Raw genomic sequence first — 144179 nt, 5'->3', positions numbered from 1 at the left:
ACCACGTCTGTGAACTGGTCAGATTTAGTCTGTGAACTAGGTCAATAAGAAAGACAACATCTTTGAACTTGTCAGATATTTCTGCGAACTTATCAAGAGACAGACTGTGAACTGTCCCGAATTTAGCAAGGTTTACCGAGATTAAACAATCTTGTAATGGGTAACAAAAACACCAAGTAACCAGAGCCAAAAGGACCTGTGATCGGAGAAATGTTTTTTTTTTTTTATCATTTTTCCCTGCACTTTAATGTTTTAATTTGTTTTTTAATCGGGTGGACCTGGTGGACAGAGAGCTGAAGGAGACGTGTCTTTAATTCTGAAGAATGTTAGCAGCACCGACACTGGAACATACGAGTGTCGAGTTGCACCAGCTGGTTCAAGACATACAGAGTTATCCTTAACACTGAGCCAATCAGAACCATCCGTCTGCAGGTAACAGTATCATGTTGTAGCTGCAGTTTCAAACATCAGAGAGGATGAAGGCTGCTCAACTATCCACACATATACTGACTCATGTGTTTTTCATATTTAGGTTCTCATGTTGGAAACTGATGAGTCTGGGATCTGTATTATTTGGAGCTCTGAGATCCTGTAGGGTCTCCCATGATGAGTTGGTCCCAGAGGAGGGTCAGACAGAGTGATTCACTTCAAATTAACTTTACCTTTAGAGAACTAGAATATTTACTTGAGTAAAAGTTGCTTCAAAGAAAAACAAATGTATTAAAATTATTAAATAATGAAAATTATTAAAATCTTGAGTGTGCTGGTTAAAATAACTTATGTAATGTGATATGCAAATGACAAGTATCTTACCAAAAATAACTTTATCTGAGTAAAAGTCTTAAATGATCAGGTTCCTCCCATTACACTAGTCCACCATCTTGTGGCGGCCTCTAAAAAGGACACTTGTTTTATATTGGCAGTAGTCTATATACACATGATGTTCCCCTTCTGGGATTGTTCAGGTGCCCCGGAAATTCAAAAATGACGTTTGAATGTTCCTTCTTAAAAACACAGAGGTTCAATGATTGCAATCTATTATCTACAGGTGAAATTTCAGTGACAGGGAACTGAGAAAATCCGACTTCAACTGGCACGCACAACAACTCTGATCTCACAATCCAACATGGATGGCCTAGTGTGTCAGGGCCTTTAGACATCCTCCATTCTGCAGCTGAAATGAGATCAGCAGCAGTTGGACAGCCAGTAAAAGCCTCCTCCTTCCTCTTTATATGCAACTATGTCACAGTGTCAGCTACAAGGAAACAGGCTGTTTGATACGGGAGAAGTGAAGTCATGATCACCTTGGAACAAAGCACAGAGAGAAAAGATGCTCATCATTTTATTTTATTTGATCTGAAGAGATCGAAAACTTGGCATCTAAACAAACATGAACAACAACACGACTTACAGCAGAACCTGATCAACTATCTGCTACTTAAGTCCAGTTCAGACCAAAGATTTGCAATGAGACAAAACCTTTCAGTTCCGCCCTTTTTCTGATCTATGAGGACTCAAAACACTTGAGCTTCTTTTCAAATCAGTTCAGAAGTGGTGTACCGTGGTGACAGCAGTGATGACATCATCATCTTCCAATCCCTCATCAGCCTGGGTGGGCGGTGTCGTCACCATGGAGACAGACAGGTCATTTCCTAGAGTCAGATCAGGTTAGAAAGAAAATTTAGATAATTGATCATCAACACCAAAGTGGTGGTATGAGATTGATTGATTGATTGATTGATTGATTGATTGATTGATTGATTGTATTGGTCAGTGTTACCTGTGGTCCTGTCTCTATATAGAGACACCATGATGTAAGTGGAGATGCAGTACGGACAGAACACCACCAGGTGGACGACTAGTCTGAACAGAAGGTGGAGGCGGTCTGAGGATGTGTCAGGAGGCGGAGCTGTTGTTGTGTCGGGGGGCGGAGCTGTTGTGTCAGGGTGCGGCAGAGAGCTTGGAGGTGGGCTTGCAGTCTTTGGTTTCTCTGTAGAGAGAATCAGCTGTCAGGTGAATATGTGGATAAATGAACATCTGAAATCAAAGGTAACCTCCTCACCTGTGACAGAGACCCAGCTGGGTGGAGACTCTCCAACATTGCTGATGAAACACTTGTAGAGGCCTTCATCAGACCTGGAAACATGGTGGATGGTCATGTGACCTGCAGGCTCAGTCCTGATGAAGGAGCCATCTTTATAAAAACCAGGTGGGGAGTTGGAGGGCTTCTTTGTTTTACAGGTCAGAGTGAGGTCTTCTCCCTCCATCACAGGGAGGACAGGACTCTGCAGGATCACTGGTCCACCTCAACACAGAGACAAACTACAGCATGTCATCCATTCACACACAGCTTCATCAATACTGACTCCACAGTCTGATCTTACCAGTGACAATGACGTTGATGCTGTTACTGGTTGCTCCCTCTCTGGACTCACACCAGTAAACTCCACTGTCCGATGGGCCAATGTAGTTGATTTTACAGGAAGAACCAGCAGGTTTTCCCCAGTCAACTCCACACTGAGTCCTGGATTCTATTTCTGTGATCCTCCTCAGAGTCCATCCAGCAGAGCTGTCGTCCTCCTCACAGCTCAGAGAGACAGACTGTCCTTCAAACATCTGAGATCTGCTGGGACTCATAGTCAGAGAAGCTGGAGGGGGGAGGGTTTAGTGAAAACTAGTTGATTATTACTGCTACTGTGACAATCGCTGCCTTGGACAAAGCGTGACTGGGCCTCTGAGGCTTCACATTGATTCTCTAGGACACTTAAGGAATCAGCTCATCTCTTCCCACATCTAAGCTGGGAAACCTTCCTTCATGTTTGCTCCCAGGACGCTCCAATGTCTTAACCTCATTGTGTGTTATGCTTTTCATCTTTATCTTTCTCTTTTTCTACTTTCACCCACAACAAGTATCTCTACATTAAAACCACTCAGAGTTTCAAAGGGATATGGTTAACTATATCTGGTATTCTGGGGGAGTTTCTGTATGTGAATCATCTCACAACCATAAAACCCCATTAAGTGTGAACAAGCTAGCAGATGTAGATGTAGGTGTGATGTACCATTGTTCATGTGCAGGTTTGATAAATTCCAAACTTATTGTTCGTACAAACACTTTTCACACACACACTGACAAATAGTTTTACTCATGCTTTGATAAATGAGGCCTCTGGCTTCTCAGTCATAAACTTTTCAAAAATAAACAAATATTGTGTGTATTTTGAATACACACAATAACCCTCTAACCAGTTTAAAAGTACTCTGAACAGGACTTTGTATCTAGAGAAGAAGTGTACTGACCTTGGTCTGTTGGGCAGCTCAGCAGTGAGATCAGAACTGAAGAGATAAGACATTCAGGTTAGTTTGAGTTTGGTTCGGTTCAAAGTTTAAATTAAATTGAAAATTCTCATAATTTTAATGTTCCAGAATTATTGTTTAAAGTAAAACATTGCTATATAACCTAAACTTTAGATTACTCAGTTTTCTTGCATTTCTTTTAGTATTTCTTTTTTCAGCATTGTTATTATAAATGCACAAAGCGTTTACTTACAAAGCAGCCGCAGCAGAGATGGTTCCTCCATCCTGATATTTGGCCAAATGTCTGCACTTTGTTCATAGTCGCATCAAGTAAGCCCCCCTCCTTCCTCTGTGACCGGCAGTGTGGTTGACGAGAAGCCACCTCGGCCAAAGTTGAGTACTTCGGTTGCACATGCATTCATACTCTCATGCATTCATACAGACGTACACATCCTGCATAACGTGAGTATGAGGGTTTGTGTGCATAAGTACAGATTAGAACTGAAGAACATATGTATGTGCAAGTAAATTTAAATCTTGGCCTAGGCAGCTTCTTATAATCTTGAAACAAACGAGCCATCTCTTAGTAGGTGCAGCTTCCTCCCAACTACCCAAGGTGTGGGAGGAAGTGAACACAACACCTTGCCTCTGTTTAACCAAGGAAATGTGGTCAGAAATAGACTAAAATAGACTGTGTAGGGGGGTTACCCAAGTTTTGTATTCATGAAACAGCAAAATTGCAAAGTGGTTTGTTTGGTGCATAGTTTTCCATGTAGCTCTTTTAATCTCGGCCCTCCTTCGCGGTCAGGGCCCTAAAGTATAATCCGTTTTTGGTTTGAAACCAAAAACGGAAAAACAAAACTATGAGCTCCGTTTTCTCGTTTTTCCAATGTCCATACAAATTAAAAATTAACTGGAAAACTGCTCGTTTTTCAACTGTTGTTTTTTTGTTATTCATGTTTCCGTTTTAACCCAAGAGCGAGAATACGGGCTCATTTTTATAATGTGCATAATCATTGAAAATCTGATGGAACACAGGTCTCGTTTATAATGTTATTTTGGTCTTACGTCTTAAGATCAAAGTTGACTAAAACAAATCCGCTCTGGACAGGAAGTAACGTTAACGTGTCAAAATAAAAGTATGAGAGCTGTAATAACTGCCAGAAGAACAATGTACTTTAGCTTTTGCCTGTAGCTTGTCAGATTAAGCTACAGTTAATTATTTAGGGTTATATAAAGTATTTAATTTAGCAACATTCATTAATATAAGCCACAAAGGGAGTAAGAATGGATATTGTTTTAAAATAGAAATAGGATTCTAATAATTTTTAAATCACATTTTAAATAAAATCTGCATTCCCCTAGCATTATGTGTGGCGTTATTGAATAGTTTTACTCTAATCTTAAATCAGCCAGTAAAAAAAAAGGCAAAAAATATAAGGGCTTTTTTTAAATTGCTCTGCAGAATATTGTATGTGACATGGTTGACCACATTAGTTGCCAGTGAACATGTCAATGTGATGAAGAACATAAATTAACAAGTTAAAGTGTACTGGAGACTCTCTCATTCTGGTCTGGTCTCCTCAGGCCCTGCAGACTGGACCAGAGTTCATGGTGAGCATGGTAGACCTCCTCACTGCTGGGCCTGTGCCTGGATCACCCAGCTCGTTAGAGGTTCACTGCTCATACTAAGCCCTTGAAACAGTAGTTGGCCAATATTGGATAATAAAATATAATACATGATAGGTATTGTGTGGTTGAATTACAATAAGGAATGGTCAATGGTAAGCACTGTGGCCTCACAGCAAGAAGCTACTGGGTTGGAACCCTGGTGGCCCGGGGCCTTTCTGCTTGGAGTTTGCATGTTCTTCCCGTGTCTGCATGGGGTTTTCTCCAGGTGCTCCGATTTCCCTCTCCCTTTTACTTAATTGTAAGTCGCTTTGGATAAAAGCACCAGCTAAATGACATGTCATTTAATGTAATGTAATGGAATGAACAAGTGAACTAAAGCACATATAATAAGACTTAGAACATAACACCATAACAACATAAAACTCAAAGAACTAAATAACAAAAACGATGTGCTGCTGTGTGCGTGCTTTGTGTGTTGTAAATTAAATAATTGGTACCAGTCCTGACTTTGCAATGCATTATTTTTCTGATCAAGATAACTGACATCTCCTTGTAAGCAATATAAATATTTACTGCCATTGTATTGTTGGAGCAGAAGCAGATGGCACAGAATCATGCAAATGTTTAATGTTACAACCGAGATATCTCTCTCTCTCTCTCTCTCTCTCTCTCTCTCTCAGAACATACACTTTCACAAAGGCTGGTGCATGTTTATCATATATTGTATGGTGCTGTGGACTCAAGTGGCAAATCTGAATCAGCAAAGTGGCCTACTGTAATATTCTAGAAGTAAACCACAAGTGTGGTCCAGTCTGCAGGGCCTGAGGAGACCAGGATGAGAGAAGCAACATGGCAGCTTCCTCACTAATATGTTGAGAAGTTTGCAATGTGGCCCAGTTGTATCTGCAGGAGTTCTTCATCACACTCAAATTACAGTTTTTCACAATCACTAATTTCAGAACCATGATGTCATTTTTCAAAACTCTATAGACACAAAACTCAAAACGGTTATCACTTGTAACACAGACTGTCCAATGTTCAAAACATTGCATTGTGCATTCATATATTTAAAGAAATATTGCACTTGCACAATCATTTGTTCAAAAAACTAATTGATTGTGAAATACTGTTGAAATGTTACTTTAGATCACCCACACACAAGCTACCCATAGTTTCACTGGGTCATCGTTCGTACAATCATTACAGTTTTTTACAATCACTTTGGCACTAATTTCAGAACCTTGACGTAATTTTTCAAAACTCTAGACACAAAACTCACAACCAATGATCAAAATGCACATTTTTCAAAACTCTTAACACTTTTTTCAATTGCTTGGATACAACACACATAAAGCTGAGATCATTTGTTCATTTAACAAAGATCATCTGTTCATTATGACACAACTTAACATCAAAGTACTACTATTTCAAAAAGCAATTCACACATTACAGTTCAGATGATTACCTATTCATTTCATTACAATCATCTAACTATCAATTGATATAACTACTCAAAATGATAAGTAACTGTTGCATTACTCTTAATGACTAGTTGTATGGAAACAGACAAACAATATTCCATGTTTAGATCATGAAAGTTTCTAGATAACAAGATTCATTGTCACCACTTAGCGTGGAGCATGAACCAATTAGACTACATTATTTATGGATGTAAATTTTCATCATCCTTCTTTACTGTAATATACTACTGTTTATCAGACACTGTTGCTATGCTCCCATGTACCACCTTTAAGACTATTTACTGTATTGACAGTATTGCACTGTATGGATGCAGGCCCTTGGAATTGCTGGTCCAATTCTGCCAACTCGTTACTGATGATTGAGATAAATAATTTATATATACTTTATATATATAAAATTACTGTGTGTGTGTGTGTGTGTGTGTGTGTGTGTGTATATATATATATATATATATATATATATATATATATATATACTTGTACCACATTGGTCTGTAGTATTCTCTCTACTACTGCAGTACTTTTACAGGGATATATTTATATATATATAGTACCATAATGAAACAAATATCACCTATTTTGTACTATAATATTTAATGATTGTAAGAACGATGACCGAGTGAAACTATGGGTAGCTTGTGTGTGGGTGATCTAATGTAATGTTTCAATGGTATTTCACAATACATTTTGTTTTGAACCAGTGATTGTGCAAGTGCAATATTTCTTTAAAGATATGAATGCACAATGCAATGTTTTGAACGTTGGACAGCCTGTGTTACAAGTGATGATCGTTTTGTGTGTAGAGTTTTGAAAAATGACATCAAGGTTCTGAAATGATTGTAAAAGCTGTAATGGTAATGCAACAGTTACTTATCATTTTGAGTAGTTGTATCAATTGATAGTTAGATGATTGTAATGGAATGAATAGACAATCATCTGAATTGTAATGTGTGAATTGCTTTTTGAAATAGTAGTACTTTGATGTTAAGTTGTGTCATATTGAACAGATGATCTTTGTTAAATGAACAAATGATCTTTGGTTTATGTGTATTGTATCCAAGCAATTGAAACAAGTGTTAGAGTTTTGAAAAATGATCATTGGTTTTGAGTTTTGTGTCTAGAGTTTTGAAAAATGACGTCAAGGTTCTGAAATTAGTGCCAAAGTGATTGTAAAAAACTGTATTGGCAGTTAAGTTGGTCAACCATGTCACATGAATATTCTGCAGAGTTGCAAAAGAAGCCTTTTCATTTAAGTGGTCAGGTGGTTTAGCCCTTGTGTTGTCTTATAAATTGGGTCATTATAAATGTTATTGGCATAACTAAATTGACCATTTCATAAAGCATGAAGTAATTTATCACTCAATTCTGGGTTACCCTTTTTATCCAACTTCGTTCCACTCATTAGTTTTACACTTATTTTTTGCATTCATGGTCAACAGACCTCATTTACATGAATTATACCTAATTTCTAAGTAAAATGAGGATATACTATTAGTTGTTTTGGATTATAACAGACTGATATATTCAATTCACTTTTATTTATAGTATCAAATCATAACAAGAGTTATCTCAGGACACTTTACAAATAGAGTAGGTCTAGACCACACTCTAAAATTTACAAAGACCCAACAATTGTGTGTGTGTCTGTCTGTGTCTTTATGTCTGTCTGTCTGTGTATCTGTGTGTTTATGTGTGTGTGTGTGTGTGTGTGTTTATGTGTGTGTGTGTGTGTGTGCATGTGTCTGTGTGTGTGTGTGTGTGTGTGTGTGTGTGTGTGTCTGTGTGTATATATGTGTGTGTGTGTGTGTGTGTGTACTTGTAAATATATCTTCTGTAAAGCTCAATGGTGCCTTATTGCACTACCAGGTCAAAATTCACCCGGGAAGACCATAACTACTATAAATTTGAATAAAACACCCAAAATGTTATGAAAGTTGTGAATATTAATTTACTTGCAAAGAGCATTGGAAGGGAACAATGCATGTTGTTTTTGGTTAATTTGGTTGAAAGAAACCCAAATTTCTTATAAGAAACTTTGAAAACACGACAAAGTTAACCGAAGACAACACAAGTGTTAGATGCCTTTTACTGGCTGGTGTAAGATTAGAGTAACTAGTCAATAACTGCCACACATAGGCTAATAATAGATGAATGCAGATTTCATGTGATTTAAAATTATTATTTAATAATTAAATACTTTATATAACCCTAAATAGCTAACTTTAGCCTAATCTGACAAGCTACAGGCAAACAATGTATTCATAAAGTGCCTCATTCTTCTGGCAAAAATTATTAGAATCCTATTTCTATTTTAAAACAATATCCATTCTTACTCCCTTTGTGGCTTATATTAATGAATGTTGCTCAATTAAATACTTTATATAACCCTAAATAATTAACTGTAGCTTAATCTGACAAGCTACAGGCAAAAGCTAAAGTACATTGTTCTTCTGGCAGTTATTACAGCTCTCATACTTTTATTTTGACACGTTAATGTTACTTCCTGTCCAGAGCGGATTGTTTTAGTCAACTTTGATCTTAAGACGTAAGACCAAAATAACATTATAAACGAGACCTGTGTTCCATCAGATTTTCAATGATTATGCACATTATAAAAATGAGCCCGTATTCTCGCGCGGGTTAAAACGGAAACATGAATAACAAAAAAACAACAGTTGAAAAACGAGCAGTTTTCCAGTTAATTTTTAATTTGTATGGACATTGGAAAAACGAGAAAACGGAGCTCATAGTTTTGTTTTTCCGTTTTTGGTTTGAAACCAAAAACGAAAAATCGACCCGTTTTTTCGTTTTTTCATTTTTGGTTTAAAACGAAAAACGGATTATACTTTAGGGCCCTGACCCTTCGCTACCAGATGGGTCTTACCTATGAGTTTGCTGGGGGCAGGGCGAGCTGCCCCCCTGGTGGCTGAAACGGATCATTGCATTGTTTAAAAATGAGTGGAATAATTACGTCTGGTATGACCAGAGGCCTGTACTACGAAGCAAGATCAACATGCCCTGGATTTCTTTCAGTTACCCGGCTTCACCTAACCTTCAACAACCGCGGTCCCGCATAAGCTGTGTCTCGACGGTGGTTAACAACTAGTTCAATCAACCCAGGGTTTCCCAACCCAGCAATGCGCACGTTCACATAAAACAGGCGGTTTTTGTACAGCACGACCAATAACAAACATCTACCAGAGCCGCATATTTTACATAAGAAGAGCAAACTATAATTCTACATGAATATGAAGAACACAGACACGGTTTTACAGGCAAAACGCAATATAGTCGTTGCTTCCTAAAACAGAAAGCTGCCAAAAAAAAATAGGCGACAATGTAGATGGTTAAATCACAACGCTTATCAATATCACTTCCCCATCAGTCAGGACCAAGATCTGACCATAATTACACTTGTGCTTTCCATAAACTGTCGTTGCTTTAGCCTATGATATCAGTTGCAATGCTGGCAGTGGAAGCGATCGTGAGAGCAAATAAAAAATATAGAAACATAATTCAAACCGGTGTGCGCATTGGCAACACACGGCTCAAGAAGCCAACAAATAGCCGTTATGTAATTCCCTCCCATTAAATATATATATATATATTTCATAAAAATACCCATCAGGGAATGTTAAAGGGGTTGTCGGTCTCTAAATGTTTTTACTTTTATGAGCGCACCCCTCTCTCCCCCTCTCCATCTCTCTCTCTCTCTCTCTCCACCGAGCTCCGCCTGATCTTCTAAGAACGGTGACGCCGTTATCAATGGAGTATTGATTGGTCAGTAGGCGGTGCTTTTACACCAGTTGATCTCTAATCTCCTACTTAACCTGCTCCCGACCAGGTTTACCACGGCGATTGAACCCGGTAACAAGTGTTCCACCTTCGTGATACACGAAACCCTGCGTTGAACCTGAAGTTACCTTGTTAACGCCAAATCTTGCTTCGTAGTACAGGCCTCTGATATTTTATAAATATCTTAAATAACACAAAAAAACTAAATGGTGGTAGGTAATACATCTGATTTCATATACTAGGCTACTTAAAAAAATATTTCCTGGCTGACGATGAGAACAGCAGGAAGCAAAAAACGAAAATGACTGTTGCACTATGTCTCCACATCTTACCGTGCCAAGGTTGCAATAAAGGTTTCCTAAATGCCACATTTGATGTCACCTTACTAATAGATTGTGGGTTTTGTGTAGATTTAGACTTTTATACGTTTATTCCACTTTGTTTAAACGGCGAAGTGGAGCAAGCCTAGTGACGAGTCCATAGCAACCAGTTTGTGTGTTGAATGTTACCCAGAGTGCCTTGCTGAATGGTCTCAATATTTTATTGTTTTATTTCATGTGAATACTAGTTTACTAGAGGAGTAACTTAGTAATTGAAGTAATGCAGTAATGCAGGAAGTGTGCATTTAGTTTCCATGCTTATTGTGTTTCCACAACAATGTTAGTGAGTAAATCTACTGAAATGGCCACCACACCATAACAGAGGAGCGGGATGCGTCAGATGAGAAAGCAGAGGTTTAGGCACATATGTCATTGCAGTAAAAAAAAAGTGTCTATTTGCACCCACGGTACAAATAGCCTAAGCCACACAGCTGAGCTATTTACACCTTGTGACTTAACGACAAAAACACGTTGCTCGCGTGCACCGAAATCACGGCCGACGTTAATCTTCCATGACCGCAGAAACTGGCATATTAGGAAAGTTTAGTCTCTAAAGTTATAACGATTGAATTTCTAGCGGAAAATGGATACTACAGTTGCGCTTTCTGTCTTCAGTGAAAGCATTGAAAAGCGTTGGTTTGTTAGTTAGCCTAGAACCTATTTTTTGTAAACAGTACGGTTACCTAGCAACCGAGGCTTGAAGAAAGCAAGTGGTAAAACAGTTGTTCAACTTCATGTAAGAACTGCTAGGTGAGTGGTTAGAATGCTTACCTTTGGTATGAGAGTTCAATTCCCCTGGGAGGTGATCTTGATTTTGTAATTTTGGATTGGATAATTTGCATGCAATTGCAGTCAGGGCCCGCAAACTCGAAATTTTTTTTTTTTGCAGGGTGGTAGGGGAAGACTCATGAATATGCTTGCTCTGGGGTTGGGTTGGTTAGGTTTAGGAAAGAGGAGTGGGATTGGTTATGGTTAGGGTAAAAATGTCAGAGCGATAATATTCCAAAAAGGTATAATACATGAGTAGTATGGATAACTGTGTGTAAATATATGCCAAGGTACTGTAAATGCACAGGGGTGCAAATAGCATACATTGATATTTGTACCAGGGGTGCAAATAGCCTCACCCGTAAAAAAAACAATGGGTATATATTTGCCAAGCGCAAACCAGTACAGAAGGTATCGATAAATTGTTGGGGGAGGGTCATCCCTTTTTTCCAAATCGTTTTGGAGGGTCACAATAAATGTTTTATTGGCGAGAGGTGGGTTGTGTCTATTTTAATAAATAACGAACAGTCCCTAAGACAGTCTTTATAAAGTACTTGAAAGCAATACCTTAGTAAAATTACAAGTATCTTACCAAAAATAACTTTGGTAGAAGTTAAAGTCATGTTTTACAATATTACTTGAGTATAAGTCTTAAAGTATCTGATATTTAAGTATCAAAAGTAATTTTCTGACACTAAATGTACTTAAGTTGTAGATATTAAAGTAAAAGTATTCTTTTTTTTATTATGGCCAACGTGTGTAACATTATCTTCAGTTATTATGCTTCCTCCTGCTCTTCTTCAGTTTTGGCCTATGTTTTTTTTTTGCTTGGCAACAAACAGGCACACCCCTTCTCACTCTAAACTGGTAAAATACAAATGTTTGGACAGTAGCTGTCAGGATCTGAAGCAACGAAAAAAGCAGCCTTCAGCGTGTTTGTAGAACGTACTGAGGAGAGCAGCAGCTACACTGGGTTTAGCGAGTAGTATGTAAGTTCCGCCCCCGGCACGTTAACTTGAGTCACTTTCTTCTTTAACCGCCCCGTTATTCCCGCGTGTCATGGAAGGGTAAGCCCACCCACGACCTTTTCCTAAACCCAACCTTCCTGTTATTCCCACGTGTCACGGAAATGTAAGCCCACCCACAACCTTTTCCTTAACATAACTGCGTCAAAATGGTTATATGATGCTAAATTAGACTTTTAGCGTCAATAACAACGACAAAGGCACCTGACCAAGCGTCCGTATTTTACGAGATGGGAGTGAGAACCTGTTGACAGGCATCACGTCACCAACTGAAATGGAGCATGCATTAACTTGCAATCTAGGAGCAATTATTCGCCAAACCTGCTTGCGTTGTGCTGCCCTGAACAGTTTGTCTGCAAGGAAACAAGATGAAAGAAGAGGAGATTAGTTCTAACAGGTTATTGTATCTGAATACAAAACATGTAGTTTCACGTTTCTTCCAACCACAAGACAAATGTGTAAAACTAAAACACACATTCAGATACACCTACATCCTAGATAATAAAGTCACCAGTGTTAACAAAGAAATACAGATGATCTGAGAGCTGATTATAAATGTGTTCAGTACAAATGATAACTAGAGAGGAGACTGAAGTCATGAGGATCAGAACTGCATTCTTTTAATCTGAAGGAGATCAGAAATGAGAAATGATAAACTCTCTATGATATCTATGATAAAATAGACAGCAGAGTGAGTCACTGAGTATGAATTATTTTGGAAACACATGAACACATGACCCTGTCGTGACAGTCATGACACATGAACCCTTACTTTAACCATAACTTGTCATGACAAAACCGAATGATACTTACTAAAAGAATCGTCATGTCATGACACATTCATGACAGTGTCATGTCACTCTTATGTAGATAGCTTCAAGTAAATTGTAAGCATTGTTTATTTTTAATCAGTGCAGCCTGTTCTCATGAACCATACATTCAAAAAGGAACTGTATACTGTATGCACCACATTAGTCTATATCCACGACCTTCCACTTCAGGGATTGCTCCGGTGCTGCAGGAAATTCCGCCAGATGCATGTGTGGCAGTGAGTGGCAAAGATGACACTCAGGTAATTTAAGATTTCCGGCAACGCCACGTGTGGCAATAAGTGGCAAAGATGACACTCTGGTAATTTAAGATTACCGACAACGCCACTTGGGATAGGCCCAAGACCTTTAAAAGCACACAGGTTTGTTCTCAAAATCAAGGGTCAGAGACAATAAAGTAATTATAAAAATATACAATTTTATTTAATTACATATGTTTTAAAATAGCAAAATCTTTTCTGTTAAGAAGGTAAGTGATGATATTAGAAAAATAATTAACAAAATAACTCAAATCAATGAACCACCATGCATAATGAAAAGAAAGAGAAACCAAACTAAATCAACCAAAATCAAACCATGCGATTGGTACAACAGTTAATATACAGCATTTATATAAAACAATCCTTTTGTACACCTCTCCGTGAACCATCACCTTATCGTGGTGGAGAGGTTTGTGTGTCTCTGTGAACCTGAGGGCTGTGTTGTCTGGAGCTTTGTGCTCCTGGTAGGGTCTCCCAAGCCCCCGGCTGAGCGCTACATCGTTGGTGTTTACCCCGGTGGACGAAGAGGGTCGCCTCCCTACGCCTGCGGGTTGTGGGTGGGAAAAATCTGACTGTTGTTTGTGCATATGCACCAAACAGGAGTTCGGAGTATTCGGCCTTCCTGGAGACCTTGAGTGGAGTCCTGCATGGGGCCAGTGGGGACTCCATTGTTCTGCTGGGGGACTTCAACGCCACGCGGCAATGATGGAGACACCTGAGAGGCGCTATTGGGAGGAACGGCCTCCCTGATCTAAACCAGAGTGGTTGTTTGTTGTTGGACTTCTGTACTAGTCATGGATTGTCTATAACGAACACCATGTTCGAACATAGGGATGCTCATAAGTGTACCTGGTACCAGAGCACCCTAGGCCAAAGGTCAATGATCGTTTTATAATCGTTTCATCTGATCTGAGGCCGTATGTTTTGGACACTCGGGTAAGAGAGGGCAGAGCTGTCAACCGATCACCATCTGGTGGTGAGTTGGGTCAGGGTTGGGGAAGACTCTGGACAGACCTGGTAAGCCCAACCGTAGTGCGTGGTAAATTGGGAACGTCTGGAGGAGGCCCCTGTCCAACGGACTTTCAACTCGCACCTCCGGCGGAGCTTTCGGCATCCCTGTGGAGGCTGGGGGCATTGAACCCGAGTGGACAATGTTCAAAGTTTCCATTGCTGAAGCTGTGGCGAGGAGCTGTGGTCTTAGGGTCTTAGGTGCCTCAGGGCGGTAACCCACGAACACCATGGTGGACACCGGTGGTCAGGGAAGCCGTCCGACTGAAGAAGGAGTCTTTCGGGATGTTATCCCAGAGGACTCGGAGGCAGTTGCAGGGTCACCGGAGGGCCGGAAGGGCGCTGCAGCCTCTGCCGTAAAAGAGGCAAAACAGCGGGTGTGGGAGAAGTTTGGAGAAGACATGGAGAAGGACTTTCGGTCGGCACCAAAGTGCTTCTGGAAAACTGTTCGCCCCCTCAGGAGGGGGAAGGGGGAACCATCCAAGCTGTGTACAGTAAGGATGGGACACTGTTGACCTCAACTGAGGAGGTAATAGGGCGGTGGAAGGAGCATTTTGAGGAACTCCTGAATCCGACTAATACGCCTCTATGTTAGAGGCAGAGCTGGAGGATGACGGGGGATTGTCGTCGATTTCCGGCGGAAGTCACTGATGTAGTCAAACAACTCCACAGTGGCAAAGCCCCGGGGATTGATGAGATCCGTCCAGAAATGCTCAAGGCTCTGGGTGTGGAGGGGCTGTCCTGGTTGACACGTCTCTTCAACATTGCGTGGAAGTCTGGAACAGTGCCAAAGGAGTGGCAGACTGGGGTGGTGGTTCCCCTTTAAAAAGGGGACCAGAGGGTGTGTGCCAATTACAGGGGTATCACACTTCTCAGCCTCCCTGGTAAAGTCTACTCCAAGGTGCTGGAAAGGAGGGTTCGGCCGATAGTCGAACCTCAGGTTGAGGAGGAACAATGCGGATTCCGGCCCTGGTCGTGGAACAACGGACCAGCTCTTCACTCTCGCAAGGATCCGTGAGGGGGCCGGGGGCGGCCCCCCCGGTCTACATGTGTTTTGTGGATTTGGAGAAGGCGTATGACCGGGTCCCCCGGGAGATACTGTGGGAGGTGCTGCGGGAGTATGGGGTGAGGGGGTCTCTACTCAGGGCCATCCAATCTCTGTACGACCAAAGTGAGAGCTGTGTCCGGGTTCTCGGCAGTAAGTCGGACTCGTTTCAGGTGAGGGTTGGCCTCCGCCAGGGCTGCGCTTTGTCACCAATCCTGTTTGTAATATTTATGGACAGGATATCGAGGCGTAGTCGGGGTGGGGAGGGGTTGCAGTTCGGTGGGCTGGGGATCTCATCGCTGCTTTTTGCAGATGATGTGGTCCTGATGGCATCATCGGCCTGCGACCTTCAGCACTCACTGGATCGGTTCGCAGTGTGAAGCGGTTGGGATGAGGATCAGCACCTCTAAATCGGAGGCCATGGTTCTCAGCAGGAAACCGATGGAATGCCTTCTCCAGGTAGGGAATGAGTCCTTACCCCAAGTGAAGGAGTTCAAGTACCTTGGGGTTTTGTTCGCGAGTGAGGGGACAATGGAGCGGGAGATTGGTCGGAGAATCGGCGCAGCGGGTGCGGTATTACATTCCATCTATCGCACCGTTGTGACGAAAAGAGAGCTGAGCCAGAAGGCAAAGCTCTCGATCTACCGGTCAGTTTTCGTTCCTACCCTCACCTATGGTCATGAAGGCTGGGTCATGACCGAAAGAACGAGATCCAGGGTACAAGCGGCCAAAATGGGTTTCCTCAGGAGGGTGGCTGGCGTCTCCCTTAGAGATAGGGTGAGAAGCTCAGTCATCCGTGAGGAGCTCGGAGTAGAGCCGCTGCTCCTTTGCGTCGAAAGGAGCCAGTTGAGGTGGTTCGGGCATCTGGTAAGGATGCCCCTGGCGCCCCCCCTAGGGAGGTGTTCCAGGCACGTCCAGCTGGGAGGAGGCCTCGGGAAGACCCAGGACTAGGTGGAGGGATTATATCTCCAACCTGGCCTGGGAACGCCTCGGGATCCCCCAGTCGGAGCTGGTTAATGTTGCTCGGGAAAGGGAAGTTTGGGGTCCCCTGCTGGAGCTGCTCCCCCCGCGACCCGACACCGGATAAGCGGACGAAGATGGATGGATGGATGGAATCCTTTTGTACAATTATCTAAATTTTTAAACCTTTAGCCTATCCAGGAGAGCTATATCCGCTCCAACACCAATCAATCCAGAGCACTCCGCATCCAGCACTCTCTAGGCTATATCCAGAATATCTTTACTGGAATCCAGAATAGCATCAGTGGGAAAAGAACGCGCCGGGAAGTACAGGCCCTTTAATTAGTTGTGGCACCACGATAGCCCCGCAGCAGCATGTATGAGGCTGCAGCCCGGTCCAGCTGTGGTGTGAAACGCACCATTAAAACAGGACCGCAATAAATTTAAAGCAAGCAGGCAGACATTTACCGATTTACAGGACACGCTGCCCTCAGACCCCGGCGGAGGCACCCACTCCGCGCAAGCACACAGCGGCCCACGCTATAACAAATAAGACTCTGTCAGATCTTGATAACGCCAAATGGGTTGAAACAGGGAGGCATGCAGCTTACCAAGACACCCAACGCCAGCAGCCCAGGTATACATCTACCTCCACGGGGACATCCACAGCCAAGACAGGGTCGGCTCTATAAAAGAACGCACGTTAGTGCCAAACGCACGGCGACACAAATAAAACAATAAAAGGAACGAAAGATGAAAAAGATGAAAAAGTGTCTCCACACACACCCAGCAGGAGAAGACAGAGAAACAGAACGAGTCCACACACAGGCTTAAATAATGCCCCCACCTCTCCCAATCAAAGGGGATGAGCCCCAGGTGTGCTGGTGCACACTCCCGTGCACAGGTAAGAGGGAGGGGAAAACCTCATCCTGTCACACGTCTTTTCACCGATGTCCGTCAACTTCCTCTTTCTTTGTGTTAAGAGGACTATGGTTAACTGCTCCTCAGATCTCTGCAGGGTAAACCAGACAGCTAGCTAGACTATCTAATCTGAGTTTTCTGTTGCACAACTAAAACAACCTTTGAACATACACATCTCTGACGTGGATTAACGAAGAAGTGGATTCATTTCTGCAAGAAAGGTGTATTTTGAGGTTATGGTTTCATTCAGAGTGGTTAGTAGTACCTGTTGGCATCTGTTCAGCCTGATGGAGAAATTTATTACAGGGATGTAAATGGTGGCGTTAGGAAAAGTAGTATGATCAGTTTTTACCATTTGCTGTAGCTGCTTGAGTATGGTAGTCTGTTCGTGGCAGTTGTTTAGTCCAAAGGAAAGTATGATGTGTTGTGTGTCTGGTTGTGGCTGTAGTTTCTTTAAAATGGCCTGTTATGTGGTGGAAAGTTGCTCCGGGGTAACTGTCAACCTGTATGTCTGGATCTGTGAAAGATGGAATTCGTGAGAGGTTGGAGTCCCCAAGAAAGAGGGTCGGCTTCCGCACCTCCAACGACCATTCCTGTATTTTTTTGAAAGTGCGTGGGTGTGTGTGTGGTTCCGGGCGCCCTGGGGAGCCAGGTGCTGCCACAGAAACCCTGCTTGGGATAGAGGTGGATAACTCAGATGTTTGGGGTGTAATCAGCTTCTTGCTTTTCATTTGTCCCCATATCATCATCTTTTTGATATGCACCTCAGTGATTGGGTTTCTCCCACAGGACCCCACAGCTAACAGCTCTGGCTCCCTCTGCTGTTGGTGGTATGGTAAGACCAGCACGCCCATGGGTGCAAAGATGGGCGCAGGTTCATTTGCTATGTAAACGATGTGGCCGCTAGATGGGAAACTGACAACTGTGTCGGTCTTAAACTAGCAAAGAAAATGTGCGTAGGGCTTGCACTGCACCGGGTGCAAGATAGGGCCCAGTGAGATCAACCGATGTCATGAAGGGGACGAGTGGATGCTTTTACTATTATTATAATTATTTCTAACCAGATGTCTGAATCTGACTCTCAATGACACATAACATTTTACAGGAAGACAGAATCAGACAGAAAGCTGAACACAAAGACATCAACAAACATTTTAAGTATTACAAACCACAAAATAGGTGCATATATAAAAATGTATTTAAAAAAGACCAACAAACAATGTCAAAGTGTTTTTGTAACCTAACATTAATTCAACATCAAAGTTAAAAAAAAATCTTTTTATGTTTTAATGAACATAATCAGTTGGTGACGTGTCATGAAGGCAAGGCTCGGCAAGGCAGCTTTATTTGTATAGCACATTTCAGCAACAGTGCAATTCAAAGTGCTTTACATAAAACATTAAAGACTAAAAAAGGAAAACATTAAAGAGCAGTTAAGAACAATAAAAAGAAAAGAATTTAAAACAGATAAAAGATGATAATAAAATTTACAGTGCAGAATAAGAACAATTTAAACAAGTCCAACTCAGACCTCCCAGAGGACTTTTGTTAAATTAACAATCCACCCATCTTGGCGTGGAAAAATTACTTTAATTTTAAAATGAAGATATCTGTTAGATGAAATATTATCCCTATTCACCTGGAGTTAACATGGGCTTCATTGGCATCACCAATTTCAGTATTTTTCAATACTTTCTACAACTTTGATCTCTTAGGACTTCTAGTGTCTAAACTTTTGTCAGATTTTCTGTTTCAATTTGTGATTCACCCCTTTTTTTCTCACAAAATGCTTGTTCTACTTTGAGGTTATCTTTCTCTGCCTACTACAAGTGTTGCAGGAGTTTCACCTCTTAAACATTTCATCCGCTATTGTTTCTGTTCATTAATGTTTTTCTATATTGTTGTATAAATTAGCTTTTTGGGAATTTAAAAAGGCATGGAGACTTGTGAATCCTAAAAGTATATGTATGTTTTTAACCAGATGATTCGAAGACTTGAATGTCGATCATGTGATGTCTTAGCCTAGAAATCTAGATGCACCCTAGTGGCAGCAAATTTATTTTGCAGCCAGGGGGGTCTAGCAACTCTCCGTTGACTTTCGAGCTGCAAAAGCTGCAAATTTTGGTCAGGCCAATCACATTGTGTATAGAGTTGGTGGGCGGGGCTTATGGCTGCTGCTGCTGGGAACAGCGGTCTTCTTGAAGACTTGGAGTTAAGCTTTTCTTTGAGAAAAGAACAAAGAACAGCACAGAAATCATCCCAGCTCCGGCGATCCGCAGCCCTCCGGACCAGATACACAAAGCTTTGATATTTGCCGGACGCCGGAGAGCTCCGCAGCAATTCAGCACAATCCAGATTGTGCGGGAAAGGAAGTGGAGCACAGAAACAAAATAAAACATCCGGTTAATTTTCAAAATAAAATACACCGTGCTCACAGCGGATCATATTTCCCTGCACTACACCTTGAAAACACAACACAGAGTTGTTCCCCCTCTACTCCTCTGGATGAGTTTGTGGTTCTATTCTACGTGAATTGGCGAGATCTCGTGGGTCTTCGTGACTACAGCTATCAGTCATGGCCGCAGTCGTTCCACTACAAATCCAGACCTGGTGGGTTTTGAAGCACCGTGGAGCACGGAGCTGACACGCAGCGGAGCAGATTCGCAGCCATACCTCAGTTGGTAGAAATGTGGGGATATCATGTGTTTACCATTCTGGAGTATTCAGGTAGAGATATTTTCATATCTAAGTAAATTTTGAGAGGGAACCCAGAAGATGAGTCTGTCACTGAACAAGACTTTAAACTTCCTTTGAACAAGATTTTAAATTGAATCTCTAAAGTGTCATTTTTACACACAATGTAAAGAGAGCATGTATGGGGAGTTATTTCATGCAGGCGCAGAATGAAATATTGTGAAAATTATTAAAATCAGTGTGTGCTGGTTAAAATAACTTACAGTGGGGAGAACAAGTATTTGCAGGTTTTCCCACTTACAAAGCATGTAGAAGTCTGTCATTTTTTTATCATAGGTACTCTTCAACTGTGAGTGACGGAATCTAAAACAAAAATCCAGAAAATCACATTGTATGATTTGTATATAATTAATTTGCATTTTATTGCATGACATAAGTATTTGATACATCAGAAAAGCAGAACTTCATATTTGGTACAGAAACCTTTGTTTGCAATTACAGAGATCATACGTTTCCTGTAGTTCTTGACCAGGTTTGCACACACTGCAGCAGGGATTTTCGCCCACAGACCTTCTCCAGATCGTTCAGGTTTCGGGGCTGTCGCTGGGCAATACGGACTTTCAGCTCCCTCCAAAGATTTTCTATTGGGTTCAGGTCTGGAGACTGGTTAGGCCACTCCAGGACCTTGAGATGCTTCTTACGGAGCCACTCCTTAGTTGCCCTGGCTGTGTGTTTTGGGTCATTGTCATGCTGGAAGACCCAGCCCTGACCCATCTTCAATGCTCTTACTGAGGGAAGGAGGTTGTTGGCCAAGATCTTGCGATACATGGCCCCATCCATCCTCCCCTCAATATGGTGCGGTCGTCCTGTCCCCTTTGCAGAAATGCATCCCCAAAGAATGATGTTTCCACCTCCATACTTCACAGTTGGGATGGTATTCCTGGGGTTGTACTCATCCTTCTTCTTCCTCCAAACACGGCGAGTGGAGTTTAGACCAAAAAGCTCTATTTTTGTCTCATCAGACCACATGACCTTCTCCCATTCCTCCGCTGGATCATCCAGATGGTCATTGGCAAACTTCAGACGGGCCTGGACATGCGCTGGCTTGAGCAGGTGGACCTTGTGTGCGCTGCAAGATTTTAATCCATGACGGCATAATGTGTTACTAATGGTTTTCTTTGAGACTGTGGTCCCAGCTCTCTTCAGGTCATTGACCAGGTCCTGCTGTGTAGTTCTGGGCTGATCCATCACCTTCCTCATGATCATTGATGCCCCACGAGGTGAGATCTTGCATGGTGCCCCAGACCGAGGGAGATTGACCGTCATCTTGAACTTCTTCCATTTTCTAATAATCGTGCCAACAGTTGTTGCCTTCTCACCAAGCTGCTTGCCTATTGTCCTGTAGCCCATTCCAGCCTTGTGCAGGTCTACAAATGTATCCCTGATGTCCATACACAGCTCTCTGGTCGTGGCCATTGTGGAGAGGTTGGAGTCTGTTTGATTGAGTGTGTGAAGAGGTGTCTTTTATACAGGTGAGTTCAAACAGGTGCAGTTAATACAGGTAATGGGTGGAGAATAGGAGGGCATCTTAAAGAAAAACTAACAGGTATGTGAGAGCCAGAATTATAGGTGATCAAATACTTATGTCATGCAATAAAATGCAAATTATTTTAAAAAATCATACAATGTGATTTTTGGTTTTAGATTTCATCTCTCACAGTTGAAGTGTACCTATGATAAAAATAACAGACCTCTACATGCTGTGTAAGTAGGAAAACCTGCAAACTAACATTATTTATACATTATTATATTAACCCTAAGCGCTAATAGACAGTATATTCATACAGCTTTCACTACTGTTGATGCTGGGAGCAGCAATGTTGGATTGTGATGTCGGGGTAAGGGAGGTTCTCCTGACTTTCCAAGTCGGAAATCCAACATTATGGGATGTTCCAGGTGAAATTTTAGTTCAGAAAATTAACTCAGAAAATCCGACTTCAACTGGCACGCACAACTCTGATATCACAATCCAACATGGATGGCCTAGTGTGGCCTTTAGACCTCCTCCATGCTGCAGCTAAAATGAGATCAACAGCAGTTGGACAGCCAGTAAAAGCCTCCTCCTTCCTCTTTATATGTAACTATGTCACATGTCAGCTACAAGGAAACTGTTTGATATGAGAGAAGTGAAATTATGATCACCTTGGTACAAAGCACAGAGAGAAAAGATGCTCATCATTTTATTTATTTGATCTGAAGCAATTGAAAACTTGGCATCTAAACAAACATGAAAAACAACACGATTTGCATCACAATCTGAACAACTATGCTACTTAAGTCCAGTTCAGACCAAAGATTTGCAATGGGACAAAACCTTTCAGTTCAACCCTTTTTCTGATCTATGAGGACAAAAAACATTGGAGCTTCTTTTCAAATTTGTTCAGAAGCGATGTTCTGTGGTGACAGCAGTGATGACATCATAGTCATCTTCCAATCCCTCCTCAGCCTGGGTGGGCAGGGTCGTCACCAGGGTGACGGACAGGTCATGTCCTACATTCAGAGCAGGTTAGAAAGAAAATGTAGATAATTGATCATCAACACCAAAGTGGTGGTATGAGATGGATTGATTGATTGTAAGGAGTGTTACCTGTGGGCCTGTCTCGATATAAAGACACCATGATGAAAGTGGAGATGCAGTACGGACAGAACACCACCAGGTGGACGACCAGTCTGATCACAAGGTGGAGGTGGTCTGAGGCCGAGGGCAGAGCTGCAGCGGTTGGTGGGCCTGAAGTCTTTGTTTGCCCTGTAGAGAGGATCAGCTGTCAGGTGAATATCCGGATGAATGAACTCCTGAAATCAAAGGTAACCTCCTCACCTGTGACAGAGACCCAGCTGGGTGGAGACTCTCCAACACTGCTGATGTTGCACTTGTAGATGCCTTCATCAGACCTGGAAACATGGTGGATTGTCATGTGACCTGCAGGCTCAGTCCTGATGAAGGAGCCATCTTTATAGAAACCAGCTGGGAGGTTGGAGGACGTCTTTGTTTTACAGGTCAGAGTGAGGTCTTCTCCCTCCATCACAGGGAGGACAGGACTCTGCAGGATCACTGGTTTAACTGAAAATGAAGACAAACGTCAGAAGAACTAACATTTTTCTTCATGTTTCATTCATCCAACTGTTTAGTTTTCTGCATTTATTTGTAAGTTGAAGCTTAGGTTTGAACGTTGTGTAGAAGTTACACTACAGTTTACAAAAATAATTGACGATGTATCGTCAGCAAAGTAGTACTTTCTGTATTTTAACACGCTTATGAGTCTGACACTAGTTACAGTGACAATCCCATTTTTACACAAATGCTGCACTATGAGTCGTCACACTCTGTCACAATGTTTACAGTGAAGTTATAGTGTAAAACAAATGGTGAAGTTAAACAATGGTTAGTTAAGTGTGAAACTAACCTGCAGTGATATTACAGTTGGTGTTGACTTCACACTCTAACCTGCTTTACATTTTAAGGTACTGCAGCCTGTTGCACCAGCTGTGCATAAGTTCTTTCTTAAGTTTGGGTGTAAAGTCCACACTAAACAATATGTTCGCAGTAGTTTTCTAAATTAGATTCTAAAGTTGTGTCGATGTTCGGTTACGCCACGGAGACTTAAGGGTTATCATAGTTACGCTGTCGTAAAGTCCACACTAACCATAATTTTGTCACAGAAAATTGAAGTTTTCACTTCTCGTGGCCAATCAGTGAAAAGCACTATTCTTGACGCACTGTTTTAATATTATATTATTATAACAGTGTTATCCCTCTTGCCAATTGTCTTTGAACACTTAACGTTAGCTCCGCAATAGCGAAGAAGCTAGCGGCTAAAAATTGTTAATGATGGTAACGTTAGTCACTAAACAACCACAGAAAGGTACATAAACCAGGATGAATCATTATGATTAGGTGATAACTATACAACCTTAAGGTACAGCTAATGTTAGTGCAACATAAGAACAGTGACATTAAGTGGTTAAACGTCAACTACAACATGGGGTAGCCCATGAACTTATGGGCAGATTACATTAACAAACACATAATGATAGCCTAAACTGGATAACTGTTATGATTGACGTGTGTAGCTGTTAATTAAGGTCATCTAACCCAAGTCTGCTGCCAGAAGGTTGGTAATCCTCTATAGCTCTCTCAAAATAGTTTTCCAAGGGGTGGAATCTATCCCAGAGAATGTAGCCGGTCACTCCTCTCACATCCTCCAAGTTATCCCACCTTTCAAAACGATGCCATGCCAACCGATATTACGCAGGACTTTACACATACTAAATGCTAGGTGTAAGATTTAAGTTGTAACCTATGCCTATGTTGGAACTATTTCAGCTGGTACAAACCTTAAAATGTTAGTAGCATGTAAACTCCAACCTAAGTTACAACTTGCTTTCAAACTAGTCTACGTTTGAACTTACACGTAGCTGGTGCAACCTAGTGCAGGTGTTCAGTGATCAGTACTGCCACATGGGGGTTATAGTGTGTCTGATGAGTTTTAGTCATGTTGAGGAAACAAATAGACTGATCTTACCAGGAACAGTGATGTTGATGCTGTTACTGGTTGCTCCCTCTCTGGACTCACACCAGTAAACTCCACTGTCCCATGGGAGGATGTAGCTGATTTCACATGAAAAACCAACAGTTTCCCCCCATTCAACCCCACACTCAGCTCTGGTTTCTTTGTCTGTGTTCCTCCTCAGAGTCCATCCAGCAGAGCTGTCGTCCTCCTCACAGCTCAGAGAGACAGACTCTCCTCTAAACATCTGAGAGCTGCTGGGACTCATAGTCAGAGAGGCTGGAGGGACATGGATGTGGTTAAAAATTAATTGGTGATATTTTACATTTTCAATTGAACAAAAGAAACCCATTGAAGGTGCGAAAAATGGCAGCCAGTGACACTTTGCTAAAAATAAGCGCCAGGTCTATTTTCGTCCGAGCTGAAAGGGCGTTGACCAAGGTTCAACTATGAAAGAGGAATAGGGCCACATTTGAAAAATTGATTTGAGTCCTAACTTTAAAGTTATAATTTTAAACTTAGAAATGTTTTTTGGTGTCACCCTAATCCTCTTCAGTACACATTCTAAAAGTACTCTAAAGACAACTTGATATCTAGAAACAAAACAATAAAGTGTACTGACCGTTTGTTGTGCTGCTCAGCAGTAAGTTTAGAACTGAAGAGAAATGAACCTCAGGTTGGTTTCAGTTTGTGATACAAGACATTCAAAAGTTTAAATAAATGAAAATAGCACGTTAAAAACTGGTTGCAAAAGCATTTACACATCCTTTCAAAATAATATTCTCGTAATTTAACATTTCAGGAGCATTTTTTAGCCAAACATACAAATCAAAGTTTTCAAAGTTTTCTTTTATCTTGCATTTCTTTCAGCTGATGTTTGGAAAAACAAAAAAAGATAACTTACAAAGCAGCCAGAGTAGAGATGTTTCCTCCATTCTAACAGTTGGTGTAATGATGTCTACTCGTTGTTCGGTCAAAAGTCATAGCATCAAGTAAACCCTCCTCCTTCCTCTGTGACTGGCAGTGTTGTGGTTTCCTCTACAGTGTGAAACAAAATGCATTGTTTAGTTGCAACAAAGCAGATACATTCAGTTTTAGAACATGGCAGTGAACCGTAAGAGAAAAGAAAAACTGAATAAAGATGTAAAATAACTGACTGACACCAGAATGTAAGTTAAAAATGTAATACAAAGCCACCCTTGTGTGTGTTCATTGTTTTGATGCCTTGGGTGAAAGTTATCCTTTTGCAAAAGATTCACAATGTTGACTTGAATCTGTCAGATATTCATTAGTAAATGGTTTATGATCTTTAAATAAACAAACTGTATCTCCCCGTTTATGTCAGTGGTTTTGCTTGGAGGAAGTGAACAGGGGATTTTTGTACCTGCGTCTCTGACAGCATGTCTCGGTTTAACCACTGAAATGTGGTCAAAACGATGTTGAAAGAAACTGTAGCTGCACGCGATCAAACTTCACATCAAGTAACCAATCAGGTTTGCACATAAAAGGAATTTTCCTTGGTGTTTTAGTACGGTCAACATAGGAATATGTGCAAAAGATTTGTGTTAATGTAACATGTAGTGTTCATGGTACAAGGTGAGGCCAGCTGGAAGTGTACAGGTCCCGGAGGTTCCTCAGAACCAGCAACAGCTGCTCCACATCTGTCCATAACAATAAACTATGAATAAAGAGACAAAGTCTGAAGTCTGTCACTTAAGGGAAATGACAACGTGAATGGAAATGATCTTCATTAACAACATTTAGTCAACAATGTTCATCTTTGCGATTATAAACGAGAGATTGAGCTGCTGACTGCAAGAGGAGAGACCACGCGGCTGCTGCACCAACCTACACAGAGGAAATGCTGGTTAGAACTGCTCAGACCAACCTAAGCTCCGCACCCCCACCAGCACCAGAACACGTCACCTTGTGTTCAGACTGTATCTCCACTTTCATGGTGTCTTTACGTCGAGACCAGCCCCTCAGGATGAGCGCTCAACATGGCAGCCATTTTCTTCCAGTGGCCACTTGCGGTATTGCAATGAAAAATCCCCCATCCAAAAAGGATTTACCCCATAGACCAGCATTGTAAAAGAAACGTCTGTAAAATTGCTGTGAGGATGCCTCCAACTGCTAACAAGGTTGGTTATAGAGCTAGGCGATATGGAGAAAATCAAATATCCCCATAATGTTGACCAAATACATCAATATTGTGGCGATATTGTAGGGTCGACAATTGGTGCTTTCACAAAATATGCACATAATGAGATTTTTGATAAATAATCACTTATGTTGATATAATAACTGTGTGTAAATGGAAATAATGGAACAGCTAGAACAGTCTGGTAAGTTCATAAAATTACATCACTCTACTGTAATGCAGCATTCAAAACCAGGATACTACAATATCCAAAATGTAAGACGATATCTAGCCTCATATCGATATAATATCGATATATTGCCCAGCCCTAGTTGGTTATGTTTCTATTTAGAATTTTTAATCCATGGACTTTTTTTATATTTGAAAAATTTCTCTCAAGCCAACAACAATGTAAAATCTCTGGGCCAGCGGGAGGAACACAACTGCACAGATTCAGCAGGCCACAGATCATGGAGGAAACCAGGAAGCCTATAAACGTTTTTGCAAACTAGCCAGGCAGGCAACTTCATTGAATAGGTGACATTTTGTGATCCTGATTCCAGTTGAATTAATACATCCTTAATGAAGACAAACAGGGCCACACACTGAATCATTCAATGGCCTTACAATCAAACATCTGTTGGAGCCATTATGCAACTTTGTTTTGATTATATACCATGTTGGTGATGTTAATTAATCTGCAGTTTTTGTATGTGGTCACTGGCTGGAGCATTGGCATTAAAAAGGCATGAAGGTAATCAGCCAAAGGTACACAGGTGTGGGGCAACCAGGTTTTCACCATGTGAATTGTGTCAGGGTACATGTTAGCGTGTTAACGTAGATGTTATCGTGAAACGTTATTGGAGTTTTATGGAAACAACACCGAAATGTTACCCTGGAAATCTCACAAGAGCACAATTTGAATTTGCTCAGCGAGTCACTCTGGCATTCAGTAATGATACTCATTAACTATGCCCTTCACATCTGTATCTGATATTGACAGGCCAGAGGTGAGCTAAACAGATGACGACAGCGCTGCGACGACAAAGTCATTAGCTCCGCTGGTAGCTAAGCGTATGGGGCTTAGTTGTGATTGATCGTAGTGTTATCCATGCATGCTTGTTGCCCCCTCTCGAGTTGGGCCACTTTCATTACTCATTGCCAGACCCTTAATCTTTCGGATTCCGAGGCTACTGAAATGTATGGATTGTATGGACATTGATTATTGGCACCCAGGACACGCGTCGAAGCAAGACTGCCCCCTCCTCAGCTAAAAGACAAAGTACATAACCCTCTAACTTCAACCTTGTTTAGCATCAGAACTGTTGAAATGACTTAATAACTAATAAAATGCTTCAGTGTCTTTAGCAACATGGTGAACCTCAATTTCTGGCAGACACCGCAGCAGGTGCAACAAACATGATTAATAATAACATTATTAACAATATTTCTACACCGCATGCGGCCCGCCGCACACCCACACACACACACACACACACACACACACACACACACACACACACACACACACACACACACACACACACACACACACACACACACACACACACACACATTCATTTCTGTACAGTACCATTTATCCCAGAGAGCGTGTAGTTGAACTCACCTGTCTGAACGTGAAGTGGAGGATCATCCATCAGCATGTTAACATTTAGCATGCTAGCCACAACCAGCATGCACCTGTTGGTGAAGTAACATGGCAGCAGGTGTGTTTGATTTGTGTCACCTAGCGTGCTGAGTGGGTGGGGCCTGAGCTAATTAACCCTCCTGTTATCCTTGATAACAGATGTTAGTACACTTGAGGATAACAGGAAGGTTAAGGTCGATGTTACCTTTTCACCGCTGGGTGTTACTCTCAATTTCACATACATATAAAATAAAATATCTAGTGCTAATAAATATATGATATAATATTTGATGATGTGCACATTGAGCCAATCATGTGCTAAGTAGTGATGGTCAAATGAAGCTTCGTGAACCAGTGTCTTTACTTTCTGAGCTCACTAGATGGCGCACTCTGTTCAAAGAAAAAGGTTAAATGAATGGCAATTCAATCGGTTTTCAAACCCTTTGTTGAACAGAGAGCGCCATCTAGTGAGCTCAGAAAGTAAAGACACTGGTTCGCGAAGCTTCATTTGACCATCACTAGTGCTAAGGCTTTGAGAAGAAAGCAGCAGATGTAATGCAGTCAGACAGCCAGCAGGAGGCAGCTTTCACTCTGTTCTCCAAAGGATCATTTCACTGAAAAGGCTCATTAACTCTGCTCAGAGCTCAAACCCTGACAGTTCACACTACATGCTCAAAAGTATTAAATAAGGCACAAAGTTCTTTAGCAGTGTAATCATTGGGATTGTCAATTGATCACCAATTGTTTAGTGTAACTTGTCTCACAGGAAGTGAGATGCCCTGAAGCAGGAACCTAAACTAGGAACGCCTGTTAAAGCAGGCCAACAGTCACTGTAAATAAGCATCAAATTGAGCAAACACAAAACGTAAAAAGTCTGTATAGCTGTAAGGAGGACTAGGAAGTTTTTTGAAAATAAAAGATCCTGCAAGTATGTCAGTAAAACCAAAGTCGGAGTAAAGGTTATTATTATACCCCAGGTGGAAATGTATGCGGTCTTACACATCTCCTTAAGCAAAAAGAAACACAACACTGAAATAAAATAAAGGAAAACATTCTGTCAATTTTTCTCCTCTTATTAGTTAAAAATAAGCTGTCATGATTCAGCAGGAGGACCCAAATGCAGGACTATATCAGGCAGAAGTTCAGACGAACATGCTTTTATTCTGACTTTACAACTAACAAACTTACACCTACAAACAAACAGGACTCTCACAGGACAAACAGAGAGACGAACCTTCAAGACCAGGAGTATAAAATAAACAGACCAATTAACAGGAAGACAGGCAACTGGACAAGACCATAATTGGGAACAGGTGAGAGCACAAACTAACAAGACAGGAATTGCAGACCATATAAGGGGATGGGCGGAGACAAAGACACATGACAGACAGGTAACCACAGAGCACATGTGAAACAGCAACAAGCACAAAACACAACACAATATACAAAATGGCCACCAGGATGACACAAAGGCAGTCAGTCACAGCAGGATCCTGACACAAGCAGCATCCTCATATGTAATGATTACATTTCCCAACATCAACTAGGAAGATTTTTAAAATGTGCATCAAGATGTGTAGATGTTTGAACAGCTAACACAGACAAGAGCCGTAGGAGGCTCGCGAGCCGAGCAATGAGTAACACTGCCATAGACTCTTCCATCTTAATCTACAGTCAACAGCTAAAACATTATCACTAACAACCTGCATGAAAGATATCTATGTATACACACAATAAACATGATTTAAGTTTGTTGAGTTTAACTATAAAGCCGGCAACGCTATCAAAACTATAAATGTGGTTAAAAAATATATATATTTTCCTACCTAAAACGTAGTGTGCCTTGTCTGTCACAGGGGGCTGATTCTTCACACGTGGAATACGGACTAAACAGAGCATATTTAGAGGGAATCCGGTGATTCAAAACTTGTTCTTGATTGGAGAAATTGGAGCGTGACACGTGATGCAACTGACCTGTGTTACAACTATCGCTGGTCTCCCTACGTTGCTGCTACTGCGTTGAAATATCACAAAGCAACATGTATTCTATGGTGTTCTACAAAGTCTGTTAAACGTCGTTTGCATGCAGTTTCTTGTTGGCTACTTCATGTAATGACTGCTGCAATGTTGTTAAAACGTGATCATTAACACTACAGCATATGTACTGTAAATGATCACGTTTAGTCATCATCAAATTCTGTGCATCGTTGTTAAAATGTTACAATTAAAGAGCTAACCTAGCCAATTTTCTTAAAAATATCTACAATATGCATTTCTCCACTGTTGATCTGTCCTGAAAATATCATTAATTATTACATAAAGAGGTTATAAAGAGAGCCATGCACCTTCATGACAGAGAAAACTCTTAAGTAATGAAGTCATGAAGGGGATGACTGGATGTTTTTACTATTATTACTAAAATACTGACTACTTTAATCAGAGGTCAGAATGGCGGTCTGTTACCAGCGGCAGGAAGCCCTGTAGCAGCTTAAATAATCGGCGTCACAGAGCTCTGTAGCCGATGTCACGTGACCAGCCGGTGGGCTAATAGTATTCGTATATCTTATATTTTAGTGTGCATAACTTTTTGTATGCTATCATGCACTTGACACTCTCTACTCTTTGTTGCCGGAGCCACATTTCCGCTCTGGGTCCCCTCGCGTCCGCGGTCAAAGAAATTCGACAGCAATTTCAGTGTAACTAATTTGTTATTTATAGGCCTCTTTTGTGTTAGGATGGGCATTACAGCGTGCATTGTCTTTTGCAGTGTCTCCCTGTCCCAACCCGACTACTCCTGTAACGGAACCGGGTTGAGTTTTGCTGCTGGTAGGTTAGGCAAATCTTTTCTCCTCTTGGATATTCTCCTGAGAGTGTTTAACTAATCGTCTGTTCTATTGTAGGCCCCGTGCAGCTGTACTATCGGCACTATAGGTGGAGTATTGGTGCTAAGCTCCCTGACGGGTATGTATGTATGCCGGTTGGCATCTCGTATATTTTGTTTAATCATAAACTGTTCTAGAATTTAAACACCAAACTTCAAAACATTGTAATACAAAAAAGATGTATGTTTTAATATATATAATCAGTTGGTGAAGTTTCATGAAGATATCTGTTAGATTAAATATTTTCCCTATTCACCTGGAGCGTTTCCCCTTAACATGGGTTGTAAGTCAGATAACTGTCGCATGGGTGCATTTCTTTTCCTCCATTGACTACGAATGGTGTCCATGTGTCCTTTATTGGGCCCTCACCTCTCTGACATATCCCCACTGCCCCACTGGCCAATATTCGGGTGAGTCTATATGACTAGTTGGGTTTTATATTCATTTACTTTCTGCTGAATACCTATCCAACTTGAATGCTCTCTGTAATGTGTAGTATCAAGCTACAAGCTGGAACATGTTGGTCCGACAATTATCTTCCTCTGCTTACTACAAGTGCTGCAGGAGTTTCACCTCTTAAAGATTTCATCAGCTATTGTTTCTGTGCATTTATGTTTTCTATATTGTTGTAAACATTTTCCCAAAAAGTTTTTTGTGGAATTTAAAAAGGCACAGAGACTTGTGGATTCCTAAAAGTATATGTATGTTTGTATCTAGATGGTTCGAAGACTTGAATGTCGATCATGTGATGTCATGGCCTGTTTTAGTTTTACTGCTTTCTGATTGTTTATCTGATGTTAGTGATAACTAACGCTACATTGTTATCCGATAGTAGTTTCCAGAGATATCAAATTATCAGAGAGAAGGCTGCATCTCCACTTTGTGCCATGCCTTAAAGCGCTTGATGTCCTCAAACAGAATGTTTGAGGATTCTGAGCCAATCAGAATCCGGCTGCAGTTACAGACTGTGTGTAGATCCACCCACTCACACAGACACCAAACCTCAGACCGCACGCGTTCCACTTACTCCAACAGTTATCATTCTGCACCGATCCTCAGACTGTACGGTGCGCCGAGAACGGAGAACAGTGGGAGAGAAATACGACAGCAGATCTACGACCTCTCAGCTCTCATGGCTATATTTATGCTCCTGTTGTTCCTTCTGTCTGCAGCAGCTTCTGGTGAATATCAGCTTTTATTGTGAAAATATTGTATACTTTATTAATACTTTATTTATCCCGCAAGGGGAAATTACAATGCTTTCACTCTGTTGTTATTACACACATTACACACAGGATTACACACACATGCTCAGTATCTATACATGCACTAACAAAGAGATGTCAGAGTGAGGGGGCTGCCCATGGAAAGGCGCCCTGAGCAGTTTGGGGTTGAAGTGGCACCTATCCAACTAACAGTCCACCACCATACTTTGGTCTGTATGGGGACTTGAACCAACAACTCACCGGTTCCCAACTCAACTCCCTACTGCCACCCAAGGTGGAAAGTAGACTTTATTTCTGACCTGTGTTAGAGAATTATGTCATCTTGTTCTAGAAAATGAGAATGTGTTTAAAACAGAATAAGTGATTTCTGGTATTAACAGTAAATGCCAGTTTCTTTTAATGATTAGACTGGATTTATAAAAGTGTGAATGTAGGAGCTGGTTTTCTTGGAATTTTTAAATATTAGGTTATGCATTTAGCATGTTTAAATGTTTGAAGACCACCTATCATTCGTTAAATCAGCTAACGTAAATTACAACAAAGAACACCCACGTAATGTTGAACTCTCTTTTTTACTTATTTACACTTTTAAATGTCTTGAGTTCCTTTAGCCACCTTAAGTCATCTGTACCCACTAGTTTACTTCACCCACGTCAATAAATGCGCTGTAATACCTTTTATGGAATTAGCATATGGCCATTAGATAAATGTATCACTTATTTAACCTATAATAACCTTAAACACCTTAGCTTAAAAACCACATGCCTACATAAGGTTGGCTTAACTTCAAGTTCACAGTAAACTCAATGGATGCACACTTCAAGCAAACACACACATAGACACCAGAAAATGTGGAGCTGCGCTTACAGCTAACCTCTCTAAATTATTTGGGATTGAGGTGGAGCTGCAATAGAAGTATTCAGTATAGCTAACTTTTCCTTATTCTTGCAGGCAAGGTAACAAAGAAGCTAAAACTATACTTATGTAAATACGGATTACTTATTAATATACACTTATTCTCTATTAACGCTTGCTTTTAAACTTTGCATGTTGATTGACTGATTGTTTTCATTTTGAATTGCACATACCACTGAAGAGTCACAAAATTGTGTTGTACAGCTGTGCAGCGACAGTAAAGGTATTCTGTTTTATAGTACAGATGTTTGCTGTACTAGTGTAATGGCGTGTTGCTGCCCTCTACAGTTTGTTACCAACATTGTCTTCCATTACTCAAATTTATCATAAAGCCCAACACAGCTTCTTCAACTTAGTCCAGTCATCCAAGTTCAGAATGGATCTTAGTAGTTACAGTGGGGTCACATTTTCTGACGGCTTCTACTTATCAGATATGGTGATAATAATAGCAGTGGGATGTGCACCTAGTAAGCACACTGTCAAAAGTTATTGCAGGATTTTCTAGTCATTGCTCATTACTGTTTTTCAGACCAAGAAGCAGTAACAGTGTACCCTGGAGATGATGTCATTCTGCCATGTCGGGCTGCTTATTACACCATCGGCGTTGTAGAGTGGAGCAGACCTGACCTGGAGGAGGAATACATCCTCTTATACAGAGATGGACACTTGGATCCAACCCACCAGCATCCAGACTTTAAGGACAGGGTGGACCTGGTGGACAGAGATCTGAAGGATGGAGACGTGTCTTTAATTCTGAAGAATGTGAGAGGCATGGACACTGGAATATATGAGTGTTGAGTTATGCCAGCTGTCTTAAGACATAAAAACAGACTCGCCCTTGTGTCTGAGCCAATCGGAACCATCCGTCTGCAGGTTACAGGTGAGGGAGTCTCTCTCAGTGTGTTTTATCTGAGAATAATGATGTAGGCTGCTCCACTAGCCACACATTTCCTGACCTGTGTTTTTTCATCTTCAGGTTTCGAGGATGGACACTCAATGAATGCTGTCCCTGAGGATAGAAACTCCTCTCCTGTAGGCCGATACCGTGGACTGGCAGCAGGTGTTCCAGTTGGACTGATTCTTGTAGCTGCTGCAGTGGTTGGTGTCCTGATATTTTAAAAGACATAATGACAAGGGCTCAGGACTGTGTCACTCACAGAGCTCTTTACACCTGGCAGTTGTCTCACGTGGCATATATTCAAGACTTCTCTTACTCTGGGTGTGGGGTCATGTTTACATCTGCTCCTAGTTTTTTCTCATCCAATTCCTCCCCTCCATGAATCTCACATACTTTTTTTCAAGTAAGGTTCTGTTACTTTAAATACATTTTACTTGAGTAAAAGTTCTGCAATAATGTCTCCCCTCTGAATCTCTACCTTACCATGGTGGGGGGGAGGGTTGTGTATCTGAGTCTGGGATCTGTATTATCTGGAGCTCTGAGATCCTCTAGGGTATCCATGATAAGATGTCCCCAGAGGAGGGTCAGAGAGAGAGAGATTCACTTCAAATTAACTTTACCTTTAGAGAACTAGAATATTTACTTGAGTAAAAGTTTCTTCAAAGAAAAACAAATGTTACTTAACTGAAAGTACTTTTACCTTATATACATTTTCCTTATATACACATAAACAGAAATATTTTGCTCCATTAAACAGATTAAATGTAACAATAATGTACTCAGTGCTGATATAGCACTGACCTTGTCACGGCAAACAGAAAATGTTTCTTCAGGTTAAAATATCAGCAGACCGAGCACCCACCAAATATCTTATAATCAGGTGTAGAGGTCTTTAACATGTTATCTGTGTGTTTGATCGAGTTAACTATACATTTCATATGGTGTTTATTTTGTATGTTTTTTTTCTACTCAGCCATTTAGAGGGATTATGGTCTCTGCTCAAAATATATTTCCAGCTTATGTTATAAAATCAAATAACCTTGAATTGTTTAAACTCAGCAGTTGAATACAGTGAATATTGTTTGTAATTGTAATTATAAAAGCATCTGATGCAGCTCAGAATATCTCAGGGGAACCTGGAGGACGAATCCATCAGAAAATAAGACGCTAAACTGCATTTCTATCTACAAGGAAGTGTTATAAGAAAATGTTAATAATACAAATGATTTGAGACTCAACTAGTTCAATTAAATAAGGTTGTTATTTAATACATGAACAGACACTTCATGAAACCTTTAATTACTAACTTACAGTATTTCAGTCATGTACAGAAAATATATACTGCAAATATAAAACAAGTGTCCTTTTTATAAAGAGAAAATAAATACTTTTTTGTTACATTTGGATTGGACGTTATGTTACTTTTATATATTCGTTGTTTTGCACTTTCTTTGAAAACATCTAAAGCAGCAAATATCCAACCTCACATTGACGTTTTAAATGTGTTGAGGAGGAGCAGAGACTGGGGGAAGGATGTGATCCTGAGAGACTAAGATCTGAATCTGATGAAGGGTCTCTGGTCTCAGCTGAAGAGACCTTTGTCCAACATGTCCATTATTTCAGAAACACACTCTAACATGTTTTTTCATGCTTCTTGCCAGCGTTATTACCCAACTGTGGCCAGGGCGACTGAGAGTCTGCGGAGGGTCAACAAGAGTTTTGTTACAAAGTGGACCCGACCTGTTGCAGTGATTGGCTACAGAAAGGAAGAAGTCTGTTCTTGGAGCCGTTCTGCCTTTGAACGCAGTCAGTATTAACGGCCAGAGGGTTTCGCTGTGACCGCGAGAAGCATAAGACACATCTTAACGGTTTGTTTAGCACTCCAAACTAATCTTTCAAAAATAATCTGGTAATGCTTTGCCGCCCTATGGCAGACTGGATTTAGAATGTGAAAAGGAATTCAGGTGCAGTTAATTTCATTTATTAGAAGTGAATCTATTGAACAAGTTTATACACGTACGGTTGATCTAGAAACACCACCCCTGAGCCTCAGGTAACTGCTGAAGGTGAGAAACACAACACACGGTTCAACTGACTCACCTGGACAGTGTCCAAGTCCTCTGTGTATTTGTGTTTTTAACCTCCAGTCTTATCATTTTTGTCTTCAAGGCCTTTGTTAAAAACAGAGAGAGAGCTCCCCGACTTCTTCTCCTCTGTAGCCAATCAATGCAACACGGCCAACAGGACTTTGTACGCGTTGTTACGAAATCTTGGAAGTGCACGGCTCAATGCTCGGACCCTCTGCACACAGTTGCCGTCTGCACAGCGCCGACCGCACTGAACAAAAGAAGCAACAGCCTGCACGAAACACGTCTTAACAGTTAGCATAGCTCTCCAAACTAGCCTGTAAAAAACATTCAGGTGATGCTTTGCCACACTACACATGATAGGCGGCAAAACCATTTTGCGCCGACCGTTCCATTGATTTCCTATAGGAGAGAGGATTTTCCTCTTTGCGCTGCGCTATTTCAACTTTGACCTAGTTGCCGCTGACCTTTCGAAAGCGCAACCAATGAGATAAAAGCATGTCGTTACCTCGCAGGAAATAGCTTCCTTGCAACCCTTGATGATGAATACCTGTGTCTGCTGTCTGCACAGAGAGCAAATCGCTTATCATGTGTAGGCAGCTTAAGGGGGACTTGATTTAGAATTTCAGGAGTATTCAGGTAGACTTATGTTTCATTTCTAAGTGTAAGTGTAAGTGTTGTGAGGGAACCCAGAAGATGCGTCTGTCACTCAAGATCTTCACCCTTAGATGCATGACCTACCAATAGCTACACTCTTTCATGAGTGGGGTCAAAAATGACCCCAATTAGAATGAATGCATTTTATGCTGTAAACCTAAGAAATTTCTTTCATTTTGGTTAAAGATGATGATTTTTATTCTATTTTGGTCAACAAAAGAATTATTTCATGTTTGACATTTGCTATTGTTAACATTTTATCAGAAAACACCTTTTGAGAAAGGTAAAAAATGTTACAAAGTACCCTTTTCTGTGAGCACTGCACAAAGGGTCACTGCATTTCCAACAACTATTGCTGGCTTTGCGGTCTTGGTTTCTTTTGCACATCTTACAACTCTTTCTCTTCTGTTTGCCCTGTCTGTTTCCCTTCTGTGGCTGGTTTGCACCTTTTGTCATCACCACACCTTTCCATTGCTGTAGTGATGTAGGTTGGTAGGCATGGGTTACCTTCCAGTCGACTTGTCATATGAGGCATCACAAGCTCATGTGAGAGCTCTATAAGAAAGCGTCGCTGGGCGTGATATCTGCATAGAGTTCAGGGTGCTGAGCCATGAAAAAGGAGTTGGCATTCAGGGTGGCAATATCAATCACGTACCACAGCAGCATGGGCCACCTCTGCGTTTGGTGTTTACAGGTGTAGGTGCCAACCATCTGGTCCACAATATCATCATTTCTGGTTTTTTTCCCGGGTGTTTTCATCCACAGTTTTGCTGTGGTGCATTGTGCTGAGGAGCAGAACAGCATTTTTCCTTTTTTCCAACACAGCTGACCATGGTCATGCTGCCATTGAACCCAAATTCAGTGCTGAAGAGCTCCCTGGACTTGGAAGCTTTCATCACATGAGGGATGTCTGGCTTGTTTTATTTTATAACAGCAGATATGTTATGAGGTATAAAAATTATGATAGTACTTACATGTATGTTGCTGTGTAAAAATAACTTTCAGGGTGGTGAGACTGCATTAGATGTGTGGATCAACAGTAAATGTATGCCTGACAGTCAGTTGATAAAAAATAAATAAATCAAAAGGCTCCTAGGGTTAACCTTTGAAATTCCATAGAAAATGCTTGGGGTTATTTATGACCCCATGTATGGAAAAGTGTGGTACGGATACAAAAAAATGCAAATACTTAAAAATGACAATTAGATACAAATCCAAATGGCCTCATGTCAAAGACAACCTCTTTGAGGAATACATGGAAGATTAAACGATCAAAATAAAAAAAAAAAACACATTTGACCCCACTTATGCATCTAAGGGTTAAACTTCCTATTTATGTTGAAATTGGATTTACATGATGTAAAGAGAGCTGGTATGGAGAGTTATTTCTCACAGGCGCAGAATGAGGTTATAGGTTCGATGATTGCAATCTATAATCTACACGTGAAATTTCAGTGACAATTCCGACCACAACTGCCACGCACAACTCTGATCTCACAATCCAACATGGATGGCCTAGTGTGTGAGATCAGCAGCAGTTGGACAGCCAGTAAAAGCCTCCTCCTTCCTCTTTATACACAACTACATCACAGTGTCAGCTACAAGGAAACAGGCTGTTTGATATGAGAGAAGTGAAGTCATGATCACATTGGAACAAAGCACAGAGAGAAAAGATGCTCATCATTTTATTTTTTTTGATCTGAAGAGATTGAAAACTTGGCATCTAAACAAACATGAACACGATTTACAGCAGAACCTGATCAACTATCTGCTACTTAAGTCCAGTTCAGACCAAAGATTTGCAATGAGACAAAACCTTTCAGTTCCGCCCTTTTTCTGATCTATGAGGACTCATTCAAAATGAAAACTTTTAAGCTTCTTTTCAAATCCGTTCAGAAGTGGTGTTCCGTGGTAACAGCAGTGATGACATCATAGTCATCTTCCAATCCCTCATCAGCCTGGGTGGGTGGGGTCATCACCATGGAGACAGACAGGTCATTTCCTACAGTCAGATTAGGTTAGAATGAAAATGTAGATAATTGATCATCAACACCAAAGTGGTGGTATGAGATTGATTGAATGATCGTAAGGTCACCTGTGTTACCAGTGGCCCTGTCTCGATATAGAGACACCATGATGAAAGTGGCGATGCAATACGGACAGAACACCACCAGGTGGCAGACCAGTCTGATCACAAGGTGGGGGCGGTCTGAGGATGTTGTGTCAGGGGGCGGCAGAGAGCTCGGAGGAAGGCTTGTGGTCTTTGGTTTCTCTGTAGAGAGAATCAGCTGTCAGGTGAATATCAGGATGAATGAACTCATGAAATCAAAGGTAACCTCCTCACCTGTGACAGAGACCCAGCTGGGTGGAGACTCTCCAACACTGCTGATGTGACACTTGTAGAGGCCTTCATCAGACCTGGAAACATGGTGGATGGTCATGTGACCTGCAGGCTCAGTCCTGATGAAGGAGCCATCTTTATAGAAACCAGCTGGGAGGTTGGAGGACGTCTTTGTTTTACAGGTCAGAGTGAGGTCTTCTCCCTCCATCACAGGGAGGACAGGACTCTGCAGGATCACTGGTCCACCTCAACACAGAGCAGCGCATTCTCCTTAAAGGTTTCATATGATGTTGTACGAAATGTATGCACACCAATTTTTATTAGCTCCTACTAAATTAGGCTACCACCGGCTGGTCACATAACAGGTACAAAGCACCATGAGTTGTCGGTCATATCAATGGCTGATACATTGGAGTTTAGCTGACAAAAAGTGAGGGTCATGCAGCAACAGTTAAGTTTAGACACCAAAAGGACAGGTTAAGATTTAAAAAAAAGATTGTGGTCTGTATTAAAACACTCCCGGGACATGAACACCTGCTCCCCGGCTCAATAGCCCTGTGATTTAGGATCTAAACATCCACCCTGACCGAACGCATATGTAAAAAGGGCACATGAGCGCGGATATAAGGTTGTGCAACGGGGGCCGACAACCGCCACCTAGGTTTTTGGGTGAGGCCTAGGACCTCTTAAAATTACATAGATTCCAATTTAAGAATAAAGATTAAAACAGGTCCTTTATACCGGGGAGAGCAGTTAAAACCATTGGGTTTAAAAACCGTGAGTAAAAAAAAAATAAAAATAAAACACAAGTACAACAGAACAGGAATGGGAGATTAAAATGTCCCCGGTCTCCTCTGGCAACCAGCTTCTTTGTCGTTTGGCTCCTCTCCTGGGCCATAGCCTGTAAAGAGAACTCTAGGCCAGTCAAATGTCCTTTAAAAGTGCCAACGCTTCATATAATACACACAACAAACACCGGTCTTAGAAAGAGACTTACGCGGAAGGGAGAAGTTTGACCTTCTTCCACTGTTGCCGCTTAGCGATCAGTGTTTAAGTTTTCAGGGGAATGTTATAAAAGCATGTTATATAAAAGATATAAACACTGCAAATAGTAAAAACACAGCAAATAGTAAAAACACAGCAAACCCAAGAAAAGCATGCTTAAATAAAATCAACTTCCGCCCCGTGACACATACAAATTACAACGTTTTGCTTTTCACAGCTATATGTTCAAATGCTTCATGAGAACAGCCTGCACAGAGACAAACTACAGCATGTCATCCATTCACACACAGCTTCATCAATACTGACTCCACTATCTGATCTTACCAGAGACAGTGATGGTGATGCTGTTACTGGTTGCTCCCTCTCTGAACTCACACCAGTACACTCCACTGTCCTCTGGAATAATTAAGTTGATGTTACAGGAAGAACCAGCAGGTCTTCCCCAGTCAGGTCCACACTGAGTCCTGGTTTCTCTGGTTGTGTTCCTCCTCAGAGTCCATCCAGCAGAGCTGTCGTCCTCCTCACAGCTCAGAGAGACAGATTGTCCTTCAAACATCTGAGAGCTGCTGGGACTCACAGTCAGAGAGACTGGAGGGGGAGGGTTTATTGAAAACTAGTTGATTATTACTGATACTGTGACAACCACTGCTCTGGACAAAGTGCGATGGGCCTGGCCCTGAGGCTTCACATTGATTCTCTAGGACACTTATGGAATCAGCTCATTTCTTTACACAATCAATAATTGATCTAAGCTGGGAAACCTTCCTTCATGTTTTGCTCCCAGGGACGCCCCCAATATCTTCACCTCATTGTGTGTGATGTTTTTCATCTTTATCTTTCGTTTTTCTATTTTTGCCCACAACAAGTATCTCTACATTAAAGCTACTCAGAGTTTCAAAGAGATGTGGTTAACTATATCTGGTATTCTGGGGAGTTTCTGCATGCGAAGTGTGAACAAGCCTGCAGATGTAGATGTAGGTGTGATGTATCACTGGTCACGTGCAGGTTTGATAAATACCAAACTTTTTGTTTGTACAAACACTTTTCACACGCACAACGACAAATTGTTTTACACATGCTTTGATAAATGAGGCCTCTGGCTTCTCAGTCATAAACTTTTCAAAAATAAACAAATCTGTACTTTGAATACACACAATAACCCTCTACACATTTTAAAAAGTACTCTGAACAGGACTTTGTATCTAGAGAAGAAGTGTACTGACCTTGGTTTGTTGGGCAGCTCAGCAGTGAGATCAGAACTGAAGAGATAAGACATTCAGGTTAGTTGGAGTTTGGTTCGGTTCAAAGTTTAAAAAATTATAATAACACTATGAAACATTTACACAACCTTTCAAAATTCTCATGATTTTAACAGTCTGGAAGCATTGTTTTAAGCCAAACATTGCTGAATAAACTAGACTATAGATTCATCAGTTTTCTTGCATTTCATTTAATATTTTTTTTTTTTTTTTTTTTTTTTTTAAAAAAAAAAAAAAAAAAAAAAAAAAAGAAGGGGAAACATGGTTTTAGATGTTCTGATATTTGAATATGTCTGCACTTTGTATTTATTATTCGCATCAAATAAGCCCTCCTCCTCCTTCCTATGTGACCCGCAGTGTGGTTGACCGGAAGCCCGCCGCCGAAAGTTGAATACTTCAGTTGCACATGCATGCATACTCTGCGCATTCATACATACGTCCACATCATATAACATAACGTGAGTATGAGGGATGTGTGAACATGTATGTGCAAGGAAATTTAAATCTTGGCCAAGGCAGCTTCTTATAATCTTGAAACAAACGAGCCATCTCTTTGTAGGTGCAGCTTCCTCCCAACTACCCAAGGTGTGGGGGTGAAGTGAACACAGTAACACCTTGCCTCTGTTTAACCACTGAAATATGGTCAGAAATGGACTAAAATAGACTGTGTAGCTGCATACCAAAAACCAACCAGCTTTATTGCCAAGTAGGTTTCCATGTGAAGGCATTTGCCCTGAAGTTTTGGTGCAGTCAAAATATGAATGTGCAATGTGCAAGGGTTAAAATGTCGGCCAAATACGCGGGGGCCTTAAAAAACAAGTGTGAGTGAGATGCACATTGTAAAAATGTCTTTGAATGAAGGCATCAAGTCAGTTGAGTCAGACAGCCAGCAGGTGGCAGCACAGCACTTCTTCTTTTTATACATGCTCAGTTCAGCTCACAGTTTACTCTGTTGGCTTGGTTTTTCATTTAGGCAGTCTTGAATAAAGTACTTGAAAGCAATGAGTAAAAGTACAAGTATCTTACCAGAAACTAACTTTAGTAGAAGTTAAAGTCACTGACTAGAATATTACTTGACTAAAAGTCTTAACGTTTCTGATTTTTACTGTACTTAAGTATCAAAAGTTTTCTTAAGTATTAGTAGTAAAAGTAAAAAACCTTTGATTAGGGCCAAAGTGTGTAACGTTATCTTCCTCACCATTGTCTGGCGGCCCCTTGTTCTTCTTCATTTTCAGCCTACTTTTTTTTTGGGGAACAAAACAAACAAGCATCACCTCAACAACTGGAATGGAGCTTTAACTTGCAATCTTGGAGCAATCATTTTGCCGAACCTGCTTGTGTTGTGCCGCCCTGTGCAGTTCGTCTGCAAAGAAACAAGATGAAGTAAGATGAGTTTAGTTCTAACAAGTTATTTAACTGAATACAAAACATGTAATTTCAACGTTTCTTCCAACCACAAGACACATATGTGAAACTAAAACACAAACATTCAGATACACCTACTTTTTATATACAATTCCTTCGGGTTCGGTTTATACAAAAAAGAGGGGGCTGTTTAAAAGATGGCCAGATAATATTCATTGAATTGAATGTCTTCATTTTCATTGCATTTAAGTACAATGAAATTGTAGAGACACTCTAGTAAGGTGCATCAACATTTTAAAACATATATAAAACTCATCTCATAACACATTCTTTGCAAACTCTCTCTCTCACACACACACACACCACACACACACACACACACACACCTCACACACACACACACACAACAAACACACACACACACACACACACACACACACACACACACACACACACACACACACAAACACATGCACAACATTCATAGCAAACGCTCATCTTTTCTGCAAGCACATCCCAACCATAACATAAAAAGACAACTTTGGCCCATTTTAGTGGATGATAAATATTCTAATGTGGATAAAGTGCAGAGTAAGTTTAGCTTAATTTAAGACTTTTACTGCTTTGGAAAAGAAGGTGTTACTAAATCTACTAGTCCTTGTTTTTTAATACGTAACGGCACGAAGGCGGCAAGATTTCAAACTGCTTACTTTACCTTGATGCATTGCTATTAAGATGGCGGATTTGCAACGTCAAATTTGTGTTTTTAATCTTTTGTGCTGCTGCGATTCCCTGTGTGTGTAACAAGCATAGTGTGTGGCGCTTTGCGACGGCCTAGGCACATTTTACTAATGCACTGTTAAAATAACAATGAAATGCTACGTTATTGACTTTAGAGAAGGTTTTTGTTGGTCAATGGTGGGATATCTTCCCCGGCTGCCTCAAGATAGCAATACCCCCAGAATGCACCTGAACACACCTCCCTGTAAGACCAGCACACACAGGCCTGAATTACACACACATGCTAAGTACCTATACATGCGTAATGGAGAGATGCCGCAGAGGAAGGGGAAGCCCATGGAAAGGTGCCCTGAGCAGTTGGGGTTGAACGGGCACCTCTCCAGCTACCAGTCCACCACCATACTTTGGTCCATATGGGGACTTCAACCAGCAACCCTCTGGTTCCCAACCAAACTCCCTACTGACTGAGCTACTGTTACCCCAGGTGGCAATGATTCATGTAGACTTTATATCTGATCTTTGTTACAGAATCATATCATCATGTTCTAGAAAATGGGAATGTGTTTAAAACAGATTTGGTATTAACAATAAATATCAGTTTCTTTTAATGATTAGACTGGATTTATGAAAATGTGAATGTAGGAACTGTTTTTCTTGGGAATAGTAAAATGTTAGGTTATGCATTTAGCATGTTTAACCCTTGTGTTGTCTTCCGTCAACTTTGAAAAAAACATGATGTTTGTTTTTGCTTTTTCCAACATTTTAAATTTTCTATTACACATTTTCAGCTCTTATTTCTATGTCCCATATTTTCTGATATAAAAAAAACATTGAAAACTGGTCTGTTATGGTTTCAGCATTTTGCTTTGTATTTTGTTCTGTTTCTGTGTGCAGCTCTCCTGACCCTGGGGTCGCTAGCAGCCTCTCTGGGCCCCGACTAGCTAGCAACCTCCCTGAGTCCCGGCTAGCTAGCAGCCTCCCAGAGCCCCACTTAGCTAGCAACCTCCCTAGTGTCCCCGGAGCAGCTCTCTAGTGCCCCCAAGCTATCTAGTGTCCGAACCCTCTAGTATCCCCGAGCTTTCTAGTGTGCTTTCCCAGAGTTCTGGCTGTTTAGCAGCCTCCTGTGTTCCCGAAGCTTTCTAGTGTTCCCGAGTTTTCTAGTGTTCCCCGAGTTTTCTAGTGTTTCTGAGTTTCCTAAGCGTCCCTGAGTTTCTTAGCAACCCAGAGTTTCCTAGCGGCTCCCGAAGTTTCCTAGTGTTCCCAGGTTGTCCTGTGTCCCTGCTCCCCGTCTGGTTAGCAGCCCTCTTTATCCCTGGCTGGCTAGCAGCCCTCCTGATACCTGGCTGACTAGAAGCCCTCCTGATCCCCGGCTGACTAGCTGCCCCCTGACTCCCGGCTGGTGTCCAGCCCCTGACTCCCACCTGGTGTCCAGCCCCCTGTCCGTCGCTGGTGTCCAGCCCCTGAACTGGCTATAACCATTCCCCTGAGATTTTGCCAGTCTCTGGCGCCCCTTGAGACTGCCCCTGAGACTTTGCCGTTCTCCGGCACCCCTGAGACCGCCCAGGGACTTTGCCGGTCTCCGGCGCCTATGAGACCATCCCGGGCTGTGCGGTCCCCTGGCGCCCCTGAGACCGCCCCTGAGACTTTGCCGGTCTCCGTTCCCCTGAAACCGCCCCTGAGACTGCCCCTGAGACTGCCCTGAGACCACCCCTCAGACTTTGCTGGTCCCCGGTGCCCCTGAGACGGGCCCCAGAGACTTTGCCTTTGACCTGCGCCCCAGAGACTTTGCCTGTGTCGGCGGGCAGACCGACCTTGCCCCTCATGCCCAGCCGGGCGGTCAGACCAACTCATGCCCCTCGTGTCCTGGCGGCACCCCTGGCGACCTCTGTTATGGTTGTCGAGTTGGGTGACTCCAGCCCTGCTGGACCGCCAGGCTCCCACCGGGAACGCTGACCCGTCGCCTTGGCCCCAGCCAGCTGACCCGTTGCCTGCTCAGCCCACGAAGCGGGCGCTGCCCTCGGACGTCCTGCCTTACCACCAGAAGGCTTCTGCTCCGTCGCCGGCCGGCAGAAGAGTTCTGCCTTCACTGCAGCCCCCTGTTGCCGAGGCCTCCTTTGTCCTGGAGCCTCCCTGTTCCCTGTCCCGGGGCCTCCCAGTCCCGTGTGGCCCCTATGTTTCCCCCAGGCCTCTCTCTTTCCCCAGTTCCCCAGTGACTCTCTGCCTCCTCTGGACTCTCTCACCCTCCTTGGGTTGTTTTAACCTCTAGTCTTAGCATGTTGGTCTTCAAGCGGCCTTTGTTAAAAACAGAGAGAGAGCTCCCCGACTTCTTCTGCTCTGCAGCCAATCAATTCAAACAGGACTTTGTACGCTGCGTAATTACAACATCTTGTAGGCGCACGGCTTGGTGCTTGGACCCTCTGCGCACAGTTGCCGTCTGCACAGCGGGAGCCGCGACTGACCGGCAAGAAGCACAGCCTGAATGAAACACGTCTTAACAGTTAGCTTAGCTCTCCAAACTAGCCTGTAAAAACATTCAGGCGATGCTTTGCCAACCATTACACATGATAGGCGGCGAAAACTGTTTTGCGCCAACCGTTCCATTGATTTCCTATAGGAGAGAGGATTTTCTGCTTTGTGCTCGCTATTTCAACTTTGACCTAGTTGACGCTTGACCTTCGCGCAACCAATTAAATAAAAGCATGTTGTTACCTTGCAGGAAATAGCTTCCTTGCAACCCTTGATGACGAATACCTGCGCTGGCGCTTTGCTGTTGCGGCGCAGAGAGCAAATCGCTTATCATGTGTAGGCTGCTTAAGGGGGACTTGATTCTAGAATTTCAAGAGCATTCAGGTAGACTTATGTTTCATTTCTGCAGAAGTAAATATTGTGAGGGAACCCAGAAGATGAGTCTGTCACTGAACAAGACTTTAAACTTCCTATTTAGTATGTCGAAAGTGGATTTACACAATGTAAAGAGAGCTGGTATGTAGTTATTTCAATGACGTGCAGAATGAAACATTGTGATAATTATTAAAATCATGAGTGTGCTGGGTTAAAATAAACTTATGTAATGTGATATGTGAGGAACAAGTATCTTTGGTTTTTATTAGCCACACTTGAGTAAAAGTCTTAAATGATCTGGTTCCTCCCATTACACTAGTGCAACATCTTGTGGCGGCTTGTAAAAAGGACACTTGTTTTATATTTGCAGTAGTCTATATACATGATGTTCCCCTTTTGGGATTGTTTAGGTGCCCTGGAAATTCAAAAATGACGATTGAATGTTCCTTCTAAAAACACAGAGGTTTGATGATTGCAATCTATTATCTACAGGTAAAATTTAGTGACAGGAAAATCGACTTCAACTGCGCAGGTACAACAACTCTGATCTCACAATCCAACATGGATGGCCTAGTGTGTCAGGGCCTTTAAACATCCTCCATTCTGCAGCTGAAATGAGATCAACAGCAGTTGGACAGCCAGTAAAAGCCTCCTCCTTCTCTTTATATACACGCGTCACGGCGCACCGGTCAGCTACAAGGAAACAGGCTGTTTGATATGAGAGAAGTGAAGTTATGATCACCTTGGAACAAAGCACGGAGAGAATAGATGCTCATCATTTTATTTTATTTGATCTGAAAAGATTGAAAACTTGGCATCTAAACAAACATGAATAACACAGAACCTGATCAACTATCTGCTACTTAAGTCCAGGTCAGACCAAAGATTTGCAATGAGACAAAACCTTTCAGTTCCCCTTTTTCGGATCTATGAGGACTCAAAACATTTTAGCTTCTTTTCAAATCAGTTCAGAAGTGGTGTACCGTGGTGACAGCAGTGATGACATCATCATCTTCCAATCCCTCATCAGCCTGGGTGGGCGGGGTCATCACCATGGAGACAGACAGGTCATTTCCTACAGTCAGATCAGGTTAGAAAGAATATTTAGATAATTGATCATCAACACCAAAGTGGTGGTATGAGATTGATTGATTGATTGATTGATTGATTGATTGATTGATTGATTGATTGTATTGGTCAGTGTTACCTGTGGTCCTGTCTCTATATAGAGACACCATGATGAAAGTGGAGATGAGGCACGTGGAACAGAACACCACCAGGTGGGAGCACTAGTCTGAACAGAAGGTGGAGGCGGTCTGAGGTTGTGTCAGGAGGCGGAGCTGTTGTTGTGTCAGGGGCGGAGCTGTTGTGTCGGGGGTGGAGCTGTTGTTGTGTCAGGAGGCAGAGCTGTTGTTGTGCTGGGGGCGGAGCTGTTGTGTCAGGGGTGGAGCTGTTGTTGTGTTGGGGGCTGAGCTGTTGTGTCAGGGGCGGCAGAGAGCTTGGGAGGAGGGCTTGTGGTCGTAGGTTTCTCTGTAGAGAGAATCAGCTGTCAGGTGAATATCTGGATGAATGAACTCCTGAAAACACAGGTAACCTCCTCACCTGTGACAGAGACCCAGCTGGGTGGAGACTCTCCAACACTGCTGATGTAACACTTGTAGAGGCCTTCAGCAGACCTGGAAACATGGTGGATGGTCATGTGACCTGCAGGCTCAGTCCTGATGAAGGAGCCATCTTTATAGAAACCAGCTGGGAGGTTGGAGGACGTCTTTGTTTTACAGGTCAGAGTGAGGTCTTCTCCCTCCATCACAGGGAGGACAGGACTCTGCAGGATAACTGGTCCACCTCAACACAGAGCAAAGCATTCTCATTAAAGCTTTCATAAGATGTTGTACGAAATGTATGCACACCAATTTATATGATATCCTACTAAATTAGGGGACCACCGGCTGGTCACATAACAACGAAAGACAGAGCACCATGAGATGTCTTTCTATCAATGGCGGATACATTTGAGTTTAGCTGACAAAAAGCGAAGGTCATGCAGCAACGAAGTTTAGACACCGAAAGGACAGGTTAAAATTATCAAAACACTCTTGGGACCTGAACACCTGCTCCCCGGCTTGATAGCCCTGTGTTTTAGGAGCTAAACATCCACCTTGACTCAATATATACTAATTGCAAAGCTTTACTCTTCGTAGTGATATGTTCAAATGCTTCATGAGAACAGCCTGCACAGAGACAAACTACAGCATGTCATCCATTCACACACAGCTTCATCAATACTGACTCCACAGTCTGATCTTACCAGGTACGAGTGATGTTGATGCTGTTACTGGTGTGCCCCTCTCTGGACTCACACCAGTAAACTCCACTGTACCATGGGACCATGTAGCTGATTTTACAGGAAGAGCCAACAGGTTTCCCCAGTCAACTCCACACTGAGTCCTGGTTTCTCTGGTTGTGTTCCTCCTCAGAGTCCATCCAGCAGAGCTGTCGTCCTCCTTACAGCTCAGAGAGACAGACTGTCCTTGAAACATCTGAGAGCTGCTGGGACTCACAGTCAGAGAGGCTGGAGGGGGGGGGTTTAGTGAAAACTAGTTGATTATTACTGATACTGTGACAATCACTGCTTTGGACAAAGCGTGACTGGCCTCTGATACTTCACATTGATTCTCTAGGACACTCATAGGCGCCGATTTCGGTGGGGACGGTGGGTGAGCGTCGCCAAACCACATTTCGTCATGAGTCATTTTGTACCACCGCTTTTTTAAAACCTCGATCACAATTTAGTTAAAAAAATAAAGTTCATAACACATATAATTCTTGAGCGACAGATGCCAACAAATCCACAAAAAGCTCTATCCCCACAGGACAGGAACAGACACAGTCGCCCTGCTGCTGACCTTATAGGACATATGAGAACCGTGGGGAGTCAACCCACAGCCGCTCTGCTGCCCTGCTGAAAATGTGAAGCAGAAACGCTTAATGTCAGAGCCATGTATATGGGCTCTTCCAGTCTCTCCACTGCTGGCTGTTCCAATTTAACGGGAGAGAGAGGAGCAAGAGGTGTTAGGATGGACCGGCCTCTGACGAGCTGTTACCACCACCATCTTCAGCCAGAGAGGACATTATTTCTTCAGCTTCTTCTTGCGAGAGGTGTGCTAACAGGGCTTGCAGCAAGTGAATTGGTTGTGCTATTAATGTCATCGCTACACAATTTTTAGTAAAAACAAAATTAATTAAACTGCCTTGTTTTCTTTTTGCCTTGGTTATATGATGCCTACTGAAGAATGGATTTCAAAGACTTTGCGTGCTAATTAATGTCCTCCAACGTTTATATTTTTCCTATGAATCTTTGAGTTAACATGTAATAAACATGAGTTTGCACGCCTTGATGCTCATGACACGAATAGCTTGTGGATTAGGTTTAAATCGCCATCATGCACGAATGAATATTTTTGCAATGTTACACTTAAAAATCCACGATGATCACATTACACAAAACTCAGATTGAACGTCAAAATGACACATTGTCAATATTTTTAGAGACCCCCCCCAAAATTTCACAAATCACGTTTTTAGGGCAGCCCGTTCTTAGCTAAGGGGGCCGCGCTCCCCTAGCTCCCCGTATAGTTCGCACCCTGCATTAAACCATGTTTTAGAATGCCTGTCTAATGGTTTTTGAAAACTTAAGGCTTCTTCTTCATAAAACGTATCGGACGACATCACATTTTTGAATACATTTCATTAATTTACATTAGTAAGCTACAGGACAGCGTCTTTCAAAACATGACCTGCGCAAAAGAAAAAAAAAAAAATGAATATGTCATTGTACCTAGCACTTCTGGAAATGCAATGCCAAATGCGTCTCTGTCCCCAGCACATTTCAAACCAAACCATGAGGACACTTAAGGAATCAGCTCATTTCTTTACACATGCAATAATTGATCTAAGCTGGGAAACCTTCCTTCATGTTTGCTTATCTTAATCTAATTGTGTGTGATGTTTTTCATCTTTATCTTTCGCATATTCTACTTTTGACCATAACATGTATCTCTACATTGAAGCTACTCAGAGTTTCAAAGGGATGTGGTTAACTATATCTGGTATTCTGGGGGATTTCAAAGTGTGAACAAGCCAGCGGATGTAGATGTATGTGTGATGTATCGTTGGTCACGTTCAGGTTTGATAAATACCAAACTTATTGTTTGTACAAACACACACACTGACATATTGTTTTACTCATCCTTTGATAAATGAGGCCTCTGGCTTCTCAGTCATAAACCTTTCAAAAATAAACAAATCTGTAATTTGAATACACACAATAACCCTCTACACATTTTAAAAGTACTCTGAACAGGACTTTGTATCTAGAGAAGAAGTGTACTGACCTTGGTCTGTTGGGCAGCTCAGCAGTGAGATCAGAACTGAAGAGATAAGACATTCAGGTTAGTTGGAGTTTGGTTCGGTTCAAAGTTTAAAAAATGAAAATAACCCTATGAAACATTTACACAACCTTTCAAAATTCTCATAATGTTAACGGTCCAGAAGCATTGTTTTAAGTCAAACATTGCTGTATAACCTAGAATTTAAATTCATCAGTTTTCTTGCATTTCATTTAATATGTTTTATTTTTTTATTATAAATGCACAGATAGTTTTCTTACAAATCAGCCGCAGCAGAGATGTTTCCTCCATCCTGACATTTGGCCAAATGATGTCTGCACTTTGTTCACTTTATAGTCGCATCAACTAAGCCCCCCTCCTTCTTCCTATGTGACCCGCAGTGTGGTTGATGAGAAGCCGCCTCGGCCAAAGTTGAATTCTTCAGTTGCACATTCATGCATACTCTCATGCATTCATACGACGCATACACATCATATAACATAACGTGAGTTATGAGGGATGTGTGCATAGAATGCAGTTAGAACTGAAGAACATGTATGTGCAAGTAAATTTAAATCATGACCTAGGCAGCTTCTTATAATCTTGAAACAAACGAGCCATCTCTTTGTAGGTGCAGCGTCCTCCCAACTACCCAAGGTGTGGGGGTGAAGTGAACACAGCAACACCTTGCCTCTGTGTAACCACTGAAATGTGGTCAGAAATGGACTAAAATAGACTGTGAAGCTGCATACCAAGAATCAGTCAGCTTTATTGCCAAGTAGGTTTCCATGTGAAGGCATTTTCCTTGAGGTTTTGGTGCAGTCAAAATATGAATGTGCAATGTGCAAGGGTTAAAATGTCGGCCAAATACGTTGGCTTGCTCTTTCATTTAGGCAGTCTTGTATGAAGCACTTGAAAGCAATTCTTGAGTAAAAGTACAAGTATCTTGCCAGAAACTAACTCTGGTAGAAGTTAAAGTTTCCTTGTAGAATATTACTTGAGTAGAATATTACTTGAGAAAAAATCTTAAAGTATCTGATATTTACTGTACTTAAGTATCAAAAGTAATCTTCTGATATTAAGTATTAGAAGTAAAAGTAAAAAAACTTTTGATTGTAGCCAAAGGTGTGTAATGTTATCTTCATCACCACTGTGGTCATCGTCTGTTACCATGGCGGCAAAGCCTGCACCAGGTGCTTCCATGTTATTATGCTTCCTCTTGTTCTTCAGTTTCGGCCTACTTTTTTTTTTTTTGCAACAAACAAGCATCATGTCAACAACTGGAATGGAGCGTTAACTGCCACTCTAGCAGCAATGATCCACTAAACCTGCTTGCATGGTGCCGCCCTGAGCAGTTTGTCTGCAAGTAAACAACATGAAGGAAGAGGAGTTTAGTTCTAACATGTTATTTTATCTGAATACAGAACATGTCATTTTGCTTTCTTCCAACCACAAGACAAGCATGTGAAACTAAAACACACATTCAGATCCACCTACATCCTCGATAATGAAGTCACCAGTGTTAATAAAGAAATAAAGATGATCTGAGAGATGATAATAAATGTGTTCAGTCCAAATGATGAATAGCGAGAGAGAAGAGGAGACTGAAATCATGAGCATCAGAACTGCATTCTTTTAATCTGAAGGAGATCACAAATGACAAATGATAAACTCTTTATGCTATCTATGATGAAATAGGCAGCAGATTGAGTCACTGAGTGTGAACTATTTTTGTAACACTTTACTTGAAGGTATCTACATAAAAGTGGCATGAACCCTGACCCTAGCCATAACCCTAACTTGTCATGACAAAACCAAATGACACCTTAATGACAGAAGCGTTATGTCATAAATGTTTATGACTTTTTAAAAGGTTTATGACATGTTCATGACAGTGTCATGTCACTGTTATGTAGATACCTTCAAGTAAAGTGTAACCATTAATTATTTTTAATCAGTGCAGCCTGTTCTCATGAACCATACATTCAAAACGGACGCTATGCTGTATGCGCCACACTAGTCTATATCCACGACGCTTCCACTCCGGGATTGCTCCAAAAAGGGGTCCAGAGAGATCAGCTGAAGTCACAAAGGGTAAGACAGAATGATTTTACTATTTTAATGTTCTAATCAGACGTCTGACTCTGACTATCAATGACACAGAACATTTTACAGGAAGACGACATCAGACAGAAATCTGAACACCAATTTCAGTATTTGTCAATACTTTCTACTACTTTGATCTCTTAGACTTTTTATATGTTATAGAGGAAACTTGATAAACATTTGTCAGATTTTCTGTTGCAATTTATGGGAGATTCACCCCCTTTTTCTTACAAAATACTCGTACTAATTTGAGGTTAGGACCTCAGACCAAGTCTGATAACCATCGCTTGGATGCACTTCATTTCCTCCATGGACCAAACCAGACGCGTAACTATCGGTAACTATCGGCCCGGACCAATCAGGGGCCCGCATCACTGGAAGATATTAATTGACAGCCCGGGACCCTGCGCCATTTTCATTACTCACGATAATCCCAGCAGTCCCCGTCGCAGCCACTAACCAAGTGGGAGTGAGAATGAGTCAATTTAATTTCCTTATTTCTGTTATGAAGACGAGATGTGTGACTCGAACATCTCACATTGATCAACAAATTGTACAGCGAAAGACAAAACATTTCAGACCGTCATGCCAACCTGTATACATTTTAACATCACTGTATCGCTGCAACGGTTTTTCACTATAAAGTCACTGAAACTGCTGCTGTTTGAATACTGTCTGTTCTCTGCAGCGGGTGGGGCTGCTGCTCAGTTCCCCAGCGACTGATGCGTGCACACACACACACAATCACAACACGGTGGATGCAGGAAAAATGCAGATGATACGACACGATGACCTAAATTGAGGACAGCTATGCTCGTTATTGTAAGTGCAATGATAAGTTAATGTCCAACAAGTACTTTATCAAACCATATGAATGTGTGTGTGCAATGTCCTACTCGTGGACATTGCGTCATCGATGCTGTAGTAGGGGGCCGCTTTCATAATCCTGCATAGGGGCCGGTGTTGTTGGCTAGTTCGCCACTGGACCAAACATGGTGTCCATGTGTCCTTTATTGGGCCCTCTCCTCTCTGAAATATCCTCAGTGCCCCACTAACCAATATTTGGGTGAGTGTATATGACTGGTTGGCTTTTATATTTATTTACTTTCTGCTTAATACCTACCCAACTTGAATGTTCTCTGTAATGTGTAGTATCAAGCTACAAGCTAGAACATGTTGGTCTGACAATTATCTTCCTCTGCCTTCTACAAGTGCTGGCGGAGTTTCACCTCATAAACATTTCATCAGCTATTGTTTCTGTTTATTTATGTTTTCTCTATTGTTGTAAAAAATAGTTTGTGGGACTTTAAAAGGGAAGGAGACTTGTGGATTCCTAAAAATATATTTATGTTTTTATCCAGATGGTTCTAAGACTTGAATGTCGATCATGTGATGTCATGGACTGTTTAAGTTTTTTTACTCTTTTCTTATTGTTTATCTGATGTTAGTGATAACTAACACCACATTGTTATCTGATAGTTGGTAGTTTCCAGAGAGTGTATGTTTAAATGTCCGCAAAGAGGGCTGCAGCTCCACTTTGTGCCATGCCTTAAAACACTTGATGTCCTCAAACAGAATGTGCTGTGTAGATCCACCCACTCAAAGAGAAACCAAACGTCAGACCCGTACGGGATCCCCTCTCTCAAACAGGTATCATTCTGCACCGATCCTCGAGCGCCTACGGTACGCGGAACGGAGAACAGATCTACACTCTATCATGGCTCTATTAATGCTCCTGTTGTTCCTTCTGCCTGCAGCAGCTTCTGGTAAATATCAGCTTTTATTGTGAAAGGATTCATGTAGACTTTATTTCTGACCTTTGTTACAGAATTATGTCATTTTGTTGTGTTTAAACAGATAAATTGATTTGGTATTAACAGTAAATATCAGTTTATTTTGATGAGACTGGATTTATGAGTGTGAATGTATGAGCTGTTTTCTTCTTGCACTAGTTCAATGTTAGGTTATGCATTTAGCATGTTTAAAATGTTTGTAGCCCACCTTCATTGAATCAGTTAATTTCAAGTACTGATGTACTATGTACAACTTTACATTTCTTGAGTTCCTTTAGCCACCTTAAATCATCTGTAACCACTATTATTAGGCTTAGTTTACTTAATGAGATACATGTAAAAATAATAATTCATACTTTATTAATCCTGCAAGGGAAATTACACTCACACACATTACAAACAGGCCTGAAATACACACATGGAGAGGAGTCTGAGTGAGGGGGCTGCAGCCTGTTGGTGGATGAGCGCAGGCCCGCCTTAACCTGCCACTAGGTCCCCGGGGTCGAGAAGTTTTGTAGGCCCCCAACTCATACTATAAGTTAATAAAAATCGTAATATCCGATTCGTCTACACAGCAAAATATGTATTAGTTTAATTCTGACAACGGTAACTTGTCCCTCTCTATGAAATGACCAAAGCCCTTAAGCCTACTTAACCATAAACACAAAAGTCAGTCTAATCAATAACAAATAACCAGTATTTACATCATGAAGCATGCACGCCGCAACACTTCTCCTGCAGCATGCACAGGAGAGCACCTCCATTGTAATCAACAGAAGCTGCTAAACAGACTAAAGAAGCTGCTCTGCCAGTCTCTATTTTTACAGACAGGATAGACACAGAGTGGCATATCGGTCTTTCAGAGCTGTGTATGGTATATGTTTGTGCCTAAACCACATAAACAAGCCTGAACATGACGAGAAGACAGGGCACATTTATTTAACTTTTGATTGAGTAGGCAAGAAATATGTTTAGGTGGGCTGAGGCCATTCTTGCCGATGCTATCACTGGCCTTAAGTGATGGACAGAAAATTCGACAAATTACAAATCAATGTGATTTTTTATTGGCTCATGATAGGCCCTCGTCTTCATAGGCCCCTAGGCTTAAGCCCAGGTAAGCCCGTGCATTAAGGCGGCCATCAGAATGAGCTAGTGCCACCCTCAATGTACACACACACACACACACACACACACACACACACATACACAGACACACACAAGCTGGCAGATATTAAAATGACAAACCCTGATGCCGGCCTGATGCAACGTTGAGAGTAGAGAAGTCTACTGTCTTTTCCTCCACTCGAAAAAGTGCGATAAAATAAAGCATGGTACCTTGGTCAAAGGTCCTGTCTGCATGTGTACCAGCTCTCGAGGTACATCTCATCATCCTTAAATTGCCTCCATGACTCCACCAGTTGCCTCCCTTTCAGTGGAGGCAGAATCAGGACATTTTATAGTGATCATTTTTGGGTGGAAACGTGTTTCGCCCCAGAAAATGCAAAGCTATTTAAGGCACCTACAGTAAACATCTCTACATTATTTGGGATTCAGGTGGAGCTGCAATAGAACAAGTATTCAGCATAGCTAACTTTTTCTTATTTGTACCGGCAAGGTAACAAAGAAGCTAACACTATACTTACGTACATACAGGCTACTTATTAATATACACATATTCTCTATTTATACTTGCTTTTAAACTTTGTGTTGATTGGCTGTTTTTATTTTGAATTGTATATACCACTGAGGAGTCACAAAATGATGTTGTACATCTGTGCAATCCCAGTAAATGTATTCTATTTCATAGTACAGATGTCCTCAGTTTATGTTGACAATTGCACTAAAGTTCATTTTCTCAGTGTCATCAGGGATGATACACTGAAGCTGTGTTGAAACCGTTCCCTCATTCACTCACTCCCTACCTCACTATTCCCTCTATAGTGTTTATTAAATAGTGAACTATTTAAGGAATGACCAAATGAGATCACAGAAAAACGTCAGTAGATGTGCCGGTTATTTTTGTGATGGAGGCATCATATAAACAAACCGAAACAAAAATACTTCTTACAGTCCTTTAAACAAAGCGAGCACTCAGGAGAATTTTAAAAGTTTTTTTATTTATGTTGCATGTTACATTTACAATGTTTAGAAATGAAAAGAGAGGCGCTCAATTTTTCCTTTGCAATTTTTGCTGTTGCTTCTGCTTCTTCGTCTCTGCTGGGAAAACAATGCGATACAATTATTTCTGATGATTTATTTTGGTGAAGACAGTCGAGTAGTTTTAGTCTAAAACAACAACTGCATATTTTTTTTTGGAAACTTCTACATTCCTTGTGTTCCGACTTTTTCAGTCAAGCCAACTTAAAGGTGTGTGTGTAATGTGTTTAGCTGTTCACTATCAAAATCTGTGTTGCCCGTTCACAAACTTGTCCTTTTTCATGAATATTTACCACCACCATCAATTCCACGTATTCCTATTATCTTGAAATATTACATTTGTGTTTGCATGAACTGGGTTAGGCGTTCCATATTCGTGCTCCATCTTGAAATACGTTAGCCTTTAAGGGACATACGGCGTGTCGTAGCTTCCCGGCCCTGGCAAGTTTGAAGAAGGAAACATGGAGGACCACATGCATTCAAAATCCAAATTTTAGGAACAGGAGTCTTCTTCTTCACCCAGGAACAAAAGGATATTGAAAAGAACAAGAGATCCCACCTGTGATTTCACCCACCTTAACCACTGTTCTTATTCTTCTTCTTAGGCAGACTAGACAGTGCAGTGGCGTATTGCTGCCCTCTACTTTTGTTACCAACAAACTTTCATTGATGCATAGAAAATCCATCATCTTCTTCAACTTAGTCCAGTCATCCAAGTTCAGAATGGATCGTAAGTAGTTACACTGGGGTCACATATTCTGACAGCTGTACTTATCAGATATGGTGCTAATATTAGCAGTGGGATGTGCACCTAGTAAGCACACTGTGGAAATGTCTTGTGGGATTTTCTAGTCATTGCTTATTACTGTTTTTCAGGCCAAGAAGCATTAACAGTGTATCCTGGAGATGACGTCACTCTGCCATGTCAGACTGATTATTACCCCATGCGTTGTAGAGTGGAGCAGACCTGACCTGAAGCAAGAATACGTCCTCTTATACAGAGATGGACACATGGATCTATACGGCCAGCATCCAGGAATTTTACGGCAGGGTAGACCTGGTGGACAGAGAGCTGAAGGATGGAGACGTGTCTTTAATTCTGAAGAATGTGAGAGTCATCGACACTGGAACATACGAGTGTCGAGTTAAATCAGATCGTTCAAGAGTCATCGTCGACTCTGAGCCAATCAGAACCATTCATCTGCAGGTTACAGAGCCAGGTGAGTGAGTCTCTCTCAGTGAGTTTTTCTGAGTATCAGGTTGTAGCTGCAGTTTCAAACATCAGAGAGGATGAAGGCTGCTCCACTATCCACACATTTACTGACTCATATGTTTTTTATTCTCAGGTTTTGTTGTTGGAAACTCCTCTCCTGTAGGCAGATACCTTGGACTGGCAGCAGGTGGACTGCTTCTTGTAGCTGTTGCAGTGGTTGGTGTCCTGATATATAAAAGATATAAGGACAAGAGATTAGAACGGCCTGCTGATGATGCCTATGATAACTCCCAGAGCTCTTAACACTTGACTGTTTTCTCATGTGTTGTATATTCAACTCTTCTCTTTCTCTGGGTGTGAGGTCATGTTTAATCTGCTGTTAGTTTTTTTCTCATTCAATTTCTCCCCTCTATGAATCTCACATACTTTTTCAAGTAAGGTTCTGTTACTTTAAAGACAGATTTTTGGGGTTCGGCCGAATAGTGAATCCACTGGTTAAGATTCTGCTGAATCCAAAACCCGAATACCGAATCCTCCTCCCATCCTCAGGCCATTAACACAGTAAACACATTAATGAAGTAAACAACATCCAAAGCAGCGTATTTTTCATTTTATTTACCTGAAGTTACTGCATTTTGGCTGCTGTCTGTAGATTCCTTCATGCCCAACTCGTATTCTTTCGGATGTTCCAGACCAATTTTTTAAACAGCGGTGATGGTGTGAATTGTTTGGGTCCTTGCCACCACGGAGACAAATCGGCATTGCAAATTGAACATGTAGCTGGATTTGAAGGGCCTTTTTGGACTGAAAGTATTGCCAAACAACACTTTTTCTGCTCACGAAGTTCCATTTTCACTTTCTCACAGCCTACTGCATTGAACGCTTCCACCTACGTGAACACCTTCCCGTAATCAACGGCGCGGCACTACGCGCCACCTCAGCGGGTAGCGCGGGCTAGTGCAAATGTAGGGTTCAGTTCCTGTAAAAAATTCTAAGGTTCGGCAGAAACCGAACTCCGTCAAAGGCTACGTTCACACCGCAAGTCTTAATGCCTGATTCTGATTTTTTGCTCAGATCCGATTTTTTGTTTGGCTGTTCACATTACCTTTTAAAATGTGGCCTATATCAGATTCCAGTGTGAACTGTTTGCGGTTTTGAAATGACCTGCATGCGAAAAGAACACTAACAATGACATCAGACGCAGCACCCTGTTGCACTAAAGTCAGGGAGGTTATGGAGGAAATCAGCATTTTCGCTTTTATTTATTTATTTTATTTTATTTTATTAAAATGTTTGTAATGGCAGCCATAACATTAATGCGCGGGTGCTGAGGAGGAGAAGACTGAAGAGAAAGAGAGACAAATTTGCGGTTCGTTGGCTGCAAATTCACTACAGAGGTCTGTGTGACCGAACGGCAATTGTAACGTCAGAGCGCCTACGGGCCTCCACCACTCTGGCTTCGGCCGCACACGCCCCCGCCTCCGGCGGCGGCGACTGCCGGTGGTGTGCCGACCCCAAGGGACCGGGATCCCACCAAAATAATCGGATTTGGGCCACTTTGGCCTGCAGTCTGAACGTAGCCAAAAGCCCAATATTGGCCAAATCCAAAGCTGAATCCAAGATTCGGTGCATCGCTATACTTGAGTAAAAGTTCTGTTACTCAAAACACACCAATAATGTCTCCCCTCTGAATCTCCACCTTACCATGATGGAGAGGTTTGTGTACCCGGATGAGTCTGGGATCTGTATCATCTGGAGCTCTGAGCTCCTGTAGGGTCTCCCATGATGAGTTGGTTCCAGAGGAGGGACAGACTAAGAGAGAATTGCACTTCATATAAACTTTACCTTAAGAGAACTAGACTATTTCCTTGAGTTAAAGTTGCTTCCAAAGAAAAACAAATGTTACTTAACTTAAAGTACTTTTACCTTAAATACATTTTAAAGGTGCAGTAGGTAAGACTTATGAAAATAACTTGCTAAAACTGACCCTATGTTCCCTTAGAACTACATGAAGCAGGTTATTAAAAAAAAATGTTCAGATGCACCAATCAGGGTCAGGAGGGGGTGGTGTCTAACTGCGTGTCACCACTGCTCATGCACACACATTCATTCTCCCTTGTAGGGGAGGGGCTTAGGAGACGAGAAGTTGTTAGTATTCAAATTTTTGGGCTAAATCCTGGATCTTCGCAATCCTACCTATGGCACCTTTAAACATATTAAATGTAATAATAATATACTCAGCGCTGATGTAGCACTGACCTTATCATTGCAAACAGTAAATATATCAGCAGACCGAGCAGCCACCAAATATCTTATAATCAGGTGTAGAGGTCTTTAATATGTTATCTGTGTGTTTGAAAGAGTTTACTTTACATTTCATGTGGTGTTTATTCTGTATATTTGTTTTCTGCTAAGCCATTTGAATGGTTCATGGTCTCTGCTTAAAATATATTACCGGCTTATGATTTAAAATCGAATAACCTTGAATTGTTTAAACTGAGGAGTTGATTACATTGTGAATATTGTTTGAAATTGTATTCATAAAAGCATCTGATGCAATTAATAATATCTCAGAAGAACCAGGAGGACGAGTCCGTCAGAAAATAAGATGTTAAACTGCATTTTCATCTACAAAGTTGATTTACATGCCTGCAAAAGGAAGTGTTAATAATACAAATTACTTGAGACTGAACTAGTTAACTAAAATAAGCTTATGTTATATAATACATGAGCAGAAACATGATGAAACCTTTAATTACTAACTTTCAGAAAAATGCGCTTAAAGCTCTTTGTATTTCGGTCTTCAGTCTATCTTGTGAGAAAAATAAATACCTTTTTGTTACATTTGTATCAAGTTGTGTTACTTTTATTCATTCATTGGTTTGCACGTTTCTTTCTTTGAACACAGCTAAAGCAGTTTAAAATATCATACCTCATACTGAAGTTTTAAATGTGTTCAGGAGGAGCAGAGACTGGGGGAAGGATGTGATCCTGAGAGACTAAGATCTGAATCTGAGGGAGGGGTGGTGGTCTCAGCTAAAGACACCTTTGTCCAACATGTTGAGTATTTGAAGAACACATTCAAACTTGTTTTTTTAATGCTTCATCCAGCGATATTACCCAACTGTGGCCAGGGTGACTGAGAGTCTGTGGACGGTCAACAAGATGTTTGTCACAAAGTGGACGCGGCCTGTTGCAGTGATTGGCTACAGGAAGGAAGAAGTCTGTTCTTGGAGCCGTTCTGCCTTTGAACGCAATCAGTATTAACGGCCAGAGGGTTTCGCTGTGACCATGCGCCGTCTGCTACAACGCTGACCGTAAGGAGCATAAGACTTGTCGTTACGGTTTGTTTAGCACTCCAAACTAATCTTTCAAAAGAATCTGGTAATGCTTTGCCGCCCTATGGTACACTGGATTTAGAATGTGAGAAGGGATTCAGGTGCAGTCAATTTCATTTATTAGAAGTGAATCTATTGAACATGTTGATACACGTACTGTTCATCTAGAAACACCACCCCTGAGCCTCAGGTAACTGCTGAAGGTGAGAAACACAACACACAGTCCAACTGACTCACCTGAACGGTGTGCAAGTCGTCTGTGTCTTTATTTTTCTCACCTCCAGTCTTTAGTGACAGGGAACCTGGAAATTCCGACTTCAACTGGCACGCACAACAACTCTGATCTCACAATCCAACATGGATGGCCTAGTGTGTCAGGGCCTTTAGACATCCTCCATTCTGCAGCTGAAATGCCGTCAACAGCTGTTGTACAGCCAGTAAAAGCCTCCTCCATCCTCTTTATACTGACTATGTCGAGTGTCAGCTACAAAGAAACAGGCTGTTTGATATGAGAGAAGTGAAGTCATGATCACCTTGGAACAAAGCACAGAGAGAAAAGTGCTCATCATTTTATTTTATTTGATCTGAAGAGATTGAAAACTTGGCATCTAAACAAACATGAACAATAACACGACTTACAGCAGAACCTGATCAACTATCTGCTACTTAAGTCCAGGTCAGACCAAAGATTTGCAATGAGACAAAACCTTTCAGTTCTGCCCTTTTTCTGGTCTATGAGGTCTCAAAACATTTTAGCTTCTTTTTAAATCAGTTCAGAAGTGATGTTCCGTGGTAACAGCAGTGATGACATCATAGTTATCTTCCAATCCCTCATCAGCCTGGGTGGGCGGGGTCGTCACCTTGGAGACGGACAAGTCATTTCCTACAGTCAGATTATGTTAGAAAGAAAATCTAGATAATTTATCATCAACACCAAATTGGTTGTATCAGATGGATTGGTTGACTGATTGTAAGGTCAGTGAATAATTAAGAGTGTTACCTGTGGTCCTGTCTCTATATAGAGACACCATGATGAAAGTGGAGATGCAGTACGGACAGAACACCACCAGGGCGGGACGCGACCGTCTGATCACAAAGTGGAGGCGGTCTGAGGTTGTGTCGGGGCGAGCTGTTGTGTCAGGGGCGCAGAGAGCTCGGAGGAGGGCTTGTGGTCTTTGGTTTCTCTGTAGAGAGAATCAGCGGTCATGTGAATATCTGGATGAATGAACTCCTGAAATCAAAGGTAACCTCCTCACCTGTGACAGAGACCCAGCTGGGTGGAGACTCTCCAACACTGCTGATGGTGCACTTGTAGAGCCCTTCATCAGACCTGGAAACATGGTGGATGGTCATGTGACCCGCAGGCTCAGTCCTGATGAAGGAGCCATCTTTATAGAAACCAGCTGGGAGGTTGGAGGACGTCTTTGTTTTACAGGTCAGAGTGAGGTCTTCTCCCTCCATCACAGGGAGGACAGGACTCTGCAGGATCACTGGTCCACCTCAACACAGAGCAGCGCATTCTCCTTAAAGGTTTCATATGATGTTGTACAAAAATGTATGCACACCAATTTGTATTAGCTCCTACTAAATTAGGCCCGCCCGGCTGGTCACATAACAGGTACAAAGCACCATGAGTTGTCGGTCATATCAATGGCTGATACATTGGAGTTTAGCTGACAAAAAGTGAGGGTCATGCAGCAACAGTTAAGTTTAGACACCAAAAGGACAGGTTAAGATTTAAAAAAAAGATTGTGGTCTGTATTAAAACACTCCCGGGACATGAACACCTGCTCCCCGGCTCAATAGCCCTGTGATTTAGGATCTAAACATCCACCTTGACCAAATGCATATGTAAAAAGGGCTCATGAGCGCGTGGATATAAGGTTGTGCAACGGGGGCTGACAATACCACCTAGGTTTTTGGTGAGGCCTAGGACCTCTTAAAATTACATTGATTCCAATTTAAGAATAAAGATTAAAACAGGTCCTTTATTCCAGGGTAGATTAGTTAAAACCACTGGGTTTAAAACTGTGAGTAAAAAAAAATTAAAAATAAAAACACAAGTACAACAGAACAGGAATGGGAGATTAAAATGTCCCCGGTCTCCTCTGGCAACCAGCTTCTTTGTCGTTTGGCTCCTCTCCTGGGCCATAGCCTGTAAAGAGAACTCTAGGCCAGTCAAACGTCCTTTAAAAGTGCCAACGCTTCATATAATACACACAACAAACACCGGTCTTAGAAAGAGACTTACGCGGAAGGGAGAAGTTTTACCTTCTCCCACTGTTGCCGCTAGCGATCGGTGTTCAAGTTTTTCGGTGTACTCTCAGTCCTCCTCTGTGGCTCTCTCTCTGTGGCTCTCCGTCCACTCCTCTCCGTCTGTTGTGCTCTGCATCCTCCGTCTGTTGTGCTCTGCATCCTCCATCGTGTGCTCTCATTCTCTCCATGTCCTCCTTCCCTTGTACTTCTTCACCCTCAGTGTCCTCCATCATGTGCTACTTCACTGTTCTGTTGCTGTTCTGCCCTTTGTATGTTTAACAACCAAGCAACCTATCTCTGGCTCCCAGGTGCAAGTCCTTAAGTCCTGATTACTAAAATGTTCACTGGCGGTAAGTAAAACCAACATTAAAAACACACACCGCACATTTCAAAATTAAAGCATGTTATATAAAAGATAAAAGCGCAGCAAATAGTAAAAGCATGCTTAAATAAAATCTACTTCCGCCCTGTGACACATACAAATTACAACACTTTGCTTTTCACAGCTATATGTTCAAATGCTTCATGAGAACAGCCTGCACAGAGACAAACTACAGCATGTCATCCATTCACACACAGCTTCATCAATACTGACTCCACAGTCTGATCTTACCAGTGACAGTGATGTTGATGCTGTTACTGGTTGCTCCCTCTCTGGACTCACACCAGTAAACTCCACTCTCCACTGGGTCCATGTAGCTGATTTTACAGGAAGAACCAGCAGGTCTTCCCCAGTCAGGTCCACACTGAGTCCTGGTTTCTCTGGATGTGTCCCTCCTCAGAGTCCATCCAGCAGAGCTGTCGTCCTCCTCACAGCTCAGAGAGACAGACTGTCCTTCAAACATCTGAGAGCTGCTGGGACTCGCAGTCAGAGAGACTGGAGGGGGGAAAGTTTAGTGAAAACTAGTTGATTATTACTGATACTGTGACAATCACTGCTCTTGACAAAGCGCGACTGGGCCTCTGATACTTCACACTGATTCTCTAGGACACTTATGGAATCAGCTCATTTCTTTACACAATCAATAATTGATCTAAGCTGGGAAACCTTCCTTCATGTTTTGCTCCCAGGACGCTCCAATATCTTAACCTCATTGTGTGTGATGTGTTTCATCTTTATCTTTCTTTTTTTCTACTTTTGACCACAACAAGTATCTCTACATTAAAGCTACTCAGAGTGTCAAAGGGATGTGGTTAACTATATCTGGTATTCTGGAGGAGTTTCTGCATGTGAGTGAGTGTGAACAAGCCGGCAGATGTAGATGTAGGTGTGATGTATTGTTGTTAACGTGCAGGCTTGATAAATACCAAACTTTTTGTTCGTAGAAACACTTTTCACACACTCACTGACAAATTGTTTTACACATGCTTTGATAAATGAGGCTTCTGGCTTCTCAATTATAAACTTTTCAAAAATAAACAAATCTGTACTTTGAATACACACAATAACCCTCTAAATATTTTAAAAGTACTCTGAACAGGACTTTGTATCTAGAGAAGAAGTGTACTGACCTTGGTTTGTTGGGCAGCTCAGCAGTGAGATCAGAACTGAAGAGATAAGACATTCAGGTTAGTTGGAGTTTGGTTCGGTTCAAAGTTTAAATAAAATGAAAATAACCCTATGAAACATTTACACAACCTTTTAAAATTCTCATCATTTCAACATTCCAGAAGCATTGTTTTAAGTCAAACATTGCTTAATAACCTAGACTTTAGATTTCTTTTTCTTGCATTTCATTTAGGATTTGTTTAAGCATTGTTATTATAAATGCACAAAGCATTTACTTACAAATCAGCCGCAGCAGAGATGTTTCCTCCATCCTGACATTTGGCCAAATGATGTCTGCACTTTGTTCACTTTATAGTTGCATCAACTAAGCCCCCCTCCTTCTTCCTATGTGACCCACAGTGTGGTTGATGAGAAGCCGCCTCGGCCAAAGTTGAATTCTTCAGTTGCACATGCATGCATACTCTCATGCATTCATACGTACGTACACATCATATAACATAACGTGAGTATGAGGGATGTGTGCATAAGTACGGATTAGAACTGAAGAACATGTATGTGCAAGTAAATTTAAATCTTGGCCTAGGCAGCTTCTTATAATCTTGAAACGAATGAGCCATCTCTTTGTAGGTGCAGCTTCCTCCCAACTACCCAAGGTGTGGGGGGTGAAGTGAACACAACAACACCTTGCCTCTGTGTAACCACTGAAATATGGTCAGAAATGGACTAAAATAGACTGTGTAGCTGCATACCAAGAATCAACCAGCTTTATTGCCAAGCAGGTTTCCATGTGAAGGCATTTGCCTTGAGGTTTTGGTGCAGTCAAAATATGAATATGTGCCAGGGTTAAAATGTCGGCAAATACAACAAGTGTGAGTGAGATCCACATTGTAAAAATGTGTTTGGATGAAAGCATCATATCAGTTGAGTCAGACAGCCAGCAGGTGGGAGCACAGCATCTTCTCTTTCTTTACACATGCTCAGTTCAGCTCACAGTTCACTCTTGTTGGCTCACTCTTTACTTTAGGCAGTCTTGTATGAAGCACTTGAAAGCAATTCTTGAGTAAAAGTACAAGTATCTTGCCAGAAACTAACTCTGGTAGCAGTTAAAGTCTCCATGTAGAATATTACTTGTGTAAAAGTCTTAAAGTATCTGATATTTACTGTAGTTAAGTATCAAAAGTAATTTTCTGATATTAAGTATTAGAAGTAAAAGTAAAAGTCAAAAAACTTTTGATTGTGGCCAAAGGTGTGTAATGTTATCTTCATCACCACTGTGGTCATCGTCTGTTACCATGGCGGCAGAACCTGCACCAGGTGCTTCCATGTTATTATGCTTCCTCTTGTTCTTCAGTTCCGGCCTACGTATTTTTTATTATTTTTTTTTTTCTTTGCAACAAACAAGCATCACGTCAACAACTGGAATGGAGCGTTAACTGCCACTCTAGCAGCAATGATCCACTAAACCTGCTTGCATGGTGCCGCCCTGAGCAGTTTGTCTGCAGTAAACAAGATGAAGGAAGAGGAGTTTAGTTCTAACATATTATTTTATCTGAATACAGAACATGTCATTTTGCTTTCTTCCAACCACAAGACAAGCATGTGAAACTAAAACACACACATTCAGATCCACCTACTTCCTTGATAATGAAGGCAACAGTGTTAATAAAGAAATAAATATGATCTGAGAGCTGATTATAAATGTGTTCATTCCAAATGATAAAGAGAGAGAGAGAAGAGGAGACTAAAGTCATGAGCATCAGAACTGCATTCTTTTAATCTGAAGGAGATCATATCTATGATAAAATAGGCAGCGGAGTGAGTCATTGAGTATGAATTATTTTGGTAACACTTTAATTGAAGGTATCTACATAAAAGTCATGTCACGTGAACCCTAACTCTAACCATAACCCTAACTTGTCATGACAAAACCGAATGACACTTCACAATCACAGAAGCGTTATGTCATAAACGCTCATGACTTGTTCATAATGTTTATGACACGTTCATGACAGTGTCATGTCACTCTTATGTAGATACCTTCAAGTAAAGTGTAACCATTAATTATTTTTAATCAATGCAGCCTGTTCTCATGAACCATACGTTCGAAACGGCACCCTATGCTGTATGCACCACATTACTCTATGTCTACGACATTCCACTCCCGGGATTGCTCCAAAAAAGGGTCCAGAGAGATCAGCTGAAGTAACGAAGGGTACGACTGAATGATTTTACTATTTTACTATTCTAATCAGACGTCTGACTCTGACTATCAATGACACAGAACATTTTACAGGAAGACAGAATCAGACAGAAATCTGAACACCAATTTCAGTATTTGTCAATACTTTCTACTACTTTGATCTCTTAGACTTTTTATATGTTATAGAGGAGACTTGATAAACATTTGTCAGATTTTCTGTTGCAATTTATGGGAGATTCACCCCTTTTTTCTCACAAAATGCTCGTACTATTTGAGGTTAGGACCTCTGAACAAGTCTGATAACCATTGCTTTAATGCACTTCTTTTCCTCCATGGACCAAACATGGTGTCCATGTGTCCTTTATTGGGCCCTCACCTCTCTGAAATATCCCCAGTGCCCCACTGACCAATATTTTACTGGTTAGGTTTTATATTTTTTACTTTCTGCTCAATACCTACCCAACTTGAATGCTCTCTGTAATGTGTAGTATCAAGCTACAAGCTGGAACATGTTGGTCTGACAAGAATATTACTCTGCCTGCGGGAGTTTCACCTCTTAAACATTTCATCAGCAATTAGTTCTGTTCATTTATGTTTTTATTTGTTTTGGGGACTTTAAAAAGGCAAGCACACTTGTGAATTCCTAAAAGTATATATATTTTTTATCCAGATGGTTCGAAGACCTCAATGTCGATCATATGATGTCATGGACTGTTTTAGTTTTTCAAAAAGGGTAACTACCCTTTTCGAAAAGGGTAACTACACTTCTGAAAAAGGGTAACTACCATTTTCAAAAAGGGTAACTACCCTTCTGAAAAACGGTAACTAACCATTCGTTACCCTTCTGAAAAAGGGTAACTACCCTTTTCAAAAAGGGTAACTACCCTTTCAAAAACAGTAACTAATCATTAACTACCTATTTTTTGTGTACCTTATTGTAAAGTGTTACCACTTTGGTAACACTTACAACTTTATTTCTGACCTTTATTACAGAATGATGTCATTTTGTTGTGTTTAAAAAAAAGATAAATTGATTTGGTATTAACAGTGAATATCAGTTTCTTTTGATAATGAGACTGTATTTATGAAAGTGTGAATGTATGAGCTGTTTTCTTCTTGCACTAGTTCAATGTTAGGTTATGCATTTAGCATGTTCAAAATGTTTGTAGTCCACCTTCATTGAATCAGTTAATTTAATTTACAATTAAGAATACTTCAACTAATGTTGTACTATGTACACTTTTAAATGTCTTGAGTTCCTTTAGCCACCTTAAATCATCTGTAACCACTATTATTAGGCTTAGTTTACTTAATGAGATACATGTAATAATAATAATTCATACTTTATTAATCCCGCAAGGGAAATTACAATGTTTTCTCAGTCTCTCGAGGTACATCTCATCATCCTTAAATTGCCTCCTTGACTCCTCCAGTTGCCTCCCTTTCAGTGGAGGCGGAAACAGGACATTTTTATAGTGATCATTTTTGGGTGGAAAAGTGTTTCACCAGAAAATGCAAAGCTATTTAAGGCACCTACAGTAAACATCTCTAAATTATTTGGGATTCAGGTGGAGCTGCAAAACAACAAGTATTCAGTATAGCTAACTTTTCCTTATTCCTACAGGCAAGGTAACCAAGAAGCTAACACTATACTTATGTACACACAGACTACTTATTAATATACATGTATTCTCTATTTATACTTGCTTTTAAACTTTGTGTTGATTGACTGTTTTTATTTTGAATTGTATATACCACGGAGGAGTCACAAAATTGTGTTGTACATCTGTGCAATCACAGTAAATGTATTCTATTTCATAGTACAGATGTCCTCAGTTTATGCTGACAATTGCACTAAATGTTCATTTTCTCAGTGTCATCAGGGATGATACACTGAAGCTGTGTTGGAAACCGTTCCCTCATTCACTCACTCCCTACCTCACTATTCCCTTTATAGTGTTTATTAAATTGTGAACTATTTAGGGAATGACCAGATGAGATTTTGAACACTCATAGACAAACGTCAGTCGATGTGCCGGTTATTTTTGTGATGGAGGCATCATGTAAACAAACCAAAACAAAAATACTTCTTACAGTCCTTTAAACAAAGCGAGCACTCAGGAGAATAGTAAAAGTTTTTTTATTTATGTTGCATGTTACATTTCCAATGTTTAGAAAAGAAAAGCACGCTCAATTTTTCCTTTGCAATTTTTGCTGTTGCTTCTGCTTCTTCGTCTCTGCTGGGAAAACAATGGGATATGATTATTTCTGATGATTTATTTTGGTGAAGACAGTCGAGTAGATAGTCTAAAACAACAACTGCATAATTTTTTGTGGAAACTTCTACATTCCTTGTGTTCCGACTTTTTCAGTCAAGCCAACTTAGAGGTCCAGTGTGTAACGTGTTTAGTTGTTCATTATCAAAATCTGTGTTGCCCTTTCACAAACTTGTCCTTTTTCATGAATATTTACCACCACCATCAATTCCAAGTATTCCTATTGGCTTGAAATATTACATTTGTGTTTGCATGAACTGGGTTAGGCGCTCCATATTCATGCTACATCTTGAAATACGTTAGCCTTTAAGGGACATACAGGACATACTGCTCCGCCTTTCGCATTTTTACTTTCACATGATAAACTCACAGGTGCTGCTAATGGGTATCGTAGCTTCCCGGCCCCCGGGAAGTTTGAAGACGGAAACATGGAGGACCACATGTATTCAAAATCCAAATTTCCATAACAGGAGTCTTCTTCTTCGCCCCGAGAAATTATAGGATATTGAAAAGAGCAAGCGTGACCTGTGATCCCACCCACCCTAACCACTGTTCTTATTCTTCTTCTTAGGCAGACTAGACAGTGCAGTGGCGTATTGCTGCCCTCTACTGTTTGTTACCAACATTGTCTTTCATTACTCATACTTTATTATATATATATATATATATATTTATTAAGTCCAACACTGCGTAGAAAATCCATCAGCTTCTTCAACTTAGTCCAGTCATCAAAGTTCAGAATGGATCGTAGTAGTTACAGTGGGGTCACTTGTTCTGACGGTTGTTACTTATCAGATATGGTGGTAATATTAGCAGTGGGATGTGTACCTAGTAAGCACACTGTGGAAATGTCTTTCGACTTTTCACCTTTCTTTCTAGTCATTGCTTATTACTGTTTTTCAGACCAAGAAGCATTAACCGTGTATCCTGGAGATGATGTCACTCTGCCATGTCAGACTGATTATTACCCCATCGGCGTTGTACAGTGGAGCAGACCTGACCTGAAGCAAGAATACGTCCTCTTATACAGAGATGGACACATGGATCTATACGGCCAGCATCCAGAATTGTACGGCAGGGTAGACCTGGTGGACAGAGAGCTGAAGGATGGAGACGTGTCTTTAATTCTGAAGAATGTGAGAGGCATAGACAGAGGAACATACAAGTGTCGAGTTAAAGCAGATCGTTCGAGGCTCATCGTTGACTCTGAGCCAATTAGAACCATCCATCTGCTGGTTACAGAGCCAGGTGAGCGAGTCTCTCTCAGTGTGTTTTTTCTGTGTATCAGGTTGTAGCTGCAGTTTCAAATATCAGAGAGGATGAACGTTGCTCCACTATCCACACATTTACTGACTCATATGTTTCTTATCTTCAGGTTTTGTTGTTAGAAACTCCTCTCCTGTAGGCCGAGACCTTGGACTGGCAGCAGGTGGACTGCTTCTTGTATCTGTTGCAGTGGTTGGTGTCCTGATATATTAAAAGACATAAGGGCAAGAGGTTAGGATCGGCTGCAGATGATGCTGATGAAGAACCAGCTGTTCAGTTCATCGGACAACTCACATAGCTATTTACACCTCACTGTTTGTGACTTCTCTATCTCTGGGTGTGAGGCCATGTTTTAATCTGCTTTTATATCATCCAATTTCTCCCCTCTATGAATCTCACATACTTTTTTTCAAGTAAGGTTCTGTCACTTTAAAGACATTTTACTAGAGTAGGGATGCACCGAATCCAGATTTTTGGGGTTCAGCCGAATACCGAATCCACTGGTTAAGATTCTGCCGAATCCAAAACCGAATACCGAATCCTCCTCCCATCCTCAGTCCATTAACACTGTAAACACATGAATGAAGTAAACAACGTCCACAGCAGTGAATTTTTAATTTTATTTACCTGAAGTTGCTGCATTCTGGCTGCTGTCTGTAGATTCCTTCGTGCACAACTCATATTCTTTCGGCTGTTCCATACCAAAATCTTTTAACAGCAGCAATGTTGTGTATTGTTTAGGGTCCGTGCTACCACGAGACAAATCGGCATTGCAAATTGAACATGTAGCTGGATTTGAAGGGCCTCCTTTTGACTGAAAGTACAGCCAAACTACACGTCAAAATGTTTTTTTCATTCTCCCTTGAGGGGGAGGGGCTTAGGAGAAAATTTTAGGCTTTAGCGGAAAGGGGGGAGGGACTGAGAAGGTGTTTGAAAAATGTTTTGTCTAAATCCTGGATCTTCGCAATCCTACCTATGGCCCCTTTAAACATATTAAATGTAATAATAATGTACTCAGCACTGATGGAGCACTGACCATATCACTGCAAACAGTAAATATATCAGCAGACCGAGCAGCCACCAAATATCTTATAATCAGGTGTAGAGGTCTTTAATATGTTATCTGTGTGTTTGATCGAGTTTACTTTACATTTCATGTGGTGTTCATTCTGTATATTTGTTTTCTGCTAAGCCATTTGAATGGTTCATGGTCTCTGCTTAAAATATATTACCGGCTTATGATTTAAAATTGAATAACCTTGAAAGGTTTAAACTGAGGAGTTGATTACATTGTGAATATCAATATTTATAAAAGCATCTGATGCAACTAATAATGGAGGACAAGTCCATCAGAAAATAAGATGTTAAACTGCATTTTTATCTACAAAGTTGATTTACATGTGTGCAAAAAGTGTTATGAGAAAATGTTAATATAAATTACTTGAGCTTGAACTAGTTAAATAAAAAAAACTTATGTTATATAATACATGAGCAGAAACATGATGAAACCTTTAATTACTAACTGACAGAACAATGCGCTTAAAGCTCTTTGTATTTCGGTCTTCAGTCTATCTTGTGAGAAAAATAAATACATTTTTGTTACATTTGTATCAAGTTGTGTTACTTTTATTCATTCATTGGTTTGCACTTTTCTTTCTTTGAACACAGCTAAAGCAGTTTAAAATATCATACCTCATACTGAAGTTTTAAATGTGTTCAGGAGGAGCAGAGACTGGGGGAAGGATGTGATCCTGAGAGACTAAGATCTGAATCTGAGGGAGGGTCGGTGGTCTCAGCTAAAGACACCTTTGTCCAACATGTTGAGTATTTGAAGAACACATTCAAACTTGTTTTTTTTAATGCTTCATCCAGCGATATTACCCAACTGTGGCCAGGGTGACTGAGAGTCTGCAGAGGGTCAACAAGATCTTTGTTACAAAGTGGACGCGGCCTGTTGCAGTGATTGGCTACAGAAAGGAGGAAGTCTGTTCTTGGAGCCGTTCTGCCTTTGAACGCAATCAGTATTAACGGCCAGAGGGTTTTGCTATGACCATGCGCGCCGTCTGTACAACGCTGACCGTAAGGAGCATAAGACTTGTCATAACGTTTGTTTAGCACTCCAAACTAATCTTTAAAAAGTAATCTGGTAATGCTTTGCCGCCCTATGGTACACTGGATTTAGAATGTGAAAAGGGATTCAGGTGCAGTCAATTTCATTTATTAGAAGTGAATCTATTGAACATGTTGATACACGTACTGTCGATCTAGAAACACCACCCCTGAGCCTCAGGTAACTGCTGAAGGTGAGAAACACAACACACAGTCCAACTGACTCACCTGGACAGTGTCCAAGTCCTCTGTGTATTTATGTTTTTCACCTCCAGTCTTTTAGTGACAGGGATCCTGGAAATTCCTACTTCAACTGGCACGCACAACAACTCTGATCTCACAATCCAACATGGATGGCCTAGTGTGTCAGGGCCTTTAGACATCCTCCATTCTGCAGCTGAAATGCGGTCAACAGCAGTAAAATCCTCCTCCTTCCTCTTTATATATGACTATGTCGAAGTGTCAGCTACAAAGAAACAGGCTGTTGGATATGAGAGAAGTGAAGTTATGATCACGTTGGAACAAAGCACAGAGAGAAAAGACGCTCATCATTTTAATTTATTTGATCTGAAGAGATTGAAAACTTGGCATCCAAACAAACATGAACAACAACACAACTTACAGCAGAACCTGATCAACTATCTGCTACTTAAGTCCAGACCAAAGATGTGCAATGAGACAAAACCTTTCAGTTCCGCCCTTTTTCTGATCTATGAGGACTCAAAACACTTGAGCTTCTTTTCAAATCAGTTCAGATGTGGTGTACCGTGGTGACAGCAGTGATGACATCATAGTTATCTTCCAATCCTTCCACAGCCTGGGTGGGCGGGGTCATCACCACGGAGATGGGCAGGTCATTTCCTACAGTCAGTGCAGGTTAGAAAGAAAATGTAGATAATTGATCATCAACACCAAAGTGGTGGTATGAGATTGATTGATTGATTGATTGTATGGAGTGTTACCTGTAGTCCTGTCTCTATATAGAGACACCATGATGAAAGTGGAGATGCAGTACGGACAGAACACCACCAGGTGGACGACTAGTCTTAACAGAAGGTGGAGGCGGTCTGAGATTGTGTCAGGAGGCAGAGCTGTTGTTGTGTAAGGGGTCGGCAGAGAGCTCGAAGGAGGGCTTGTGGTCTTTGGTTTCCCTGTAGAGAGAATCTGCTGTCAGGTGAATATCTGGATGAATGAACTCCTGAAATCAAAGGTAACCTCCTCACCTGTGACAGAGACCCAGCAGGGTGGAGACTCTCCAACACTGCTGATGTGACACTTGTACAGGCCTTCGTCAGACCTGGAAACATGGTGGATGGTCATGTGACCTGCAGGCTCAGTCCTGATGAAGGAGCCATCTTTATAGAAACCAGCTGGGAGGTTGGAGGAGTTCTTTGCTATACAGGTCAGAGTGAGATCTTCTCCCTCCTTCACAGGGAGGACAGGACTCTGCAGGATCACTGGTTTATCTGAACATGGAGACGAAAGTCAAAAGAACTAAAGTTTTTCTTCATTTTTCATTTAGCCAACTGTTCAGTTTTCTGCAGCCTGTGGCAGCAGCTATTTGTAAGTTGAAGCTTTGTTTGAACATAGTGTAGAATTTACAAATAATTGACCCAGAAATATGTATCATCAGCATACAGTAATTTCTCTGTGTTTTAACTGTTAAGTATTAAGTTACTGACACTAGTTACAGTGACAATCCCATTTTTACACAATTGCTGCACTATGCGTCGTCACACTTTGCCACAATGTTTACAGTGAAGTTATAGTGTAAGAACAAATGCAATTGAACAACGTGGTTAGTTAAGTGTGAAACTAACCTGCAGTGACATAACAGTTGGTGATTACTTTACACACTAAGCTGCTTTACACTTTAAGGTGCTGCAGCCTGTTGCACCAGCTGTGCATAAGTTCTATCGGTAACACTTTACTTGACGGTATCTACATAGGAGTGACATGACACGGCCATGCACACATGCCACTGTCATGACACAGTTATGACACAGGAACTCTAACCCTAACCATAACTTGTCATGGCAAAACCGAATGACACTTACTAAAGAAGGGTTATGTCATAAACGTTCATGACTTGTTTATAATGTTTATGACACGTTCATGACAGTATCATGTCACTCTTATGTAGATACCTTCAAGTAAAGTGTAACCATTCTATCTTAAATTTGGGTGTAAAGTCCACACTAAACGTTACGTTCACACTAGTTAGTTTGATACTAAAGTTTTGTCAATGTTTGGTTGGACCATGGAGACTTAAAGGTGCCCTGCCACATGTATTTCATTACTTTGTGGTAATGTCTGAAGTTCTACCATGGAGTCTGTAACATTTATTGTGGAAAGAATGCCTTGGTTACCTTGTTTCAAGCCATTGTAGCATGGCATAGAAAGACTACAGGAAGACTCAGCTCGATTTCTGCCAGTTCTCATTAATATTCAACAAGCTAAGCTGTTTGAATCTGATTGGCTAACAGCTAGCCAATTAGAGCCTGGCTGTCAGAATCCTTTACCCAGCCCAACTGGCTGAGCTAATGAATAGTAATGAGCTCAGGCAATATGATGTCAGACTGACCAGCTTTTGTAATTGGCCTGATTTCTCTGCTTATTTCTTTTCAGTGGCTAGAGCTGACAAAGGAGATAGCAGTTCATTTTCACATTCACAACATAACACAAACACATATGGACCTAAAATATATTAAGAAAATGCAATTAACGTTTTTTTATGGCAGGGCCCCTTTAAGGGTCATCATAGTTACACTGGCTTAAAGTCTACATTAACCATAATTTTGTCACAAAAAATGAAATCACTTCCCGTGGCCAATCAGTGAAAAACACTATTCTTGACGCAGTTTTTTAATATTATTATATTATTTTAACAGTGTTATCATTCTTGCCAATTGTCTTTGAATACTTAACATTAGCTCCGCAACAGCGAAGAAGCTAGCGGCTAAAAATAGTTAATGTTGGTAACGTTAATCACTAAACAACCAGTACATAAACCAGGAAGAATCATTATGATTAGGTGATAACTATACAACCTAAAGCTACAGCTAATGTTAGTGCAACATAACAACAGTGTCAACTACAACATGGGGCAGCCCATAAAGTTATGGGCAGATTACATTAACAAACACATAATGATAGCCTAAACTGGGAAACTGTTATGATTGTATCTGTTAATTAAGGTTATCTAACCCAAGTCTGCTGCCAGCAGGTCAGTAATCCTCTGTAGCTCCGCTCGTGGAAACATAAGTGTGAGTGTGTATTAAGGCTGGGCAATATATCGATATTGCATACATATCGATATATGAGGCTAAATATCGTCTTAAATTTTGGATATCATAATATCCTGATATGACAAAACTTTTGTCTTTTCCTTTTTGATTTATAAACTGCATTATAGTAGAGTGATGCAAATTTCTCCATATCACCCAGCTCTAGTGTGAATCAAAATCATAATAGATATCCAAGGGTTGGAATCTATCCCTGAGAACACGTTGCTGACGCAAAACAGCTGGTCACTCCTCATACTCCAAGTTATCCCACCTTTCAAAACAATGCAATGCCAACTGATCTTACGCAGGACTTTATACCTACTAAGTGCTAGGTGTAAGATTTAAGTTGTAACATATGCCTATGTTGGAACTATTTCAGCTGGTGCAACCCTCAAAGTGTTAGTAGCGTGTAAACTCTGACCTAAGTTACAACTTGCGTTTAAACTAATCTACGTTTGAACTTACACATAGCTGGTGCAACCTAGTGCAGCTGTTTAATGAACAATACAGCCACATGGGGGTGGTGGTGTGTCTGATGACTTTTAGTTATGTTGAAGAAACAAATAGTCTAAGCTTACCAGAGACAGTGATGTTGATGCTGTTACTGGTTGCTCCCTCTCTGGACTCACACCAGTAAGCTCCACTGTCCCATGGGAGGATGTAGCTGATTTTACATGAAGAACCAACAGTTTTTCCCCAGTCTACCCCACACGCTCTGGTTTCATCTTTGTCTTTGACTGTGTTCCTCCTCAGAGTCCATCTAGCCGAGCTGTCGTCCTCCTCACAGCTCAGAGAGACATGCTGTCCTCTAAACATCTGAGAGCTGCTGGGACTTACACTCAGAGAGGCTGGAGGGATGTGGATGTGGAGGTTAAAAATTAATTGGTGATATTTTACATTTTCAATTGAACTCAAGAAACCCATTGAAGGTCCTAAAAATGGCAGCCAGTGACACTTTGCTAAAAATACGTGCCAGGTCTATTTTCGGCGGAGCTGCATGGCGTTCAGCAGGCGGGCAGGGAGAGGAAGGGCTACAGCATCTGGTCAAAAGTTCAAAAGAATCCCCCTGTGAAGACTCCCGATCCTATATTGCATCACTTTACTATTTTAACAACTAAAACACAGCCACAAATCGGATGCGTGTTGTTCATAACTGGCAGCGGTGTAAGAAGTTTTCAGATTCTTAACTTAATCAAAAAGTACTAATACCACACTGTAAAAATGGGGGAATTTCTGGGTCACTGCTCTGGCCACGGTTTGACTACGAAAGAGGTTTAGGGCTAGCCTGACAAGCCAGACCCACATCAAGATGTTGGTTCTGAGAACTCACCTTTGGCAGGGCTCAATCCGAAGGGTGGGATAAGTCCCAACTTTAAAGTTATAATTTTAAACCCAGAACTGTTTTTTGGGGTTACCCTAATCCTCTTTGTTACACATTCTACGAGTACTCTAAAGACAACTTGTTATCTAGAAACAAGACAATAAAGTGTACTGACCTTGGTTTGTTGTGCTGCTCAGCAGTAAGTTTAGAACTGAAGAGAAATAAACCTCAGGTCGGTTTGAGTTTGTGATATAAGACATTCAAAGTTTAAATAAATTAAAATACCACGTTAAAAAAATGGCTGCAAAAGAATTTACACAACCTTTCAAAATAATACTCTAATAATTTTACATTTTAGGAGCATTATTTAGCCAAACATACAAAAACACAAACTATTGATTTTCTTGTATCATGTATTTCATTCAGCTGATGTTTGTAAAAATAAAAAGATAACTTACAAAGCAGCCAGAGTAGAGATGTTTCCTCCATTGTAACAGTTGGTGAAATGATGTATACCCTTTGTTCACTTCATAGTCGCATCAAGTAAAGCCCCCTCCTTCCTCTGTGACTAGCAGTGTGACCGGCTGTGTGACTGGCAGTGTTGTGGTTTCCTGCACAGTGTAAAAAAATAAAATAAAAATGCACTGTTTAGTTGCAACAAAGCAGATACATTCAGTTTTAGAACATGGAAGTGAACCATAAAAAGAGAGAAGAAAAACTAAATAACGATGTAAAATAACGGACACCAGAATGTAAATTAAAAAAATGAATACAATTTAACCCTTGTGTCTGTGTGTGTGTGTTCATTGTTTTGATGCCTTAGGTGAAAGTTATCCTTTTACAAAGAATCCGTCAGAGATTCATTAGTAAATGTTTATGTTTATGATCTTCAAAGAAGCAAGCTGTATCTTCCTGTTGATGGGAGGAAGTGAACAGGTGGGCGGGGGTGTGATTTTGTACCTCAACTCTTACAGCATGTCTCTGTCTAACCACTGAAATGTGGTCAAAAAGATGGTGAAAGAAACTGTGTAGCTGCACGCGATCAAACTTCACATCAAGGAACCAATCAGGTTTGCACATAGAAGGAATTTGCCTTGGTGTTTTAGTCCAGTCAAAATAAGAATATGTGCAACAGATTTGCGTTAATGTAACATGTGGTGTTCATGGTACAAGGTGAGGCCAGCTGGAGGCATACAGGTCCTGGAGGGTCCTCAGAACCAACAACAGCTGCTCCACATCTGTCCATAACAATAAACACTGAATACACAGACAAAGTCTGAAGTCTGTCACTTCAGGGAAATGGCAACTACAATCTGATTCAATCTGAATATTTAGTCAACGTTCATCTCTGCGATTATAAACAAGAGACTGAGGAGAAACCACGCAGCTGCTGCACCAACCTACACAGAGGAAATGCTGGTTAGAAATGCTAGACCAACCTCAGCTCTGCCCCCGAGCCCCAGAACACTTCATGTTGTGCTCGGACTGTATCTTCACTTTCATCATGGTGTCTTTATGTCGAGAGCAGCCTCCCAGGAACAGTGGCCAACATGGCAGCCATTTTCTTCCAGTGGCCACTCGCGGTATTGCAATGAAAAATCCCCTATCCAAAAAAGGATTTGCCCCATAGACCAGCATTGTAAAAGTCTGTAAAACTGCTGCGAGGACACCTCCAACTGCTAACAAGGTTGGTTATGACTCTATTTAGAATTTTTTTATATTTGAAAAACTTCTCTCAAGACGAGAAATTCGATTTAAAAACCTGTGACATTGTCACAACAATGTAAAGTCTCTGGGCCAGCGGGAGAAACAATTTCTGCACAGATTCAAGGGCCACAGATCATGGAGGAAACCAGAAGGCTTATAAACATTTTTGCAAACGAGCCAGGCAGGCAACTTCATTGAATAGGTGACATTTTGTGATCCTGATTCCAGTTGAATTAATACATCCTTAATGAAGACAAACAGGGCCACACACTGAATCATTCAATGACCTTACAATCAATGTATGTATGTATGTATGTATGTATGTATGTATGTATGTATGTATGTATGTATGTGTTGGAGCCATTATGCAACTTTGTTTTGGTTATATACCACATTGGTAATGTTAATTAATCAGCAGTTTTTTTTATGTGGTCACCAGGTGGAGCATTGGCATGAAAAGGCATGAAGGTACTCAGCCAAAGGTACATAGGTGCCTTTGGCTGAGGTTTTCGGCATGTGAATTGTGTCAGGGTACATGTTAGCATGTTACCCTAGGTGTTATCATGTTGGCATGTATTCTTATTGGAGTTTAATGGAAACAACTGAAAAACAGAAGGCTTCAGATCAGTTCACAATAAATGGTAGCCTAGAAATCTAGACGACCCTAGCGGCAGCAAATGTAATTTGCAATAACATTGGCCCTCATTTATGAAACGTGCGTACGACCTAAAACAGGCATAGGACGGGCGTACGCCGATTCCTACGCAAAGCTCGGCATTTATCAATTTGAACGTGAGCGTAGGCTGCGAAAAAATCTCGTCTGGTCTGAACTCGTGTACGCAAGTTTTGGAGTCAGTGTGGACTTGCGGTGCAGCATATAATCAATTTAACAGGAGAAGGAGAAGTCATCAGTTGATCACTTATCAGCAATGGCAGATCTGGCTCTTTTAGAAGACCTCTATGCACCGGTCTGCAACACTGTTTTAGCCTGTGGGGTTCTGCACAACATCGCGCAGTAAGACACGGTGCCATAAATGTAGTGATGGAGTTAGCACTCGCGCACTCTCCCTCAGCTGTTGCCTCGTTCTGACTCATGAAAAAAAAAACACGAGTAAAATAAAAGACACTGCATAAACTCTGGACCGCTACCGTGTGTTTATTGAAATATAAGTACACCTACATGTAGGACTAAGAGATTGCAATAGAAGCCTATAATTAGGACTAGAATACATATGTCAAGCATGTATAAATTAAATAAACTTCAGCTGGAGTCCGATTTACTACGGCAACACTGTTGACTGCATCAGTGATCTCTTTCCATTCCGCTTTCTTTCTTCAGCCTGTAATACCAGTTTTCAGGCTGCCAAAAAGTACACACGTTAGTGCAAATGAACCTGAGATATCAGGGTTTCAGTCTCCACCTCTGAAAAGTGCCGTTTCTCAGCCGGATTACGTCTCACAATGTCGTAAAAGTTTAATTCATCTACTAGCGTTGCTCTGGTTGGTTGTAGCGCTATCCTATTGCGTTCAGAGGGAATTTGAAAGACAACCGTTTATCCCGCCCCTCGCATTGAGCCCTGCCAATGGTGTGTTCCCAGACCCTGGCTTGTCAGGTTAAATAAATCACAGTTCACAGCACCGAAATGTATGGATTGTATGGACATTGATTATTGGCACCCAGGACATGCGTCAAAGCAAGTTCTCTCTGATATTCCACCGCATTGACCTAATGTAGGTCTGCTCAAAAGACTCTGCACTCAATGTATCTCTCTCAACAGTTCTGATATGTAACCCTACATAGAATCTATTTAATTCCTTCCTGGATATGCAAAAATATGAATTTGGCATGTTTACAATATAAAATGACTGCCCTGTCCTCAGCTAAAAGACAAAGTACATAAGTATAATATAAGTATATGAACAAGAAAATAGAATCAGTTATAATAGTAATAGTAATAAAATACAGACATTTACACAATAAACAACTTTATATAAACAGAGTATATATACACAGATATACAGATGAGTAAGGTGCTGGTGAATAGATATGACATATTGCAGAGTTGGAGGTTAACAAAGAGTGATAAATAAATAATTATGCATAGTGCAGAATATTGTCCAGAGATGGCTCATATTGCTGAGACAGCTAGCAGTGCTACATTATGATGTTGCATTAAAGAGTCTGATGCTGGAATGAAGGACCTGTGGTAGCACTGAGGGTGCAGCAGTCTGCTGCTGAAGGAGCTGCTCAGGGAACTCACTGTCTCATGTAGAGGGGGTAACCATCCAACTTCAACTTTGTTTAGCATCAGAACTGTTGAAATTACTTAATAACTAATGAAATGCTTCAGCAACACTGAACCTCAATGTCCTTTTGTGTGAGTGGGAATTAGAAAGCATCAGATCAGTTGAGTCAGCCAGCCAGCAGGTGGCAGCACAGCACCTTCTCTTTCTTTACACATGCTCAGTTCAGCTCACAGTTCACTCGGTTGGCTCGGTTTTTCATTTATGTATTTTTTTATTAAAATGTATATGACAGTAACTTTACTGTGTTTAGCAAACAAAATAAGCTGCATTAACATGTCAACACACCACAGATTGTCCAAACCAACAGTTAATTCATTTCAGAAACACTCTGCAGCAGAAAACACAACAGAGACCAAACTCAGACAATTCAACTAAAGTGACTGACAACAGGCATAGCCTACACCGCGGCGGGTGCAACAATAATATTAATAACATTGTTAAGGCGGATGGCAACAACAGACACACACACACACACACACACACACACACACACACACACACACACACACACACACACACACACACACACACACACACACACACACACACACACACACACACACACACACACACACACACACACACACACACACACACACACACATACGGGTTTATGTGGTTTAGCTGGACTTTTTCTCCAAACAGGCCCGGTGGTGGTTTAGATGGACTACCCTTTCCTGAGGTCCTAGAGCTATGGGAGTTAGATTAAAACACTCAAAAAAATCTGAAAAAAATTCAGGTCACTTTAGACTTCAGATACACCCTTCAGAGCTTGATACACACCACCCTAAAACTATTGTGGTTTATAGAGACAGTCCTCCTTATGTGACTTATAAGGTCCAAACAAACATTATTGGGACTTTAAAGGGACAATGACGTCACTTAAATAACTTGGGCTCATTAACATAAATACACATTAACCTGACACCACCAAGCGTTAATGGGACTTAATTATTATTTCATTGTACAACTCAAATATCACCATTGTTAGTTGGTGACACTGACTAACAGCCAGATAGGAGCCTGTAACAGCTTAACAATAGATTGTCACACAACACAAGTGTCATGACAATAACTGATTTTAGCTTTTTTGCTCAAATCTCATTCTTACTCAACTTCAAAAGACCCATGTTTGCTCATAACAAAAATAAATTAATAACATGTAAAAAAAAATAAGTGCTGGTTTACAGTTTGTTGTTATGATGGCCTCTTTGTATAATTCAACCTTATATTTTTGTACTTAACCTTTAAAATGGCATTATTACAACCTATAACAGGCAGATAACTTGTACAACAAGAGCCACACTTTTAAAACTAACAGAAACACCACTACAACTGTCAGTGTATTTAAATCTTTTATTTTTGTGACTGCCTCTTTGCAATTATTCCTCTATTTCTAACAAAGTCCCTTATATTTTGCATGTTCTTTGTGCCAACACTGGATCTTCCACCAGTTAGCGGTGACTTCATTCAGTTTTGGTGGCCAGTTTCCCCCTTTATATGATCTTTGAAGTGTCGCATTACAGCAGCAACCTCAGCCTTAGACCACATTTTCTTTGCCACTCTTCTGGATCCATGTTCTTTATCAGCATAATTCCCTGGAAGATAGGCAAACAAGAAAAAGATATATCACAAACAAAATGTGACAGTTGAAGCCATCAAAACATGAGTTCAGTTAGTGCCACAGTTGACAAGAAATTGCAGTTTACTTTTCTAAATAATTCACTTTGGGTATCAGTTGATTGGTCACATTATAGTGTGGACAATATGGAGTGTATTAAAGTCATCAGCATTAAAACATTTTTAGAATGTCTTTGCTGTTCATCTGTTTAAGTGGCTAAACCTTTTGATATATGAATTAATTTAAGTACAGTTAATAATACTACAATTAGTAAAATTTCTTAAGTTATTTTGGCATTGTACTTCAACACACCTTATTTTAAATGAAACAAAGACTATGGGGTTTAAGGTCTGATTAAATCTGATTTCATAGAGTTAGCTAAATAGTGTAGGAACTTGGTCTGAAAGTTTAGGCTTGATATGGAAACATAACACATAAAGTACGTAACAATCAGCCTAATACTACTTTTAAACAATTCTGAATTGGTCATTCAGACCAATTCATTTTTTGTCTTTTAACCAACTGGCCAAAAAGAGAGTTAATAGAACATACTCATGGGCAATCAAGAGAACATTTGAAGAGAAGGAGGTAACTTTACTTTTATCTCAAATTCAATATACATTTCCTGATCATTACTTAAGTGTATATGCTCCCTTGCAGACAAGATGTTTTTTACAAATGCAGTACAGTAACATTTAGGGCTATTTATTTATATCCCTTTCTTTAAGATTACTCTTGCATTTTGATAGTTGAAAACTTCAGAGAAAGGAAACATCACAGAGACATGCATAAATATCCTTGGATGGAATCCAACTGTGGATGTTGCAGTTTTGTGGCATGTGTAGAATACACTGCAGTCATTTTTTGGTCTTCGGTTTTATTCCTATACTTCATTTTATTCTTTTTAAAATGTGTTGAAAAATGAGTTTTTATTTATCTTTTTCTTCCTTTCATACCTGGCCTAAAAAGGATGTGTCTTATTCAAAGCACATTAAGGTGCTTCACAATTCAACATGGTGCCCACAGTCGACTTGGTGTTTGCTTCGCTCTCCTGACACTGACTTTGTTTATTTTGTTATTTTGCATCTTACACACAGCTTGTGTGTGCAACAGTAAGATACAGCAGGGAAGAACTTTGTTTGCAATGTTCAACACAAGCTTACAACACTGCCTCTTGAACTTTGACTTTCTCTGCCTGGACCAAGCCAACTCCTGCCAGTAGGACACAGCAACACCGATGCGCCCACAATGGGGACGAGGCAAGAGAGGTGGGCTACATGCTAGGCTGAGCTACAGGACAATGCTGGCTAATGTCCGTTCTCTTGACAAATAAGATGGACAAGCTAAGAACTAGGACTACAACTCAGCGTGAGATAAGAGAATGTTGTGCTCTTATTATCACTGAGATCTGGTTCTCTGACAGCACCCCAAACTCGGTTCTCCTGCTCCACACACACTCCATCCACCACGAAGACCGCACAGAGGCCTCGAAGAAGACCAGGGGAGGCGGTGTGTGTACATTAACAACAGATGGTGTGGGAATGTGCAGGTTGTTGAAAAGCACGGTTCATCGGACATTGAACTTGTAATGCTAAAGTATAGATCCTTTTATCTACCAAGCAAGTTCAGCGTTGTGCCTCTGCTTGCTGTTTACGGGCTGATCACGTGACCGCGATGGGGATGCTACAGGACCTCATCAGCAAGCTGGAGACTGCACACCCAGATGCTGTCCTTCATCGTGGCTGGTGACTTTAACTACTGCAACCTCAGGGAGCGTCCTACCAAAGTACCATCAACACGAGCTTTCCTTCGAGGGAGAAGAATACCAAGTGTACAGCAATGTGAAGAACACCTACAAGGCTGTGCCTCGGCCATACTTTGGACTATCAGACCACATCTCAGTGTTCCTCTACCCAGCCTACAGGCAACTCCTCAAACAAGCTCCCCAGTAAGTAAAACTATTAAAGTATGGAATGAAGGATCTGAACTAGTGCTTCAGGTCTGCTTTACCAGTAGAGGCATGGTAGGTGTGTTTAAAAACTCCTGCTCTGAGAGGAGACTGTACTGTGGACCTAAAGGAATATGCTGCAGCTGTAACTGGCTACATTTGTAAATACACTAAGAAAATTATCCCCACTAAACGCTGCAAGACCTACACCAACGACAAACCCTGAAAAACCTAACTGAAGTGTGGAAAAAGGCCAGATATGACCTGCGTAGATCAATCAGACAGGCCAAGAGACAATACAGACTGAAGCTGGAGGGATATTACACCACTCCTGATCCCGGGAGCATGTGGCAAGGTCTGCAACACATCACAGACTGCAAAGAGAAAACAAACGGCTCACTTTGAAGCCCTCAACGCCAGCTGAAAGGGAAGGACTATGGCCAACAAGGGCATACTGGACGCACCACTCTGTGTCATCACTCTGTCCCCATCTAATACAAGTCCACCACCATTGTGCCCCTCCCAAAGGACACTGTGACTTGTCTGAATGACTATCGCCACCTTAACTGTAACTGAGGTACAGAGCAACTTATTCAACTCAGGTTTCTTTTCTTTTAATTCCAACTTAAGTTTGCCTAACCCTAACCCTTTTACTTTATTTAATTTTTCTATTTGTGTTGTGTATTTGTCTTATTATTGAACTGTTCTGTTAAGGGAGTTGGGCAAAGTAAGAATTCCATTGTATGGTATAAACCACTGTGTTTTTTCTGTGCATAAAACAATAAACCTCTTGAATCTGAATCTTACCTTCAGAGGGATGTACACTCTCATTTACTGTGGACGACACAAATGACACTGATCCTGTTGAACACACAATTTAACAAAAGTTACTTTTGTCACAGGAAAAAAATAATTTTATGAGCAGTGACTATGAAGTGAGTCAACATACCAAAGACTCCAATGTCATGGTCTTGCTCTGTGGTTGTAGAGTCAAAATCCACAGGCTCCACAGTTCCAAACTCTGATGCTGTAACTTCTGTGTTGCCGTTATCAGATTCGCTCCCACTGTCTTCAGCTTTACTTAACGCAATCTCATCTGGAAAATGGCATTACTAAAACTCACTAGCTGGACAGAAAAATCTGTGGTTGAAATAGCCACATCAAATAAAAAGACCTTGGGAATAGATTGGCCTGTGGTTTTGTACTTGCCACTTTTCGCAAAAAGTAACTATTTTTACTTGAGTAGTTTTGAGCTATTATACCTATATAATGTTAACACTGCAGGTCTATTTAAGTGGTAAACACAACACATTACACTCTATACTAATTCACTAAATATCTAACCTGTGCATCGATAGCCAAGCCACTTGAAGGAAGTTACAGGTCTCACACAATGAACACACTTATCCAAGGAGGATACTGTTGTGGACAGCAGGCAGGGTTTTTGACACTGTTGGCGAAAATTTTTATTTTAGTATTTATTTATGCCACATAGTTTGGACATAAAGATATTACATATTTACATATCAATATTTAATCCCTTTAAATCCAATACCAATGTGACATTTAATTTACCTCATACATATTACCCTTTTATTGCATTGTATTTTATGGTTATTCATAGCGTATCTTATTTATACGCAGCTTATTTATAGCATATCCTAAATGAAGATATACCTTCTTCATATTTTTTAATTGTAGATGGGGAATTTGTAGTTAGCCTCAGTGCTAGGAGCTGACTTGTTGTAGCCCAGTATAACTAATAGGGTGCCTATCCATTACCTGTAACCAAACAACTTACCATTCACATTAAACCAACATACAGATCAAATTCAGGCAGTCCAAGTGCTCTTAAGGTGGTGATAGAATGATGATATAGGGTATTTTACACTGTTCCTTAAGGTCTCCTAATGGGGTATGTAACATTGGTTGGGCTGAAAATTGCCTGAATGCTATTTTATTAGGCCCTTAACTACCCTGTGAATATGGCTCTATTTGGAACAAGAGCTTTTCTTCCAAATATGGTATGCTAATGAATATTCAGAATGAGCTACGCGCTGATTGGTTTGAGCAAACTACATAGAAACACATGGGAGACTAGACAGCAGGTCTCATTGCAAAGTTATACATTGTTTATCGGGATATTTAGTTATTAAATTCACTTCTTTTTTAAGCGAGAAATTAACTATATAAAGCTCAAATATGGGCCGTTTTTGATGGCTAATTGCAAATTTGGTAAGACTGTGTGTCGGAGTTCAGCCGCTGGTGCTGCCTCGCCGCCCGCCGGTGCTGCCTCGCCGCCCAGCCTGCCTTCCTTCACAGACCCCGGCCTGCCTTCCTTCACAGACCCCGGCCTGCCTTCCTTCACAGACCCCGGCCTGCCTTCCTTCACAGACCCCGGCCTGCCTTCCTTCACAGACCCCGGCCTGCCTTCCTTCACAGACCCCGGCCTGCCTTCCTTCACAGACCCCGGCCTGCTATGAGTGCTTGGAGCTCGGTCACGGCTGGCAGCCCACAGCAGGGACTACCAACACCGCTGCCCTGACAGAGCTCCAGGGCCTGCAGCTCCTCTCTTCCTGCTAGCTAAATGGCCCGTTGTGTGAGAGTGAGAGCACGGTCAGCGAGCTTGTTACACCAGCAATCTCTTACCACATGTTACACACATGTCACGCCACTTATACAACATCTAACTAAATGTCTTATAAACCTAACAACGGTGTCCGATTTCAAGTTAATATTTGTGAAGACTAACTAGGTGTTTCGTTAGCTGTGACTGTCCTTTCAATCCTAGCTACAAATCACGGATAGTTAGTTTCCTTTTCGCCTTAATTCAAGTATATTTACAGTTTGAATTTCGTCACGCCACTTACACAACATCTAACTAAATGTCTTATAAAGCTAACAACTGTGTCAGATTTCAAGTTAATGAATTTTTGTGAATTCCAGAGGAATTCTGCAGGAGGCTAGCTAGCTCTCATTGATAGAGCTCCATCCAGCCGCAGGCTCTATCAATGAGACTCACGGACAAGCGGGCGTTTATTTCCCCAACGCGTTTGTTTAAATAACTCAACACATTATAATTACACACATTAAAATATTAACTGAAACCTGTGGTAAAGATTGCTGGCGTATCAAGCTCGCGACCGCGCTTTCACTACATACACCGGGCATTTAGCTAGCCGGAAGAGGGGAGTTGGAGGCCCTGGAGCTCTGTCAGAGCAGCACTGTTTCAGTAGTCCATTAGCCCAAAAGGGGTGACTTTGCACGGGTATGGAGTGCTGCGGGCTGCCAGACGTGACTGAGCTCCAAGTATCTCACAGCAGGTGTGTGAAGGAAGGCAGGCCAGGCGGCGAGGCAGCTACACAGGCAGCACCAGCCTCTGAACTCCGACACAGTCGGACAAAATTTGCAATTAGACATAAATTCTCGTAAAACGGCCCATATGTGACCTCTACACATGATTTCTCGTACAAAAAGTCTCAGAAGTGAATTTAATGGTAAAATAGCATATAAACAATGTATACAATTTCTGAGATCTGCACGCTAGATTCAGAAGACTAACTGATCTCAGGTCAATTGTGTAGCCTATGTAAATGTTGGGGCATGACAAAGAGAGAGACTAGAGCCAAATGAGGAGGAGCCGCAATAGTTGACTATGTCAACTATGGGGCTCGTTGAGATTCGCCGTTTTCAGAGGCAGTTTCAAATAGTGAGATTTGCAGAGAAAAGAGGTGTCAATGGGATTTAGATGTTCTATGTATGTCCTTGTTTTACCCACTAAACTGTCATTATTCAACTATGACAAGGTAAAATCAGTTTTGCATTCTATCACCCCTTTAAAAACCAAAGCGACACCTCTGGTGACATGACCCTCTAAATAGTTTGGTCCTCCCAAGTCATATTTGGGTGCGGTTCACCGTTTGATACACATACACTCAGATATTATACTGACTGAAGCTTGAAAAAGCATGTTCAGACAATGTCCTTCCATTTCATTGTCCACATAAAGCATGTTCTACTCAACATTGTCCACATAAGGCATGTTCTACCGGACACTGCACACAAACACATACACACACACATTGAAATAGGTTGAAATAGGTTGGTAGAGTTAACATTTTACCACAAATAACTTCACTAAGTTGGACATCAGATTTAATTTAACTGTCCAACCTTGGTGAGAGGGCCGAGCTCTGGACTGGTCTGATTTGGGTGGCTGACGGCTGTATGGATGCACTTGCTCTCAGTGGTCAGCTGTAGAAGATGAAACAGAGACAAAGGACAATAAAGAGAAAGTCCTGGGAATGTACACTAGAGAGGATATTTGGCATCTGAATAAAAAAAGAAACCATTCTACTGTTGACAGAAAGACAGAGGAAAACATTGCTTTGAAACTCACTGACAACTTTTCTAAGATATTAACAATAAGAGCAAGATATTTATAAAAATCTATCTTTGTGAAGACATACCTCTTCAGTATCATCAATTGTGGATGGGGGATTTGTGGCACCACAAATGTTTGGAGCCAATTTGTCATCAAGGGCCTGTAAAATGGAAAAAATAATATATATATTATCATAAATATCTTGAAGACAAGATGTTCCCTGTGTAGCATTCTGTGAAAAGATATAATGGCTGTATTTCTGTGAGTGTTTTGTCGAAAACATGTAGTCTCCCCAAAACGGTTCTCTAGTCACTGAACAGGCCACATGACTACAGTCTGTAGACTATGAAAACTATACTCTGATGAATACAGCATTTGTTTACTTCGTTGTTTATCTATTGCCAGCCCACTTGCTAGAATGATCGCACTTCTAAAAAAAGGGGCTGTAAGCTTTACACTGAGTGAATTTTTAGTCCTTTTATAGTTCTTAGATTTGCTAGGATTCTTTTTAAATGACATCTTGTCATGAATTTTCATCAGTGCTGTTGAGTGGGTGCTCATCCACTAGATGTACCTAAACAACGTATCATTCAAATTAAACCAACATATAAATCAAATGCAGGCAGTCCAATTGTTCTTAAAAACCAAAGTCTGATGACATGACCCTCTAAACAGTATGGTCCTCCCAAGTCATATTTGGGTGGGGTTCACCGTTTGATACACATACACTCAGATAATATACTGACTGAAGCTTGAAAAAGCATGTTCATACAATGTCCTTCCATTTCATTGTCCACATAAAGCATGTTCTACTCAACACTGTCCACATAAGGCATGTTCTACACAGGCGACTGCACACAAACACATACGACGCACACATTGAAATAGGTTGAAATAGGTTGGTAGAGTTAACATTTTACCACAAATAACTTCACGAAGTTGATCATCAGATTTAATTTAACTGTCCAACCTTGGTGAGAGGGCCGAGCTCTGGACTGGTCTGATTTGGGTGGCTGACGGCTGTATGGATGCACTTGCTCTCAGTGGTCAGCTGTAGAAGATGAAACAGAGACAAAGGACAATAAAGAGAAAGTCCTGGGAATGTACACTAGAGAGGATATTTGGCATCTGAATAAAAAAAAGAAACCATTCTACTGTTGACAGAAAGACAGAGGAAAACATTGCTTTGAAACTCACTGACAACTTTTCTAAGATATTAACAATAAGAGCAAGATATTTATAAAAATCTATCTTTTGTGAAGACATACCTCTTCAGTATCATCAATTGTGGATGGGGGATTTGTGGCACCACAAATGTTTGGAGCCAATTTGTCATCAAGGGCCTGTAAAATGGAAAAAATAATATATATATTATCATAAATATCTTGAAGACAAGATGTTCCCTGTGTAGCATTCTGTGAAAAGATATAATGGCTGTATTTCTGTGAGTGTTTTGTGGAAAACATGTATTCTCCCAAAATGGTTCTCTAGTTACTGAATAGGCCACATGACTACAGTCTGTAGACTATGAAAACTATACTCTGATGAATACAGCATTTGTTTACTTCGTTGTTTATCTATTGCCAGCCCACTTGCTAGAATGATCGCACTTCTAGAAAAAGGGGCTGTAAGCTTTTACACTGAGTGACTTTTTAGTCCTTTTATAGTTCTTAGATTTGCTAGGATTCTTTTTAAATGACATCTTGTCATGAATTTTCATCAGTGCTGTTGAGTGGGTGCTCATCCACTAGATGTACCTAAACAACGTATCATTCACATTAAACCAACATATAAATCAAATGCAGGCAGTCCAATTGTTCTTAAAAACCAAAGTCGGGATGACATAACCCTCTAAACAGTATGGTCCTCCCAAGTCATATTTGGGTGGGGTTCACTGTTTGATACACATACACTCAGATAATATACTGACTAAAGCTTGAAAAAGCATGTTCAGACAATGTCCTTCCATTTCATTGTCCACATAAAGCATGTTCTACTCAACATTGTCCACATAAGGCATGTTCTACTCAGGCGACTGCACACAAACACATACACGCACACACATTGAAATATGTTGAAATAGGTTGGTAGAGTTAACATTTTACCACAAATAACTTCACTAAGTTGATCATCAGATTTAATTTAACTGTCCAACCTTGGAGTAGAGGGCCGAGCTCTGGACTGGTCTGATTTGGGTGGCTGACGGCTGTATGGATGCACTTGCTCTCAGTGGTCAGCTGTAGAAGATGAAACAGAGACAAAGGACAATAAAGAGAAAGTCCTGGGAATGTACACTAGAGAGGATATTTGGCATCTGAATGAACCATTCTACTGTTGACAGACAGAGGAGAGCTGAAGCTTGCTTTGTAACTCACTGTCAACTTTTCTAAGATATTAACAATAAGAGCAAGATATTTATAAAAATCTATCTTTTGTGAAGACATACCTCTTCAGTATCATCAATTGTGGATGGGGGATTTGTGGCACCACAAATGTTTGGAGCCAATTTGTCATCAAGGGCCTGTAAAATGGAAAAAATAATATATATATTATCATAAATATCTTGAAGACAAGATGTTCCCTGTGTAGCATTCTGTGAAAAGATATAATGGCTGTATTTCTGTGAGTGTTTTGTGGAAAACATGTATTCTCCCAAAATGGTTCTCTAGTTACTGAATAGGCCACATGACTACAGTCTGTAGACTATGAAAACTATACCTGATGAATACAGCATTTGTTTACTTGGTTTATCTATTGCCAGCCCACTTGCTAGAATGATCGCACTTCTAGAATAAGGGGCTGTAAGCTTTTACACTGAGTGACTTTGTAGTCCTTTTATAGTTCTTAGATTTGCTAGGATTCTTTTTAAATGACATCTTGTCATGAATTTTCATCAGTGCTGTTGAGTGGGTGCTCATCCACTAGATGTACCTAAACAACGTATCATTCACATTAAACCAACATATAAATCAAATGCAGGCAGTCCAATTGTTCTTAAAAACCAAAGTCTGATGACATGACCCTCTAAACAGTATGGTCCTCCCAAGTCATATTTGGGTGGGGTTCACTGTTTGATACACATACACTCAGATAATATACTGACTAAAGCTTGAAAAGCATGTTCAGACAATGTCCTTCCATTTCATTGTCCACATAAAGCATGTTCTACTCAACATTGTCCACATAAGGCATGTTCTACTCAGGCGACTGCACACAAACACATACACGCGCACACATTGAAATATGTTGAAATAGGTTGGTAGAGTTAACATTTTACCACAAATAACTTCACTAAGTTGATCATCAGATTTAATTTAACTGTCCAACCTTGGTGAGAGGGCCGAGCTCTGGACTGGTCTGATTTGGGTGGCTGACGGCTGTATGGATGCACTTGCTCTCAGTGGTCAGCTGTAGAAGATGAAACAGAGACAAAGGACAATAAAGAGAAAGTCCTGGGAATGTACACTAGAGAGGATATTTGGCATCTGAATGAACCATTCTACTGTTGACAGACAGAGGAGAAGCTGAAGCTTGCTTTGTAACTCACTGTCAACTTTTCTAAGATATTAACAATAAGAGCAAGATATTTATAAAAATCTATCTTTTGTGAAGACATACCTCTTCAGTATCATCAATTGTGGATGGGGGATTTGTGGCACCACAAATGTTTGGAGCCAATTTGTCATCAAGGGCCTGTAAAATGGAAAAAAATAATATATATATTATCATAAATATCTTGAAGACAAGATGTTCCCTGTGTAGCATTCTGTGAAAAGATATAATGGCTGTATTTCTGTGAGTGTTTTGTGGAAAACATGTATTCTCCCAAAATGGTTCTCTAGTTACTGAATAGGCCACATGACTACAGTCTGTAGACTATGAAAACTATACTCTGATGAATACAGCATTTGTTTACTTCGTTGTTTATCTATTGCCAGCCCACTTGCTAGAATGATCGCACTTCTAGAATAAGGGGCTGTAAGCTTTTACACTGAGTGACTTTGTAGTCCTTTTATAGTTCTTAGATTTGCTAGGATTCTTTTTAAATTACATCTTGTCATGAATTTTCATCAGTGCTGTTGAGTGGGTGCTCATCCACTAGATGTACCTAAACAACGTATCATTCAAATTAAACCAACATATAAATCAAATGCAGGCAGTCCAATTGTTCTTAAAAACCAAAGTCTGATGACATGACCCTCTAAACAGTATGGTCCTCCCAAGTCATATTTGGGTGGGGTTCACCGTTTGATACACATACACTCAGATAATATACTGACTGAAGCTTGAAAAAGCATGTTCAGACAATGTCCTTCCATTTCATTGTCCACATAAAGCATGTTCTACTCAACACTGTCCACATAAGGCATGTTCTACTCAGGCGACTGCACACAAACACATACACACACACATTGAAATAGGTTGAAATAGGTTGGTAGAGTTAACATTTTACCACAAATAACTTCACTAAGTTGGACATCAGATTTAATTTACCTGTCCAACCTTGATGAGAGGGCCGAGCTCTGGACTGGTCTGATTTGGGTGGCTGACGGCTGTATGGATGCACTTGCTCTCAGTGGTCAGCTGTAGAAGATGAAACAGAGACAAAGGACAATAAAGAGAAAGTCCTGGGAATGTACACTAGAGAGGATATTTGGCATCTGAATGAACCATTCTACTGTTGACAGACAGAGGAGAAGCTTGCTTTGTAACTCACTGACAACTTTTCTAAGATATTAACAATAAGAGCAAGATATTTATAAAAATCTATCTTTTGTGAAGACATACCTCTTCAGTATCATCAATTGTGGATGGGGGATTTGTGGCACCACAAATCTTTGGAGCCATTTCGTCATCAAGTGCCTGTAAAATGGAAAAAAAAACAAAAACTATATTGTAGACCGGGGACTATGAAAACTATACTCCAATGAACACAGCATTTAATGACTTTATTGTTTTTGTTCAACCAGTATGTAACGGTCAGTATCATATTTGCTATGGTGTGCTGGGAAGGTGGTATCATATTGTATTGATTCTTTTAACAATACATTAAAAAGTGTAACATCTTTCTCATAAAGTAACAGGCTGGTGGGAGTCTGTACTACATAACAGGGGAGGATGACAGTTGCTTTAATCTCCAGACCACATTCAGATTAAACTTCATCCTACCTCCAACTGATTTTGTTTTCTGATGGTGTAGAAAGTCACTGACCACATAATCTCTCTAGTCAAAAACCAAATTGAGCGAATCTCTAGTAGGCTTCATAGATCTTGTTGCTCAGTGTTATCATCCAAAAATAACAGACAGGTAGCAAGAAAAAAATGTTTAACTAACAGGAGCTGTGTTTAGTTTTCCCAAGATAAAATCTTAAATTATATCATACTCTCTACATTTTTTCTTTCTTCATGTGACAGTAATGGAATTAATAGTGTGTTTCGGGGTTCAAAGTACTTTTAAATTTGGTTTCTTTGGTCAATATGAATTACAGATTATAATGACATTAAAAAGAACCAGGGCATGAAATGTTATCACTGTGATGCTTCTGGCATTAGATCTGTTTTAGAATTATTCAAATAATTAACATGCACCTGACTGGTCAAATAATGGTCAAAAGTATGTAAAACTACAAGAGAAAAGGCAGTCCCCTCCCCTCTACAAGTTACTACTGCCTCTGTCCTCAGCTAACACTGTTTTTAACATTTTTCTTTGAAATAACACTCTACACACTGCACCAGATACCTGTCAGGTCTGTTTCCCCTCATATTTTGTATATTGATCATTGTGGTGGGTTACTATGGGTACCAATTTTTTTATCTTATAGATTTAGTACACTAACAGAACATCATAAACACATTACATTTATTAAATGGCCTGAAAGTACTCCTATTAATGATATATCTTCCAGCCTTCCTGTGTCACTGCAACTTCATATTTATGCAAAATAATGTTGGGCTACTAAGAAAATATTAAATTCTCTAAAATAAACACAATGTCTGTGTCTAAAAGTTAAGGCTTCCAGGTCCAGACCTCAGCTATTACAAAAGCTACAGGTGGATACAGACAGACAGTTACATAAACTTGTTAATCAACTTAGTACTTACAGAACAGGAAAACCAAAGATGATATCAATATATCCTCTTAGTTCTTTTTTGTTCCAATTCCAAAAAAAACGAGCTGACAACTGGCTGCTTTCTAGTCCTCCTCTCCTGTCCTCTCTGCAGGCATCCACTTCACGTAAATGCTAAACGAGGCTTAACGAGCAGGGCATGTGGCTACGTCCTGCTTGTTAAGCCATGCCGTAGCCACAGCTCAACTTAACCTAGCTAGCTTTCATTTTAAAAACAAAACTACCAAATCCGACCTGCTGGCAATGTTGCTTCTGTCCTCATCTCTACCTGCTGTCCTCCACAGCTTTAGCCTGAGGCTTAATGAGCAGCACATGTTGATAGCCAATCAAGCTAGCTCAGCTAACATGCTTGTAAATATAGGCTATAGCATTTCACAGTCATTTCTTGCAAAAAGGAAATTATATTTACGAATATAAATCTTACCTGTATGTATTTAATCCTCTACTAAGTCCATGACGTCTAGATGCTGCTTCCCAGGTGTGGTCCATTTAAGTTTTAAACAAGCGAGGTCGGGTGCTCCGGGCATCATCTGGGCATGTCTGGGCGGAGCTTCCAGACGACTTCCGTTTTGGCCCCGCCCAGCGCGAAAACCAGCCAATCACAAGACAGCCCGCCCAAAATGCACCGTGTGTATCAGAAATGTGTATGAAACTGCAATAAAAACCCAGCGAGTGGCGTGCGTTCTGATACACTGGGATACACTCAAAATCAGGTCAAGTGGTAAATGAGGACTTTCAAGAAAAAAGAGAATTTATGTAGTTTAGACACTACAGAATGCAAATCCGCTCTTTGATTTATGAGGACTTTGGCATAGTCCCCGTATTACCCTTAGGTCCCTGGAGCCCAGGTGAAATGTCTGGCGTGTTGTCCGTTAAACCACATACACCAACACACACACACACACACACACACACACACACACACAACACACACATTACTATGCTTTGAAACAATTTATTTCTGAACAGTACCAATCATCCCAGAGAGTGTGTTGTTGAACTCACCTGTCTGAACGTGAAGTGGAGGATCATCCATCAGCATGTTAGCATTTAGCATGTTAGCCACAACCAGCATGCACTGTAGTGGAAAGTTTTTATCTGTCATACTGATGTGTGATATTTCTTTCATATTTTATCCATTACTCCATGTTTTTTTATATTCTCATAATTTTATATATATTAACTTTATACTATACAATATTTACTCTGTTTTTTATATAATATATCAGTTATAAGGATTTAGTATAGTACTCTATTATTCTAAAAAAGTGACCATAGCTTCTCCTGTATCTGTCATACAAGCCTATGCGGCCCCCTCTGTCTCCCTCATGTACACTCTACATGAAGCAGAGGGCTGAGTATGTTTTCCGCAAAAAGAGGAAGCCTTCCACAGAAAGCCTCAAAGCTCAGCTCTACATGAGTAGGTTTTCCGCAACCTGAAGAAGGCTTCCACAAAAAGCTCAAGACTCAGCAGTAAAAGAAGCAGTGTCAGCAGGAAAACAGTCCCTCCCATCTCATGCTCAGCTATAAAAACCCTGAAGTTTCTTTGTTCACTGACACACTTTCTCAGATTGCTTGTCGGTCTTAAACTGTCTCCTTCTTTTGCAAAAGAATAAAGAAAATGAACGTGGAGTGGAGGATCATCCATCAGCATGTTAGCATTTAGCTTGTTAACCACAACCAGCATGCACCTGTTTGTGAAGTAACATGGCAGCAGGTGTGTTTGATTTGTGTCACCTAGCGTGCTGGGGGGGTGGGGGATGAGTTAATTAACCTCCCGGTTATCCTTGTAAACAGATGTTAGTACATTTGATGATAACAGCAGGGTTAAGGTAGATGGTAACTTTACACCACTGGGTGTTACACTCGATTACACATACATATAATTTAAAAGGTCCAGTGTTAATAAATGAAGAATATTTGATGATGTGAACACTGAGCCAATCATGTGTTGAGGCATTGAGAAGATAGAAAGCATGATGTAATGCAGTCAGACAGCCAGCAGGAGGCAGCTTTCACTCTGTTCTCCAGAGGATCATTTCACTGGAAAGTCTCATTAAAGCTACATTGTGTAAGAATTTATTCCATCTAGCGGTGAAATTGTATATGACAACCAACTGAATATTACTTTTCTAGCCCTTCCTCCTATGGTGGCTGAACCCAAAATTAGCTCTTAGTACCGCCATCGTTTACAGCAGCTGTTCTAGCCCCTCCAATTGGTCTTGGTGCTTTGCCTGTCGCGTTTTCGTTTTAATTCTCTTTTTCACTTCCCTGGCGAGTAATCCCCCCCTTGGCATTCGACACGGTGCCACTAGGTGTAAGAGGGCGAAATGTGGAGGTATGTCCCTCTTTGGCTAATGTATTTTAAAGATGGAGGTGCAACATGGCGGCCGTCATTCGAGCGACTTGCCCGTATGTATTGTGAATGATTCTGAATGTCAGATTCTACACTTACGAAAATACTTTGATTAGTTGGTGGAAGTAATTACACATGAATGAGTACATATTTGTGATAGAACAAAGGGTTTTTTGCTAAGAATCAACTTAAAAAATTACACAATGTAGGTTCAACTCTGCTCAGCACTCAAACCCTGACAGTTCACACTACACACTACATGCTCAAAAGTATTAAATAAGGCGCAACGTTCTTTAGCAGTGTAATCACTGGGATTGTCGATTGATACCGCAGAACAGCTTCCAGTTAAAGCCCCTGAACTAAAACACCAATTTGTTTTCTTGTGAGACATTCCAGAGAGATTACTTATGCAACTTCAATTTAGAAAGAGGACTGTGGCTTGATAGAGTGCCAAGCCCTGACGCACATGATTTCCTGGAACAAACCGTACTGCCCGGTAAAGTTCCTACCAATCACACAGACATTGATCTTTAGACCGTACGGTACCCAACAACTACAATCCAGCATCACGTAGAAACAGATCAAGTGAGGAGAGAACAGGGAAGGAGATAAATATGACTGCAGATGGACTCTCAGCTCTCATGGCTCCATTTATGCTCCTGTCCATCTGTCTGAAGCAGCTTCTGGTAAATATCAACTTTTATTGTAAAAAGATTCATGTAGACTTTATTTCTGACCTGTCTTGATGTCATCTTGTTAAGAGAAATTGTAAATTAATTTTCAGTCAATTTTAGTCATTTGATAATGAGACTGGATTTATGAAAGTGTGAATAATGTTTAACTAACAATAACGTGTTTTACGTGGAATAGTTCAAAGATAGGCTTTTGTTTTTGTAGGGAAAAAAGGCTAAAAAACACATTTAAATCTATTTTCTTAAACACTAACACTTGTGTCTGTGATTCATAAGTGCTGTTTTCAACTTTAATAATAATAATAATAATAATAATGCATTTTATTCATAGGCGCCTTTCTAAACACTCAAACTCACCTTACAAAATCAGCAATAAAACACTCAGTCCATTAATGATGAGTTTTTAGGTGAGATTTGAAAGTGGTTATGGACGTGGAGTGTTGAATGTAGTGGGGTACTGAAAGCTCTAGACCCCATGGTAACCAGACGAGCAGGTGGGAGGATGAGCGGGATGGAGGAAGATGACCTGAGAGAGCGAGTGGGTGTGTTGATATGGAGGAGCTCGGTGAGATACTGAGGGGCAAGATTGTTGATAGCTTTAAATGTAAGGAGGAGGATCTTGTAAATGATGCGGTATTTCAAGGGGAGCCAGTGAAGTTGCTGCAGGACCGGTGTTATGTGACTGATGGAGGGGGGTTCTGGTAATGAAACTTTGTCAGTTACTTTAAAATATTAAGGAGGGATCATAGTGTTTTACCTTGTTTGACCAACTCTGCAGTTAAAAACAATGGCGATAAGGGGCGAGAGGAAGGGAGGGACCATAGAGACAAACTGTAAGATGAGTGCTCTAGTGGGACCACTCCCACCGATAGGGGGGGACAAACGGGTCTGTTGTCCCGGGCCCACAGTAGGGGGGCAGAACTGGGTCCTCATTAAATTATGGAATAAAAAGAGAAGAAGAAAATAAAGGCCTTAGAGATTTTTTAAACAAATATAAAAAAAAAAAAAGGTGGTGACGGTGAGGCTGGAACTGTCAACGTAGAGCAAGGTAGGAAACAGCGCAGCCAACGTTTACGAGCCTTGTAACGTAAGCTAACAGGCCAGCTCTCATGTTAACGTCCATTGGTTTGTATAAAGTCTGACACAGTTCTCTTTGACAGAAACAGTTGAGTTTTGGTAGCTCCATGAGAGAGGACCAGACAGAGAGCAGAGAGAGAGAGAGAGAGAGAGAGAGAGAGAGAGAGAGAGACCCGCTGCCTTGTCAGAGAGTCTGAGCAGGATGGATCAGAGACTGATCACACACTTAATTTCAGTGAGAGAGGAGAGGAGAGGAAGAGCAGAGGAGAGGAGAGGAGAGGAGAGGAAGATCAGAGTAGAGGAAGATCAGAGGAGAGGAAGAGCAGAGGAGAGGAAGAGCAGAGGAGAGGAAGAGCAGAGGAGAGGAACAGGAGCCATCTAAGATTATCTCGTCCCGGGCCCAGACAAGCGTGTCAGCTGGCCTGAGTGGGACAATAAGGTACTAAGAGCTCTTCAAGATGTGATGGTGCTTGACCATTTAGAGCTTTGTAGGTCAGGAGAAGGATTTTAAACTCAATCCTGAATTTTACAGGAAGCCAATGCAGAGAAGCTAATACAGGAGAAATATGATCTCTTTTCTTAGTTCTTGTCAGAACACACGCTGCAGCATTCTGGATCAGCTGGAGATCTTGCATGTTATGTACATTTAGCCACTTTGATGGTAAACATTGTTTCTACTGAAAATAAAATTTTAGACTGTGGACTCTTGTGTTTAGACAGTATTTAACGCCATGTAAAAGGGTTTGTTCATAGACTGTATATTACCATTTGTACAGTCTATGGTTTTGTTTCATGTCCTCAGTCTTACCCTACAAATAGGCAGAGGTGTGGAGTTGAGTCAGACTCGAGTCACCCATCTGACTTTAGACCCTATTCGAGAGAGGTATGTTTTAAAAAATTTTTTTACAAATAAAAAAAAGTAATTTTTTTAAATCAACCAACTCTATTTATTCCCAGATACTTCATGAATGCACCCAGATCCCCTTTAGCCAATCTGACAGACTACAGACCAGATAGCATATCTTGGAGAGAAGCATGAATAATTAAAGTTTATGTCGCAGCGTGCCAGTTGGAAATGATGACAACAAAGATAATTTGTTTGTGTATAAAGACTATATGGTGGTCAACAAAAGTGGATTGCAATATGTGAAACGTGGGTCGAAAATTACAGAAGTAGAGGCAATTTCATTTAGACATAATACAATATGAAAATCTGAAGTGCAGTGTTAAGGTCAGTAGCACGAGGTAAAACTTTTAATAAAGCATTCATGATTTGTGCAAATTACATTTATTTATTATTATTATTATTATTATTATTATTTATTTATATGTTTTCTACATTTGAAGATTGTAATATGACATGTTAAGGACTCAAAATACAAGTCTATTTTAGTTGTGTTCATTATTTTAGTCATGCACTTTTCACAGGACAAGGATGCAGACACGCCAAAAGATACTAAGTCAACATGATCATGAGTTAAAATAAGTCACAAATACATATTTGACCAAAGTGCTTGAAGCATGTGCGTATTCTTGTGGCAGCTAGGTTTTTGATGTGCAATGTTATTGTAGTATCTATCCATGAATACTTAATGTAAATATAGTTCAAATGAAGCGTTACCTCCACGGTGGCCGGGAAGTGCAATGCAACATTACAAAGAATGAAACACTTTTACATTTTGGAAAACAAATTTACATTTTGGAAAACAAATTTACATTTTGGAAAACAAAATAACATTTTGGAAAACAAATTTACATTTTGGAAAACAAAATAACATTTTAGAAAACAAATTTACATTTTGGAAAACAAAATAACATTTTAGAAAACAAATTTACATTTTAGAAAACAAATTTACATTTTGGAAAACAAATTTACATTTTGGAAAACAAAATAACATTTTAGAAAACAAATTTACATTTTGGAAAACAAAATAACATTTTAGAAAACAAATTTACATTTTGGAAAACAAAATAACATTTTCGAAAACAAATTTACATTTTAGAAAACAAATTTACATTTTGGAAAACAAAATAACATTTTAGAAAACAAATTTACATTTTAGAAAACAAATTTACATTTTAGAAAACAAATTAACAAGATGCAAAACACTTTTACCAGTCCCGAAACAAATTTACAAATGACAGATTCTTCACGGAAAGGGAATGTACCACATACCGGAAGTGATGAGGTGTTGTTGGTGAGCGCAGTCAATTTGTGTTGTTGTGAGTGAGTATATGGCGTGAATGAAGTTTATGGTGACTTTACGTGTGGTCGGTGTTTGGAGTTTTTATATGACGCGGACCTGACGGAAACACAGGGAACGTATCGACAGCCGCGGCCGGATCGAAGCTACAGCAGGGGGGCAGCTGAGTCCGTCTGCAGCTGCAGGACCTGGAGCTCACTGCCCATTCCTGGGGAGCCAAAAACCGACACCACGCAGCTGGAGACCCAGGCCGTATTGCGGGCCGCTGGAGGGAAGGGAAGCCCGGGAGAATCAGATCCAGGACTGAACGGAGCGGACTGTCACAGCCTGCTGAAGTTTAAATCACAGGTTTCCTAAAGGGAGTCTGGCGGGACTCGGACTGTGGACGACGAAAACACGAATTTAAAGTCTCGTTAAATAAATAAATACATGCAGAAATAAATGAATCATTAGTGGGGGAGTGAGCCTGGACATTTCAGTCTGTTTAAACTTCACTTTGAAGCAGAACCTCTTAGTTCAGAAGGGTGAAGTTTCCGTTTGTACTCATATCTGTGAACTGATTATAATAAATATTCTTTGTATTAACACATTAATTAGTCTCTTTGTCTTTTGTTTAAAAAAACTAGAACATTGCATGAGATTTTGACGATTTATAGTGATTTTATTTCCGTTAGACCTTTGCCTACATTGACGCTGATGCATTAAGGACGGCCCATAGACAGTATATAAGGCAGTGCCTCCGTTCCAAAGATGGCGCTCTATTGACGCATTCGATCCATAACTGCCGGTAGTCAAGGCGACATGTATACAAAACCTCATCACTTCCGGTATGTGGTACATTCCCTTTCCGTGAAGAATCTGTCATTTGTAAATTTGTTTCGGGACTGGTAAAAGTGTTTTGCATCTTGTTAATTTGTTTTCGAAAATGTAAATTTGTTTTCAAAAATGTTATTTTGTTTTCCAAAATGTAAATTTGTTTTCTAAAATGTAAATTTGTTTTCGAAAATGTTATTTTGTTTTCCAAAATGTAAATTTGTTTTCTAAAATGTTTTTGTTTTCCAAAATGTAAATTTGTTTTCTAAAATGTTATTTTGTTTTCCAAAATGTAAATTTGTTTTCCAAAATGTAAATTTGTTTTCTAAAATGTAAATTTGTTTTCTAAAATGTTATTTTGTTTTCCAAAATGTAAATTTGTTTTCCAAAATGTTATTTTGTTTTCCAAAATGTAAAAGTGTTTCATTCTTTGTAATGTTGCATTGCACTTCCCGGCCAACGTAGTTACCTGATTATGTTTCTGTTTTAACGTGGTGAGGCAATACTCACCTGTGAGGCACATTATACAGTACATAGCCTCTGGTTTACCAGATGGGCATTGGGATTGGCGAACAGGACGAATAGTGCGAGTGTTCCACAATTGCATTTTTTCATCCAATTCGTTCTGCAGGACGCCCAAGAAGCAGTATCGCACCAAATGTGTTTGTTGATAGCTGCCATTGAAGAGATGCCTCTCCCTCAAGTCACTGAACAGATTCATCCAAAATGAACTCCTAGTTAAGAAAACACACATTAACATACTATAATATTGTAGATATTAGAACCCACGATTAGCACCAACCAAGCAGGAGTTAGCATTGCCTAGATCAGTAAAACATACACAAATGTAGTAGATAGAGCATAAATCAATGAAGAATTTACTATATGAAACAAAAAACCTTTGTTTCCGAAGTAGGACAACCAGCGCTTCAATGCGCTGGTTGGATGTGGAAGTGCTGTACATGTGGCTTTTGGCTCCTCCAAACTCGCCTGCATGCTCTGATCTCGAGGAACAGTGAAGCGTGCCTTCAGTCCATTTTCTGTGCCGCAGTCTGGCGGAGACGCATTGGAAACTTATCTACACACTGCATGTAATTTTAAGCAATTATGCCAGGGTCGTTGTTAAACTTTCCACATCAGAGCCACATTATTTGATCTGTAAAATCCATCGATATAGCCAATAATTGCAAATCCAATCACTTTAATGATTTTATTTTTCGACAGATCCAGATCTCCCATTAGCAGCATCACATCATCACATCATCACTTCTGACTATAATAGAGTTCTTATGTTTCAGAGTGATCCATTAAGTTGCAATCGGAGTGTAGTTAGTCCTCCCGTGTCAGGCCTGCATCCTGTAGTCTTCCTTTTAAAGTGCTAGAACTCAATTAAATGTTGTGCTTGGTTGCCAGTAAGTCTAATATTATTTTATAACTGTGGCCTTCTGTGAAATACTTCAGAATAAGTTCATCTGCCATTATAGCTTCAGGACCTGATAGGTAGGAATGATGACACTATATTTAAGACTATTGTTATTACTGCTTTAATGTACCACGTTTTAACTTTTACTTCGCATTGAAGGAACAGTACAGAGTAAAAGATACTCATAGTGACACTACTGTTTACCATTTCCTGCAACAGCTGATAATAACACAAATACACATTAAATAGACTTTTTGGATAACTGAAATTGAAAGCCATGAATGGCAAAAGTGACGTCATTCATCCTAGGAAGTATGACAATGTTCTTTTTGACTGAAGAAGAATTGAAATACGGATATCTTCAATAAATATCCAGTATAGCAATTAAATGTTAAAAAAAACAAAAACATTTGTGACGTGCATTGTGATGTGCTGTGTTGTGATTGGTGGATTTAAACAATAGGAAACAATGTTTTAAACCACCGTGGTGCTGCGCTCACACACATATATAACAGTTTTATACCAATGAGTGCAGTGACAGTTAAAACACAAGCAGCAACACATTTCCTACAGCAGGACACCTGGAGTCTGGAGACCTGTTCTGTGCTGTTATAAGACCCGGACACACTGACCCGATAATCGGTCGTTGGACAGTCTGGCGAGGTCGGTGACTCAATTTTATTCGGTGTGTTCCGTGCCGTCGTCCGTCCGAGGGGCCGTCGGCCTTCATTTTGGCCGATTTGACATGTATGATCGGCAGGGCGGGCACTGCCGGCAGTCGGACTCAAATGACCCATCTGATTGGTAGAGCGCTAACCTGGAAACGGGGAGCGGGACGAGCGTGACTAGAATCTCTCAAAATCTGACGGAAATCATTTACTGACCTATTTCTCACTTATAATGTTTTCAGAAACACGTGAACTATTTTAGTACAATATGAGATCGCACTGCATGAAAAGTGGGATTTCCGTCCCCGTAAACGCCTGAAAACGCCCGGAAATCCCCCTAATTTTCGGCAGTTAATCGACAATTTACAGGCTATGTCTGTGCCACATATTGTCGGAAACGAACCACGACGTATGTGGAGAGCTCCCGCGAGGTGTTAATGGATCTGATTAGAATATGAATAGGCGCCGGCCAGAGAACGTCTGGCCAGGGAACGTCTGGCCTGGCTGGAATTTCCTCACTCACTATTGGATGAAACCATTACTTTTAAACAAGAAAAATCTCTCGGATTGGTTTGGTACAGGTCTGTCATGGGTTAGGTTATTGGTCACCCTTGGCCATTATAATTATAATAATACAATTTTGTATATATATATATTTATATTTATATATTATACATATTATATATATTTATATTTTTTTTATTTTCTATTTATTTATTATATATATATTTCATAAATGCTGTTTATTCAAAGATAGAGCTTTATTGACAAAAACACAAACGCAATCAGAAAAAAGTATGTACAAAGCATAGGAGACACACAGCACACACAACAAATATCCACGCGACGAAGCAGCACCGTCAACATCTAACCCACGGGCCTCAGAGCTGTTGATAACCGGCAGCATTCTGTCTGAATTCGGTCCATCTATGAATGCACCTGAAAAATATCCACATTGACCAATAACAGATCTAATCTTACCCTCTTTTCTTCTCGACCGACTCCGAGCTGAACTCTTAACAGCTTCTTCCCGCGATGCCAGATCAGTTGTTTCTATCTGAAGCTCCTGCGTGCTGTTTCGTAGATTACAGGCAGCTGGAAAACAATTAAACGAGAGTGGTATGAATAAAAAAAAAAAACATAAGTCACAGTGAAATTAAACAAGGAAAGATGAATGAAGTTAATACCTTTTAGAAAAATGTCTGGCCGTCGGCTCTGCATGTCAGCAGCTTTAGAGACACTGACTGAGGAAGGGATCAGATCAAATCACTTGTTCAACTCTCAGGAGATGCTAAGACGTGAACAATTGATTAGAAATGGATCAGCTTCATGTGTCTCAAATACTGTTGACCTGGTGGTAATAAAGTCCTGTGATATATCTGCAGTTGTGACAGATCAGTGAACGTCTCCATCAGGTGAGACTCTACAGAGACCTTCTGCAGGGACACACCTGTACAGAACTGTTGAAATAACATGACTTTGTATTATTAATAATTGTTTATTATTGTTTTTCAGACCTACCTGTGGTAGCAGTGCGCCCTGGAGATGACGTCACTCTGCCATGTCACGCTGCTGATTCCTCTCTCTCCTGTGCAATGTTGTCGGATCCAAATGTGGTCATTTCCTTTTCATCAGCAGCCAAATGTGAAAGCACAATGGGGGATTTAACTGTAAAAGCGACATCTCATTGGCTGATGTCAATTTCTGACAACGTGAATTGTTAGATGCATCACGTGACGTGGTCTTACATTTCAGCGGGAGTTCAAAATGTTGAAAGAAGTGCGTCGAAAATCATCTCAGAGAAGACGAAAACAGTTATCAAGTATACACAGGGGATTACAAACTAAAGGCCATTTTATGGTCGTGCGTCGAATCGACGTCACAGGATCTGGCGTAGACGCAGATCCCTTTGCGTCTACGCCGGACCATACGCCGTAGCCTGACGTGCACCTCTCGACCAATGTAACTACAAGTCGCAGTGACGCACGTTGCTCTGCCGTGGCTTAGTAGGGTTTTCCCCCGACTCATTTCCTGGTTCTCCTTCTCCATAAACAACATGAAATAAAGGAGACGGTGAACTTTTCATACTACAGATTTCCTACCGTTGTCAGAGAATCTTTGTTTCTCTAGAGACTCTGAAGTCGGCACTCGCTCCGAAGGTAATTGCAGTCACTCTCTCACTTCTCCCTCACTCTATCGCCCACTCCCACACACAACACACACACACAATAATAATCATGATTATTTTGGTCAATACTGAAATCATGATTATTTAAAGGTCCCATGGCATGAACATTTCACTTTATGAGATTTTATAACATTAATATGTAAACCGAGCCCAGGGTATCCTGCTCTGCCTTTGAGAAAATGAAAGCTCTAGGTCTATATAAAAGAGACTTCAGATACAGTATTAGGGGACCACTAAGGTCTATATAAAAGAGACTTCAGATACAGTATTAGGGGACCACTAAGGTCTATATAAAAGAGACTTCAGATACAGTATTAGGGGACCACTAAGGTCTATATAAAAGAGACTTCAGATACAGTATTAGGGGACCACTAAGGCCTATATAAAAGAGACTTCAGATACAGTATTAGAGGACCACTAAGGCCTATATAAAAGAGACTTCAGATACAGTATTAGGGGACCACTAAGGCCTATATAAAAGAGACTTCAGATACAGTATTAGGGGACCACTAAGGCCTATATAAAAGAGACTTCAGATACAGTATTAGGGGACCACTAAGGCCTATATAAAAGAGACTTCAGATACAGTATTAGGGGACCACTAAGGTCTATATAAAGAGACTTCAGATACAGTATTAGGGGACCACTAAGGTCTATATAAAAGAGACTTCAGATACAGTATTAGGGGACCACTAAGGCCTATATAAAAGAGACTTCAGATACAGTATTAGGGGACCACTAAGGTCTATATAAAAGAGACTTCAGATACAGTATTAGGGGACCACTAAGGCCTATATAAAAGCATCCAAAGAGCACCATGTCATGGAACCTTTAACATGTTTACTCACTAACCTTTGTTTATAAGGGATAGTGTCCAGTGTATAATGTTAGTGTCCATCTTACAGAAAGAGTCTTTGGATCGGAATAAAATCTGTTTTACTACAGTGAATTCAGCTTTACAGATATCACACATAACGTTACACAGCTAATGAACAATTCCAGATACATAACACAATGTGCATCTGACATAATTCACTCACTATGACCACTACTACTGTCATCACTAAACATGTGCCAAAATATGAACAATAATGTCACCGTCAGTGGGCTTATTTGCTAGCTAACCTAAGGGGCGCAAATGCAGGGTTAGCTAACCTTAACTGTTCCCGGACAATGGAGTTGGTTTTGACTTTTTTTCTCACCAAACGCTGCTGTGACTGCCCTCCTTCTGCCATCTTTACGCGCGCTGAGTTTTTAAATTCCAGCGGATGATATGCACATGACTTTCCTCCCTGACTGTATAGGCTGAGAGAGTTTATTTTTTTTTGATCATTGGGAGCCAAATTCAAAATTAAATTAATTGCACAGCCCTATGTATCAGAGACACCAAAGGAGTGTAACAGGTATGGAAACATGCTCTCTCTCTCTCTCTCTCTCTCTCTCTCTTTCTCTCTCTCTCTCTCTCTCTCTGTCTCTCTCCCTGTCTCAGCTTCTCTTCTGAAGTTAACATTGGGAAATTAGCTATTTTTTGTGGGTATTTTTTCTGCTTTAGATCTCTGACAGTGATACTAAGCCAATTCATATTCTCTGTTAAGAGTCATAACAATATAGACTACTTTGTTTGCTTTCTTCAATGTTCTAAATATTGATCTTTTGAATAAGTCATAATTTGTTTTGTTCTGTTCTGTTATTTTGAACCAGTACTGATAGGTGGACATGTTTGTTAATTAAAGTATGAAAGGTGTTTCTGTAACTTGGAAGAAAGCCAATTTGGCATTTACTAAGTATGTTTTATTCTTGAATAAAGGTTAGTGTCCTTAAATTTTGGATACTAAAGAATATTTTCCCAATGTTGCTGTTGACACTGATCCCTCTGTAGTTATTAGAGTCTGATTTATTTCCATTTTTCTGGATTGGGGTGATCAGCCCCTGGTTCCAGAAAACAGGAAAGCAGCCAGATGTCAGTTGTGGCTTTGTGGTTTCTAAAGTGTTCAACATGTCCCTGAACTGACCCTGGTCTACTGCGTCTTCAATCTCCTGAAGTGTTTGATTGGTATAGTGGATTTCTTTAGTCTTGTTGTCTGTTTATATTGTGAGTTTCAAAGTATTCATGCTGTAGTGTTGGGTCATGCTGGTTTCTGTGTTTCTGGTTTGATAGCTGTCTTAAATGTTTCCTTCATTTTCAGTTGTTTTGTTCATCGTGAAGGTTTTTTTCTTTTCTGAAGTTTAGCATTTAATGCAGCATTTTGGAAGATAGGGGTAATGTCTGTGTAATGTCTGTGTCGTGTAATTACATTACACAACATGTTTCAGTTTCTGTATAATATAATTACTATACAATACTAAACAAATCTGTAATTTTGGGATCCTAAAGTGGTTGTGAGTCCTCAGGCTGTGGCAGGCAGATCCTTATTTAGCTGTCAGTGGAGCTGCTGTCCCCTCTCCTAGGAGAACTACCAGCTTCTTGTCTGTTGTTAACTATTTTTCGAAGGTGTAAATCTCTTAGTGAAGTTTTTTTTCAGTGGAGGAGGAAGTGCATCTCTGTCTGACCCAGTTGGTGGTCACAGAGCCTGTATTTATTTATATTTTTTCAGATTATTTTTTTAGGCCTTTATTTGACAGGACAGCTGAAGAAATGAAAGGCGAGAGAGAGGGGTTATGACATGAAGCAAAGGGCCACAGGGCGGAGTCGAAACCGGGCCTGCTGCGTAGAATAAACCTCTATATGTGGGCGCCCGCTCTACTAACTGAGCTAACTGGGCACCCAGTTGAGCCTGTATTTAGTCAGGATCAGTCTCTTCTTCTTAGGCCAGCTTTTCTCCAATGTTCTAAATATTGGTCTTTTGAATGATTCATAATTAGTTTTGCTCTGTTGTGTTGTTTTGAACCAGTGCTGATGGGAGGCTGGTTAGTTAGCTTGACCATCAGCTGACTGAGGGGACTGTTTCTGGTTAGTTTGCTTCACCATCAGCTGACTGAGGGGACTGTTTTTAGGATTTGGATCTTAGGTTTTAAGTGCTTTGAAATGGTATGTGTCTTTTTGACTTACATTTAGATGTGTCCAAAATGTTACAGCTTGTTTCTGTATCTTTAGCAGTAATTGAAAACATCCCACCTCTTGTCTTACATCTATATTCTCTCCTCTCTCTTTTTTTTTTTTTTTTTTTTTTTTTTTTTTTTTTTTTTTTTTTTTTTTTTTTTTTTTTTTTCGGCATTATAGATTCCAGCCTCCATCTACGTGTTTTATAATATGGGTGAACAGTTAGTAATACACTATGAATTTAATTTCAGTCATCAAAATTGAGAGAGGCTTGGAGTCACTGCACAAGACCAGGGAAACGATCGGACAGACTTATGCAGATGTTGACCCAGATGTGGCAGAGTTGCTGAGGGAGGATGCAGATGCCGTCATTAATATAAGTGTGTCTTTTGATGGCACCTGACAAAATAGAGGACTCACCTCTCATTATGGGATCGGTGTGTCCATTGACATCCTTACTGGGACTGGTGATAGACTATGATGTCCTATCCTCACATTGTCTGTTTGTGCCCTAAATGAAAATGCTAAGCAACAAGATAACAGAGCAGGAGTTTGACAACTGGAAAGAGACACAGTGAATATGCAAACACTTTGCAGGATTGAGTAAGGCAATGGAGAAGGAGTCAGCAAAGAGGATGTGGGCCAGGTCTGTAAATTGCCACCAGGTGCGGTATATTGAGATGCTCTCAGATGGGGATAGTGCCGGATTTAGGGAGGTGGTTGTACTGAACCCATACCCTGGGCATGACATTGTGAAATTGGAGTTTAACAATCATGCCCACAAGCGAACGGGTACGGCACTAAGAAAGTTGAGCGCACAGTGTAAGTTAGGAGGGAAGGGTGTGGGGAAACTGACTGCCAATATTGCTAAATGATTACAATGGGGCAATTCTTAATAACCAGGGTTCACTAAATTGGATGAAGGCAGCAATCTGGCAAGGTCTTCTCCACTCTATGTCCACTGATGACTGAATCCTGGTGTTGGTATAGGAAAGCAGAGGAAAATGGCGAAACACCTGGTAGCCATAAACACCATGCTGGAAACTTTCTAGTGGGATATGTGGGGAAGAAACTTATCCCAGTGTACCACCGCATGTCTAGAGAAAGCCTGCTGCAGCGAACGCAGCATGGAGGTGCTCAATATGCAAATTGACAGAATAGAATAGAATAGAATATCTTTATTTGTCATTGTAACCAGTGCTTGAAGTGGGAAACAAAATGTACTGGTACTCTCGCTCTCAGCAGCAGGAATTCTGCTCAGCAGCAGCAGCAACAGCAGCAGGCTTTTCTGATCTCTTGTTCTCATGTCTTTTGCATACCAGGACACCAACCACTGCAACAACAGCTACAAGAAGCAGTCCACCTGCTGCCAGTCCAACGTATAGGCCTACAGGAGAGGAGTTTCCATCACCAGGGACATCATTCATTGAGCTTCCATCCTCGGAACCTGAAGTTAAAAAAAAAAAACATATGAGTCAGTAAATGTGTGAAGTGGAACAGCCTTCATCCTCTCTGATGTTTGAAACTGCAACTACAACATGATACACAGAAAAAGAAAAATTTCTTATATATATTATATTGTTTTCGTTTACCACGCAAAAAAGTAAGCAGGGAGTTTTTTTTTTTTTTTTTCTTTTTTACCAAGAAAAGAGGAAGAGGGAGTGTGTTTTGGTTTTCTAGCAAGGTGAAGGGATGTCCCGCCCTACTCTGCCTTACTTAACATCTTACTAAAACTAAATATGATTTTACCAAGGAAAGAAAATAGGACTAAATATAAAATATTACTGAAGGTTTACTGCAGCTGTTCTAAGAGATGATGGGTATTTTTAAACTATGAGAGATTGAATACAGAAAATAAGGAACGATGAGTATCAGTAGTTGTAGTAGTAAATGGGAATATTTTGCATTTAAGGTAAGGGAGTATTTTGCTCGATGGTGTTTTAAACCACCAACGTTGACTTCAAGGCACCTAACCCTAACCATTGCCTAACTGTAGTGCCTAACTGTAGTGTCTTCCAGGCAGCTCTGCCTGGAAGACAACGTTGCGGGCTTAAAACACCAAGTTTTTTTTAATAAAATTTAAAGAAATACAACTGAGAGTAAGAAGTCTTCATCTTCTCTGATGTTTGAAACTGCAGCTACAACATAAAAACATAGAGAATCAGTCACCTGGCTCTGTAACCTGTAGATGGATGATTCTGATTGGGACAGAGTCAATAATGGCTCTCTTTTTCCATCTTGAACTATCTGTTGCCACTCGACACTGGTATGTTCCAGTGTCGATGCTGCTCACATTCTTCAGAATTAAAGACACGTCTCCGTCCTTCAGATCTCTGTCCACCAGGTCCACCCTGTCCTTAAAGGATGGATGCTGGTAGGTTGGATCCAGGTGTCCATCTCTATAAAAGAGGACATACTGTGGCTTCAGGTCAGGTCTGCTCCACTCTACAGCTCTGATGGAGGAATCAGCAGCCTGACATGTCAGAATGGCATCCTGTCCAGAATCCACTGTTACAACAATCACGTCTGAAAAACAATAAAAAAAACTATTGTTGATACAAAAGTCATGTTATTTCAACAGTGATGTGAAAATAGCACCATTCACGCAGCCAATCAGAGCCTTGGAAAAGTGTTGGCAGATTATTTTAAAGATAGGAGTCGGACCAATATATCAGTATAAATCTGTTTCAAATGTGACATTTTACCATGTCTGCAAATGTGCTTAAAATGAATTAATTTAAATCTCTTTAAGATATTATATACATAATGTATATCGAGAACATTATTCAATATCTTTGCTTGATTAAGAATGTTGCCACATTATTTGTCCTGCAGTAAGTGAATTTTAACGTGTGTCCTTCCTGTCATCAGCTGCTGTGAGGAACAACTCAAACTAATAGAGTTCAACATTTAAATAGAGGTAATGTCTCTCTTTAATGTCCCTGTGGTTTACAGTTTGCATCTTAGCCAGTAATGGTAGTGCAACAGAAGAATCATACACACATAATAAAGAATACTACCCCCCTTTCTCTTCTGTGTCTCTGTCCCTCTAAACATTTTTTTAACTTCAAAGTTAGAAACAGTGTGACGATTAGGGATGGGAGATACCAAACTTTTTTTATTTGAAACAATACCGATAAACACATAACTGCGTCACACATAACTCCGGGGGAACTTCTGTAAGTAGGCCGCAAGGCTTTATTTACTTTAAACATCAGATCAAGTGATTATTTTCTCTAATGCAGATGATGCTTAGTGAATAATAAAGTAGCCATGTAAAAAGATGTAACCGTGTATTTCTCCATGAGTCCTCTATCTTAGTGATAATACCATTACGTTAGCTAGCTTGTTTGGTAGCTGACTAGCCTGCTAATTCCACACACCATGCTTTAATGCTAACGTTAGTAATGTTACACTGTTGACAGAACTTGAACTGAACAAAGTCACCACCCATCTGACCATAGCAATGGATTTTCGACAAGTGTGTGAATGAAACATTAAGATGTTTACTTTTAATAATCTAGTGTCTGCCCGGACAGCTAGTTAGCTGACATTAGCTAGGTGCCCATGGCGATAAAACATTTAATGTCTAACGTTACATAACACTTTTATCAATAAAAGCTGATATTTACCAGAAGCTGCTTCAGGGAGAAATAACAACAGGAACAGAAATGGAGCCATTAGAGCTGAGAGAGCATAAATCCACTTCGCTCCTTTGCCACTGAGCACATCGCCGCCCAATGCATGCTGGTTAAATTGTGTTTTTATTTTTTATTTTTTTTTTATATTGACAATAAAATATACAGAGAATAAGGTAAGCAATAATACCATGTGAACATCAAGCGTACATACTTTTGAAGAAAAAAAAAAAAACATAAGAGGCAATACAAATGAGAAATACCAGAATCATTACAAACAAAACAAAAAGTACAAGAAGACAAAAATTTACAATTAGTCAAAGGTTTCAGGGAAAAAAAGCTCTACCGTTTCCACAATTTTAACACTTTGTTATCCAATGTTTTAAGTGACTGCAATAGAAATTTAAATTCTATGAGAAAAGGTACAAAATTAGGAGATGAGTTTGAACATTTTTGCTTCTGAATATAGAATTTTGCATACAGAATAATGAAATTAATTAGATACTCAAGAGCACCATTACCTGAAACTGTGAAGAAACATAATATCTTCAAGGTTAAAGGAGCAGACAAAGTTGGTGGGTTTAAAAAAGTAAGAGTGCAAATCTGTCCAAAATCTTTAGGCAATTTCACAATCAAAAAAAAGGTGAGATGTTGTTTCAATATTCTGTTCACAAAATGTACAGGAAGAGTCAATGTCAGCAAAGTTAGCAACAAGGTGATTAGTAGTGTTGGGACTAAGCAGTTGGTTAAACCTGATTTTAACCAAAAAGGCCTCAGTTTGAACTGACCGGAGAGACAAAGACATGTGGGCAAGACAAAGGAATCTTGGCCTGCATGTAAAAGCCCCAGCCTGGTTAATTCACACCTCTATGTGAAAGTCCCAGACAGAGGGGAAAGAGCCTCACAACTGGCCGGAAGTCAAGGAACTACAAGATTGTAGTCTTCACACTTTCAAGAGTTTTGAGTGTTCCTATTGGTTCAGCGGGACCAATAGAGGTCTTAACCTATAAATAGCCTGATCACCCAAAAATCCCGGCTCTTCACGGTAATCCATTACTGAAACAATTGCTACCACTTGTTTGCCATTAATGTGATCTGATTTTAATCATGTACTGGTCCTAATGTGATTATTAATTTGTTTCTGTGAATGTATCATTGATCATGATACTGTTGATAGGTTGTGTTGAGTAGCTTGGTAAAACTGTAATTGCTACCTGCTAACTCCACTTTCACGGAGTTTAGTTACTGTCTGCGAGATAATCGCAGAAAATCAGCTGTTAGCTACTGGAGTGGTTATAATGACCGTTCCCCTCAGTAAGACAAAATTCTCACAGTCTACCCTAACTGCACATTTGGTCCAGACCTGAGTGGCTGAGGGGGGGCTGGTCATTATTGATAACTAAGATCAGTGTGTCACTTTCTTTACCTTTTCTTCTTTTACTAACCACGCACGCACGCACACACGCACACACACACACACACACCCTCCTCCTGAGCTAACGCTGCTAACGCTGCTAACGCTGCTAGCTTAACCACGTGGAGTCTGCATAGCGTTTGTACAGAGCTAACACATGGCCTAGCATACAAGCCACGGGCTAAGGGGGCGCGTTGCTTAGCAACCCCCTCAGCCTCTTCAACCCCTCCTCGTGCACCCAGCACCACTACCGCCCTCTTGTTAGAACTACATTTCGACACCGCCCCCTCCTCTTTCACTCTCTCACTCACACACACACACACACACACACACACACACACACACACACACACACACACACGTGTCCATGCTGCAGGCTTACTGTTTTTGCTTTTGGTTGTGATATTGTAAAAGGTTTATACGTTTATTATTGAAGGATTATTGATTGGCTACTGATAATTGTGACGTTAATAAATTCTACTATACTTTAATTAGCAGTTGTTTGTGATTAGTTGTGTACTTATTGTAATAATTGCTGGTTGAACAGCAATTAGCAACAGGTCCGTGCTCTTATTCACCCCTTCCTTTGTTTCCTTTAAATGATTACCACAGAAATGAGACTATTTTAGTTTGATTATTGGTCCCTGACTTGTAGGGTGGTGCCCCATTTTGATTGTTTGTCGATTTGATAAAGTTATTAATAACCATATTCATAACTTTATTAATATTGATAAAACATCTTTGATAATTTGCCAATGATTGAATCTGTACCCTACGAATATCCCAACACATACGAATACAAAGCTATATACCAATCAACAACAAAATCCTCCGCAACAATCTGCTTATCCTTTTAATTTCCTGAAAATGCTTCCTAAAACTAGTCCCTCCTTTATTTTGAAAAAGTAATCTCTAAGTAAAGGCTTCAAAAGGTTAGGATGGATACAATCTTTAACCATGGTGATTGATATGAGGATCATCTTCCTAATATAATATTTATAGGCCTACCATAAATTGATATTTCAAAAAAGTAATTTATTTAAAACAACTAATAATGCAATGTGATGTTAAATCAAACTAAGTCCCACACATACAGTGCTGCTCATAAGTATTCATACCCATAATAAAGTTGATTAAAAAAAAAAATCATCTTTTGGAAATTTATCTTAATGCCTTAATTAAAACAAATGAGGAAAAATCCGACCTTTTAAGGACACCAATTTTTTTGTGAATGAATAATGTATTGAAAATCAATAAATGTTCTTCCTTAAAATACAGGGGCCATAATTATACATACCCCTATGTTAAGTTCCCAACAGGCATTAAGATAAATTTCCCAAATATGATTTTTTTATTCCTCTGTTTAGTCAACTTTAGCATGGGTATGAATACTTATGAGCAACACAGTAAATATGCTCATGTTTTTTTCCATTTGGTCGTTGCTATTAGGATTCATTAACTGCAAAATTAGAAAATAATAGATGTAGCGTTATAGTTTTAAAAATATAAATAAACAACAAAGTAACCCAGCTTCCCTGGCTGAAACAGACCGAAATAATAACATTAAAAGAAATACATATAAACCATGATAAGATCTGGTGAATAAATGTTGATTAAAACAGCGGTTATTGGGCTAAAAATACCAATAACAGCAAAGCTACACAGCTTCTCTGGTGCAGCCGACTGGCAGAAAGAAACGTGCTGTGATCAGGGAATCTATGCGTAGACCACGGATGATGCCGGTCATTGACTTACATAGGCATTACATCCGTGGGCCCGTCAGAATTTTCGGCAATTTCGTGAAACTGCCACAGATTTTTTGTTAAGGGGTCGTGTTCATTTCACAGAATTCTGTTAGACCAGGTTGAAAAAAGGATTTTCCCCATAGATCAGCATTGGAAAAGAGACATCTGTAAAACTGCTGCGAAGGACACCTCCAACTGCTAACAAGGTTGGTTATATATAATCGATGGACTTTTTATATTTCAGGTGAGCAACTTCATTGAAATGAATAGATGGCATTTTGTGATCCTGATTCCAGTTGAATTAATAAATCCATAACGAAGACACACAGGGCCGCACAGTGAATCATTCAATTACCTAATATAGGTCTGGTCAAAAGACTCTAAACTATTAGTCAACCCATGACACACCCCCACTCTGGTGTTGAGGATTGGCAACACCAGATTGGTCGTCTCTAACAGAACTCTTCAGCTGATTCATTACCAGAAAACAGAGGAGGATTCAGAACATTGTCAATGTATCTCAACAGTTTGACGTTACCCAAAAAAAGGGAAAGGGTTACTTGTTGTCCCAGGCCCACAGTAAGGGGCAGAACTGGGCCCTCATTAAATTATGGAATAATTAAAAATCTTTTTTTTAAATAGGCCTATTTGTGGAAAAAAATATATATAATATTTGAATTACATAGCGTTTTATTTGTTTTCTTCCTAATTGTCCTGGAAATGGTGGTCAAGAACCCTACCCCCATCCCCAACATAAAGATGGTTTGGCCACTGATCAAAATGTTATATTGTCACTTGATTTGAAGTTCAGTACGCTCAAAAAGTCCGGTCAGCACAAGTCCGGAGCTCGGAAAAGGAAAGAAAAGAGAAGAAGAAAATAGAGGCCTTAGAGATTTTCTAAACAAATATTTAAAAAAAGGTGGTGACGGTGAAGCTGGAACTGTCAACGTAGAGCAAGGTAAGAAACATTCCCCATCTAAGATCTCGTCCCGGGCCCAGGCAAGACTGTCAGCTGGCCTGCTTAACCCTACATAGAATCTATTTAATTCCTTCCTGGATATGCAGAAATATGAATTTGGCATGTTTACACAATACAATGACTGCCCTCTCCTCATCTAAAAGACTAACTAAAATAACCCTCCAACTTCAACCTGTTTTAGCATCAGAACTGTTGAAATGACTTAATAACTAATGAAATGCTTCAGTGTCTTCAGCAACACGGTGAACCTCAACAGCCTTTCGGTGGTTTAGTCAGTGCCTTTAACATCAGCTCCCTATCACTGCTGAGAGTGGGAATGAGATGCTTATTGTAACAATCTCTTTGGATGAAAGCATCAGATCAGTTGAGTCAGACAGCCAGCAAGTGGCAGCACAGCACCTTCTCTTTCTTTACACATGCTCAGTTCAGCTCACAGTTCACTCTGTTGGCTCGCTCTTTAAATTATGTTTTTTTTATTCAATTGTATATTACAGTATCTTTGCTGTGTTTAGCCAACAAAATAAAGTGCATTAACATTTCAAAACACCTATGACATCACATCACAGAGTGTCCAAACCAATAGTTAATTAATTTCAGAAACACTGCAGCAGAAAACAGAACAGAAACCAAAATCAGACAGTTAAGCTAAAATGACCAACAACACGCGGACACCGCGGCGGATGCAACAAACATTATTAATAACATTTTTAAGACGCATGGCAACAACACACACGCGCTTCGTAACAATATATTTCTGTACAGTACCATCCATCACAGAGAGCAAGTTGTTGAATTCACCTGTCTGAACGTTGAGTGTCATCCATAAGAATGTTAGCATTTAGCATGTTAGCCACAACCAGCATGCACCTGTTGGTGAAGTAACATGGCGGCAGGTGTGTTTGATTTGTGTCACCTAGCATACTGGGTGGGTGGCGCCTGATCTAATTAACTCACCTATTATTTTCTTGATAAAAGATGTCAGTAAATTTGAGGCTAATAGGAGGGTTAAGGTAGCTATTACCTTTTCACTGCTGGGTGTTACACTCAATTACACACACACATATAACTTAAAATGTCCATTGTTAATAAATAATGACTATTTGACGATGTGCACATTGAGCCAATCATGTGCTGAGGCTTTGAGAAGAAAGAAAGCATGATGTAATGCAGTCAGACAGACAGCAGGAGGCAGCTTTCACTCTGTTCTCCAGAGGAGCATTTCACTGGGAAGTCTCATTAACTCTGCTCAGAGCTCAAACCCTGACTGTTCACACTACACACTACATGCTCAAACGTATTAAATAAGACACAAAGTTCTTTAGCAGTGTCATTATTGGGACTGTCTATTGATAACCGCGGAACAACTTTGAGTGAAAGCCCCTGAACACCAATTTTGTTTTCTTGTGAGACATCCCAGAGAGATTAATATGCAACTTCCATTTAGTTGTTTAGTGTAACTTGTCTCACAGCCAACGAGATGCCCTGAAGCAGGAAACTAAACTAGGAACAACGCATGTTAAAGAAGGGCAACAGTCATTGTAAATAAGCATCAAACCCATCGAGCAAACACAAAAGAGAGAATATCTGTATAGTTGTAAGGAGGACTATGAAGGTTTTTGAGAATAAAAGATGTATCCTGCAAGTATGTCAGTAAAACCAAAGTCAGAGTAAAGTTCATTATTATACCCCAGGTGGAAATGTCTCCTTAAGCAAAAAAGAAACACAACACTGAAATAAGGTATAGGTGCAGTTTAGTGTCCCAAATTATTTTCCAAAAGGGTTAGGTTTGGGATAAAACCCAGCGCCCAGGATGGGCACAGGAACAAGGGGACCACTCGTGTGAATAAAACACTTAACCTTGTGTTTTCTTCCCGTCGACCATGCACTCAAAATTGCCCCGGTCTGTTTTGCCTGTTTATGAAGTATAAATTATCACCCAATTCTGTGTTACATCTTCTTAGCCAACTTCTTTCCAACCTATTACCACTAGTTTTACACTTATTGTTTGGAATTTATGGTGAATAAACCTAATTTACATGAAACAATAACTAATTTTGGGGTACAATATGCCTAAATTATAATTATTTTCATTATAGTTAAGATCAGATGAATCTATGTTTATGGATAATCACTGACTGTTATGTTTTAGTGATTGATCAGGATACTGGTATTTTTAATGGCAGCCAATGATCACACCTGGTGTCTTCCCCGGTAAAAAGTGAACTGGTCTGCTTTGCTTGTTTATAAAGCATAGACAGTTATAATTAATCACGCAATTCTGTGTTACCACTTTTATCCAGCTTCATTCCAACTCATCACTACTAGTTTTTTCTTTTCTATTTATGGTCAAGAGACCTCATTTACATGAAATAATACTTAATTTCTGAGTAAAATGAGGAGAGATCATTAGTTGTTTTGGATTAACGGCTGGTATGTGACAATTATTATATCCCCAGGTCAAAATTAACTGATTAACTGAACAAAAAGGAAAAAACTAATTTACTGAAAATTGTTTTACAAAGCTGTAGTTTGAAGTTGTGTCTGTATGTTTGTATTTGTGTGTGTATGTGTCTGTGTGTGTTTGTGTGTGCGTGTGTGTGCGCATGTTTATGTGTGTGTCTGAGTAATTTTTTATGTTGGGACAGCACAATAGTGTCATATATTGCAGGTCTCAGCTGTTTGTGTGTGTGTGTATGTGTGTTTGTGTGTGTGTTAATATCCCAATATTAAAAACATATTATTTAAAACAAAGAATGAAAATGAAAACATTGAAAGGGGTCCAACATACTGTAACTGTCTGAATTACTTGCCCTTGAGGTTAAAAAGTATATACACACAAATACCATTAAAAATGTGTAATAAGTGCTGTGTTTAAAAGTGCTTTAAAAGGTAAAAAGTGCAACACAATAGATATGTTAGAGTTATGGTTATGGTTAGAGTTATGGTTAGGTTAGGGTTAAAACGCAATGCCCGGGATGGGCGCTGCTAGGGGCATGGGCACAAGGAGACCACTGGTGTGATTTAAAGACTTAAAAACCTCCTTAAAACAACGTGTTGGGTTATATAAAAGCTGTTTAAAAGGAAGCCAGGTATTAAAAGCAGGTTAAAAGAACCACTGGACAGGACGGACAGAGCGAGATTAAAACTTTAAATAAAAGGTCACCTCCACACCTGCCCTGGCTTCTCTCCTGGAGACATTACAAAATAAATCATTAAAATAAATAAAAAAATATACAGTACAGGCCAAAAGTTTGGACACACCTTCTCATTCAATGTGTTTCTTTATTTTCATGACTATTTACATTGTAGATTCTCACTGAAGGCATCAAAACTATGAATGAACACATGTGGAATTATGTACTTAACAAAAAAGTTTGAAATAACTGAAAACATGTCTTATATTTTAGAGTCTTCAAGTATCCACCCTTTGCTTTTTTTGATAACTCTGCAAACCCTTGGTGTTCTCTCAATGAGTTTCATGAGGTAGTCACCTGAAATGGTTTTCACTTCACAGGTGTGCTTTGTCAGGGTTAATTAGTGGAATTTTTTCCCTTATTAATAAAAAAGCAAAATGTGGCTACTTTGAAGAATCTAAAATATAAGACATAAAATAATATAAGACATAAAATATAAGCCTTGGTAGAAGGGAAAGTTACCTTTTAGAATATTACTTAAGTAAAAGTCTTAAAGTATCTGATATATACTGTACTTAAGTATCAAAAGTAATTTTCTGATATTTAATGTACTTAAGTATTTGAAGTAAAAGTAAAAGTTTTTTATTTTTTTTTTAAAAGCAAGCGGTTAGAACTTTTATTGTGAACTTTATTGTGGCTTTCTTATAGTAAAGCATAAAGCATATTCAGGGTTCCATCATCAAATCAAAATCACATTCTGTTCCTTAAGTTCAAAGAACAAACAGCAGATTTTTAGAGCTAACATCAATGTACAGAAACATTTCTTGCAAATACGGCCACGGGTGTATGACGTTATCTTCACCACTACCCTGTTCACCGAGTTCACCGCTATCGTCGGGGTGGTCGTCTACGATAACGGGAGGTTCTCCAGTAGGTGCTCGTGCTTCCGTGGCGGTTTCAGTTGTGCGTCCTCCTCCTCCTTTAGCAACAAACAAGCGCTGAAATAGAGCGCGCGGCGTGCGGTGCGTGCGTAATGCAATCTAGGAGCAGTGATTCGCCAAACCTCCCTTATTGTAGTTGCACACATTTCTTCAAATTTTATTTTTCAGTAACGAGTAACGAAGATGCTTAGTGGAAATATAACGGAGTAAAAGTATACATTTTATCTAGGAAATGTAGTGGAGTAAAAGTGAAAGTTGACATAAATTTATATAGCGAAGTAAAGTACAGATACGTGAAATTTCTACTTAAGTACAGTAACGAAGTATTTGTACTCCGTTACATTACAACACAGGTCTGGTGACTGTGCTGGCCACTCCATGTTTTTAAGCTCACCATCTTGTTCTTTTTTGCTAAGGTAGTTCTGGCATAGCTTGGACTTATGTTTTGGGACATTATCTTGCTGTAGGATGAACCCCTGACCAACTAGGCCCATACCAGAGGGTACTGCATGGCGCTGCAAGATGCTGTGGTAGCCGTTTTGGTTCAGGGTGCCTTTCACTCTGTACAAATCACCGACCCTGGATCCAGCAAAACAGCCCCAGACCATCACGCTTCCTCCTCCATGTTTGACAGTTGATGTCACACACTGAGGAACCATCCTTTCGCCTACTCGACGGCGTACAAAAATCCTGCGTGATGAACCCGAAGATTTGATTGATCAGTCCATAGCACCTTCTTCCAGTCTTCAGTAGTCCATTGACGATGTTTCCCAGTCAAGCCTCTTTTTCTTATTCTGACGTCTTAGCAATGGCTTTCTTGCTGTAACTCGACCTATCAAACCTGCAGCTCGAAGTCTTCTCTTTACAGTTAAAACTGAGACTTGCTTATTACGACCACTACTAAGCTGTTCTTGAAGCTGTTGTCCTGTGAGCCGCCTATCACGCAAGCTGTTGACTCTCAGAAACTTGTCTTCTGATTCTGTTATGGCTTTGGGTCTACCAGACCTCTTCCTGTCAGAGTTTCCTCCAGTTTCTAAGTGCCTTTTGATGGTGAAGAATACTGTACTCACTGACACCTTGACTTTCTTCACAATTTCTCTGTAGGAAAGACCAACATTCTTAAGTGTTATGATGGTCTGTCTCTCTTCCATTGTTAATTGCATTTTTCCTGCCATTTTTATAGCAACACACTACTTTCTGCAGTACAATACTGTTCAAATAATGCTCACGAGGGTACGGTACCCCAGTGTGTTCCGACAATACTTTTATACAAACAGAATGGGTTGTAAGTAATCCAGACAAGTTGGAACACCTGTGGGAATTGGTAGCACCAACTTTCAAAGCTTGATCAACCTCCATTGCTGCAGAACAGCTTTACGTTGTTTACCCATTTCTTCTTCCCTGAAAAAGGCCATTTTGTATAATACTGAAATGTACATTATTTTTCAGTTTTGGGTATCCTTAATTTTTTTTTTTAACCTCAGGCAGTTTACCACTTACCTTTGTACCATTTCAAGCTATTCATTGGAATTGAACTGCTAAAATTCCAATAAAAAACAAAAAAAATTGGGGTGTTCTAAAACTTTTGACTGGTAGTGTATGTATGTATGTATATATGTATATATATATATATATATATATATATATATATTTTGCATTACAACACATTCATTTCCATAACTCTATGTATATGCACAAACATTCTATCCCAATCTATCTTGACATTAAAAAGGACTAAAAACATTAAACATAAAAAAGGTTAAAAAGTATACATACCATTACAAATTAGTAAGTGCTGAGGTGTAAAAGTGCTTAAAAAAAGTGCCACACAATAAATATCCATAAATAATTCAAAATACATCATAGAATAAAACCACACTGTTAGGTATCAAAGTACTTAATTATTTTTTCACTAATAAAAGGTGAAGGATTGACAGACTTTATTCCTTTATTTTATTTCAGGGTATACGTGCCCAAATTATTTGAACCCTAACCCTAACCAGGGGTTAAAATAATTCTTTTGCCTCTTGTTAGTGAAAAATAATTAAGTACTTTGATACTATGTGTGTTCACAATCAAGCAGCATCCTCATATTAATGATTATATTTTCCAACATCAACTAGTTACGATGTTTAAAATGTGCATCAAGATGTGTACATGTGTGAATTAAATAACCCATACTGATTTATTTGTAGCCTTTTAAAGTTTCCCCTGGTCTAACAAGCCCTAAAGATGGCTGCGGCTTCACTTAGTGCAGCCTGCACAGAGTTTTGATAGAGTGCCAAGCGATGAAGCACATGATTTCCTGGATCAGATCATACTGCCCAGTAAAATTCCAACCAATCACACAGACAATGTTTTTAGACCGTACAGTATGCAACAACTACAGTGGATCATCGTGTAGAAACAGATCAAGTGAGGACGAGAACAGGGAAGGAGAGAAATATGACTGCAGATGGACTCTCTCAGCTCTCATGTCTCTATTAATGCTCCTGTTGTTCCTTCTGTCTGAAGCAGCTTCTGGTAAATATCAGCTTTTATTGTGAAAAGATTCATGTAGACTTTATTTCTGTCCTGTCTTATAGAATGATGACATCTTGTTAAGAGAAAATTTAAATTTATTTACAGTATAATTTAGTCTTTTGATAATGAGACTGGATTGATGAATGTTTGCATAATATTTAACTAACACTAACATGTTTTACATGGAATGGAATGTTTTTGTAGGGGAAAAAGGCCCAAAAACTTTTAAATGTATTTTCTTAAACACTATTGTGTCTGTGATTGATAACGACTGTTTTTTAACTGTGTCAGTTACTTTAAAATATAAAGAAGGGATCATATTGTTTTACCTTGGTTGACCCACTGTGCAGTTAAAAAACGTTGTCTGGCTCAGACAAGGGGAGAGAGGAAGGGAGTGACCATGGAGATAAACTGTAAGATGAGAGAGAGAGAGAGGGAAAGACGGGATGTTTTTTTGTTTCATTTTGTATATAGGCTATGTGTTTTTTAAATAGTTGAAGAACAAGATCCTAACTGGGACCGCAGGAATCATGGCCTGCAGCTAGTGTACGGATGCAAACAGTATCAAGGGAAGGAATCGAAAGTCAAAAAGTTAGCCCTCTGAGCTAATGCTTAAAAACACAGAGTCCATAATCTCAGTGTGAACCAAGATTGCCCACACACTTATTATTCCCATAGTGACAACTTCTAAGATCCATGGTGACATGACAGTCCAGTCACAGACAAAGGCACTTTTTATTCTCACGTCTTTGATCTGGTTAGTTTTGATTTTACCCTCCAGTTACTACATCCTGTCGTCATCACATTTGTGAGCTGCGTCTCTCGATACTTGATTATTTTGTAGACGCGCTTCTCCGTCCTCTCTCTGGCGTCAGATTTTTTTCAAACTGACTCTCTCCCCGTGAATAGTCCCCTAAACACTGAGCTAAACTCTCTCTATTTATGAACGGACATGATGCATTTTCTCTGGCGCAATGACTGTCTGCATTTCTAATGCGTTTCTAACGTGGTGAATTCTAACGTGGTTTCCTACTTCCGGTTTTAGCGCAGTAAACAAATGTCAAAATAAGAGTCTGCATGAACTACTTCCTGTTTTAGCTCAGTAAACAAATGTCAAAATAAGAGTCTGCATGAAACTGAAAGTATGCCAAGTTAAATGCATAAAAATTAAACTTAAATGCCTGAAGGGCAAAACACAACAATTCCAGTAATTTCTGCAAGAGCAAGCATTTAGTGCGACAGTGGCGAGGCAAAACTCCTTTTAGAGACAAACCTCGGACAGACCCAGACTTTTGGTAGGCGGTGTCGGATTGTACAGTTGGAGGCGTGATGAATAGTGGCAATAATAGTCACAATAAAGATAAGGGAACTATACCTAGAAATAGTAGTTGTAGTAGTTCATGTCGTAGCAGGGCATTGCAGGGCATTACAGGGTGTAGCAGGGCACTGCAGGGCATAGTAGGACGTAGCAGGGTGTGCCACTACGTAACAGGGTGTAGCAGGGCATGGAGCAGGACCAAGGCGACAGCTGCAACCATGATTTAGGTGCCACCCTAATCCAAGGAAAACTCCCGGGGCGAAAAAACATAAGGACTCCGAGGAATAAGCTCCCCAGAGGTAAATTAGTAACAAGCATTTCTGGGACATGGATGCACACAGATGGAAAGAGAGAGGAGAAAGAGGAGCTCAGTGTGTCAAAGGAAGTCTCCCGGCAGTCTAAAACTATAGCAGCATAATTAAGAGCTGGTGCAAGGCAAATCTGAGCCAGTTCTATAAGGGTTGGTAGATGAATCTGACAACTAGAAGAGATATACACCCTCCCCTGCCAGTCTAGGCGAATGCTGAGACTCCCTAAATATAAGTTTTATCAAAGAGGAGAGTTTTAAGTTTATTCTTAAAAGTGGCGATGGTGTCTGCCCCCCGAACCCAGACTGGGAACTGGTTTGGACAGGAGCCTGGTAGCTGAAGGCTCTGGCTCCCATTCTACTTTTAGAGAATGTGGGAACCACTAGTAGCTCTGCATTCTGGTAGCACAGTGCTCTAGTGGGACAATAAGGTACTAAGAGCTCTTATAAATATGATGGTGCTTGACCATTTAGAGCTTTGTAGGTCAGGAGGAGGATTTTAAATTCAATCCTGGATTTTACAGGAAGCCAATGCACAGAAGCTAATACAGGAGAAATATGATCTCTTAGTTCTCATCAGAACACGCGCTGCAGCATTCTGGATCAGCTGGAGAGAGAGAGGCTGTATACTTTTCATGTTATGTACATTTGCCAATTCAATGGTAAACATTGCTTCTACTGAAAATAAAATAAGTAAATGAATAGAATTTAGACTGTGGACTCTTGTGTTTAGACAGTATTTAACGCCATGTAAAAAGGTTTGTTCATAAACTGTATAGTACAGTCTATGGTTTTGTTTCATGTCCTCAGTCTTACCCTACAAATAGGCAGAGGTGTGGAGTTAGGTCAGATTCAAGTCACAAATTTGACCTTAGACCCTATTCCAGAGAGGTATGTTTTTTTAAATGTTTAACAAATAAAAAAATACTTTTGTGAATCAACTAACATTATTTATTCCCAAATACTTCATGAATGCATCATTTCCCAGATCCACTTAGCCAATCTGACAGACTACAGACCAGATAGCATATCTTGGAGAGAAGAATGAATAATGGAAGTTTATGTTGCAGCGTGCCAGATGGAAATGATGACAACAAAGATAATTTGTTTGTATATGAAGACTATATGGTGGTCAACAAAAATGGATTGCAATATGTGAAACATGGGTTGAAAATTACAGTTGTAGAGGCAATTTCATTTAGACATAATACAATATGAAAATCTGAAGTGCAGTGTTAAGGTCAGTAGCACAATGTAAAACTTTAAAAAAGGCATTCATGATTTGTGCAAATTAAATTTATTTATTTATTTATTTTATTATTATTATTATTATTAGGTTTTCTACATTTGAAGATTGCAATATCACATGTTAAGGTCTCAAAATACAAAAGTTAAAACTAACATGCAAGCATGAGTGTGTTTTTGGCTTTTGATGTGCAATGTTATTGTAGTATCTATCCATGAATACTTAATGTAAATGTAGTTCAAATAAAGCGTTACCTGATTATGTTTCTGTTTTAAGGTGGTGAGGCAATACTCACCTGTGAGGCACATTATACACTACATAGCCTCTGGTTTACCAGATGGGCATTGGGATTGGCAAATGGAACGAATAGTGTTCCACAATTGCTTGTATTCATCCAATTCGTTCTGCAGGACACCCAAGAAGCAGTATCGCACCAAACGTGTTTGTTGATAGCTGCCATTGAAGATATGCCTCTCCCTCATGTCCCTGAACAGATCCATCCAGGTTCAACAACAGCAGAGAGCAGAAGCCAGCAGGCAAGTGTTATTTACATAAACTTCTGGTGTACTTACAAACTTTACAATCCATCGTTTTATGAGAGCATAACCTATTTGTACTACTGTAGACGTTTGGTATCATTTCGGGCATTATTAGTGGGGTAATGTTAAGAGACACTTCGGATCCATTAGCCCCTGCGCTAAGCTATTCAGCTGATAACGCTACTCTACACTAACTCTCCCAATGTTCGACCCAGCTGAAAAAAGCTTCTGGGAGGGTGTTTGGCTCGAGGTCATAGTGCAAAGGACCCTAGGGTGAAATTACTCCGAACCATCACTTTAAGAAAACACACATTAACATACTATAATACTGTAGATATTAGAAAAAATTTAGAAAAAAAATATATTCTCAAGCTGACACTAAATAAATACAACAGATAAGGCACCCACCAAGCAGGAGTTAGTATTGCCTAGATCAGTAAAACATACACAAATGTAGTAGGTAGTAGACCATGCCTGTCATTGACTTACATAGGCATCGCATCCGGGGGCCCATCACGGAATTTTCGGCGATGCCACAGATTTTGAGTTAAAGGGCCGTGTTTATTTCACAGAATTCTGTGAGACCAGGTTGAAAAAATGATTTCCCCCATAGACCAGCATTGTATAAGACACATCTGTAAAACTGCAGCAAGAACACCTCCAGCTATGTGGGACAACCAGGTTTTCATCACATAAATTGTGTCAGGGTATGTGTTAGCATGTTAACGTTGGGGTTATCATGTTGGCATGTATTTTTATTGGTGTTTAATGGAAACAACTGAAAAACTGAAGGATTCAGATCAGTTCACAATAAATGGTAGCCTAGAAATCTAGACGACCCTAGCGGCAGCAAATGTAATTTGAAGCGTCTAGCAACTCTCCATTGGCTTGCGAGCTGGAAAAACCAAACTCTAGTCAGGCCAATCACATCGTGTATAGAGTCGGTGGGGGGGCTAAACATAATGAGACATTATGACCTACTGGTCATAATGTCAAGCTTTTCTTTGAGAAAAGAACAAAGAATTGATCAGAAGTCTATCCTTAAAAAGGAAGAATTGTTCAGAGTTTTGCCGACCGGATACGGCAAAAGTTGAATCTATCAACTAGCATTGCTCTGGTTGGTTGTAACACTATCCTATTGCGTGCAGAGGGAATTTGAAAGACAACCGTTTATCCCGCCCCTCGGATTGAGCCCTGCCAATGGTGTGTTCCCAGACCCTGGCTTGTCAGGCTAAATAAATGGGTCACAGCACCAAAATGTACGGATTGTATGCACATTGATTATTGGCACCCAGGACAAAGCAAAACCAAAGCAAGTTCTCCCTGTTTTCCCACTGCATTGGCCTAATATAGGTCTGCTCAAAAGAATCTAAATTATTAGTCAACCCATGACACCCTCACCCACTCTGGTGTTGAGGATTGACAGTCATCTCTAACAGAACCCTTCAGCTGATTCATTACCAGAAAACAGAGGAGGATTCAGAACATTGTCAATGTATCTCAACAGTTCTGATACTTAACCCTACATAGAGTCTATTTAATTCCTTCGTGGATATGCAGTAATATGAATTTCTTTACACATGCTCAGTTCAGCTCACAGTGCTACAAACATTAACAATAAAAATGTTATGCAGCATGGCAACAACACACACACAAACACACAAACACGCACAGGCACATGGCCACACAATGCTACGCTTCGTAACAATTTATTTCTGAACAGTACCATCCATCCCAGAGAGCGGGTTGTTGAACTTACCTGTCTGAACCTGAAGTGGAGGATCATCCATCAGCATGTTAGCATTTAGCATGTTAGCCCCAACCAGCATGCACCTGTTGGTGAAGTAACATGGCGGCAGGTCTGTTTGATTTGTGTCACCTAGTGTTCTGGGTGGATGGCACCTGAGCTAATTAACCCTCCTGTTATCCTTGATAAAAGATGTCAGTAAATGTGAGGCTAACAGGAGGGTTAAGGTAGATGTTATCTTTTCACCACTGGGTGTTGCACTAAATTACACATACATATAACATCAAATGTCCAGTGTTACTAAATAATGAATATTTGATGATGTGCACATCGAGCCAATCATGTGCTGAGGCTTTTAGAAGAAAGAAAGCATGATGTAATGCAGTCAGACAGCCAGCAGGAGGCAGCTTTCACTCTGTTCTCCAGAGGAGCATTACACTGGAAAGTCTCATTAACTCTGCTCAGAGCTCAAATCCCAGTTCACACTACACACTACATACTCAAACTTATTAAATAAGGCACAACGTTCTTTAGCAGTGTAATCACTGGGATTGTCGATTGATAACTGTTGTTTAGTGTAACTTGTCTCACAGCCAGCGAGATGCCCTGAAGTAGGAATCTAAACTATTTTAGGGACAACGCATGTTAAAGAAGGTCAACAGTCATTGTAAATAAACATCAACCCCATCGAGCAAACACAAAACAGGGAAAATCTGTATAGTTGTAAGGGGGCTCGGACGTTTTTGGAGAATAAAAGATGTATCCTGCAAGCATGTCAGTAAAACCAAAGTCAGAGTAAACATTACTATTATACCCCAGGTGGAAATGTATGTGGTCTTACAAACCTCCTTAAGCGAAAAATAAACACTAAAATAAGGTATGCATGCAGTTTAGTGTCCCAAATTATTTTCCAAAAGGGTTAGGGTTATGGTTAGGGTTAAAACAACACCTGGGATGGGCGCTGCGAGGGGCACGCGCACAAGGGGACCACTGATGTGAATAAAACACTTAAAAATCTCCTTAAAAAAACAAGTTTGTATATAAAAGCTGTTTAAAAGAAGGCCAGATAGTTAAGGCCGGTTAAAAGAACCACTGGACAGGCCGGATAGCGGGAGATTAAAACTTTAAATAAAGGTCACCTCCACACACACACACATATCATATTATATTATATTATATTATATTATATATATATATATATATATAAGATAATATAATATAATATAATATATATATATATTATATATATATATATATACCAGATACTTCATGATTATATACCAGATACTTCATGAATGCATCATTTCCCAGATCCACTTTAGCCAATATGACAGACTGCAGACCAGATATTAGAGATGCACCGATTGTTGTTTTTTTTTTGTTTTTTTTTTGCATTACGATGCTGGGGCATTCATTTCCATAACTCTCTATATATAGTAAGAAGTGCTGAGGTTTAAAGTGCTTAAAAAGTAAAAGTGCCACACAATAAATAACCATGAATAATTTACAATACATCATACAATAAACTGCACCTTTAGGTATCAAAGTACTTAATTGTTTTACACTAAAAAGAGGCGAAAGATTGACGGACTTTATTCCTTTATTTTATTTCAGGGTATATGTGCTCAAAGTCTGTCAATCTTTTGCCTCTTATTAGTGAAACATAATTAAGTACTTTGATACTATGTGTGTTCACAATCAAGCAGCATCCTTATATTAATGATTATATTTTCCAACATCAACCAGTTAAGATGCTTAAAATGTGCATCTAGATGTGTACATGGGTGAACTTAATAGCCTTTTAAAGTTTCCTTTTGACCCCCTGGTTAACAGTGTCCCCAGAGAGGGCTGCGGCTTCACTTAGTGCAGCCTGCACAGAGTTCTGATAGAGTGCCAGGCCATGAAGCACATGATTTCCTGTAACAGACTATACTGCCCAATAAAGTTCTACCCACTCACACAGACATACATCTTTAGACCGTACGGTACGCAACAACTACAATGCACCGTCACGTTAAACAGATCAAGTGAGGATGAGAACAGGGAAGGAGAGAATTATGACTGCAGATGGACACTCTCTCAGCTCTCATGGTTCCACTAATGCTCCTGTTGTTCCTTCTGTCTGAAGCACCATCGGGTAAATATCAACTTTCATTGTGAAAAGATTCATGTAGCCTATTTCTGACCTGTCTTATAGAATTATGTCATCTTGTTAAGAGAACTTGTACATTTATTTACAGTATATTCTAGTCTTTTGATAATGAAACTGGATACATGAAAGTGTGAATAATGTTTAACTAACACTGATATGTTTTACATGGAATAGTTCAAAGATAGGCTTTTGTTTTTGGAGGGGGAAAAAAAGGCCAAAAAACATTTAAATGTATTTTCTTAAACACTATTGTGTCTGTGATTGATAAGTGCTGTTACAAAGGAGGGATCACCTTGTTTGACCCAATTTGCAGTTAAAAAAATGGCGTCTGGCTCAGACAAGGGGCGAGAGGAAGGGAGGGACCATAGAGATAAACTGTAAAATGAGGGAAAAGACGGGATGGGGATTTCTTTTGTTTCGTTTTGTATATAGGCTGTGTTTTGATCTTGTAGACCAGTGGTTCCCAACCTGGGGTCCGGGCACCCCCAGGGGGGGGCAGCAAAGATCACAGGGGGGGCGCAAGTCTTTATCTGGTTTGAGGTTGATGTAAAAAAAAAAATATTTGCACATGTTAAACAAATTATGATAGGCTCAGCTTTTCTTAGACATGAGTAGGGGGGGCGCCAAGGAAAAAAGGTTGGGAACCACTGTTGTAGACTGTGTTTTCTGATTCTGTCTTAAAAACTAGATACTAACTGGGACAGCAGGAATCAGGGGCTGCAGCTAATGTACGGATGCAAACAGTCTCAAGGGAAGGAATCAAAAGACAACAGGCCAAGTTAGCCCTCTGAGCTAATGCGTGCAAACTACGGTAGTAAAAACACAGAGTCCATGACCTCAGTGTGAACCAAGATGGCCCACACACTTCTTATTCCCATAGTGACGACTTCTTAGATCCACGGTGACACTTCTCAGACAGGACAGTCCGGTCACAGACAAAGGCTCTTTTTATTCTCACATCTTTGATCCGGTTAGTTTTGGTTTTACCCTCCAGTTACTACATTCTGTCGTCATCACATGGGTGAGGAGGAGCTGCAGCAATCCTACACTGTACATTTACTACCATGTACCAAGTAAAGTGCTGATTATTCTTAAATTCACGACAGAGAGCCGGTGAAGCAGAGAACAGTGACGGAATAAAAGACAACAGCAGATCGACACTCAGCTCTCATGGCTGCCTTTCTGTTCCTGTTGTTCCTTCTGTCTGAAGCAGCTTCTGGTAAATATAATCTATTATTGTGCAAAGATAAATGTAAATAAACTATAGGCCCAACTGGCTGCTCCCGAAAGTCTGTCTGGGCTCGCTTTCTCACTTGCATACAGAACCCTACTGTACTTTTTTTTTGTTATTATCGTTTTTCAGATTTTATCGTGGTACCAGTGCACCCTGGAGAGGATGCCATTCTGCCATGCAGGGCTGCTGACGTCTCCATCAGAGCTGTAGAGTGGACCAGACCTGACCTGGACCCACCAGAATACGTCCTCTTCTACAGAGATGGACACTTGGACACAACCCACCTGCATCCATCCTATAAGGACAGGGTGGACCTGGTGGACAGAGAGCTGAAGGACGGAGATGTGTCTTTAATTCTGAAGAATGTGCGGAGACAGGACAGAGGAACATACGAGTGTCGAGTAGCATCAGGTGGTTTCACACATACAAAGAGAGCAATCCTTGACTCTGAGCCAATCAGAACCATCCGACTGCAGATTACCGGTGAGTGAGTCTCTCACTTAGTGTGTCTTTCTCTGTGGAGCTGAAGGGTGAAGACTGCTCCACTATCCACTCATTTCCTGACTCATATGTTTTTTCATCTCCAGATTCAAACAGTGGACACGACAACAATGAAAACTCCACTCCTGTAGGCCGATACGTTGGATTGGGAGTAGGTTTTGCACTGCTTTTTTTAACTGGACAGTTAATTCTGGACAGATGTCTATTTGCACAATATAGACTATGTTGATTTGCACCGGTCCGCCACACAAGGCTCATTTAAGGCGGGCACTTTAAACGTACATTTTTATATTTTCTCTACTGTATTTATGTATTGTATTGTATTTTTATTTATTGTATTGTATTTATTCTCTTGATGCTTTATGCTTATGATCTTTTTATGGACATTAACGCGGGTCTGAGCTCAGTAATTTCCATTTTTATGCATGAAATACACTTGACTTGATATTAATAAGTATGAGATTATTATCTTGATTATTGGCATAAGTGAATGCCATGATGGCAAAGGCGTCTGGACTTTTTTGAAAACAAATATTTTGCCCAGTGAATAAGTTATAATGCATATTTTTATATTTATATATTTTATATTTTCTGTTTGACTCCTAATACATATGAGAAGTGTCTTAGACAGGAGATTGGCTTAGCTTTTATTTCTCTGTGTGTGATATCAATACATATCTCTGAGATTCAATTTCTGTTTTATTTATTTATTTGTCTTTATGGTCCTACAACCTTTAACATTCAAGTGACCTCACTGCAGCACAAATATTCTACTAGCCCAGTTTTTACTGAATTACTGATGTTTATATATATCATATATATATATATTTTATTAGTATTCTTGTTTTTATTTTTATTTTTCTTGTTGTAGGGGGGTTGTGTGTAAAAAGGGTTTTGTTTGCTTGCCAATTAAATTAAATCAAAAAAGTCAACCATTTATCATGTTTTAACATTTTTTTATTAATCATTATGATAAGATGTGTGTGTGTGTGTGTGTGTGTGTGTGTGTGTGTGTGTGTGTGTGTGTGTGGTGGGGGGGGTTGCACTGACCAGTGTTGATTATTGGCCCAATCAATTGTGCTGATGGCATTTGGTCTTAATAGATGCATGCATTTTAGCACATGGATTTTTAGAATGACATGATTATTAGTTGAAGAGTAAGAAACAGACTTAACCATAAGTTTGAATAGGAGTTAATGGGGTACCTGGTAGTTTGGGGCCCAATGCAATCGCTGACCTTTGCCTAACGGTAAAGTCCGCCACGGGCTTAGAGAACTAGGTATATAAATATGCTCATGGTTTTTCCCTTTAGTCTTTGCTATTATTATTCAGCAACTGCAAAATTAGAAAATTGCGTTTTTAAATAGCTATGCATTGGAAATAAAATAAAAAATGCTTCTCTTTTTATATAGTTTATTTTTTGATTTTCACGACAGTAGAAGTCAAAACAAATGCACATTATTCAAACAAGGCATTAGGCTGTATTTCTAAACACTCAACTGTAGGTTTTTATATAGTATATATATATAATATATATAAGGCAAATCTAAGTGCTTAGCATAAAACACAATTCTTTTCATTATTGGTATTTTATTGTGTAAATTCTCATGTACAACATGTAACATTCTTTCACAGATGAGGAGGGGTAATTACATCAATTCCACTGAATTTTTCAAAACGTTATTATGGTGCATAACTTACTGGAACAAAGCTGAGCAACGTGTGGTTGCTGGTGACTAAACCACTGACTGTATGTATGTACATTGAAGCGATACTGGCGTTTAAGACCCTCTGCTACACAGCTTCTCTGCTGCAGCCGACAAGCAAAAAGAAACGTGCTGTGATCGGGGAATCTGTGCTTAGACCACAGATGAGGCCTGTCATTGACTTACACAGGCATCACATCTGTGGGCCCGTCACGGAATTTTGGACGATTCCGTGAAACTGCCACAGATTTTGAGTTAAGGGGCCGTGTTTATTTCACAGAATTCTTTGAGACATCAAAGAGACATCTGTAAAACTGCTGCAAGGACACCTCCAACTGCTAACAAGGATGGTTATGACTATTTCTATTTAGAATGTTTATTTAATGGACTTTTTATATTACATCCATAATGAAGACACACAGGGCCACACACTGAATCATTCAATGGACTTACAATTAATTAATCAATGAATCTGTTGGAGCCATTATGCAACTTTGTTTTGTGTTTATATACCATGTTGGTGATATGAATTAATCTGCAGTTTTTGTATGTGGTCACTGGGTGGAGCATTGGCACAAAAAGGCATGAAGGTAATCAGCCAAAGGTACACAGGTGTGGGGCAACCAGGTTTCCACCATGTGAATTGTGTCAGGGTACGTGTTAGCGTGTTAACGTTGGTGTTATCATGTTGGCATGTATTCTTATTGGTGTTTAATGGAAACAACTGAAAAACTGAAGGATTCCTCTCCTCATCTAAAAGACAAACTAAAATAACCCTCCAACTTCAACCTTGTTTAGCATCAGAACTGTTGAAATTACTTAATAACTAATAAACTGCTTCACTGTCTTCAGCAACACAGTGAACCTCAACAGCCTTTCGGTGGTTCAGTCAGTGCCTTTAACATCAGCTCCCTATCACTGCTGAGAGTGGGAATGAGATGCTTATTGTAACAATGTCTTTGGATGAAAGCATCATATCAGTTGAGTCAGACAGCCAACAGGTAGCAGCACAGCACCTTCTCTCTCTTTACACATGCTCAGTTAAGCTCACAGTTCACTCTGTTGGCTCGCTCTTTAAATTATGTTCTTTTTTTAATTCAATTGTATATTACAGTAACTTTGCTGTGTTTTGCCAACAAAATACAGTGCATTAACATTTCAAAACACCTATGACATCACAGCACAGAGTGTCCAAACCAATAGTTAATTAATTTCAGAAACACTGCAGCAGAAAACAGAACAGAAACCAAAATCAGACAGTTAAGCTAAAATGACCGACAACACGCGGACACCGCGGCGGAGGCAACAAACATTATTAATAACATTTTTAAGATGCATGGCAACAACACACACGCGCTTCGTAACAATATATTTCTGTACAGTACCATCCATCACAGAGAGCAAGTTGTTGAATTCACCTGTCTGAACAATGAGGGTCATCCATAAGCATGTTAGCATTTAGCATGTTAGCCACAACCAGCATGGACCTGTTGGTGAAGTAACATGGCAGTAGGTGTGTTTGATTTGTGTCACCTAGCGTGCTGGGTGGGTGGTGCCTGAGCTAATTAACTCACCTGTTATTTTCTTGATAAAAGATGTCAGTAAATTTTAGGCTAACAGCAGGGTTAAGGTAGATGTTACCTTTTCATCGCTGGGTGTTACAGTCAATTACACACACACATATAACTTTAAATGTCCATTGTTAATAAATAATGACTATTTGATGATGTGCACATTGAGCCAATCATGTGCTGAGGCTTTGAGAAGAAAGAAAGCATGATGTAATGCAGTCAGACAGACAGCAGGAGGCAGCTTTCACTCTGTTCTCCAGAGGAGCATTTCACTGGGAAGTCTCATTAACTCTGCTCAGAGCTCAAACCCTGACTGTTCACACTACACACTACATGCTCAAACGTATTAAATAAGGCACAAAGTTCTTTAGCAGTGTCATTATTGGGACTGTCTATTGATAACTGCGGAACAACTTTGAGTGAAAGCCCCTGAACACCAATTTTCTTGTGAGACATCCCAGAGAGATTAATATGCAACTTCCATTTAGTTGTTTAGTGTAACTTGTCTCACAGCCAACGAGATGCCCTGAAGCAGGAAACTAAACTAGGAGCAACGCATGTTAAAGCAGGCCAACAGTTATTGTAAATAAGCATCAAACCCATCGAGCAAACACAAAACAGAGAATATCTGTATAGCTGTAAGGAGGACTACGAAGTTTTTTGAGAATATAAGATGTATCCTGCAAGTATGTCAGTAAAACCAAAGTCAGAGTACACTTAACCTTGTGTTTTCCTCCCGTCGACCATGCACTCAAAATTGTCCCGGTCTGTTTTGCCTGTTTATGAAGTATAAATTATCACCCAATTCTGTGTTACATCTTCTTAGCCAACTTCTTTCCAAACTATTACCACTAGTTTTACACTTATTATTTGGAATTTATGGTGAATAAACTTAATTTACATGAAATAATACCTCATTTTGGGGTAAAATGGGGTAAAAAACAAAACAAGTAGAACAAAACAAGATACAGATGAAAAAGGGAGGGGGGCAGGTGGACTATCGGTAGGCTGAGGTGAAGAGATGGGTCTTGAGGCGGGACTGGAAGATGGTGAGGGACTCAGAGGTGCGGATCTCTTGGGGGAGGGAGTTCCAGAGCCTGGGAGGTGCTCTGGAGAAGGCTCTGTCCCCAAAACAGCGCAGGTTGGACTTTTGGATGGAGAGGAGACCGGCTGAGGTGGATCTGAGGGACTGTGAGGGTTGGTAGGGGGAGAGGAGGTCAGTGAGGTATGAGGGGGCCAGATGGTGGAGGGCTTTGTAGGTGTGGGACCCGCGATTTTGTAGGTGATCCGGTGGGAAATAGGAAGCCAGTGGAGTTGTTTTAGGACTGGAGTGATGTGGTGCCAGGATTTGGAGCAGGTAATGAGGCGGGCGGCTGAGTTCTGGACCAGTTGGAGTCGGTTGATGTTGGTAGGGCTGATGCCGAGGAGAAGTGAGATGCAGTAGTCCAGTCGGGGAGGAGATGAAGGCGTGAATGAGTCTTTCAGCAGCGGGGGTGTGAGAGAGGTCTGATTTTGGCGATGTTGCGGAGGTGAAAGAAGGAGGTTTTAATGACTTGCGGATGTGAGGCTCAAGGGAGAGGGTGGAATCAAAGATAGCGCCCAGGTTGCGGGCCTGGGGAAATGGGGAGACAATGGTGCCGTCGATGGTGATAGTGGGGTTATTGGTTTTGCTGAGTGTGGATTTGGAGCCAATCAGAAGGAATTCTGTTTTGTCGCTGTTGAGTTTGAAAGTTGTGTTGCATCCAGGTTTTAATAGCTGACAGACAGGAGTTGATGTGGGAGAGGGAGGATTGTGGGGGATTTGGTGCTGAGGTAGATCTGGGTGTGAAGTCGTAACAGGGAGTTGAAGTGGGAATCTGTGCGAGAGTATGGACAAAGGGGGGTTGTTGTTAAAAGGTGGATTTTTTGAAGGGGATCGTGCAGTACCTTCGGTACAATCAGTCTTTGAGTCTGGTGAGCAGGATGTTATGGCTCACAGTATCGAAGGCTGCCACTCAGGTCGAAGAGGATGAGGATGTTGAGGGAACCGGTGTCAGCAAAGGTGAGGGGTTCGTTGAGGACTTTGAGGAGAGCGGTTTCTGTGCTGTGTAGGGGATGAAAACCAGATTGGAGAGGTTCGAATAGGTTATTGGCATGAAGATGGGTTTGTAGTTGTGAGGCGACTATGCGTTCCAGGGTTTTAGACAGAAAGGGGAGGTTGGATATTGGGCGGTAGTTGTTGAGAGAGGAAGGATCCGGACCAGGTTTAGATTTTAGGGTTGGGTGACAGCGGCAGTTTTGAAAGCAGAGGGGACAGTTCCAAGGGACAGTGAGGGAGTTGAAGAGGTTATGTGTGGGGGTAGGGAACCGCGGAGGGGAGGCAGGACTTCGGAAGTGGATTAGGGAGGGGGTCAAGGGAGGGCAGGTAGTGGGTTTGGAAGAGCTGATGAGTTTGGAAATTTCAGGAGGGAGTGACGGGTTGAACTGGGCACGGAAGAGGAAGGTGTGGAGGAGGGGTCGGGAGGTCTGGAGGGATGGGGAAGAAGGGGGTCCGAGGTAGGTGCGGAGTAGATCCTGGGAGGTCAGATACAGGGGATAGAGTTTTGTAAATAAGATTGATTTTGTCAGTGAAAAAGTGGAGGAATGAGTTGCAGAAATCCGGAGTAGAGGTAAGGAGGCTGTTGGTCCGAGGCTTGATGAGGTTGTTCAATGTGGAGAAGAGGGTTCTGGGGTTTTGGCAGGGGTCGGTGAGGATGGTGGAGAGGTAGGCAGATTTGGCGGCAATGAGGGGCATCTTTGTAGGTGATGAGATGGGGTTTATAGGCTTCATGATGGACTGTGAGGGATGATTTCTTTGTCAGACGTTCAAGTTGGCGGCCAGTTTGTTTCATTTCCGGAGTGCAGGTGTGTACCAGGGTGAAGAGGTGTTAAAAGTGACGGTTTTGTTTTGAGGGGGGCCAGGGTGTTGAGGGAGGTAGACAAGGTGGAGTTGAGGTGGTCTGTGAGGTCATCGGGTGAGGTGAGGGTTGAGTCCAGGTGGAGAGTGGTGGAGAGCAGGTCAGAGATGTGTGGGGATTGATAGATTTGAGGTTGTGGAAGGTGATTTCTCTGAGGAGGCGGGGGCGTGGGGTTGGAGAAGGGATGGTGAACCGTATCAGTTTGTGATCAGAGAGGGAAAGAGGCATGGATGGAGGTCGAAGCACTGGTTGGTTGGTGGAGCAGACCAGGTCGAGGATGTGTCTTTTCATGGGTGGGGAATGTGACATGTTGGGTGAGAGAGACGTTATCAAGTAAAATGTTGAATTCTGATGAGAGCGCGCAGGTGGGGGAGTCCATGTGGATGTTTAAGTCACCGAGTAGCAGCAGACGTGGAGAGAAGATGAGGCTAGTGTGAGGAGTTCAGTAAAATCAGAGGGAGGAAGGAGGGGATTTGGTTTAGGTGGCCGGTAAATGAGGATGACTGTCAAGGAGGAAAGAGTTTTGAAGGCGAGATATTCAAACGATGATACGGAGGGAGGGTGAGTTCTATGATCCGGAAGTTCTGATTGAAAATGCCGGCGAGCCCCCTCCACGGGGGGGGGGGCGGGGTTTGCAGATGTAGTTGTAGCCAGGGGGATGCTTGGTTGAGGGAGAAGAAGTCATTGGGTTGTTGCCAGGTTTCGGTGAGCAGAAGGAAGTCAAGAGTGTTGTCGAGGATTAGTTCATGGAGGGCAGGGGCTTTATTGTTGAGCGATCGGGTGTTGAGGAGGGCAAAGTTGGCATGGTGAGAGGGTGGTGGGATGGGGGCAGGCTGGAGAGATCTGAGGTTGTCCCAGTTAGCAGTGCGTGGTCGGTGGGGTGTGGGGGTATTGCAGTTGAGGGGGGACAGTGAGCCGATTAGCAAATGATTGGAGAGTATGATTGAGTGTATGTGAAGTGGGGAAAGCACTGTAGTCTGGTCCGGGTTTTCTGTGTAGCCTGATGATGCGTTCAGCCCTATGTGAACCAGTGGGTGAAGCATTCTGATGACGTGGGACAGGTGCAATAAGGCGTGCAGGTGACCAGATGGATGGAATGGATTGTCCGTGGTGGAAGAAAACAAATCTTGCGCGGAGGCCTCTGTGGGTGTAACGAGTACGACGGGAAGTCTGAGCTGTTTGATGACTGGGATGCAGGATGGAATGGAGTAGTTGACGAATTGGACCAGTTGCAGAGTTGAATATTTGATCATGATGCCGAGCGGAGGGACTGAGAGCTCCGTGAAAGTGGTTAGCCGTGGGCTAGGAGCACAGAGGTGGAGGTGGAGATGGATGAATGAGGTGATTGCCAAAATGATCCACGGCATGACCCGAAGGAGAGGAATGTCTAGTCTTGGTCGCGCGCCGCATCTGGTGGAGGTTGCCTATGAGGAGGAGGTCCGCAATCGGGTTACCGCTGTAGCAGCTAGGATTAGCCGCCACGTGTTGGTGAACGGGGAGCTAGCTAGCTAGCTGGCACCGACTAACCGGCAAGAGTCAGGAGTCAAGGGCCCAGGCGGCCCGGGGAACCAGCAGAGAGACTGTCCAGAGGTACAGAGGCTGTCCAGAGGTAGGGGTACAGCGAACACAAACACAAGAGAATAGCAGACGAATGCGACCCGAATAGCAGATGAATAGCAGACACGAGGAAAACGCCAGCCCGTCTCACGTCAGTATAAATGTTTTAACTTTTAATCTCTCTCTCTCTCTCTCTCTCTCTCTCTCTCTCTCTCTCTCTCTCTCTCTCTCTCTCTCTCTCTCTCTCTCCGCACCAAGCTCCGCCTGATCTTCTATAAGAACGGTGAAGCCGTTATCAATCGAGTAGGCCTATTGATTGGTCAGTAGGCGGTGCTTTTACTCCGGTTGATCTCTGATCTCCAACATAACCTGCTCCCGACCAGGTTAGGCGTCCAGCATGAGTTACCACGGCGATTGAACCCGGTAACAAGTGATCCACCTTCGTGATAATTAACATTACCTTGTTCTAGTTCTGCCTGCAGAGCCTTGTAAAAAAAAGTAGGTTTGGAAATTTGTGTTACTTGTGCTTATTTATTTTTATGTATTATTATTTTATGTATTTTATTTTTTAAGTACTTGAATTTACCTGGATTATTTTAATTTAAGCTATTTTGTAATTAATTATTTATTTTATTGATTGGATGAACTATAATTTGCCTAAAGATGATTATTTTGTATTTTTGTCCGTCTGATTGAATGCTTGTTAAAAAATAAATCAGACGTTACTCAACAGTTACTCAGTACTTGAGTAGTTTTTTCACCGAGTACTTTTTTACTCTTACTCAAGTAATTATTTGGATGACTACTTTTTACTTTTACTTGAGTCATATTATTCTGAAGTAACAGTACTTTTACTTGAGTACAATTTTTGGCTACTCTACCCACCTCTGCAAAGGTGTTATAACAACTAGTTTACAAAGCTGTAGTTTGAAGTTGTGTCTGTATGTTTGTAATTGTGTGTGTATGCATCTGTAGGTAGGTGTGTGTGTGTGTGTGTTTGTGTGTGTGTGTGTGCATGTTTATGTGTAAATTTTTATGTTGAGACAGCACAATAGTGTGATATATTGCAGGTCTCAGCTGTTTATGTGTGTGTGTGTTTGTGTGTGTGTGTGTGTGTCCGTGTGTGCGAGTTCACGTACCGTACAAAAAAAACATTGAAAAGTACAGTAGTGTGATCTATTGCCCTATGCACCGGGAGTGTGTGTGTGTCTGTGTGTGCATGTTTATGTGCTGAAAAGCACAATAGTGTGATCTTTTGCATGTCTCAGCTACTGTGTGTGTGCGTGTGTGTGTGTGTGTTTGTGTGTGTGTGTGTGCGCGCGTGTGTGTGTGTGGTGTGTGTGTGTGTGTGTGTGTGTGTGTATGTATGTGTGTGTGTGTGTTCATCTGCTGAAAATCATAATGAGCCATTGCCCAATTTCAGTATGTTGTGTGTGTGTGTGTGTGTGTGTGTGTGTGTTTGTGAATGCATGCGTGCGCACACATGTGTGCATGTGCATGTTTGTTGTCCATGTGTGTGTGTGCTTGGGTGCATTTCCATGTGCTGGAAACCACAATAGTGTGATCCACTACATGAGGTAGTTCTCAGTTGCTGTTTGTATGAATGTGTGTGTTTGTGTGTGTGGGTGTTTGTGTGTGTCTCCGCATGTGCATTCATGTGTGTATGTGTGTGTTCATCAGCTGTAAAGCGCAAAAGTGCCCCATTGCACCACTGGGTCAAAATTGACCCGGAAAGACCACAAATGCCATAAAATGAAATATAACATCCAAAATTCAATGAAAGTAGTCATCATTAATTTTACTTGTGAAGAACGTCATTGGGATGATAACCCATGTTATTTTTTAAAATAAATAATTAAAATAAATTTTAAAATATAAAAATATATATATATATATATATACTTTTTTTTTATTTATTTCAATTTTTTTTTTTATTACGACACTGGGGCATTTATTTCCATAACTCTATGTATATGTAAAACCATTCTATCCCAATCAATCTTGACATTAAATAGGACGAAAAATATTAAACATAAAAAAAATTGAAAATACTATCTGAATTACTTGCCCTTGAGGTTAAAAAGTATACATAACATTACAAATCAGTAAGAAGTGCTGAGGTTTTAAAAGTGCCTAAAAAGAAAAAGTGCCACCCAATAAATAACCATAAATAATTTAAAATACATCATAGAATAAAACCACACTGTTAGGTATCAAAGTACTTAATTATTTTTCACTAATAAGAGGACGAAAGATTGACAGACTTTATTCCTTTATTTTATTTCAGGGTATACATGCCCAAATTATTTGAACCCTAACCCTAACCAGGGGTTAAAATAATTTGGGCACGTATACCCTGAAATAAAATATAGGAATAAAGTCTGTCAGTCTTTTGCCTCTTATTATTGAAACATAATTAAGTACTTTGATACGATGTGTGTTCACAATCAAGCAGCATCCTCATATCAATGATTATATTTTCCAACATCTACCATTTAAGATGCTTGAGATGTGTACATGTGTGAATTAAATAACCCATATTGATT

General features: G+C 40.5%; 7 protein-coding genes and 1 long non-coding RNA gene across 12 annotated transcripts; 3 read left to right on the top strand and 5 right to left on the bottom strand.

Annotated features, from left to right (window-relative positions):
- Positions 1 to 1415: 1415 nt before the first annotated feature.
- On the bottom strand, positions 1416 to 51369 carry LOC120572828 (high affinity immunoglobulin gamma Fc receptor I-like). Its single transcript, XM_039822300.1, has 6 exons — positions 51339 to 51369; positions 41687 to 41722; positions 24680 to 24943; positions 2063 to 2305; positions 1781 to 1990; positions 1416 to 1652 (listed from the first exon to the last, which is right to left on the bottom strand). Exons 1-6 carry the CDS (start codon positions 51367 to 51369, stop codon positions 1546 to 1548), a joined length of 891 nt encoding a protein of 296 aa, XP_039678234.1. The 3' UTR covers positions 1416 to 1545.
- Positions 32338 to 35771, top strand: LOC120572966. The gene is made up of 3 exons (XR_005641535.1): positions 32338 to 32515; positions 34005 to 34355; positions 34452 to 35771. It is a non-coding gene; the product is annotated as an uncharacterized LOC120572966 (long non-coding RNA).
- A 3480-nt stretch (positions 51370 to 54849) lies between the features above and the next one.
- Positions 54850 to 71669, top strand: LOC120572930 (coxsackievirus and adenovirus receptor-like). The gene is made up of 3 exons (XM_039822458.1): positions 54850 to 54929; positions 70810 to 71154; positions 71282 to 71669. Exons 1-3 carry the CDS (start codon positions 54881 to 54883, stop codon positions 71383 to 71385), a joined length of 498 nt encoding a protein of 165 aa, XP_039678392.1. The 5' UTR covers positions 54850 to 54880; the 3' UTR covers positions 71386 to 71669.
- Positions 62846 to 65740, bottom strand: LOC120572908 (Fc receptor-like protein 5). 3 transcript variants are annotated; one of them, XM_039822428.1, is made up of 4 exons: positions 65710 to 65740; positions 65433 to 65468; positions 64534 to 64797; positions 62846 to 63163 (listed from the first exon to the last, which is right to left on the bottom strand). In XM_039822428.1, the coding sequence occupies exons 1-4, from the start codon at positions 65738 to 65740 to the stop codon at positions 62868 to 62870; spliced, it is 627 nt and encodes a 208-aa protein (XP_039678362.1). In that variant the 3' UTR covers positions 62846 to 62867. The 3 variants fall into 3 exon arrangements, 1 of the variants encoding a protein (XP_039678362.1); XR_005641510.1 differs by lacking the exons at positions 65433 to 65468; positions 65710 to 65740 and having other exon boundaries at positions 63113 to 63163; positions 63916 to 64610; XR_005641509.1 differs by lacking the exons at positions 62846 to 63163; positions 65433 to 65468; positions 65710 to 65740 and adding an exon at positions 63633 to 63819 and having other exon boundaries at positions 63916 to 64601.
- Positions 71670 to 73821: 2152 nt separating the features above from the next.
- LOC120572830 (Fc receptor-like protein 5) lies at positions 73822 to 119100 on the bottom strand. Of its 2 annotated transcripts, none has more exons than XM_039822303.1 (7): positions 119020 to 119100; positions 78348 to 78500; positions 78065 to 78100; positions 77147 to 77416; positions 74505 to 74747; positions 74244 to 74432; positions 73822 to 74142 (listed from the first exon to the last, which is right to left on the bottom strand). In XM_039822303.1, exons 2-7 carry the CDS (start codon positions 78376 to 78378, stop codon positions 74033 to 74035), a joined length of 879 nt encoding a protein of 292 aa, XP_039678237.1. In that variant the 5' UTR covers positions 78379 to 78500; positions 119020 to 119100; the 3' UTR covers positions 73822 to 74032. The 2 variants fall into 2 exon arrangements, with proteins under 2 accessions (XP_039678237.1, XP_039678236.1); XM_039822302.1 differs by lacking the exon at positions 119020 to 119100 and adding an exon at positions 96990 to 97166.
- LOC120572605 lies at positions 83374 to 96265 on the bottom strand. The gene is made up of 9 exons (XM_039821927.1): positions 96219 to 96265; positions 94645 to 94719; positions 94351 to 94440; positions 93475 to 93549; positions 93184 to 93264; positions 86817 to 86922; positions 86422 to 86568; positions 86280 to 86333; positions 83374 to 83501 (listed from the first exon to the last, which is right to left on the bottom strand). The coding sequence occupies exons 2-9, from the start codon at positions 94702 to 94704 to the stop codon at positions 83374 to 83376; spliced, it is 741 nt and encodes a 246-aa protein (XP_039677861.1). The 5' UTR covers positions 94705 to 94719; positions 96219 to 96265.
- Positions 111132 to 115473, bottom strand: LOC120572604 (matrix remodeling-associated protein 8-like). Its single transcript, XM_039821925.1, has 4 exons — positions 115416 to 115473; positions 112615 to 112971; positions 111765 to 111892; positions 111132 to 111245 (listed from the first exon to the last, which is right to left on the bottom strand). The coding sequence occupies exons 1-4, from the start codon at positions 115471 to 115473 to the stop codon at positions 111132 to 111134; spliced, it is 657 nt and encodes a 218-aa protein (XP_039677859.1).
- A 5614-nt stretch (positions 119101 to 124714) lies between the features above and the next one.
- Positions 124715 to 134454, top strand: LOC120572919 (butyrophilin-like protein 2). 2 transcript variants are annotated; one of them, XM_039822438.1, is made up of 5 exons: positions 124715 to 124819; positions 128185 to 128226; positions 133235 to 133347; positions 133492 to 133845; positions 133950 to 134454. In XM_039822438.1, exons 3-5 carry the CDS (start codon positions 133299 to 133301, stop codon positions 134090 to 134092), a joined length of 546 nt encoding a protein of 181 aa, XP_039678372.1. In that variant the 5' UTR covers positions 124715 to 124819; positions 128185 to 128226; positions 133235 to 133298; the 3' UTR covers positions 134093 to 134454. The 2 variants fall into 2 exon arrangements, with proteins under 2 accessions (XP_039678372.1, XP_039678373.1); XM_039822439.1 differs by lacking the exons at positions 124715 to 124819; positions 128185 to 128226 and having other exon boundaries at positions 132918 to 133347.
- Positions 134455 to 144179: the final 9725 nt, after the last annotated feature.

Source organism: Perca fluviatilis, chromosome 14 (genome assembly GCF_010015445.1).
Source record: "Perca fluviatilis chromosome 14, GENO_Pfluv_1.0, whole genome shotgun sequence".
NCBI lineage: Eukaryota > Metazoa > Chordata > Actinopteri > Perciformes > Percidae > Perca > Perca fluviatilis.
This window is presented reverse-complemented; position numbering and strand designations above follow the sequence as displayed.

What these genes read in the sequence shown, in the direction of transcription:
- LOC120572828 (XM_039822300.1), bottom strand. Translation starts at nt 51,369, where the DNA reads ATGGAGGAAACATCTCTGCTGCGGCTGATTT. An exon ending in GAGCTGCCCAACAAACCAAG is followed by an intron (nt 24,944 to 41,686) that starts GTCAGTACACTT and finishes ATGTCCCTCCAG; the next exon opens with CCTCTCTGACTATGAGTCCC. An exon ending in ATATAGAGACAGGACCACAG is followed by an intron (nt 1,653 to 1,780) that starts GTAACACTGACC and finishes ATCTGACTCTAG; the next exon opens with GAAATGACCTGTCTGTCTCC.
- LOC120572830 (XM_039822303.1), bottom strand. Translation starts at nt 78,378, where the DNA reads ATGGAGGAAACATCTCTACTCTGGCTGCTTT. An exon ending in GAGCAGCACAACAAACCAAG is followed by an intron (nt 77,417 to 78,064) that starts GTCAGTACACTT and finishes ACATCCCTCCAG; the next exon opens with CCTCTCTGAGTGTAAGTCCC. An exon ending in CTGCTGGGTCTCTGTCACAG is followed by an intron (nt 74,433 to 74,504) that starts GTGAGGAGGTTA and finishes TTCTCTCTACAG; the next exon opens with GGAAACCAAAGACCACAAGC.
- LOC120572908 (XM_039822428.1), bottom strand. Translation starts at nt 65,740, where the DNA reads ATGGAGGAAACATCTCTGCTGCGGCTGATTT. An exon ending in ATCTCTGCTGCGGCTGATTT is followed by an intron (nt 65,469 to 65,709) that starts GTAAGTAAATGC and finishes TTATCTCTTCAG; the next exon opens with TTCTGATCTCACTGCTGAGC. An exon ending in GAGCTGCCCAACAAACCAAG is followed by an intron (nt 64,798 to 65,432) that starts GTCAGTACACTT and finishes TCCCCCCTCCAG; the next exon opens with TCTCTCTGACTGCGAGTCCC.
- LOC120572605 (XM_039821927.1), bottom strand. Translation starts at nt 94,704, where the DNA reads ATGGCTCCAAAGATTTGTGGTGCCACAAATCCCCCATCCACAATTGAT. An exon ending in AGCTCGGCCCTCTCACCAAG is followed by an intron (nt 86,923 to 93,183) that starts GTTGGACAGTTA and finishes TTTCGCCAACAG; the next exon opens with TGTCAAAAACCCTGCCTGCT. An exon ending in GCTTGGCTATCGATGCACAG is followed by an intron (nt 86,569 to 86,816) that starts GTTAGATATTTA and finishes GCCATTTTCCAG; the next exon opens with ATGAGATTGCGTTAAGTAAA.
- LOC120572919 (XM_039822438.1), top strand. Translation starts at nt 133,299, where the DNA reads ATGGCTGCCTTTCTGTTCCTGTTGTTCCTTCTGTCTGAAGCAGCTTCT. An exon ending in TCTGTCTGAAGCAGCTTCTG is followed by an intron (nt 133,348 to 133,491) that starts GTAAATATAATC and finishes ATCGTTTTTCAG; the next exon opens with ATTTTATCGTGGTACCAGTG. An exon ending in CATCCGACTGCAGATTACCG is followed by an intron (nt 133,846 to 133,949) that starts GTGAGTGAGTCT and finishes TTTCATCTCCAG; the next exon opens with ATTCAAACAGTGGACACGAC.
- LOC120572604 (XM_039821925.1), bottom strand. Translation starts at nt 115,473, where the DNA reads ATGACCAGCCCCCCCTCAGCCACTCAGGTCTGGACCAAATGTGCAGTT. An exon ending in ATGTGCAGTTAGGGTAGACT is followed by an intron (nt 112,972 to 115,415) that starts GTGAGAATTTTG and finishes ATTGTTTTTCAG; the next exon opens with ACGTGATTGTTGTAACAGTG. An exon ending in TTGCAGTGGTTGGTGTCCTG is followed by an intron (nt 111,246 to 111,764) that starts GTATGCAAAAGA and finishes CAACTTTCTTAG; the next exon opens with TGCCGTACCCGTTCGCTTGT.
- LOC120572930 (XM_039822458.1), top strand. Translation starts at nt 54,881, where the DNA reads ATGGCTCTATTAATGCTCCTGTTGTTCCTTCTGCCTGCAGCAGCTTCT. An exon ending in TCTGCCTGCAGCAGCTTCTG is followed by an intron (nt 54,930 to 70,809) that starts GTAAATATCAGC and finishes ACTGTTTTTCAG; the next exon opens with ACCAAGAAGCATTAACCGTG. An exon ending in TCTGCTGGTTACAGAGCCAG is followed by an intron (nt 71,155 to 71,281) that starts GTGAGCGAGTCT and finishes TCTTATCTTCAG; the next exon opens with GTTTTGTTGTTAGAAACTCC.